The sequence below is a fragment of the Hydractinia symbiolongicarpus genome, chromosome 1, assembly GCF_029227915.1.
Source record: "Hydractinia symbiolongicarpus strain clone_291-10 chromosome 1, HSymV2.1, whole genome shotgun sequence".
NCBI classification, from domain to species: Eukaryota; Metazoa; Cnidaria; class Hydrozoa; order Anthoathecata; family Hydractiniidae; genus Hydractinia; species Hydractinia symbiolongicarpus.
The window spans coordinates 25,010,587-25,154,765 of record NC_079875.1 but is presented as its reverse complement, the minus strand read 5'-3'; the positions used below and the strand labels follow the sequence as shown (position 1 = coordinate 25,154,765).

At 33.9% G+C, this 144,179-nt stretch overlaps 14 protein-coding genes across 18 annotated transcripts; 12 read left to right on the top strand and 2 right to left on the bottom strand.

Annotated features, from left to right (window-relative positions):
* The first annotated feature begins 232 nt into the window (after positions 1-232).
* Positions 233-1,348, top strand: LOC130637355 (uncharacterized). Its single transcript, XM_057446926.1, has 3 exons — positions 233-595; positions 763-881; positions 978-1,348. The coding sequence occupies exons 2-3, from the start codon at positions 840-842 to the stop codon at positions 1,236-1,238; spliced, it is 303 nt and encodes a 100-aa protein (XP_057302909.1). The 5' UTR covers positions 233-595; positions 763-839; the 3' UTR covers positions 1,239-1,348.
* Positions 1,349-50,134: 48,786 nt separating this feature from the next.
* On the top strand, positions 50,135-51,755 carry LOC130648194 (uncharacterized). Of its 2 annotated transcripts, none has more exons than XR_008982923.1 (2): positions 50,135-51,101; positions 51,308-51,755. XR_008982923.1 is itself a non-coding variant. In XM_057454236.1 (2 exons), exon 2 carries the CDS (start codon positions 50,497-50,499, stop codon positions 51,046-51,048), a length of 552 nt encoding a protein of 183 aa, XP_057310219.1. In that variant the 5' UTR covers positions 50,155-50,274; positions 50,352-50,496; the 3' UTR covers positions 51,049-51,270. The 2 variants fall into 2 exon arrangements, 1 of the variants encoding a protein (XP_057310219.1); XM_057454236.1 differs by lacking the exon at positions 51,308-51,755 and having other exon boundaries at positions 50,155-50,274; positions 50,352-51,270.
* Positions 51,235-52,008, top strand: LOC130617079 (uncharacterized). The gene has a single exon (XM_057436380.1). It carries the CDS (start codon positions 51,235-51,237, stop codon positions 52,006-52,008), a length of 774 nt encoding a protein of 257 aa, XP_057292363.1.
* A 70-nt stretch (positions 52,009-52,078) lies between these two features.
* LOC130616913 (uncharacterized) lies at positions 52,079-52,558 on the top strand. Its single transcript, XM_057436379.1, has one exon. It carries the CDS (start codon positions 52,079-52,081, stop codon positions 52,556-52,558), a length of 480 nt encoding a protein of 159 aa, XP_057292362.1.
* Positions 52,559-54,738: 2,180 nt separating this feature from the next.
* On the top strand, positions 54,739-57,344 carry LOC130616747 (uncharacterized). Its single transcript, XM_057436378.1, has 5 exons — positions 54,739-54,805; positions 54,883-54,935; positions 55,010-55,433; positions 55,468-55,632; positions 55,839-57,344. The coding sequence occupies exons 1-5, from the start codon at positions 54,739-54,741 to the stop codon at positions 56,537-56,539; spliced, it is 1,410 nt and encodes a 469-aa protein (XP_057292361.1). The 3' UTR covers positions 56,540-57,344.
* Positions 56,610-57,089, top strand: LOC130616581 (uncharacterized). Its single transcript, XM_057436377.1, has one exon. It carries the CDS (start codon positions 56,610-56,612, stop codon positions 57,087-57,089), a length of 480 nt encoding a protein of 159 aa, XP_057292360.1.
* A 7,360-nt stretch (positions 57,345-64,704) lies between the features above and the next one.
* Positions 64,705-65,430, bottom strand: LOC130616415 (receptor-interacting serine/threonine-protein kinase 1-like). The gene has a single exon (XM_057436375.1). It carries the CDS (start codon positions 65,428-65,430, stop codon positions 64,705-64,707), a length of 726 nt encoding a protein of 241 aa, XP_057292358.1.
* A 12,362-nt stretch (positions 65,431-77,792) lies between these two features.
* LOC130616249 (uncharacterized) lies at positions 77,793-80,422 on the top strand. Its single transcript, XM_057436374.1, has 2 exons — positions 77,793-79,986; positions 80,325-80,422. The coding sequence occupies exons 1-2, from the start codon at positions 77,793-77,795 to the stop codon at positions 80,420-80,422; spliced, it is 2,292 nt and encodes a 763-aa protein (XP_057292357.1).
* A 1,333-nt stretch (positions 80,423-81,755) lies between these two features.
* LOC130648184 (uncharacterized) lies at positions 81,756-84,437 on the top strand. The gene is made up of 4 exons (XM_057454225.1): positions 81,756-81,806; positions 82,091-82,165; positions 82,319-82,393; positions 82,499-84,437. The coding sequence occupies exons 1-4, from the start codon at positions 81,758-81,760 to the stop codon at positions 82,645-82,647; spliced, it is 348 nt and encodes a 115-aa protein (XP_057310208.1). The 5' UTR covers positions 81,756-81,757; the 3' UTR covers positions 82,648-84,437.
* Positions 84,438-91,574: 7,137 nt separating this feature from the next.
* On the top strand, positions 91,575-102,879 carry LOC130648159 (uncharacterized). Of its 4 annotated transcripts, none has more exons than XM_057454211.1 (6): positions 91,582-92,219; positions 94,495-94,553; positions 94,655-94,804; positions 94,985-95,168; positions 95,246-95,301; positions 98,820-99,091. In XM_057454211.1, exons 1-6 carry the CDS (start codon positions 92,141-92,143, stop codon positions 98,820-98,822), a joined length of 531 nt encoding a protein of 176 aa, XP_057310194.1. In that variant the 5' UTR covers positions 91,582-92,140; the 3' UTR covers positions 98,823-99,091. The 4 variants fall into 4 exon arrangements, 3 of the variants coding, with proteins under 3 accessions (XP_057310194.1, XP_057310188.1, XP_057310182.1); XM_057454205.1 differs by lacking the exon at positions 98,820-99,091 and adding an exon at positions 102,627-102,879 and having other exon boundaries at positions 91,583-92,219; XM_057454199.1 differs by lacking the exon at positions 98,820-99,091 and having other exon boundaries at positions 91,586-92,219; positions 95,246-95,572.
* Positions 102,880-114,218: 11,339 nt separating this feature from the next.
* Positions 114,219-115,109, top strand: LOC130616083 (uncharacterized). Its single transcript, XM_057436373.1, has one exon. The coding sequence runs from the start codon at positions 114,219-114,221 to the stop codon at positions 115,107-115,109; it is 891 nt and encodes a 296-aa protein (XP_057292356.1).
* A 26-nt stretch (positions 115,110-115,135) lies between these two features.
* LOC130648151 (uncharacterized) lies at positions 115,136-119,136 on the top strand. The gene is made up of 6 exons (XM_057454187.1): positions 115,136-115,413; positions 115,602-115,700; positions 116,779-116,987; positions 117,065-117,118; positions 117,201-117,317; positions 118,809-119,136. Exons 3-6 carry the CDS (start codon positions 116,882-116,884, stop codon positions 118,943-118,945), a joined length of 414 nt encoding a protein of 137 aa, XP_057310170.1. The 5' UTR covers positions 115,136-115,413; positions 115,602-115,700; positions 116,779-116,881; the 3' UTR covers positions 118,946-119,136.
* Positions 119,137-124,464: 5,328 nt separating this feature from the next.
* LOC130615916 (uncharacterized) lies at positions 124,465-125,391 on the top strand. The gene has a single exon (XM_057436372.1). It carries the CDS (start codon positions 124,465-124,467, stop codon positions 125,389-125,391), a length of 927 nt encoding a protein of 308 aa, XP_057292355.1.
* Positions 125,392-126,025: 634 nt separating this feature from the next.
* LOC130615750 (uncharacterized) lies at positions 126,026-127,872 on the bottom strand. The gene is made up of 3 exons (XM_057436371.1): positions 127,741-127,872; positions 127,281-127,671; positions 126,026-127,062 (listed from the first exon to the last, which is right to left on the bottom strand). Exons 1-3 carry the CDS (start codon positions 127,870-127,872, stop codon positions 126,419-126,421), a joined length of 1,167 nt encoding a protein of 388 aa, XP_057292354.1. The 3' UTR covers positions 126,026-126,418.
* Between the last annotated feature and the right edge of the window lie 16,307 nt (positions 127,873-144,179).

The following is a 144,179-nucleotide window of genomic DNA, read 5'->3' as shown; positions in this document are numbered from 1 at the left end:
CTACACTGTTTTAGTCTACTTAACAATCTCCAAGACAACTTTAATGAGAAAATAAATCAAATTGAGGGATGAGGTAGCTGTGTTGAAGCAACCAAAACTAAAACGCAAAATTACACTTCCTGTTAAGTTATCAGAAACATTTATTTCTTATTATGTTGATGTTCTCCATTATTTTTTTGTGAAATTGCAACTGGTAATTCTCGCAAAAATTTATTCTCCTAACGTAACCGCCATTGTATGTTATTCCATTTTTAGAAAACGATTTGTGACCTGTAACAGTCATTCCAAGAGGTGGGAGGCTGGAATTTTAGTCAACCGTAAGTCTGCCTGTTTGTTTTTGGATCCTTTCTTTTGTCATTACGAGGTAAGTAGCTAAAATTTTGAAGTTAATAGCAAATAAAAACCAGCTACTTCTGTTTGAAATTTCCATACATGTTAAACAATTTTTTGTTTGTTTAAATTTCAATAAAAAGAAGCTGTCAGAATAAAATTAAACCTTTTTAAATTTTAAGTCAAAGCCAACACTGAAGTGATAAGCAGCCTATTAGAAGGTCTGAAAGATAGCTCTGTGAATTTGATCGGCGAATTCGAAGTAGTAAGTTGATAAAAATTAATATTGAATCAAGTTTGATCTTAAACATTTAAAACTTTATATAAGCGTCATTTATTTAAAAACTGTCCCTGGTTTGTCATTATTCACTAAACATATATGCAATTTTTCAATTTGTTTTCTTTTAAATAACTTTATAAATCTTTGATTAGAAGCCATCAACAAACTCTTTGAAGGACAAAAGAGAAAATATGTCCTTGCACAATCATCTGATGTGAAACAAACGAGAATGGAAGAAAAAAAATTGAATAATCATCACAGCCAGACAAGAGTAAGTATCAAAGTTTTGTGTTAAAAATAGACTAAGGAAATAAAAGCATAATAAAATGGTCATTGATTTTGATGTTAATATCCTTTTATATTTTAGACATACAATGCGAGAGATAAAGTTTTAAAAGAAGATAATGACTTGGACGTTTGGAGCAAAATTAATGTGTGCGCAAAGTCTGATGAAGATGAAGACGAAGAAGGGAATAAGATATTTCGATCTCTCCCTTGGAGAACCGAGGAGGTTTCAGACTTAATAAGAAGATGTGACATGGCATTGGAAGTAATTAGAAAATATGGCGAACCATCCGAACGTGCACCAAATGTTCACTGTCTTGAATTTGTAAAACTAGAACTTTAATTGTAATGTTTTCTTTGCAAGGTTTGTATATATAAATATTTTATTGTTAAAAGAGAAAATTTAAAATATTTGTAATGTCCTTGTTAAAAACAGTTTGTGAATATATAACATTTCTTAACAAATTAATATATTAAACATTCAATTTATTTGTACATTTCTTGTTACACATTTCTTATTTTCTTAAAGTAGCAGAATTAGAAATTTAACTGCTAATCTGGTCGATATGCCAATACGTCATCAACGGCGCGCAATAGAATCAAAGTATCCATCATCAGTGTGATAATGTGACCTGCTGCGGTTTTCTCTCTTTGTTTTTCTTACCAGATAGAAAAGGTGTTTAACTAAATGTAGGTAGCTAGCTATTTAAGTATCATTAAGAATACAAGTTTCCCGAATTACATGTTTTCTAAAATTTTGGAATTTTTTGTGAGGATTTAGAAAATTACATTCATTTTCTTTAAAGAAGTTGAGAAAGAGCTTTGGCAAAGAAAATAAATTCGGGAAAGGTGTATTGAAAAACCAAATAATGGACATTTTGAGTTCGTTTTAGGATGTAAAACTTATCGATTTTATTGTCTTTTTTAGACGTCCTGTCGATATCGTTTGGTTTGTCCGATACTGCTGGACTTAAAATATGTTTTATATTGTGAGTCAGAATTGGGATTTTAGAGCGTCTTTGAAATGTAGGAATGATCTGTTTAAACTGCCACATGTTTTGTGTTTTAACATTTCGTGTACATATGTGTAAAATCTCACCTCAAGTCTGCAAAATGCACATCCATTTTCATAACAGAAGCTAATGCATTTTTATAATTCCAATGATGCTCATTTGTAATTTAGGAGCTGATCTTTCATATACTCGTTATGGTCATGTGCATGTAGGTTGTTACAGAAATATTTTTTATGTAGAAATTCTTTCTTTTTCTTTTTTTTGGTGCCATGACTCTTTTTTTCTCCATAACTAGCAATAAAGTTATGCTAAAACAATTAGCTCAACATGTGCTTCCAACACAATATATTTGCAACCATCCTAAGTATAATATAATACAATTACTCTGAGCTAGCTACCACGAACAATAAATTTTGAAAATGTCCACTTTTACTTTCCTCTGGTCTCTTGTTCGGCTCTGCTTAATACAATGAACATCAATCAGAAAGCAAGTACTTATAATAAGGAAAGTAGCGCTTAAATTTTCTGTATTAATTCCGTGTTTCTCTTCCGTATCACACCGTATTTGACTCTGGAATATGCACTCCGTATATTTGTGGCAAAGACAGACTTATACGGAGTTTAAATACGGAGATATTGTACACTCCGTATTTTAGGAGGAAAAAACGGGTATATACGAGGTTTTCGCAACATATACGGATGAAAACAAACATAAAACTTAGCCCGCGAACTGTGCGTACATTTCTGTTGGTCTGATTTATCTGACATTGGTAGTAAGAATAACTAAACAATAAAGAAATTGAAAATTGAATTTAACAATGCTTTTAACGTGTTATTTATATACATTACTTGCTGGTTGTATACAATATACTGTCCGTTAGTATTCTACAAATACATTAGTTAATGGTTATGGTTATATACAATATTTATACTAAAAAATAAAGCCATTCCTGTGTAAGAGAATAAAAAAATTAGTCAAGCGTAAAGGTGATAAAACGAAAAGCTACATTAATCCCCAAAAGTTTTGGCGGATAAAGTTTCGGCGAAAAAAATTAGGACAGATTTGCAAAATAAAAAAGAACTAAGCAGAAAAACAACAAAAATAAAATGGGAGCAAACAAACTAGTAAACAAACATTGATGATGTCTCACAATGAAACAAGATAGAGATCTATATAATAATACGCAAGTTCCGTATGTCTGTAACAGGCAATTCTGCTTTGATGTTACCGAAAAAAATCTTTGATGTTGCCGTAAAATATATGTCTTGTCATGAAAAGTTGCGAGTTTTGTGTGGTTTGTTAAATGAAGTTCTAGCACAAAGTAACGGAAATTGTGTTTGCAAAAAAGATGGCTGTTCTTTAAATATATGCTTTATACTTGTATTAACGCATAGTCTAAATATTGAGCGTGAAGCCAACGTTGTTCGATCCTTTTGGAAGTCCTTTTTAAATTGAGGTGGAGTAAAAAATTCCCAAGTTTTTAATTAAGTATCTTCAATGGAACTTCATTAAATCGAATGTATTTGCGTGCAAAATAGGTAAAAGGTTTATGTAATAAAATGAGCTTAAGGGACCAGAAAAATGGCTCGACAAAGCAAAAGTTTGAGATAACGGCTATTCGAGATTTCAAACGTCAACTGTGCCTTTAAGATTTTGTGCGAGTTAATTTGGCGTATCTTTTGTCCCGCGCATTTATTTTCTCTCACTGAGCCTTTCGACGAATTTAATTTTAGCGCGCGCGCCTTGCGGGTGATATAGAACAGAAATACCATATTGTATAGTGCTGTCAAATGCTTAACCAACCAGGCATACAATTTTGGGGCAGTTATGCATATAGTCCAAAATAATCCTGCTTTTCTTAAACATTTAATTTTCAGCTACTTGCGCTAATTCCGTCTTCCTGAATTTATTTACAACCATTTTGTTGATAAGTACTCGAGGATATGCTCGGAGGAGATAAAAAGTATTCAAAGTCGAACGGAGCTGTATTATTGTAAATTTAAAGTTGACTTCACAGGCTTTAAGCTTATGAAACGTCTAAGTAACAGATAAATTTTTAATTTTTTCCAATGTTGACTTTAATGGCAAAAATATGGTTGACTGTGATCAAAGAAATTTACGAAATAATGCAGCTGTTTGTCACAATCTGAACACACTAGTAAAACTCGTGAGTCTAACCTTTTTGTCACCAAGTGCACTCGCGAAAACTATACTCTACGTTTTTGTAACCTGACTGGTGACATATGACAGCAACATATTTCAATCACTGCATAATTGTACATCCGCTTGGCTTGAGTTTAGGGAAATCTATGATGCTTATTTTTACAAAATTTTTGCATAATTTTTGTGATCTGGCGTGAAAGCGGTTGATGTTAACATATGAAATAACACCTTTTAGCCAAATAAACATGTGAAGATGGTTTTTGGAGCTCGAGTAGCAGTTGTTCGACCTGTATGAAAGAGACCACAAACTCACTTTCAATATTTGCAAGGATATGTTTCCATTTATAATCATTGTTTCCAGACATATTTCCCTGGCAATTCGACAGATTTTTTACAAGGTGACCTGAATTATAGTGACGTTTGAACGCTGGAGAAATGCAGTACAGCATGGATTTGCACCAGGTTCTATGGCGCCAAATAGTAATTTCACCTAAAACTTTTCTTGAAAGACTTGTTTACATAAATATAAAAACCTTTCTTCGGAATTGCTTCTTTCATTAATTTTTTTCTTTTTGAGTTCTTCTAGCTTCCATGATTTTTCTGATTGTTGAAACAAAGTGCAAATTTTGTTGCTGATAGGTTAACATTCAGATTAAATAAAATTGTTGTTGGTAAGGATAATCATAGCGAAACTTCTTCCATAAATATATATAGGAGTAGCTGCGTGTAACGAAGATATAGGACCAAAAAAATTACCATTTAGCTATGAAAGTTGTCTGCAACTAACAATTCCGAACCAAGCAAAAATTCGCCTTTTTTTTAAATAATTTTTTTCCTAAAATAATTCGCAGTGCACTTGCAAATTTAAGGCCACATAACAAAATAGTACTATACCTTCGTTTCGGAACAGACGGATTGATGACGTCAGCACAATACCTTTAACCCCAATATCCCTCTAATCGTTTGTCAAAAGTGATCCTATACATTTTCTTAATCATTGCTTCACGCTCTATACAACAGAGACGATGCGGCTACAAGTACTTTGGCAGGTGTCGCTGTCGCCAGCAAAATTTTTAAAGCCTTGTATATCCTTGCCTGCGTTATCGTTTCAAGCTCTACATATTACAGGCAACGAATAAACAAATTTTGAAACATCTAAATATTATGCACAGATATTCAAACAATAACAAATGTATGACAATTATGTTCTTGTCGCCAGAAAACTACAGTACCGAATAAACGCCAAGTTTAGTTACGCTTAACTTACTTCTTTTGAAGTTCATATATTGAGTTTTTTCCGAACGTTTATGTGTATACTTTATTCGATTCTCTCGGGAAGATTATATTTTTGTAGGAAGTTTCATTAAAGAAAAAGATTTCAACATTTACGAAGAATGTCTGTGAAATGCAGTCCGCGCGTCTTGTTTTTGTTTCAAACACAAATTTTCTCCACATTAGACAGATTGATTTTCCGTTCATGGATGCTTTACCTTTTTAAGAGGTTTTGAGCTGAGAAGAAATTACTGTTTGCAAAATGTGTTGTTTCTTAAATAATTTTCTCCTGTGTAATATTGTGAAATTGTTAATCTGCAAACTTTTAATTTTCTATCATATTTAAATAAAAAATGGAATATCCGTGACAAGGTCCAATCAGAGTGTCAATTCGTGTATCTGAAAGTATAAAATGTTACGATTACCACTTTATAAGGATATTAAGAGTTATGGGTACATAGATATAGATTGCAGTCCAATCTGGAAATTCGTGCAAGTGTTACAGTACGACACAGTTGTTAAACTAATGTAAAGTAAAAATATGATCCATTTAATAACGTATTAAACAGCTACCAAATTCTGTTCAACAACGACTCTCTTAAGTAACTATCTCCTTGCGTACACCATATCTGTGATGACGATATTTGAATAGTACTTTGGTGTTAAATAAACAGTTCTTGGTTATTCTGATGACATATAAAACATTATACCGTTAACAAATGTAATTAACATCAGTAAGTAACAAAATGGTTTTACACAAGTTAAAAATACGTGTCTGCCTGGGACAAAAAGTGAATGTGTCGAAACGAACTTTTTGTATTATTTTAAAAGTGAAGGTATAATCTTAGGCTGTCTGTTTTTGTCTCGAGCCAAACTAATTATTTGTTAGATGAGAATACTTCATGCTGTTCTGCCATGCTCTTCAAACTTCTCTGCAAAATTAACGAGCTATTGCGTTCATTTTTTTCGACTGAAGTTAACACCTAACTTGTCCACGTGACACACAACTAGTAATTTATAACGTATTAGGAAATATATTTATAATATACAAGAGCAAAATGCATGAACTGGAGTAATCAATAATCGTGTGTATGTGTGTGTGTTTTGTAAAAGCAAACAACACTTGCACAGACTGCAATTCACAACCATTTTATGTATCAAACATAAAAAATAAAGTTATAAAATTTAGAAGAAAATTTTCTATTGTAATTAATGTTTAAAAATCAAACCACTGTAGAAATTGGATGTCCTTGATACACCTTACCTCTGTAATCGCACTACAAAGCTTTTCCCGGTTAACCGTCAAATATGGTTGCGAAAGGGGTCTTGAACCTAATCTATCGTTTCGCGTCAAAACTTATTCCGTCCTAACAGTGCCGTAACCGCCGGCGGCAGGAGGCACAGCCCCCCGATAATTTTCCTACTAAAAAAAAAGAGAGGAAAAAAGAAAGAAAGAAAGAAATCAAGAAAAAGTGAGAGATATATGGTGTTATTTCTCCAAAATTTAGATAACCTCAGTCATAAAAGGGAGATGTTATGCCTGCTACAAATGCTGATAGCGAACGATGTTTTTCGGCTTTCAAAATAAAATAATAATAAAACCACTAAAAGATGTGTGTAAAGATAATTCCCACGCCTCGAGAGCATGCGACCACATTGAACGACTCTGCAAGCAAAGGACAGAGGGCCAATAAAGGACAATAAATCTGTATTTGTACACTTCTCTCGACACAGTTGTAGGGCAATGATTAATTCCCAAAACTTGCGATCTACGACCTAGCTTTGGGTACAAGTCGGTGTACAACCTCGTGTAGCACCCACTGCTTTTCCGTCAAAGGTCTTCTCCCAACAATCTTTTAACACTTTCACATACCGGGTAATAAAAATTCACGCCTTGGTGCAGACTGTATACCTGACACGGAAAGAACTATTAACGCAATGAAGGATTATGACCTACGTACTATCGCTTTCTTACTGCACACACAACAATGACATTCACCTCCTCACACAGCAGGAATGCTTCAGCAAAACCTCACCGTTCACCCTACAAAGGTTTCACCCTATAAAGGTTTTACACCTACCCAGACCACCACTGTGTTAATATACAGCATTTATTTCAGTTTTCGAAATTAAGGAAGGTCTTTGAACTTTCCGTGAAAATTTTGCCAAAATTGCAAATTTTCAAGGCAATATATCTTCTAAACGACTCTAACGTTATCCCCACTTTTTACACAAGATTTTCACATATCATTGTGGTCTACAATTGTGGTGAGTATCGCAACATATAACCCAATATTTTGAAAGATATAGCCTCATAAAAAGCAGTTTTTTTGACAGTTTGACCAGTAAATGCAAACTCCTGCCGAAATTCTGGACTTTCACAAAAAAACGGTACCCCATTCCTAAAACGCGTTTGTGTATTGAATCAGCCCTACCAGACCTACATTTAAAATGTTTTAAAAAGAGTTATGTCTAATTCTAGGTAACACGTCGTGGGTTTATAAGAAAAATGGCTATCTTTAATTTTTGAAATGCAAGTTTTCTACATGTTGCATAAACTGTACATTTGGAAAATGTATTTATTACAGGTTTAGGTCTTTGTCTATTTAAAATTGTCCCGATCTTTCAAACATATCGACCCCAGGTGACTTTTACGATATTCTTTGTAGTCTTTAAATCGAAGTATGCAATCTAAAAGTAAAAGTAATGTAGGTAACATTAGACAATTTTTTTCTTTCATAAGACAATGTGTAAATACTTCATTTAATACTACACTCTTCCCTAAAATTTTTCAAATACCCATCAATTGCATTAACATTTTTTTCAAAGCTTTTATATAAATCATGAAGTAGCCACCTGTTCATGGCCTTTCTATTATTAAAATGTATGAGTGGTTTCGCATACTATACCTTTCCATACCACGTTTAGTCAAATATTTGCGAAAGCAGTTTATTGTAACCAATTGCATGCCTCAAAATTTTACAATTCAGTTCCAGTTCGTTTGATCTAAATACGGAAAAATGTGTTAAAACATTTCCAGAATTGTTAAAAACACATAAAAACTTAAAATTTTTACCTGCCATAAGCGATACCTCGAACTATCACATAAATAGCCACGCACAATTTGTTTTAACATGCCATTTTAAAAGCAGTTCGTAGTGTTGTGTATGACATGTTATCATATTTACCTGGGGAAAGTACCATTCTGATGGAAATATGGTTCTAAATATATCAGGATACTCCATTGCCAGTACTGCGGTGAGAACCATTTACCAACCATGATTATTCTTTTAGTGGCTATAGCACCTTAACTAAATGATAAATTAGTATAGTCAAAATTTTTCCACTTTCTGTCTCCAAAGTGAAACCTTAAGATTTCGCCAGCACCGAATGTTGGCTTCCTGCGGATGGCCAATTTTGATGCGATTAATAAAGTTTTGTGGTGTGTAACTTGAATTGCTACACAAAGCATTTTATGAAAAGTGAAAAATGTCTTACTTTTCGATGAAACAAATTTACAACATATTTGCATTTAAAATAGTTTACAATAAAAATAAGTACGAGAAGTTTGATTGATGATGACATTGTTTTTATTTTTTAACGGATATTTCGTCTTTAATTAATCGTTAATGTCGTTAATGTCTTGTAGTAATACAAGACATTAACGTAAATTCTTACAATCACGGCGGGTAAAAACGGTCCAAGAAATGCTTATCAAAAGCGTCCGCGTTTTTCGGCCCGTAGGTTTTTAAAAACGGTCGAGGACCGTAAGTATTATATCTTTGGTACATGGTACCATACTTTTATCTGGTATGTGTTTTAAACGTGTCTGATGGTTTTACGAGCGCTAGAATTTGAAAGTCGAATAAATTTTCTTTCGATCGAATATAAACATGCTTATGTTGAACATCGTGGAATGTCTTTTTAGCTGTCTTGAAATAGTGCCTCTTTCAATTTTACCCTTCCAGTAACAAACTTTGTTGGGTATAGAATAGTATTAAATGGTATTATTTTTCTATTTGAAGGCATTAAAACGCAAGTTGTAAGACGAATCTTCAATTCTGTTGTTTTACATTTTTTAATTTTGAAGTTTTTTTGGTAAATAAAAGCAACGGAAGTATGGGAAAATTGTAGTAAGCTACGTATGGCAGTCTCAGGAATTAAGAAATGGCGGCCATTTTTAAATTGTTTCTTTTTTATTATATTCTGTAAACTAAGGTGTGTTAATGGTCTATCTGGCTATGTCCTATGAGTATAAGTATATTTTAGGTCTCATATAGCCGACTTCTCAATTTTTCACAATATATACAAGAAACCCATCCATATAAAAAAAATTAAAACTTGTCTTTAAAGCTAGCTAGCTAGCTAAATATTTTGTGGATGTGTTGTCCCATTGTATAGCTATAGCTAGCTATGCTTTATTCTGACTAAATTTTCTCATGTATTAATTTTTTCGCAAGTTTTCATTCATCCACAAGTAACAAGGAAAAATTTAGGGTTTTTAGGCAAAATAGATGCGTTAAACCGTAGCTAGCTAGAGTTCTGTGTATAGATGAGCGAATGTTTACAAAGTTCTGTATATGTACGCGCATTCTTACAGGCAATAAAAGAAGGACCACATAAGAAAAACTATTTCCACTAATTTATATATTTAAGGAATAAACGATCTAAAAGGAGCTGGAATTGGAATACCGTTTTTTTTAATTAAGAAAAGAAAAATGTTTTTTCCCTATAAATAACGAACTTGTGTTTATATATATATACGTTTATTCTTATTTTTTTTAAAACATTCCAAGACATAAAAATTCATTTCTTTGTGTCATTCGCCAAAATAAATTCCGTTAAAATAAACATTTTTTTGTATTCGCCAAATTAAATCCTCGCCAAATTTTATAAAATTTATCATTCGCAAAATTAAATCCCCGCCAAGTATTCCATTTTGGTCATTCACCATTAAATACTCTCCAAAATTTATCCACTTAAGATAGTAAATAAAAATATCCTCTCTTTTTCATCTTCTTTTTCTAAAATGACAGATAATAACTTTTCTTTTCTATATATATATATAATATATATATTTATAATTACCTATGTTTTTAGATCATGTATAATGATGTCAGATTTAATTGATTCATATGCAGAGTTGGACGAAAAAAATATCCTCGTCATCAATTTAATAAAGTTTCACTTCGATACAATTTTAACATCTCTTAATCGAAAAATTCAAGCAAAACAAACTTTGTATAATCCCTTCAAAGTTGTCATTAATGAACGTGTCCATTCCGAAATATTTTTAGCTGTTTATAAAGCCATTCGCGACTTCCGCACAGCTTACGGTAGAGAATTGATTGTTAAGAAAGACAAAAGTGGTATCATTAAAGAAATTAGTATTATTTTTCACCATCTTGGGTCATTGAAATTCCATTTATCAAACTTGTCTAGCCTTGATATCAATAAAATATTCAAAAAGAAGTTTAAAAGCAATGCCGTCGGTGATATAATATGTGACGATGAAAAAAAATGTATTTTACATTACAAAGTGTCAACAAAGACATTAAATATAACTGCATCGTACAAAGTTGTCAATCAATATGGTATGGTATGTAGTTATTGACAGAATTGGATTTTTATCCTAGTTAAATGTTTTTATTTTGTTGTATTTCTATGCCATGCCTCCTAAAGGAAAGTCAAAGGCACAAAACATTAAGTTTTCCCAGTTAGGAAAATATACATCAAACAGAAAAAAAATCAACGATATGGATTTGAAAATTTCAAATCAGAGTAACCTAATTGAGGAAAAACAAAAACAATTAGCAGCATTGAGCAGTGAGATAACTTTGATTGAAAGGGATGTTGATAAGTTAAGAAATAGATTAGCTAGAAAAAGAAAACGTGTTAGACACCTAAACTATGAGTGTAGTAAGAATAGAGTGGACTCTGAAGTCAAATTTAGCATCAGCAAGGTAACAGCTGAGAGGCGTAGTAAATTCCCATCATCTAGTGATTTAAATAGATCAGCAAAAGATACACGTCGTCTGGAAACATTTGAAGCTTGTTCTGCCATTCACGGAGGGTCTAAGGAATCTGTTCAGCCGGTTATGTTTGGTATGATTGACACATTGTGTTCGAAAATCCCCTCAAAAATGTTTGCAAAAAGTTTATTGAATGCTAAATCATCTGTAGTAAAACAGATAAAGGAAACTACCATCAAAATAGCAAATGAAGAATTTTACAATTCAGAAGATAATAAACTACGTTCTCTCAATGTTTTTTACAGCCACAATGTCATGGGGAAAGCTAAATACATGGCAATTAGAAAGGCAAATAGAATTTCCCAGAATAAACAGAATTCAGTGGTTAATTATATTCAGTATCCTCATTTAGCAACCATTATCAATAACATTGATATAGGAACACTACATGACATACATCCAACTCTAACCTTTGGAGATGAAACAAAATCAGTTACAGGAAATTATAGATCGTGTGATGAATTTTTGTTACGATTGGCAAAATTCTATTTAAAAGTGAATCGTCAACGGAGTGACAAACTAAAAACATTCAATATGCTTGAAAAAAAAGATTTTGAATCTTTTCTGTTTGTATTTGCTCTTGGTGGGGATGGAGCTCCTATTTGTGGTATGTCATTTTTAGTCTCTTTTCTTAATGTTGGTAATCGGATATGCAGCAGCTCCGAAAACTTTTTAATTTTTGGTGGTGATACTGAGGAAAATTCTACTGTTGTACGCAATTATGTTCTCAAGTTGTTGTCGGACGTGAAGTTTTTGGAAAGTCAGGTTTTCACTGTTTATGTTGATGAAGTTGCCTACAAAGTTGAATTTTTATTGGGTGAATTACCTAACGATATGAAGATGTTGGCTTTTTTGGCTGGGGAACTAACAAATTCAGCCTACTACTTTTCAACGTTCGGAAATGTAAATAAAGATAATTCAGCCAAATTTGAATATACATACGGAACCAAGCAAAGTGACAAATGGATGCCCTTCAACTATCACAAACGCATAAGTGATGCCAAAAAGGTTGAAGGTAAAAAAAAAGAAATCGAAGTTAAATGCAAAGGAAATAGTGCAACGAAACGTAGTAACTTGACATCTTATATATCTAAAGTTTTGAAAGGTAGACAAGAAGAAGTCCCCTTGGTTGGCCATTATATTGATAAAGCAAAAGGCGAACCTCTTCATCTGAAGAACAATGTCGTCAAAGAGCACTTCATGAAGTTATTCAATCTATGTTTGGCAACTGCTCCATTGAATTCCTACAAAGCATTTAAAGATATACCTTCCTCACATGCTTTAATTAAATTTGTTAATTTTATACGTTCAGCAATGGGATGTAATTTTTTGTCGAAAAAAATTATCCGGTGGTTTAATGAAAGCAGTTCTAAGAATGAAAGTAGTTTCACTTTTCGTTTTCGTGGAAAGGAGAGTAAAGCCTTTCTTTGTCATTTCCCAGAATTAAATTTACTTATTTTAAATGAATTGAAGAGTGAACAAATGAAAATAAGGCTGCATCAAATCCATTTTCAGTTCATATGTTTGCGAAAAATTATTTCACTATCAGTACGTGTAGAGAATTTCAATTTGGAACTTTTAAAAGATTTAAAGAAGCAATGTAAACTACTTTTCAAGTCAAGCTGTTGGTATGATGTAAGCGTCTCACCCAGTTTATGGACTTTATGTAACTGCATACCTTTCCATGCTGAAAGTACTTTGCTGTGCTACGGTTTCGGAATTGGATGTAATAGTATGGAAGGGCGGGAGCAAAAGCACCAGATGATTGTAAAGTATTCTAACAATACCACTTTCCAATGTCGCTGGCCAAGAATTTTCCGTCACGAGTACATACAATTGTTGCATCTGAGAGAAAACGGTTACGATAAGTTGCACTATGTTTCAAGAGGATCTGATTACATACCAGAGAGAGATATGTGTTGTGAACATTGCTTGCTGCTTGTTAGAAATAACTTGAAATGCCAACTATGTGAGAGTGCTTTCATGAAAAAGGTTTTTTCTGATTTAGAAATTTAGACACCGTTTTTTGTTTAAAAGTTCAGTATGTTGATAGTTCGTGTTAGATGTATATTTTCCTTATTTCCTTATTCTGCTATATACTTTTTGTTTGCATAACATTTGCAATGTATATTTGTGAATCAGTGAGATAGTGTCTTTCGCAAGAGTATGAATATTAATTTTCCCAATTAGAAAGCTCAAAGAAATCAATTTTTTAATATAAATGTGTGTGAATTAATGTTTTGTCAAAACATTTGGTACATAAATGTTTACGACGTAATCATATAGAAAGTATGGTGACTATTACAGCATAAAATTTATAATATTTACATCAAAGAATATGTATTTTATACAAATATATTTTATTTTTATGAGCATGGCAATGCCAAATTTTCTCTTGCAAAAGAAAACAAATTCTAGATCATCATCATTTTTTTCTGTGAATAGATGTTATAAAACACTAGCTATATGATAGTTTATATTTTATTAAAAAAAGTTTTCATAGTTCATATGTTTTATTTAAACAGAGTTGTTGTGTTATTATTTGCTTCATATTGAGATACAATGTGTCACAAAAGTAGTTTTTGTTGTTTGACTGTCCTGTGTGTTCTGGCAGCTAGCTAGCTGTGCTGCCTCCATCCCATCTTCTTTTTATTTTTTATTATATGCAATAATGAGTAACGGTAGCTACGAAAGCCATAAAATAACAATAATTTATCCATTTTTTACTCGTTATATACCAAATCAAAACTTTAAACACTTGCAGCAACCTTTCAGTGTGTTTAGCCAGGTAGCCATTTTTATTTTTCTACAAATCTCTCCATCGCGCTGCTGTTGTACCTGCTATTGTGAAAACCTAGGTTGCAATTGAAGGAGTGTCGAATTGCGGCGCAAACTCCATGTAACAATCCTTGACAAAATAGCCAGGCCGTTTGAAAAATACGAGTTAAGCATTTTCACACGGGAAATAGCCCGCCGTGAATTATCAAGTTTTTTTAAATATAGTTTTCAACCACTACATAATACACAGAGGACGTATGGCAGAATATGTTAGTCAAAAAAGATACGAGATGGCGTAGCGTACGGACGTGCTAAATGGGTTTGGCATTTTTGTTTTGATTTTGCTGAGTTTATGTATCTTCAAAAGATGCGTTATCACCACAGATGGAATTAGTTCAAAATTAATCGAAGCCGATCTTGGAAAGATAAGTGAGATCTATTTTAATTCCGTATTTTGGAATATTTATGTCAACAAAAATAAAATAAACTTTCAACGACCAACAAGAAAGAGTATTAACTGTAAACTGGCTTGTATGAACCAGCTGGGGTAATACAAAACCGCTCGGAATTACATTTTCCTCCCACATGACCCTGAAAGTACAGGTTTAAAGCAACAGCGAAGGTATTTTAAAGAGAGGGAAAAGACAAAACAAAACAAAAGAAAACTAGCAACGGGAATAAAAGAAAACATATGATGTAGTGCTGTTGAGCGTTTTTGGATCAACTTTACTTATTGCCTTATCATTGCAGAGGTACCAAGAGTTTGTGGTCCGATCTTTGATATGGGCTCAATAGTGGCCTGCATTCAATGTTCCAGAGTGACGTATCACAGCTACCAAAGCATACCTTTGGATAAAAATGTAATTAAAAAAATAAACAATGATTCTATAAAACATTCTCCCATATTTTCGACGTCTATACCTCTTCTTTTTTATTTAATAGCTCCTTAGTGTTATCTTTTATTTATTCTTTTTTATCTTTTAAAGCACACGTAATTTCAAATAATATAAATGATTATGCTTAAATTTTATAATTCAAATAATTTTGGTACAACAATTGAAATCACATAATTTATTTGTTTCGGAGAATTTTCTCAGGAAAATCAGGCGAATCCGGATTGGAGCAGCAGCAGAGAGGAAGTTATAAAAACTTAATCCAATGCAAAGTGCTCACTATGGTCACTAAAGAGAACAGTTTAATTCAACCATTTGGTGTAATGTTTAAATCGAATCATAAAAGTTATAATAGCGTTGGGACAATTTCTATTAAACCGTATAACAGACATAAATAAATTTACAACGATAAATTATAACAGGTAGAAATAAGTAAAAATGGACTTGGGTTAATTGGATTACATCATAGACGTGAAAAAGATAAAAGTAGTAACTAAGTCCAAGGTTTTAAAAGAATTACTTCTTTCTTATCTCATATTTTGTTAGGAGTATTTGAAATTATCTGCATCTACATTGCGGGAAGTATTATTATATTCGTTTTTCTATAAGGTGAAAATTATTTTAAAAAATGGTTTTCGTCTTTTTAACTGACTTTCAATTTCAATTTACCTCAAGGTCAAGGGGATGAAAAATTTAATTCATGCTGGCGGAAACCTTCGCAAAAAAAAATATTTTGGAGAAGCAAATCCGTCACTGCTTTGGTCATTTGGCCTTGAAATACGGGAAGGATAAAAAGAGATAGTTGGAATGTGGTATTTATACCCTCTCTTTTCCTTTTAACGTATGGAAGAATAATCTCTTTGATAATTTTGATGTGTTGCTGAAATGTTTGAGGTGCACTCAGCATTGATTTTGCCATCAAATGTTACAATAAAAATTTCTGTTATGGATCGTTTGTCCGAACTTATAGCGATTGTTACAGATTTTCCTCCCTTCATGGATAAAGTGTGATGAGAGACAGGGGACATATTTAAGTGGTGTTTGATCTAAGTTCATGACGAGGGATATCGGAATGTTGTGTTTTTCAATGTGGGCAACAATGCCATGTAAGTTAATCAATTATTATTATTATTATTATTATTCATCTTTATACAGGTTTATCTACGTCAGTATAATATATACAAGATATATGTAAATGTTACTGTTATCAATGAGAGACCTGTGTAAAACAAAAATAACAAAATATAAAATTTTCGAAGTAAGATTTAAACGGAGAGAAATAAAAATTCGCGGATATTGAAAAATTTAAGAGAATAAACATTGAGAACCATATATGAGAAAATTAAAAATATTGTGAAAGACTTTGTGCGAAAAATTTTCAGGTATATCAAGAAACACGATGTAAGAAACGACGGATGACGTCATCACACAATCCATACATTTGGCGGTGAGAGGACGTGGAAATTGTATTGTTTGTGTCGATGGCGTCAACCGTTCCCTCCCACATCGTGGATGAACCAGAAAAGTTTAAAAATCATAATTGTTTATTAGTTTTTTAAATAAATTAAAATTAGTTTCTTTCCTAATACTAACAGGTAGGGAGTTAAAAATAACTGCTCCCTGATAATATGATAATTTCCTCCCAGCTTCAGATTTAATTGATGGGAGCCGAAGTGAACAGTTCTTTCCTCGAGTGTTTATCGAGTGGTTGATCATAACATATTTCCCATCAGTTTCGAAATGGAACAATTTGAAGACGTCAATAACAATTTTTCTTTTCAGTCGAATTGTGAAAGTTGGCCATTTTTTACGATTTTTGACAATGAATTTTGCTTTCAGAAATAACGATTCGAATTTCAATCGCCATGTATCGCTCATGCCACCATAAACAGGGTAGCAGTAGAAAATTAGAGGTTGAATCATTGACGTGCATATCTTCTCAGCAACAATTGGTGAAATGTTATGTCTTACTTTCTTGAGCATTTTGAGCCTTGAACTAACTCGGCTGTACATTCGTTGAAGGTGAGAGCTCAAGTTTAGATGGCTATCCATGATTACACCAAGATATTCGTAGAACGCAGGCTGGTGGATTTCATTGTTATTGATTGTTATATTGATCTGGGTGTTACGTGATCGAGAAGTAAATGTTACAAATTCTGTTTTTCCTTTTTTTGGGTTTAGGATAAGACAGTTATCTTGCATCCATGTGAACACTTTTTCAGCATCTGAGTTTATACATTTTTCGATCTCAGTTAGCGATTTGTGTGAAAAATAAATCACTGTGTTATCAGCATACATTAATACGTTGCAGTAATTTAGCTGGATCGGAAGGTCGTTTATAAGAAGGACAAATAGCAGAGGTCCCAATATCGAACCTTGGGGTACACCATGGGTAACAAACTCCTTCTCAGAAAGTACTCCATCAACGTTAACGATTTGGCTTCGGTGAAACAAGTAGCTAGATATCCAATCAACCTCTTTACCAAGTATGCCATAGTAAGGAAGTTTGTAAAGTAAACAACTGTGGTTAACAGTGTCAAATGCTTTTCTCAGGTCCATAAACAGGGCACCTGTTACTTTGCCTTTGTCCATGTTTTCGCGGATGTTATTTGTAAGTTTGGTAACTGCATCACTAGTCGATCGTTTTCGGCGGAAGCCATATTGGTGTTTGCTCAGGAAGAAGTTTTCTTCCAGGTAGTCAGCTAGTTGGTTATAAACGACTCTTTCGATGGTCTTCGACAGGATGTTGAGCACAGAGATCGGACGGTAATTATCAATATTACTGCGATCTCCATTTTTAAACACAGGGTTAATTTTTGCAGTTTTCTCTGATGTTGGAAAGGTGCCAGATAACAAGTTTGCATTTATTAAGAACGTAAGTGGTGCTGCAATTACGGGAGCAATATCCTTTACAATTCTTGCAGGTGATGTGTCCGGACCTGCCGCTTTCGATGCATATGTCGATTCTAAGATTTTTAATGTTTCTCGGACTGTTAATTCTTTAAACTTAAATGTTGCATTAGTTCGGTTTATATCCTTCAGGGGGTCCCGATGGTCAAACATTTTCCATGTGTAATTAATGATTTTACAGTTCATTAATTTGGATCCGACTTTCGTAAAAAACGAACAAAATGCATTTGATATACATTTGGGATTCGATACATTTTCCCCATTGATTTTGAAAAATTTACTTGGAGGACATGTACCCTTAGTAGGATAGCAGTTTTTGAGTAAATACCAACTAGGCATTTTACTGTAGTAAGATTTTCCTAATATCCTAAAAACCTTTATACAAAATATCTACAATAAAATAATTAATTGAATTAATTAAAATGTTCTACACAAGGGAATACAAGTAAAAATCATGGACAAGCGAAACAAAAGAAAGAAAATGTGCAAAATCACCATGTGTAAAAATAAATGTTTAACGAAGTTCACTTTTACGCGATCCAACGGATCTTTGTGTAGCAATTTCCTGTTGACTATTTTATGCATGCCATATACATTTCGCCCCTTTCTTTCTTCGACAGGTATGGCTATCTTTATGATCTTGTGGCGAAATTGCCTATTTTTCCACCACACTTGTTGTATTCGTATCGAATGACGTCGTCAGGTAGGGAGAATGGTTTTTGTGGGCATCGTTGATTGATTGCAGATGGTGGATTTGCGGCAAAAGGATTATTAAAAAAAGTTGGGTATTGAGGCGGAAACATCTGATAAGGGAAGGCATTGTTGAACTGTAAAGAATATGTGGGAGCGTTGTTGTTAAATTTTGCTGGAAGCTGTGTAGGGATGTCGAGTTGTGTAGTAGTGTCGAGTGGAGAGGAACATGTAAAAAATTCGAGTTGTTTGGGTAATTCTTTTTGGGGTTGCGTAGAACTTTGTATGTCAAAGTGAGTACTAGTGTCGTCGTAGCCATAATGCAAGTCCACAGGATTTTCAGGAATTTATTTAGGTGAAGGTAGCTCGGGAGACGGTTGTTCTTCTTCTTCTTAACCTGGTGATGGTGGTGGCTGAAGTAATGTTTGTTCCGGCAGTTTTGTCGAAGGTGGCTGTTGTTGTTGCGGCTGTGATGATTGTGTTGATAGGGGTTGTGTTTGAGATGGCTCTTAGTGATGTGATGGTTGTGTTTGAAATGGCTCTTCGTGGTGTGGTAGTTGTGGTTGTTGTGCAGTCTTTTTTGTTGGTGTTAATGTTGAGCAAGGCGAAATTGCGGAGTCGATTCCCTGTGATGTTGCTAACTCAATATTTTGTGGTTGTCTGCTTAAAGCTATTGCGAGGTCCCTCTTTATGTGGCTCAGAGATAAAACAAACTCCTATAACAAAAGAAACATCTATAGAAAATTTTTATAAGGTGACGTTGTTTTGAGAATACAATAGCATTTATGGATTATAATATACTGGACAAGATAATCGAGACAAATTCGATAATTACCTGAAGAATCTTTTTGATGTCTTTCTGCTCAATCATGACAATCTTCACAGCTTCCCGTGTTTGTTTGCATGTAGTGCATGTTTTGTCTTTCAGTATTTCTTCTCGCGCATTTTCTATATCATCTTGCCCATTTCCAACATCTATTAGCTTTGCCTGAATTTGTAGAAAGAATTTATAATCAATTAATATCTAGCATCAAATTTCTCGGCCTCGTTTTCGATCTCTCTTCTGACTTTGTAGAAAATACAAACAAAAATACTTACAGCTTCCTTTTGAACTGACAATTTCGTGGGCTTTTTAGTTTTCGTTACTTCTACGGTGTCCTTCTCTTTGGTATCTTTAGAATTGTTTACTGCGCCATTTAAAACTGTAACTTTTTCCTTCTTTTTGTTTTCTATCTTTGTCGTTTCTCTTGTCTTTTGTTTTTTATTTTGATTATTTTTGTTTTTTCATTGTTACATTTGTCAAGTTCTTCATTGTCAAGTTCTTCATCTGTTTCAACATCAAAGAGTCTAGGATTTTCAGATTGAAATATTTTATCTTTTTCAGTTAAAACAGCTTTGGAGTCTAGAAACAAAATATAAGTACAGTTGAAATCAAAATTACAAAATACATTGCATTGTGATAAAAAAAACTTACCATTTAAAGAGATCAACAATGTTTGGTAGATAGCATTGGTTCGTTTTATAGCATCGTATATCTTTACATCCACCCGGATATTACCTCCACCTTCAACGTATTCCAACAAAATATTTTGCTGCACAATTTTTTCCTTTCGTATGATGGCAGTTGTTTTATCACTTTCAAAATATACAAGTGCAAAGTTTGAAACGTGAACCTTTTTTTGACTATTTTTTACTAAATCTGCAGTAGAAGTCTTTGATGAGATTCGTTTGTTTTTTTCTAAACGATTTAGTTGTAGAAAAGAGTTCTGTCAGTACTGTCATTTCGGCTTTTTGTGGAATTCGATGCTTTTTGTGGAATTCGATGGGGACACCTAAGTACAGGTTTTGAATCGCCTACAGACAGCCCAATTGTAAAGTTAGCATTCGAAGGAGCTAAACGGCTACTTTCAAAAAATAGTACAAATCGTAAAGAACCATTTACTGCGGAAATGATTAAGACATTGATGGCTAAGTATGAAAAGTCTGAAAATTTCATGAATTCATAATTTTATGTATTTTTGGCTTCGCGGGCTTCTTTCGTATAAGTAAACTCTTGAACATTAGACTGAAACACTTAAAATTAGAAAAGGATACTGCCCAAATTTTCATTGAAAAGTCAAAAACAGATCAGTGGAGAGATGGCAACACTGTCTATGTTGAAAAAACTGACAGCACTGCTTGTCCATTATATTGGCTATACAAGTACTTAAAAGTGTCAAAAATTTCAGATCTTTTTTGATCTGCAGGTTAGCAAAGACCAAACATGGTCATAACGCTACAGAGAATAAAGCAATTTCATACAGTGCTGCTCGAAAAGATTTCGTCTAACACCTAAGCGAATCATTTCATCATTGTGGCCAATATGTATTCTCTTTAAGATCAGGGGGAGCTTTCGCAGCTGCTAACAATGGAGTTACCGAGCGATTGATAGCGAAGCACGGTCGCTGGTCCCCTAGCAGCACTGTCAAAGACAGATACATAAAAGAAACGTTTGGACATTTCTCTGAATTTAGGTATATAGCAGCCTACAGACTTGAGCTCTTTTACCCCTCAGTGTATTGTATATGTGCTTTGCCAAGCCAACGAGGCGAGAATACGTGTATTGTATATGTGCTTTGCCAAGCCAACGAGGCAAGAATACGTGTATTGTATATGTGCTTTGCCAAGCCAATGAGGCGAGAGTGTATTGTATATGTGCTTTGCCAAGCCAACTAGGCGATTATATATATTTAAATTAATACATTATTTTCAAACTACTAAAACCTTGATACCATTTTTACTAAAAATTTGATATCTTTTTTGTATACCCCCATCACATGAGAATGTGAAAAAACTAATAAACGTCAATATATCACCCTTGAGAGAATACGAAGGAACAAATGTAATTTCGGAGATTGATAACCCAAAGGAAGTAAAAAATGAAACGCGTAGGGGAGTCAAATCGTTTAAGAGTGATAACCTAATGAGTGTCAATATGACACCTTTAAGAGGGTCAATAAAAAAAAGAAACGCTTAAGGGAGTCATTTTTTTGTTGCTTCCGTGAGAACCAGAAGGGAGTCATTTCTGAAATTGATAACTAAAAGGGAGTCAAAAATAAACGCGTAAGGGAGTCAAAATGACGCCTTCTGGGAGTCGCCACAAGCACTCTTAAATGACTCCCGTAAGTTTCTCAAAATGACTCCTTTTAACCCGTCAGTGTATAGTACACACACATGACCGAATTGACTCGAAGCTTGTCAAAACCGTAGTTTTTTCTTTTAAGGTAAATATTTTTTAAAAAATAAAAGTAAAGGCATAATCAGCTTGCTGAAAGAACTGACATTGGTTGATTTAGAATTACTAAACACAACCATTTTTTCACATTTAGTGTAAACTTTGTGCGTTGATTTCGATTTTATACTCTTTTTCAGCTATTTTTTTTTCTTTTTGACATTTTGGATTATCTTATTGTTGTAAAAGGCATATACAATATGCATATAAAATAATAGAAATTTGCAAATTTATGTTCTACTACTCAATTTTCACATTTTGTATGAACTTCTTTGGGACAGGATGGTATGAAATAGACCAAAATACCTTATCTTAGTTGTTTTTAATGTACAGCTATCGCTTGTGAAACATTATGGTAACTGATTTTTGTTGTTTTAGATGTTATAACTGAAACTTTTTTTTTGACATTTCATGTTAATTTTATGGGGAAGGAGAAGAATTAGATTTTACATCTTGCAAGCTGTGTTTTCCTATATTTTGTATAAATTCTTACCAGGGAAGACTGTGTGCAACATACCGAAATTACCAATCCTTATTGATTTAAATTTGATGCGTTCCAAATCGACTTTTTTTTAAATTGTGTGTAAGACTTCATCGATATAACTGATATTTGTGGCAAACTGTTTTTCTTTGGCATTTTGGATTAAAATATGGTTTTAGAGGGCATATGCAGTAGATATATGTACCGAAATAATTAAATTTTGCAAAATTTGATTTTGTCATTACCTCTCATTTTTTACATTTTCGGTATGCAATAGACCAAAATAAGGTAATTTATAGTATTATTTAGAATTTGTATTTATCAACTTTTGAAACAGAATATTATGCAAGATTTGAAATTAATTTTGGGTTTACAAACCTTTTTGTTTTTAATTTTGCCTAATGTTTGGTGAAAAAGGACCATATGCAGTATATCGAAAAAACGTTTCGTTGGATTATAATTTATCCTTGCAATCCATTCTTTCTACATCTCAGATAAAAATTTCTCTGATTTTAACTTAGCGCACAACGTAACAGGGACATATCTGGATGTACGGGAGGATCGGATTCGTGCATTGGAGACACGTGTTGAGGTTTTGTATTTGGTATTTTTATAAACATGTTTTATAAACAACTAGTCTAGAAAAAGTTATCCTTGACGTTATTATATATTTCTGTCAGATGATGTTATGAAAGCGAGAAATAAAACTCACATTTGAAAATTTATGCCGCCCAAACGTTGTATTAAGTGACTCGCCATCATCAATATGGTACAGGTTGATAAGTTAGAGGGAAATTAAAATCAAAACCAATTGTTAGGTATATGAAAAGTGTGGAATAGGCATTGAAAACAGTGAATTCGAAATTTAAAGGACCAAAGATCAACATACTAGATGTCACTGAGGAAAGTTTGTTTACCATCAATGATCGATACGTTATCGACGTTATTGATGAAGCTGGGTGCTTGTTTGTATAGTTTCAGCACCCATTTGACTGTAAGTAGATTTGCTTTTACTTATTCTCAATGAATAAAAGCAAATATGCTCCATTGTATTCCTGAGTATGGGAAGTTTTACGACAACCCGACCACAGAAAATTACCTTGATGGACTGTGCCTACAATTTGCTTCTTGCTCGCTAAAGGATCTTCCAGTAACTGATAGTTTATTGGAATTGTGCATCGCTAATACAGCACCTGCGGTCCACAATTTTTGTAAAATCATTAAGATTTCTTGTTAACCGACTCATACGTTGTGGTATAGGCCTCGATTATTTCTCTCTTTTTACAAATTTGTTTTTTAGTCAATACTGTGTAATGTAAATTAAATTTTCTGTTTCGATATAACTGCGATTATAAGCATCAATATTATTTTCGCCAGTCCTGGAATTTGCCTGTAAAATCCTGGATTCGCCACTGCACTTTTCATTTTTTTTCTTTTGCACAATCTTTCATCCGTGCCCTGACTTTACCAGTTCTGTTCTTTGTGATCTTTCCAACGCCAAATATGCGCGTACAGAAATCATTAACACTTTCTTGACAATAATTGAAGGATTAAAAAATATATTTATAGGAAATCTTTAATAATTTTAATAATCGTTCCTTTACCTAAATATATTTATAATCTTATATTTTTTATAAGTTTTACTTTTTCTTAATTTATTTCCCCAAATAATAATTAATAAAAATATGTACCTTTAATTTAAAAATAATGCACAAAATCGGCCGCTTTATTTCTCGATGAATACAGCCACAGATAGTAATGTTGAGATAATGTTAAAACCATTCATATGTCAATGGCGCAACAGACTTGGCTTTGGCTGTTTGTAAAGCTTCCTTCTTTGGGAATAGCCATTAACAAAAAGTACAATATTAAATATGCGTTGTCTCTATTAAACAACAAATCCGAAGTGAACAAACCGAAAAGGCTGAATCAGAAAAGCGAAAGGAAGTAATTCGAGTACAGAAGAACGAACAAGACGAGAAAGAATTTGACACAGGCATTTAGTGGCCCTTCAACTGAAGGTCGCTACATACGTGCATTTTATTTGAAAGGTCGTAAAAACATGTGGAGCGGTGAATAAGATCGAATTGTCATGTTTAAAGTAGACCTTACGCTTGCCAACTTTATCTACGTGACTTATGGTCGCAAAGTAGGCACTTCAAGTGACGTGACAATTCCTGTTCATCGAAAATTAGGTAATATCATGGAGAAGCAGATATGCTGTTGTGGCCCTGAAGAAAAGGGAACAAAACCGATATTGTTAGGTAAAACAAATTTAGTGAGTTGGTCCACCTTTCAAATGCATCTTTAATTATCTGTTTACCACTGATTTTGTGTGCTCTAGAAGTTTTTAAATGCAGCAGTTTTGTGTTTATAAAAACTTCCTCCTAAGATATATTTTTAGTAAAAGCCAATTTGTCATTTTAGATCTCTTGCTTTGCTTTAGGACGTATATTACTTTAGCTAAACATATCGACTAATTTACAGGAAGAAAGTTTTGCGGGGAGAAAGATCCTCGAAGAAAAAATACGCGAGGTTTTAGGGATTTACTTTCGCGAATGAGTGTAATTTACTTATTTCGCGTGAAATAATCTTAATAATCGGGTTCAACTTGAAAGTGAATTTAGGGTCGGATAATTTTTTCGGTTTTTGTGCAAGTTTTCTCACTAAATATTTTGAAATTTTGACAATTAAAAGTGAGATTTCTTTCTCATTAGAAAATTATTTAAAAACATCAAATTCCGATGATATTGATTTAGACTTTAGACAAATTTGCATTGGGTAAACTTTCGCGAATCCGCATGGCGGTCTTTTTCACGGGTTGACTTTCACAAAAATAGCCAGAAATGTGAAAATGCGAAAATTTAGTAATAGAAGCGGAAAACTGATAGGAGTTTTTCCAGAGAACGCTAGCTAGCTAGCTACTCAAACACAGAAAAAATAATTTTAACACTACAGATTCACTGTTGTTATCGTTATTATAAACATAACAAAATGTAAACTTACTTAAATCAATGTTTACAAATGTTATGTTTGAAATACATTCGTTTCTTAAATTCGATAACTCTGCATTGTTATCACGCACGGGACGTTTGCACTGTTTTTCTGACCAAGATAAAAAGGCGACATTGATCTGACAGGTTTCGCGGAATTTTTCTTTTAACTTTACACAAATAAAAATCTGGAAAATATGTATATGAAGGACCTCGTGACATCATTAAAAATTCTTTCAATCAATTTATTTAACAATTAGTAAAAGTACGTAATCCTATGCGTTATTCTGATTAACGCTTCAACTTGAACACTGAACACAATGGAGGGGAGCGTCACAAAAATTGTTACTTTTTGTCACCCTAATTAAGTGGATTTTTCCACGGGCTATATTTTTGTTTATAATTTGTGTAAACGTCTGTGCAAGAGGACGGTATGAAATAGACTGATTTCAGTTAAATTATAATTTATGTGTTGCAAATTGTGGGATTTAAACTTGTGATGAGCATTTGTTAGGGAAGGCAAGTCATTTTTGAAGACGTAATAATAAGTTTCATATTCATGTATTTATTTGCACCACTCACTTATCATCGACAAAAATAGTTGCGTTTCTTCCACACATAACAGACCGCCAAACAGTTTGACACAATTGTGTTATGACAACGTTAAAGTATATTGCCAAAAATATCATGTGCATTTTACTGCCTGAACTAAAAACATCAAATGAAACATAAACGTGAAATCTCTTTCATATTAGCCGTATTTTGTCTGTCTCTGCGCGGATCCCCCGCTGAATTAGAAAATGATGCTACGGAAACACGAATATCAAATGCGATATATTTTTATCCACTTTGTTTCAACGGGTAAATTTAAAGGACGGGCGAACCCGTGGATTTTTCCACGGGCTAACAACTAGTCTGTATTATAATACCCGTATACGTCCGTCCGTCCGTCCGTCCGTCCGTCCGTCCGTCCGTCCGTCTGACCGTCCGTCCGTCACGCAAAAATGGTAGCTTAGCTGCGCAGGTAGCGAGACGCACGCAATGCGGTATAAAAAGGACGGGCGAACCCATGGATTTTTCCACGGGCTAACGACTAGTATCAATAACATTAACGAAACGGGAAACATTTTTTTTAACCGAAATAGTATCGGGAGAAAGGACGACTAAACGGTACACAGTGTACTGAGAAACAACTATAACCGATACGTAGTGCGTCATCGTTTGGTTTTTTGTAAACTATTTTTTTCTCACTTTCTAAATTGCATGTTTGTGAATTGCAGTCTGCGCGTCATGTTCGTTGCACTTTTCACCGCGAAAAGACACACAAACTAACTTATCAGCCATAACATGTGTTAATAACGCTAAGACTACATTAGTTGTAAAATTTTTAAACCCTTATATTTCTTTAACCGCTCATCAAAAGCATATGATCATATACATTTTTTCTCGTCAGCATTCAAGTTCTACACATTACAGGCAAAGAATAAGCTAACTTTCGCATTTTTTTTTATCTGAACTGCTGACGTCAGCTAAACATCCAAAACAACCTATATTTCCATTGCCTTTATATTTAAGTGGATTTCCCCATGGGCCTTATCGACTAGTTTATTTATATTTTACCAATCACAGTGCGTATGATAAAATTCATTACAGCATCAGGGAAAAGTATCAGGTGACTTTTTATGGTATTTCTTTCATAATTTTTGTGTCCACCTGTTGTTTACTAATAGTGAAAATCGACAAGCAGAAAGAAAAGAGCAACATGCGTAATCAATTTTGTAAAATTTGAAATACACGCCAACACAGAAATTTCTCCTCAACTTTCTGCTGAACTTCTTTTTTTGCTCTTTTTTTTTAATTACTTGAGATGATATCCTACTATCTTGTATATATCATTCTGATATAATTGGTCTGATCAATGAGATAAAAATAGATTAGGAAAAGATACAAAACAAAGTTAAAAGATCTCCACAAATAACATTAGATAGCATCCAGCAGAAAGTACTATTAGCTTGATATTTATTAATAGAAAGATGTGTTAGCAGGTCAAATGATCACACAAAGTAAACGTTGTTATCTTGTGTCACATATTGCGATTCATTTTAGCACACTCACTGTGATTATGGAGATTAAAATTAAAAGTTAAAAATAGGAAGGAAAAGGAAAAGTTCCTTGCAAGCTGTTAGCGAAGTACGCACAGTGGTAAATGTTTTGGGGGCCCAGCTTATCAATCTATTTAACAAAAAACAAGATCCAAGACAATTTTTTTGTCAATTACTTGGACAAGAAAGCAAGCTGGCAACCTCAAAGCACTACATGTCTTCGCTAATTTCATTCATGGAATTTGCTGTCAGTGAGGGTTTGGAGTTGCCTGAACTTGGTGTGGATGATTTTATAACCGCGAAATTATGCTCACATAAATGGCGTAAAACCTATAACAAAGTCATCGATGGGCAACGTTGGGACACAGAAGCTCAAATGCAGCTTTTAGTCAGTCCAAAGCAATGGGCAACATTTGAAAGCAGCAAACTGGCTAGAAATGCGCTAAAACCTTTAGGGACATCATTAGAAAGCGAAGTTTTCACCCTGTTGGAATACACCAACGTTTGTGATTACTTGATGACTGTTATCGCTTTGCAAAATGCACACAGAGCTGGTGTAGCATCCAATTAAACTTTGCAGGGTTTGGAAACCGCAAGTTACATGACAGCGATCAAAATATAGTTATACCGTTTATTAAAATTACGGTTGACTTCGCGATTTCTCCTATAGCTTTCTAGGTTGTGGCACCGTTTAGAATGGCTTTAGCCTACCAATATTTGTTGCTGTTATAGGAAACAGTTTTTACTGGCGGACCTGGCAATTTATACAGTTCTCCATATGCCCTGCAACATGAATAACTGAAATACATCAGAAGGAGTCTTTAAATCTTCTAAAAATGAATTATGAACATAAGATATTTACCAGAACTATTTAGAACCAGACTAGACTTGCCTTCGCATGATTCATTTTCAGCGTTACTGGACCCTAAAGTGTGTTTCAGTCTATGTTAGGATAACTATTATTGCCAGGATTGACACCTTTTCGACTAATGCAATTGTTTGTATATGCTGTAAGGTTAAAACTGAATTAGTAATAATGGTAATAATAAATCTCCCTGTACTTTTCACCCACACCTTGTTTGTTTGGAAGAACACAGATCTTAAGTCAACCAGACTGATGATGGAAACAGCATTTAGCATTTCTATTCTCTTAGACCGCATTCAATTATACCAGTTTATTATTCGTTTTTTCCCTTAACAACAAGGCCGTAAATGCTCACCTGCTGTTCTTGCCGCAAGTCTTTTTACTTTTAACATACGTCAAACTATTACGAAGTCAACAGTCCCATGTTTCATTTGTGTTAATCAAACCAAGTTAACAATATAGACAAAAAACACATGGTTATGACCTTTTTGCGACATAACAACTCACAACTTATCTTCCCTGAAAGATACAAAATTTATAGTGCAATTCTGCAGCCTAAATCACTCTCACAGGTGCTAATTTGTGGTTTTAGTATTGCAGAGTACTTTGATCTTCCATAATTAATATCCATGGATCTCCAAAATATAGGGAGATTAGTTATAAAGTTATATAGTTATAAATAAAAAGTAACGTCAACAGAAAATTTTGAGTACCGTCACTAAACCTAGACTTTTTTCCGTTGGAAACTCCTACCGACATGAATTTTCGCATGATAGTTGTTGAGTGATATGCACACATCAAATTTCAAGTTAATTTATCAAAAAATAAGGCAGCAAAACACATTTCTAGAAATTCACGATGTCGCGTTTCGTTTCTCCAACGAACTCCTTTCCAAGGTTGCGTTTAGTTGCACAAACCCCACTTGACTGTCATATTCAAAACATAACTCAAAATTAAAGGCAAGAGGGATTTTAGTGGATAGTATATTTCTATGCTATTGGGGTGTCTCAACACGACTAATTTTTTTAAAACTAATTTGGGCCTTATATAGGCCCAATTTTCGATATAGGGGGGATTTGTTACATTGACAACTTTAAACGGATATTGCGATAATTTGAAAGGGATTTTTGGAAAACCATTATTGGGAATGTAGAAAGCACAAAACAAATTTTTAAAAAAATTAATTAAACTTGCGATTTACTTTACCTATAATAGTAAACATTTCTGGTAGGTTTAATTATTTTACAGTTTTAATTAATCTAAACAAAATTAATAACAGCAAAACATAAAAATAAAATGTCAAAAATGAACATATATGCGCTCCTTAACCAACTTTATAATGCCTCATTGAAAATAAATAGTTTCCAGTATTCTAAACTTATTGATAGCCAAGAAAGAATGGACCTATTATTTTGTAATGATTTGCAACTGCTTTATTTGGTTTTTTAGCAAAATAAAAAAAGAAAAACACCATTGATAAATAACTTGGTAAGTGTATTATCATTGTTATTATTCGTCGTATTCATGAATAAACAATTTATCACAATAATTTCACATTTTTAGTCGCACTTTATGCTGAATTTATTACTCACAGAATTGCGCATGCCGGATCAATAAGATAAAGGTCTTTTTGGTCGTTGGATACTGTGTTCCAAATACTGCGTCGTGTTATTCGGAGAGAGAAGTTTTCCGGTAGTAGAGGTTCCAGTGGTCTAAGTAAAAATTACCCGTATTTTGTGTGAAAAGAGTTGGAGACATTTTGGTTATACATATACAAATATATCAGAATAGATAAGTTGGAAAAACTACGAATTTTCCGTAGTCAGAATACTGACCGAGCTTTTTGATTCGTTAATACTATTGTTCCTTGCTCACTTGGTCACTATCGGGATATCCTTTGTTTTGAGCGCAAATAGCCTCACTCACTTAAACAAATATAATTGATTCCTAAATTAATTATTTTTATTCTTCAACAGAAAAATATTTTAGCACATTGTTTCAGCATAATGTTTATAATTTTGATTCTCAATGCCTCTCAAAAATTTGTGACATTAAAAGTTGCTAACGATCGCTAAAAATTTATAAACTGTTTTATAAACTGATTCAACGAGTGAATGTTACCATAGCCCCGGGTTAACCCAAGCCATGTGAGGGAAATTGGGGAGATGGCCAACTGTTGTGGGCCGTTGGATGTTGCCGGGAGTTGTAGACCCTAATTAGGTTTGTGTAGCTCAAAATGAGCATTAAATACTCTAGGACTCTCCATCCAAGCCATGGACCCTCCTGGAAATAATAGACAGGGTATATCGATATTATATATGAGTCGTAGAGGAAAGAGTTCTCTTGCCTTGCCAGCACTTACCGTGCCTTTGCCTACCCATGCCTTCTCTGGTGCTGCCTACTATGGCCTTTCCTGCGCCTCCCATGCTTTGCTGTTTGTCTGCTTTTGCCGTGCCCTTTGGTTGTTGTGTTTAATAATAATCTTACCCTTCCAATGTCTTCCCTGGTGCCTGCCTTCTATGCCCTTGCCTTCCATGCCTTGCCTACCCCTGCCATTCTGATTCCTCTTCCTGTGCCATGCTTAAACCTCTGCCTAGGCAACCTCTCCGTAGCCCATTCTATATTGATTTCTCCAGATTATTCTTCTCCTCAAAAAGGCTTATTGCTGACCACCACGTCTAACCCATGCTAGCATGGAAAACGGACGTAAGCCGAGAATCATGAATGATGATGACTGCTTAAGCCTGCATTTCAAGTTCCTGATAATGCAGCTGTCAGCGAAGATAATCTTGATCATAAAGATGCTCTTGACTCTGACACTGATTTTGACGATCTCTTAAGTAAAACCGATGAAGAAGTTGTTTTAAACAACAGTGATTCTGAAAACTCTGAGGATGTTGCCAACCTTGTTCTCGACAATCCTTGGGGACGAGGTGGCTCAGTTACTCAGTAGATGGTATATATTTCATTAAAAAATCAATAGAAAAGAGAGGAGAAAATTTTGAACATTGCAGCAAGGCACAATGAAATATTCAACCTGTTAAGGTTAAATCATAGAGGTTTTGTTTTTCCAAAGTTACTGCCAAAAAGACAGTTAAACTTCCTTTTCGCAGAATATACTACTTTAATTCATCCCACGATACAGAGCGATCCAGAATTTACTGTCTAATTAAAGTTTGTTTTCATGCTATTCTTCCAATATGTAGCGCAAACATCAACGTAGTTTAGTAAACTAAAGTCATCATTTTCACATTTTGTAAAAAAGCATACATCATTTATTTAATGTCTAACGAAACCCTCATAATTCGCCATTTTTAGGGTCGACAAATAACTGCTATCGTTATACTTGCACGTATTAAAATACTGCTTCGCAATTTTCAAACTTAACAAAAAACGAAAAATGTTTTAGCTACCTCCTAAATAAAAAATATTATTTCTACCAGAGAAAAGGAAAGAAAAATAAGAAATAAAATAATAGTTAATTGCGTAAATATTACAGTTCAATGCAGAAAATACGACATTCTATTAAATATATTTTAGCGTTTTCTGCAAAGATTTTATCAAACTACATTGGTGACAAACTTTTATTATGATGCAGTTATAACGCAAAACTAACTGTGTTTTGCTAAGAGTTTGTTGTTCGTGCATTGCCGTAAAAGGCAACTGAACTATGCTGTGGAAAAACAAATACTTTTTTCCGTTGTTATATCTTCGGCTATTTTTACATGTCTGATCGCACAAGGCCTAGGGTGGTTTGAGGAAGGCTTTTTTTTGGACTCTTTCCAGGAGAAACTGAGCTGGTTCTTCTTTTTTTATTTAACTTGTTTTGTGTGTCTAATAAATTGGTTTTTGAATTACTTATTAATGTTGTTGTTGTTGTTTTTACTACCTTTTCCAATTATTGTTATAAAAATCCGTGGCGATTTTGCTCTGTTGTGAAACCTTTAGAGGGTTGCAACTTCTACCTATTCCTTAACCAGCTGTCATTAGATAAGTATCGTTACTGCAGCAGCTTCTTCATTTTCCTCTTTTCCGATTTACATAGCCTGTACTATTTTCACGTGACTTAAAAGCTTTACGCCTGCTTTAAGCTCATCGTTGTCTTCGCTATACTTTCCAAAGGCTTCATTTAAAGCCTGAAAGTTGTGCCCACTGTACATGTCCAGGGACTTTTGGTATCTTTCTGAGAATGAAAATTACAAAGTGCACGCACAATGATAAACTCGACCAGTTAAGTTATAAAATTTAAATTCTAGAGGTTTTGCTCCTCTAAAGAATATTGCTCATATAAAGGAACACAATTCTTCCCTTTTCAAGGAGATAATTGGCACGAAAATTGAACAAACAAACAGACAGAGAGAGTAGGACAGGACTTCTGTAAAGGGTACAAGGGTTTCGACTCATATGCCTGAACCAAGGTACCCAAAATGTCTAGCTGAGTCACCTCAAAAGAGGTCTACGAACAGTCTTCAGCAGGAATTAGACATTTCTTTCATCCACAACTTTTTATCTGTCCTACTCTGTACAATCTTGTGTGATTGGGGTAAGAAGTGGAGTTGTCACTCTCCAAAGATAAGACCAGTGCAGTCAAACCAACTTGCTCATATATTTTTTTTGGTTCTTTCCTTTTTGACTGGGTTAATAAGTGGAGTTGTCACTCTCCAAAGGTAGGACCTGATACAGTCAAACCCCTTGCTGGCATGGAAGTTTTTCAAGAACTTTATGTTGCAATTTATGTGACCCTTTTCAATTTATGTGACCCTAGATATGACAGTAAATTTAAATAAAATTGTCAATAATGAAACTGCCACCAAAGCACACTCTTTTTTTAATGAAATTTCTACCTTTGAGTTCATTGTATCTGTTGTTGTGACCAGAAATGTTTTGGCACTAACACATCGTGTTACAACTTTGCTTCAAGATAGAAGTATTGATATTACAGATAATGTTCAATACATTACTAATTTGAAAAATACAACTATGAGTTGCAGGAGCAAAGTAGATTTTTTTCACAACACATGGTACAAGGAGGCATTAGATGTTGTGGAAAGTGTAGGAGTTGAGGAGAAAATAAAACGGGTTATCAGAAGGCAAACATTAAGGGACAACCAACCTGCTATCTGTCAGGATTATTATAAAAAAGCCTTAACCATACCAATCTTGGACCATTTAAACAGTGAACTTAATTCGAGGTTTAATTTGAAAACTTTGTAGTGTATAATGGATTGTGCATTGTAGCAGCCAAAGTAGTTTCAATGGTTTACTCAAATAAAGATTGGAAGAGCAAATTTAAAAGGTTTGTAGATTTTTACTGTGGGAAAAGTTTGCTTTGGATTATCAGGGTACAAGACCTGAAACCATTGCTCAAACTTTAAAGTCAATAAACCTTAATGTAAATTCATCAAGAATTATTCCAAAGGTAGATGATGTACTTAATATTCTTGCCCGAGCTCCTAGAAGATTACAGTTAATTTAAATTCACTTAAAACTTAATACATATTTGAACAATTTACTTTATCCTTACTTACCCATACTTACCTTTACTTACTCATCTTTTGCTAAGTCTTACTTTTAAGTTAGTAATTATACACTTAACATCTTAGGTTCACCCTAAAAGTTTCTCAACTTTGAATTTTCTGAAGTCCTATCTCCTATTTTATAACATACATTTATTAAAATGCTTCGAGCACTACCCCTGATTTCTATGTTAATGCTGCTTTTTAGCAAGAGTCCTTTCAGTTTATAAAATTACTTTTTGAGCCTTGTTTTTTATATTCCATATCCTTTGTTTTTTTATATATTTTACTGAAATAGTTCTTGCACATTCATTTTTTAAATTTGTTTTTATATAATTCTTTGTTATCATGGCAACCCGGTATACTGATGTTTAGATCTCAAATTTGAGAGATTCATTCATTATTCCATTGGCCGGTTTTGACAATTTGCTCAATTTGACCCATTTCATGTTAGATTCAATTTGTCCATGGTTTTCTACATTACGTGATGTGCAAGAAAGAAGAAAGAAGATTTTGTTGTTTTTTCTTTCAATTTATTCTTATGAAATAGGTGTCTGGTAATTATACATTAAAAAAATGATAATTGGGGCATTTGCAACAAAAAATTTTTGGCTTCACGAAAAATTTTGACTAAGGATTTTTTAAACCTGTATCCGCCCCTGATTTTATTTTTAAATTCTAAAAATATTACCATTAAATCAGGAATACTGTTTGGTTGATAATTGCTGAGTACAGTTAAATAATTGACAGTCACGCTGCCATCATTGCTCTTTTGAAAATTAGCAAATTATCTTCCAAATAATCATAAGCTTTTTTGTAATTTTTTCCTAAGTAGTATTTCGTTATTTCACATTGATTCCTCTGCTACTATAAATTTGATCAATCCAATAGATCACAACAAGATCAAAAACAACGAGTGGACTAAAATGGAAATTTGCCAAATTTTAGCAAAATAATAATTAATAAATAATTATTATTTTGTATTTATTTATAATGCCATCCAATCTATGAACGCAATGTGCTATTGATTTAGCTTTTGTTTAAGTTCTGTTACGTTCTTGAGTAATTACCTTTGTTCTTAGGAGACGTAGCTATGGCAACGGCACAATCAGATGAATCAACACTTTCATATTTAATTTCAAAGAATGGAGATCAACTTAAACTGGTCACTCTTATCAACGAATGTTCCGACCAATTGCGCTCAATGCTGCATGGACGTGGAAACATGTTAACACATAATGTGCTGTTGTATCAACAACTGTTGCCATTTAAAAAAACACTTGAAATATCTAACAATTTACATTTTTTGTGTTTTCATGAATTTGTTATTGTTTGTGTTCTTTACATCACGCTCTCCAATACCTAACATGACTTTTTAATTGGTTATTGCTGGGGTATGCTGTTGTTCACTTTGTATGCAAAAAAGTATAAATATTGATGACTACAATTCTATTTGCATTGCCCATTTAGCCGTCATCAGTCACACTGCTTCATATTTTAAATCGGCAAGTATTTTCATACAAATTACACTTTAACTCTTATAATTGTTTACATAAAGGATTATTTTTATCTTTTCCTTAATTTAGAAATGGCTAACAAAAAAAGTTCAAAAACAGTCATGAATTTCCTATGGCTCAACCGTCCTGAGTTAGCAGAAACTCTTGAAACAAACTCGCCTCTGGTTGGAGATAAGTTGAAAAACATTGTTAAAGGAGGTATATCGCAAGTGAAGGAATCCATGCTGCCGAGGAGAACCCGTCGAAGTTGAAATTAAGAAAACTTCAACTTGCAGCAAACTCTTATATTTATTTACCTAAAAGGATTATTTTTATCTTTCCATTCTCATTATGTTTTCCTCAATTTAGAAATGGCTAACAAAAAAATTTTAAAAACAGCTGTGAACTTCCTATGGCTCAACTGTCCTAAATTAGCAAAAACTCGCCGTTGCTTGGAGATAAGAAGTTGAACAACATTGTTAAAGGGCGTATATGGCAAGTGAAGGAATCCTTGCAGCGGTTTAATAGAAAATCAGACAAGGAGAAGCCGTCAAAGTCGAAATTAAAAAAAACTTTCACTCACAGTAACAGGCGTTGCGCTGCCCGAAAAGGAAGAAGCGGTGAGTAATTTTAAACATTATATTAATAACTAATATAATAATCTGTTATAATTCTGCTTTTATGTTTAGATATTGGATAAGTACTTAGATCTCGCGTTGAAACTGGTGCAGAGCTGTACTCCACGGCACTTCACCTAAAATGCGACCAAAATTCGTCCACACGAACTTACCCTTTGTTGCAGAGCAAGGTGGAGCGGGGAAAGAACGTTGGAAAACTTTCAAAGACAAACCCATATAAAATTAATATGATGTGTGCATTGACAAATCCCCAAGCACGCCTGCTTCATCTTACTCTGCTACAAAGAGGTATTTAATGGCTATGCTTGCTGACGTGGACGAGGAGGACAGCGTTGCATCAGTTGAACAGCCAAAGACAGAGTCGAAGAAGAAGAGAAAAAAACCGACAAGAAGTAATCCGATTGGCAACATGTATTAATTACATTGACGGAACAATCATGCACATACACACAGCATATATTAATGCATACATTTGAATGTAACAAATTTGACAATCGTAATATAGAATTCTACACACTTCTTCAAACAAAGTTATGATAGAAAAAGATGCATATTCTGTAGCGAGTTCCAGTCGAGTCTATCTCGCCACATCAGATGTGACCAAAAACAAGAAAGATGAAAAAAGGCATTTTAAGGGCAAATTTCGATATTATTAAATACTACCTGGGTAAACCCGGCATCAAGCCACAAGTCAAAATGTGAGCCGGCGATAAGCGCTCTGTGGAGCGCTTAATAACAGCCGTAAACTGCTCCACACAATGTGGAGTGCTTTAGAACAGGTATACAGTATGTTATAAATCAAGTAAAGCGCATACACCATTATAGTGTTGCGACTGTAACATATTTTTCAAGAAATAACTATCCTGCAACAATAGCCGAATAAAAATAGAGTTTACACACCGTTGTCACCCGGTCATGGCAAAAACATTTGGTCAATATTATTTTATTTTGCGGAATAAGTTTTTCTGAAAGTTAAAAATTTAATCGTGGCAATGGGCTGACCGCTTAGTACAGTTAGTTAAACAATGTTGCACAGGTGTGTAGGGATAATACCCTTTTGAAAAAACTTTCTTGGAGTTTCTGTTAAAATAAAAACACAACAAACAGTCTATTATTAACACAGGGCTGAACAGTCGGTCAAGGTAAACCGTGGTGCACATTCTTACAGGCGAATACACTTTTTTCAAAAAAAAATATAACAGATTCAGTGTAAAATGAAACACAGAAAACAGTCTGTTGGGGGAAATACACGAAGTTTGATTATTGAACATATAATATTGAACATCGTTGAGTAATTTAACTTTCTTCAAACTTCTTTAACAGACGTGAATTATTTTAATTTTGATAAAATATACTTTATATTTTTAATATTTACTTAGTAAATTTACCCTTCTCTCTCACATTTGTTTGGATATAGTCTGCTTGGGTATGTTTATACTATTCTGTCTATTATATAAATATTTTTCTTTTGAATAGTTTTCTACTTTTTAGCATATCTATAGTAATTTTAGAGCATATTTTATATATAATTTATTTTTTTAAATCATTACTTTTATATTTTAAACAGGACACATATTTATAGCAGTTCTTTAAAACTTAAATGTACATATCCTCTATAAATATTCAGATAAATAATAAAAAAATACAAGTTGGAACGTTGTCATGCGATCACACAAAAGGGCAACCAATATTGGTTATGGTAAGAATGGATGTTAGGTGACACAATTTCATGGTGTTTTTATTGTCCTAATTGAAATGGGGAAGGTTACAAATTTCCGCTTGACTAAAGGAGCCTCATTCGCAATCATTTTCTACTTATTTGAAAATATAGCAGTGCAAACTGACTCAGTTAAACCCATTTTTATAGATAATTGTTGTCATTCGTGGAACAAGCTTCAAGAAATTTTTCCCACGTGTAGTGTGAAACTAGACTGACTTCATTCAATTTAGCAACTTAAGACTCTCTCCCAAAAACATCAATTTTTCCATGTGTGTAGGCTTGATTTTTTGACAGAAAAATGATTTGGCAACAAGTAGAATAAAATGTACAGCAAGCATTGAACAAACAGTCTTGATTGTTTCGTAAGGAAATAGGAAAACATATATTACAATGGCTGGAATATTTTTTAAACAAATTTTCAAAAGGGAAGTGAAAACTTTTAAACCGAATAGCAGTCAGCAGAGCCGTGGGAACGGGAAAGAGATCTTTCTTTTTTTATGTTAAGCTAAGGAAACTAACCAGCTCCCTTTGGAGGAATATGTTTAAAACATGCGAAATCATGTGTTAGAAAGAATTGGTGCCATCATCACCGATTCTTTTAACTTCTGGGACAAGCACACAAATGTCGAACTGCGGGATTGTTGCTATTACTGCTATTACTAAGTTTAGAGAAGCGATAGATGGGGTTTGGCTTGACAGGGAATGATTGGATGAAATTGATCATCCAATTGAAAAGGCCCTGATCAAGTCGTTTAAAATAACGTATCAAAGTGGAAAGGGAAGTGTTAGGCTGGTGCCGGTTTTAATTCCTCAAGACTGCGTGTCAGCCTTACAAATCTTAGCCGATCCAGAGAAAGAAAAGTTTTGAGTGCAGCTTTTAAAAATCCTTTTCTGTTTCCCAGTACCCAAAACTCGACAAATCATGCATCTGGGTGGCATCGACACACAATATTTGCGACAAACTGAATATCAACTCAGCAACTACATTAACCGCCACAAAAAATCGCCATCGTTTTAGCACGCTTTTCGCATCCTTGAACTTTTGGGGCAAGATGGGTCACTATAGAAATTCAGGAACAAAGGAGAAAATATCAAGTTTTTAAACTTACATGTCTGACAAAAGTAAAATTTAGTACCACTACTTAGTAGCAACAAGTTAGCAGGTTAAATGAAAATAAAGTACTAAAATATAGCTATAAAAATCCTAACCGTGTATAAAATAATTAAAATAAAAAACAAACAAATAAAATTAGTCACAGAAGTCACAAATAGGTTTATCTGAAGAACAATATAGTTCATGAAGCCATGCTGAACACTTTATACACTGTATCCAGTTTTCTCCTGGCAATGACTCGTGCCACCAATCACTTCGAACTAAACATTCGCAATCTTCTGCAACTGGTGGTGTCATTTTTGTTTTAGTCGTTGTTTTCTTTCATAATGTTTCTTTTTTCGCCTTTCGTTGTTTCTTCGACTTTGATGGTTTCTTTGTATCATTTTCAGATTTCTCCAAAGATAACTTGTATGGTGATCCTGCATTGTTATCATGCATGGCACGTTTGCGCATTGGAAGGGTTGCTGTATGAAATAGACTAAATAGCTAATTTGGTATGATCGTATGATGCATTAGAAACTGTATGTTGTGGAAAATTTGCAATAACCTTTTTTGTGTGGCTTAATGATTTTTTCTAATGTCTGGTATACCATTTTCCCTGGTGTACTTCTGGCATGGCAAAGCAAGTACATAGTTTTAGCAGATTTAGATTTTTACATAACCGTTGTTAGCCACCTTCAATTTTGTTACACCTTTTGCATTTCTATTTGTTGTTGGACCTGCTTATATTTTTAAGCGTTCTGTTTTTAGCGGGTATAAATATAACGCAGATTGTGAGCAACCTCAATCCCAGGGCTTTTTTTCTCCTTTTTTTATTACTGCACATGCTTATTTTTTGGACGTTTTGCTTCAGCGGCTTTAAACATAGAGTAAATTGCAAATTGTGACTTTTAAAAATTCAAATTCCTATGTTCTATGTTTTTATTTGGAACCTCTCAAAAGGACTCGATGAGAGATTCAGTGGATTCTTCCATGGGGATTCGGCTAGTTTTTAATAATAGACAACTACTCATTATGTTTAAGTTATGCATTTACTTCGGAAGAAGAACCAGAAACACCAGAAAAAAGAACTTTATCAAGTAAATCAAAATCGTCTGCTGGTAAGGAATTCAGTTATTCATTTTTAAAAACATGATTGTATATATTTTTTCTTGACCATCAACTAAGTCACATTTTGTGTCTATCATGATAGCGTTGTATATGTATATATGCTAAGTCATTTTCGTTATGTTGGTAGAACCACAAACATTTTCCATGCCCGTCAGCATAACTTCTTTAGTGAAATGTGAAAAACTTTCGTCATTACACCAATTAAAACCATGCTTTTTTTCCTAATTTTTATAATTAACATCGTTCCTAGGAATTATTTCAATATAAGATTAGAGCTTTTAAACCAATCGTCATCAAGTCTTGTCGAAGTCATTCTCTCAAAACTAGTCACGACTAGTGTTCTCGTCTGTGGTCTTGTGGCATTTTAAGAAATCGTTTAAAAAGTGTCTATTGCCAGAAGCTTTGAATCTACAAAGTAAACATACAAGTTGTTAGGCAGCTATTCGATTTATTGTATTGCTATCAATTGTCTTGTTACTTGTGGGTAACCCCAAGACAACACAAGAACTTTGAGTTTGAAACAGGCCTTTTAGATTTGTTGAAAGTGAAACTATAAACAGTTTCATGCTCACACTTGCTAGCACAGCAATAGAAAGCTCAAAATTAATGGGATTAACAGTAAACAGATGTACCTGAAAACGTTATCATTATAAAGTTAAGGCTACGATTTTGTTCTGCCAAACTGCTTTCTTCTGCAATCCCAGGCGACACAGAGAATAAACGTTTTCCAATCATGTTTCTTCTTAGCAACATTGCTCAACTTCATTCGGGATCATATATACAAGCCTTCCATTTACTTGCTGTAAGTCAATACAAAGCTTCCTTAGCCTTTAGACATGTTGAATCCTACCCTATCACACCAACTGGCTACCGGGAGGCAATAACAATAGGTAGAGTAAATTAATTTCAATCTTTCTTTACCGTAAATTTCGACGACTTCGGCGGGATTCTTCTTGACGTCACATATTCTTTGTTCTACAAGAGTCCAAAAGTCCACACTTCGGCGCGATTCTTCTTGGCGTCAAAATTATTTGTTTGTTTAAGAGGGTCAAAAGTCCACACTTCGGCTGCCGCCGAAGTCGACTATTTTACGGCAGAAAACAAGGAATCACTCAACAATCGGCAAAAAGTAGTTGAACTACCGTGAAACCAGAGAGTTAAGCCTCGTGAAACACTCCTGAGTAGTTTAGATAAATTTTAACTCGACTCCTGGGCGCAAGGAACCTTATTAAACGCCATTAATAAAATTATGCGTTGCTTTCAACCGATTACTAGTTTAGATCCATATGATCATCTCATTGGCAATTTCTACTTAGGCGATCCTACCTCACTTCAAGTTGGATATTTTAATTTTTTTTTGTTATATGTGTCCAGTCTTTAGGATCAATTTTATAAACATTTCACATAGCTGTATTTTGAATACTCAAAATTGTTCGATCAGGCTATATCTTTTGTGCAATTGCTGCTCCTCCAGTTTCTTTTGCTTCCTCCGCTTCTCTTCCTCCCTCTGCAAGCTCATTGCCTGCTATCCCCAAGCGAGTTTTGGAAAAAATTAAGACAGGTGCAACTATTCAAGACCAAGTGTCCAGACGCACTAGCAGAACCCTCTCCACTACCTCAATCAGTGTTGAAAGTCTTGAAGACGAACTGAGGTGTTACTTTACTGCTGCTCTTGCTCCAAACACTAGACGAACTTATTTATCTGGCCACCGTAGTTATGTTCGTTTCTGCAAAAGCCTGCATATCGCACCATATCCTGCAGTTGAACGCACCTTGCAACTCTATGTTACCTTCCTAGCTCGCCACGTTACATATAACACTATTAAAGTGTATTTATCCGCAATTCAATACCAAAGTGTAGTCCTTGGCTTCTCCACACAAATTTATACAGTGCGTCGCCTCTAATATGTCGTGCGTGGTATTCGCAGATCACACCCAAATCAACGTTTAAGACGTCTACCAATCACCCCCGTTCATTTGCGGGATATGCTGCGATTTGTTGGCCAATCAGAGTTAAAGCCTATAGATAAACTAATGTGGCGTGCCCTCATCCTACTACCTAGGTTAAACTATACTAAAGAAAGATGGCGGACGTCTTTCCGCTAACGGAAAACAGTTAATCACGAAACCAAGAGTTACATTCTTAAATTATTTGTACGTCTATAAACGTTGAATCACATATGAACTTTGCGAATTGATAACACATTGGGACAAGTTATGGCTGCAACAAATACGCCGTTAGTGATGAACACAGACGCCACCGGGAACGATGCACAAATGAACAATCTGACGATAACTATGAGAAATTCATGTATACGATGCAAAAGAACTTTCAAGACGAGCAAAGGACTCTTGGTTCATTTGAAAGCTTGCAAAAGAAAAGAGGTATCATTAGTAGACAACTCACCGACGCAAACACCGAAGGAAGAAACTTTATTTAAATTCAAGTGGAATGAGGTAGAAGGCGAAAAAGTTAGCAAAGATCTCGACATGATTTATAATGAGATTGTGTTTTGGAAAAAGAATTTGTTTATACTACCATCAGGTAACGCTGGAAAGTCTTATATTAGGGAACTCACTCGTCTAGTTAATGCTTGGAACAATAGTTCACCTCTTCGCAGTATTGCAATGAAAGCGATCCATGTTATGCCAGCCTTGCTACTACAGAAACCAAGTAAAAAATCAAAAGCGAAAGACCATCAACTAGCTCTCGAAAAGCGATTGAAAATGTGGCACGAAGGAAACTTCTTGGAACTTTATACAGAATGTTTAACTATACAAAGCCGTATGACGAACGCATATGCAAAGAGAGATATATCGGCGATATCTAAAAAGTTTAAACTATTCATGCAGAAAGGAGACGTCAACTCAGCAATGCGATTATTATCTAATAGTATGCAGAATGGAATTCTTCCGTTAAATGACGAGACCTTGATGCTGTTAGAACAGAAGCACCCGAATGCACAAGAGGTATGTGGGGATGATGAAATCTTAGTCAATTTTCCGTTACAGAGAATACACCCCATTGCCTATGACGTCATTGACGAAGACCTTGTATTGGATGTTGCTGCTCACACGAAAGGAGGATCTGGACCATCGGGTCTAGACGGCGATGGATGGAGGAGAATATTATGCTCTTCTTCGTTTGGTACTACGAACTCAGATTTGCGGAAGGCTATTGTTGATATGATAAAGAAATTGTGCACGGAGAAGATAACTGATTCAGATGGTGGTGGTTATTGTTTGGAAGCTTTTGTGGCATGCCGTATGATCCCTTTGAATAAGAATCCTGGTTTGAGGCCCATTGGGGTAGGAGAGGTTTTGAGACGAATTGCTGGGAAGGTAGTTATGCGTGTAGCTAAAAAGGACATCATGGAATCAACTGGGTCTTTACAAGTCTGTGCTGGACAGGACGCGGGTGCAGAGGCGGCAATTCATGCTATGCATGATATTTACGAGAATGAAGAAACAGAAGCGGTGCTACTGATCGATGCTGAGAATGCATTTAATTCTATCAATCGGAAGGCGATGCTACATAATATTGCAGTCCTTTGTCCTCTTATTTCTACTTTCATGGAAAATTGTTACAATGTTCCGGCACGTTTGTTTGTTATTGGGGGTAAAGAACTGTCATCAAAGGAAGGGACTACTCAAGGTGATCCGACCTCTATGGCGGCATACGCAATTGGAGTTTCGCCTCTTCTTAGAATTCTTCTTGATTTTATGAACACTAGTGGTAACAATACGGCAAAACATGTTGCATTTGCGGATGATTTCACTGTAGCTGGTAAATTGTCAGAGATAAAGAGCTATTGGGAAAAATTGACTTCGATTGGGCCGAAATTTGGTTACTTTCCGAAGGCTGACAAGTCTTATTTGATTGTCAAAGCAAGATATATAGAAAGCGCAAACGAAATTTTTAAAGAGATGCATGTGAAAATAACGTCATCGGGTCAAAGACACCTTGGAGCTGTCATTGGAGATATCAATTACAAAAACCAATATGTGAATAGTAAAATTCAAGATCTTTCGAATCAACTCCAGCTACTTTCACAGATTGCTGTTATGGAACCACAGTCTGCATTTACTGCCTTCAACGCTGGTTTCAAATCGAAATTTACGTATTTGATGAGAACTATACCAAATATTTCGAAAAATTTACAACCAATCGAAGATATCATACGTAACGAATTTCTTCCAGCAATTACCGGAGGACATTGCTGCTCAAACGCTGAAAGGGATCTCCTATCCTTACCGATTCGTCTGGGTGGCTTGGGAATCACTAATTTCGGGAATGAAAGCGACTTTGAGTATGACAACTCTCGTTCCATCACTGCTTCACTTTCCAAAGCCATTTACGAGCAAGTGGACAAATCTATCTGCGAGATTGAAAAACGTCATTTGAAGAATCAAATCAAGGACTCTCGCAACAAACGTCATGAGGACAGATTAACAGATGTTAAAAAAAACTTAGACGAAAAACAATTACGATTAAACGACATATGCAGTGAGAAAGGTTGCTCCAACTGGTTGACAGTATTGCCATATGCTGAACACGGATTTGATCTCAACAAGCAGCAGTTTTGGGATGGAATAAAGCTCCGTTATAACTGGCCTGTTGAAGGATTACCGACGCATTGTGTTTGTGGGTCGACATTTGACATTCAACATTGTTTGAGTTGTAAGAAAGGTGGGTTTGTCACGCTTCGACACAACAACATACGTGACATAACGGCATCCATGTTAGGTGAGGTTTGTAAGGATGTGGCAATTGAGCCTTCGCTAATTGGGTTGACTGGCGAAACTTTTGATTTAGAATCTGTGAAAAAGGGGGATGATGTAAGAACGGATGTACGTGCTCGGGGATTTTGGACGAAGGGTCAACAAGCATTTTTCGACGTAAGGGTTTTTGATCCCAACGCTTCGAGACACCTTCAGCATACTCTCCAACAATGCTATACAAAGAATGAGGCGGAGAAGAAAAGGCAATACAACACTCGCATCAACAAAGTTGATAACGGGACATTCACGCCACTGGTATTTTCTCTTTACGGAGGAATGTGAAGAGAGTGTGCGACTTTTTACAAGCGTCTCTCAGAAATGATCGCCGAAAAACGTAAAATAAATATTTCTGTTGCATCATCTTGGGTCAGAACTAAGATTTGTTTTGCTTTAATTCATGCTTGTTTGCTTTGTTTGAGAGGTTCGAGAGAGATTTATAAAAGAATCGAAATGGGGGATGATATTGTTTTGAGTGAGTTGTCAAGTTGTATCAAGTAGTTCGGTTGTACCAAGTTAATGAACTGTTAAATCTATATCTAATTTATTGTGTTTATTATGTTTGTTAAACGCTTTTGTATTGAAGTAACAATTTTTAGATTGTATTTATTTATTTAAAAAAATAAATTAATTTACCCTCATCCTACTTGCGTTCTTCGGTCTTCTTCGCGTTTCTGAATATGTGTCACCAGCAGTTAAAACATTTGATGCCTCTGTAAATCTCATGGCCACAGATATTATTATTGACTCGGACTCTAACATAGCAACTGTTAATAATAAAGTGTTCCAAAACTGATCCATTTCGAATGGGTTTCAAAATTCGCTTGGCTCGTATTGGCGGTGAGCTCTGTCCAGTAGCTGCTTTAGAAAATTACCTTCTCCTTCGCGATACAACGCCAGGTCCATTGTTTGTTATACATTGTGGCGACTTTGTTACCAGAAAATATGTATTCCTTCCTAAAAATTAGTTTACCACTTCACGTTGATCTTAATACACATAGTTTTCGCATTGGAGGTGCTTCTGCAGCAGCGTCATGTGGCATTCCGGACTCAGCTATTAAAATCATTGGGAGATGGTCTAGTGACTGCTATAGACGATATATCCACCTATCTGATAGGGCTATGATAGAATGTTCCTCTCGGATTGCAGGACTCAACGGCATCACGAAAATTTGGGACATTACGTCCACATATTGAATATATAATATTGTTTAACAGTCTTATCCACACATCTATATGTTTGCTAACTATAGCCCTCCTAACACTTCTCAGAGTTCTATTGTCGATTATTTAAAACTTCGCCACCCACTGTTATCAGCTTCTGCCACTAAGAATTGATAGTGCTATTACTGCTATAACTCTAAATTAAAGTACAATCCTTATTCATTGATTTTGTATTATTGACAGCAATTGTACTTATTATTTGTCAATTTAAAGTTGTGTATTATCAGATTTTGAAGGTTAGCTAATAACATGATGGATCGAAAAATTGTCTCCTTTAAAAAATCTAGTTTGGGGTAAATTGGGGATGTTGGGCTTCCTTCGTCAGCCAAATGGGATGAAGATGCGTTTGTTTCCCTAACAAATGAGGTGCGTTTCCACGAGATACGCCATAGCAGGTAGTAGGCAATTTCCAAGCGAGTTGCTGAGGTGTAGCCGATTTCCAAGTGAGTCTCGGAGATGTAGGCAATTTCCAAGGGAGTTGCTGAGGTGTAGGCGATTTCCAAGTGAGTCGCGGAGAGGTAGGCAATTTCCAAGCGAGTTGCTGAGGTGTAGGCGTTTTCCAAGTGAGTCGCGCAGAGGTAGGCAATTTCCAAGCGAGTTGCTGAAGTGTAGGCGTTTTCCAAGTGAGTCGCGCAGAGGTAGGCAATTTCTAAGCGAGTTGCTGAGGTGTAGGCGATTTCCAAGTGAGTTGCTCAGATGTAGGCAATTTTCAAGCGAGTTGCTGAGGCGTAGGCGATTTCCAAGTGAGTCGCTCAGATATAGGCAATTTCCAAGCGAGTTGCTGAGTTAGCGTTTCCACGAGATACGCAGACGTTTCCACGAGATATGTCTTACTAAGGGTAAGGATGGAAACACACGCATCTGGTTTGGCCCCCCCTGATACCAAACCTGAAACCCCTCCCCCCATTTCCCCAAACTCAAGTGTAGTTATGACATGAAACAAGAGAAATATACTTCTAACATTATCTGTCATTGTTGTTGTTTGTTTTCGTGTTGTTGCTTCAGAACCATAGCAATTAAAAACTTTTTTAAAAATATGATACAAATTTTTTTTATTATAAGAAGAAAATGATACGAACTTTAAACAAAGTAAATTGTTTGGGACGGCAATTTCATCGCTTGTGTGATTTTTATTTAGTTCAAATGTTAATTTGTTTTTATTTGCTGCAAGCGATGTAAAGGTTGATGCAATCATTTTATTTTCAAGTGATCTTAATGGCTATCGCTCAAAAGCTCCCTTACAAAGTTAAATTCACTCAACTTTCAAGGAAGCTTTTTTCTATTGCCGGATCCAAATATATCTGAATCAGCACGTGTCTACGTTTAAATATAAATACCCTAGATAATAAGTCCAAATAAAATGACCGAATTTCGTATAAGGAAACGAACTTTATAATAGTTAAAAAAATTTAAATATAAAGACTTTAGAAAATAGTCCAATTATAATAAACGAGCAACTTTTGATACCAACTTCTTTGAAACGATACGAGCTATATATATACGAATATACGAATTTCATTGAAATAATACGAACTTTATAATTCTGATAATACGAAAAAGTTGTATCAAAAATAAAATGACAGAAAGAATTAACCGATACAAAGATTCAGTGCATTTGACTTAAATTTAAATTTAAATTGATTGGCAACGTTTAAAATTGGCAGACAACATATTTAATTAATCCTTAAATTTTCTGATTGACTGGTAATAATTTTTATTAACGGTTAATTTGTCTTTGATATTTATGAAATATCTGTAACGACCGACAATTAAAATTATTAACCATCAACTAACTTTTTTACCGGTCAATCTTTTAAACTGACTGTCAATTGAATTTGTTATCAGTTAACAAGAAAAGTTAACAGGCAACAAAAAACATTGACCGTTAATAAAATTGATTAAAGGTTAACGTGAAAACGTTGACGGTGGCGCTATTTAATAAAAGTGGGTTTAGTAGTGTAAATGGTCGGATAGACGTGGAGTTTATTATTAAACACATGAATCAGTATAAAAAATAACATATATGGACAAATATGCTGGCTTCCACCAGGACAGCGTGTGGCTTAGGTAATCAACCAGCAGATTACACACAAAATAACAACAAATCTATTATTCTATGGTCAAGAGAAGCAAAAGCATTGGCAAGTTAACTTTGAAAGAGATCATCAAAATTGATCCAACACGAGGTGAATAAATAAGATGAGAAAGTTGAATTAAATTGAAATGAAAAACTTCAAGCTAGGATAAAACGTAAAAAGTGAAGGATGATAGATGACATGACGTTCGATTATTGTAACGTTCTTTTATAGGAGATTTAATTTAAAGGTTGTAGGACTTGGAGACGGTTTCGGTGCATAATTATATTGCGTTTTTTTACAGGTGATTGGAGGATTGTCGAAAACTACAGAGCTATGTCAACTGCACAGCAAATCGCCGCAGTCAACAAATTTAACAAATTGGTTATGAGTGATGAAACTTTCTTGGGTTATGCAACTCATGTATTTCCATCTTTAAAGCAATTCATGAGATTGCACTGGCATATCTGAGTAATAAACTAACATTGATTAAAAGCAACCAATGTCACAACAGGATCATCCACAAATATGTTAGTTTTCATCGAAGTGGTGCAGTGGTTTTAATAGAATAATAGAAATAATAGAATATTTATATACCCAAAAAAACATTTTATAACTTTCTTACATGAATTTCAACAGTTTTTAAAATTCCAAAAAATTTACCCCGTCCGAAAAAAGCAATACCCCGAGCAAAGTAAAAAATTTTTTTTTCATCAGATGCAATAATAAAAGTTAGGAATAGTCACAAAATTTTAGCACTTAATCACATGTGTATCTAAAGTTATGCCTAGTCAAAAAGGCTCTGTTTATAAAAAGTCCAGGGACTTACTTCCTTTTTTGACTAGCAGAGTCTTGTTAATTGAGGTAAAAGGTAGGTTATATGAGGCCTGTGTAAGAAGTGTTATGTTGTACGGTAGTAAGACATGGGCAGTGAAGCAGTAAGATCTTGACCGTTTAGAAAGAAATGATATGAGAATGGTTAGGTGGATGTGTAAAGCCAGTGTGAGAGACACAAAGAGTTCAGATGAGCTAAGTATCTGTAGAATGTTATCAAGATAAGAAGATTGAATTGGCTGGGGCATTTGGAAAGAATGGAGGAGATATAGTTCGTGGGGCAAAGCCCAGAGGCAGACCAAGAAAGACTTGGCAGGAGGTTATAAGGTCAGACTTGATACAGAGGAATTTGAGTTTAGATCTAACACAGTCTAGATCAAATTGGAAGAGGGTCATTAATATACCCCGTCCAACCCATGCTAACATGGAAAACGGACGTTAAGCCGTGGATTCTTTTTGACTAACATTAAAGTAACCTTTGAATACAACAGAAAACATTAAACAAAACAATGATAAAAACAGTTACAGTTTAGAGACAATAAAAACAAGCGATTCAGTGCATAAAATAAATAAAACTTATTGAAGTGAATCTCTTTTAACGGATAAACTTTAAAGGAATTCATTACGAAAACAAAACAAAAACTATTTACATAAAAAGGCACTAAGAAGAAGCTTTCCGTAAGCATAAGTACCTCTTGATGGTGTACTTTTGTGGTCTAAGATCCAATGCCTAGTGAAAGGGGATAACGAAGAATCACAGGTAGATAGACGAGTTAGTAATAACAAAATTGATATACGAAGGGTACGGTCAGGGATTATTGGCGCACTTTAATTCTATCAATGACAGTTAACTTTAAGATGTATTCCAACATCAGCTGCAATGTGTTAGCACTTCGCCGTAATATTGAAAAGAAATAACAAGCGCTACAGACAAAATACTGGCTGGTTGCAATTTGGCTTACAACTTGCAAAATGCAATTTCTAATAATCAGACATTGGCGCAATACTTTAGCAAACGTTTTGCTACACGATTATGTCTATTGTCAACAATTTTACGAAGCTAACAAAAGCGCCAGCAGTATAGCCTAGTTAACTAAGCTTTCTTCTTCGATTTACGGTGGCCCACAAGTGTAACGGCAAAACAAGAAAGCTCACGGCAAAATAGAAAACCTCACGGCAAAACAAGAAAGCTCTTATGACAAAATAAAAAACCCCGCGGCGCAAACGAATAAAGCTTAGGCTCGAAAGCTCAGGGTCATGGCAAAATAATAATCGAGACAAATAAGGAAGGCAAAAGAAAACAACTTCTTCAGGTCCAGCCAGGTGCCAGCAGACGACAAGCATGTTTTGCTGCAAATGTGGTATACTGGCAGCAGAAAATGCAAAGTTTTGCCATATTTGTGGATTAGGTTAGTATCAACAACCAGGAAATTTTAACATTTATAGCACTGGTAGCTTTTTTAACAGAAAGGCTTTTCATGTTTAGATTTTAGACGGTCGAGAAACAGTGCAGGTGGGGACGAAGAAATGCATTGTTTTGTACAGCCTTCAGCAATTGGAGAAGTCGATAAAGGTTTTATACAACCTACAGTGAAATCTTTCGAAAAATTTAGGCAAGAAAAGGGGCGCCAATGGAAGGACAGAGTAAAGGGGAAAAAAGAAAGGAAAAGCATGTAAAAGAAGAGGATGTTACTATTTGTATTGGCTTGATGGAATGGCGGGAAAGCGAGTGTAAACTTAAAATCAAACGTGGAAAGAGAATTTCGTGCAAAGTTTCAAACATGGATACGAGAATGGGTGTGTTGATAAAGGCAGAAAATAAGTGGCGACAATATCATCCTGATTTTTATGATACAGAAGAGGAGTATTGTTTACTTTATGAGAGTGGGGAGAAAGTTACAACGATTCCTGGTTGTGAGGAGGATTTTATTTTACACAGATATCGAGAAGAAGTGGGAAAAGATTACAAAAGAATTGTTTTATACCTTTGCAAAGAAAATGACTTCATGATTACCAAGAAGTTGGACCAGTATGCAAGTAGTGATAGTGATGAGCCACCATGTAAATTAAGCCAGCATTATGACCCATTTATTGGAGGAGATCAAAGTCAAAGACAAGACGGAATATTCCCATGTGTCAAATTTTCAAAGTTCATCTGTCATATCAGTATCACCAGCAAGTAATAGCGCACTACTCCCAGAAAATATGACATACATTTCACCAGAATTGTTATCAGGTATACGATGTTAATTCTTTCCATATTCCAAGGCAACCATGTTTTTTTAAGATTAAAAGCTTAAAGCTACATTGCAATGTCTATATATAATTTTTCTGCAGCCTGTTATTGCATTATAAAAACTAGGTTTAATATGCAGTACACTGCACTTTTCCTGTTATGTTCTATAATTGTGTTTTATCTTGACATAATTGATTTGTTTTTAGATAATGTTCCATCCACAAGCAGAGACAATAATTCTTACAAGACTTTCTTATCCTTGTTTGATGATGAAGAAGAAGATGAATGTGAGAATGGAGCGATGCACCAAGCAATCGTTAATAGTTTAAAAGACTGTTTACCAGAGGAAAGTGCTTCAGTGATATTATCAAAATATATTTCAGATAATTTTAATGAAAAAAATGAACATCCTGTAACTGTGACTGTAAATCGTCAATCTGTTTACAAGTCGACCCTGCGTGCTATACAACGGGATACTTTCTCTTTTGTTAAGCCTATGGACATACATTTTTCAGGAGAACTTGGAGTACATGAGGGAGGACCTCGAAGGGAATTTTTACGTCTTTTGATGACAGAAATAGCTCAGAGTCAATTATTTATGAGAGACTGGTTTGCACATGATATTACATGTTTTCAGAATAAGCGATATGAATTAGCTGGAAAACTGACTGCATGGAACATTTTACAGGGCGGTCCTGGTCTAAATATATTATCTGTTGATTTATATTACCTAATGGCAGGACGTACATACGACAAGTGCAATATCATACAACTCATTGAGCCGACCACACAGCACATACTTATGAGTTTATACACTTGCGACTCTGAGCAACAGTTTTGTAGTTTCAAAGAACAATGCAGTGATCATATAATCCAATCTTGGATATCCTGCAATTTACATGGCTAAATTTAAAGATAAGGACTATATCCTTGAATGTTTGTTAAGACAGATGTTTATATATCATGTTCATGCAGAAATGGAACAATTTTTCTTTGGAATGAATTTTGTTGGTGGTCTTGGAGATTTAACAAAAGGGAATTCTAATGTTTTTAAAGATGTACTTGGTATCAAAGTGTCTCCTCTAACTTTAACAGAATTTACATCTTTGTACAAAATTGAATTTTCAGAGGAAGGATCTAAGAAAAGAATGCAAGAAAACAACACAATTTATTATTTTGAAATATATTTACAGGACTTGTTCGAAGGTAAAATAAATGATTTGATATTTGAGAACCTCCTAGCATTTATTACAGGAGCTGACAAAGTCCCACCTCTTGGATTCCCAAAACCAATCACATTAAATTTTTATGATTTTACAGATAATGTAAAACGATTACCATTTTCCTCTACATGTTCATTAACAATGAGTTTGCCCAGAGCTTGTAAAGATGACTCAGAGTTTGCAGAACTGCTTTCAAGATCAATGTTCCACCAGGACAGCGTGTGGCTTAGGTAATCAACCAGCAGATTACACACAAAATAACAACAAATCTATTATTCTATGGTCAAGAGAAGCAAAAGCATTGGCAAGTTAACTTTGAAAGAGATCATCAAAATTGATCCAACACGAGGTGAATAAATAAGATGAGAAAGTTGAATTAAATTGAAATGAAAAACTTCAAGCTAGGATAAAACGTAAAAAGTGAAGGATGATAGATGACATGACGTTCGATTATTGTAACGTTCTTTTATAGGAGATTTAATTTAAAGGTTGTAGGACTTGGAGACGGTTTCGGTGCATAATTATATTGCGTTTTTTTACAGGTGATTGGAGGATTGTCGAAAACTACAGAGCTATGTCAACTGCACAGCAAATCGCCGCAGTCAACAAATTTAACAAATTGGTTATGAGTGATGAAACTTTCTTGGGTTATGCAACTCATGTATTTCCATCTTTAAAGCAATTCATGAGATTGCACTGGCATATCTGAGTAATAAACTAACATTGATTAAAAGCAACCAATGTCACAACAGGATCATCCACAAATATGTTAGTTTTCATCGAAGTGGTGCAGTGGTTTTAATAGAATAATAGAAATAATAGAATATTTATATACCCAAAAAAACATTTTATAACTTTCTTACATGAATTTCAACAGTTTTTAAAATTCCAAAAAATTTACCCCGTCCGAAAAAAGCAATACCCCGAGCAAAGTAAAAAATTTTTTTTTCATCAGATGCAATAATAAAAGTTAGGAATAGTCACAAAATTTTAGCACTTAATCACATGTGTATCTAAAGTTATGCCTAGTCAAAAAGGCTCTGTTTATAAAAAGTCCAGGGACTTACTTCCTTTTTTGACTAGCAGAGTCTTGTTAATTGAGGTAAAAGGTAGGTTATATGAGGCCTGTGTAAGAAGTGTTATGTTGTACGGTAGTAAGACATGGGCAGTGAAGCAGTAAGATCTTGACCGTTTAGAAAGAAATGATATGAGAATGGTTAGGTGGATGTGTAAAGCCAGTGTGAGAGACACAAAGAGTTCAGATGAGCTAAGTATCTGTAGAATGTTATCAAGATAAGAAGATTGAATTGGCTGGGGCATTTGGAAAGAATGGAGGAGATATAGTTCGTGGGGCAAAGCCCAGAGGCAGACCAAGAAAGACTTGGCAGGAGGTTATAAGGTCAGACTTGATACAGAGGAATTTGAGTTTAGATCTAACACAGTCTAGATCAAATTGGAAGAGGGTCATTAATATACCCCGTCCAACCCATGCTAACATGGAAAACGGACGTTAAGCCGTGGATTCTTTTTGACTAACATTAAAGTAACCTTTGAATACAACAGAAAACATTAAACAAAACAATGATAAAAACAGTTACAGTTTAGAGACAATAAAAACAAGCGATTCAGTGCATAAAATAAATAAAACTTATTGAAGTGAATCTCTTTTAACGGATAAACTTTAAAGGAATTCATTACGAAAACAAAACAAAAACTATTTACATAAAAAGGCACTAAGAAGAAGCTTTCCGTAAGCATAAGTACCTCTTGATGGTGTACTTTTGTGGTCTAAGATCCAATGCCTAGTGAAAGGGGATAACGAAGAATCACAGGTAGATAGACGAGTTAGTAATAACAAAATTGATATACGAAGGGTACGGTCAGGGATTATTGGCGCACTTTAATTCTATCAATGACAGTTAACTTTAAGATGTATTCCAACATCAGCTGCAATGTGTTAGCACTTCGCCGTAATATTGAAAAGAAATAACAAGCGCTACAGACAAAATACTGGCTGGTTGCAATTTGGCTTACAACTTGCAAAATGCAATTTCTAATAATCAGACATTGGCGCAATACTTTAGCAAACGTTTTGCTACACGATTATGTCTATTGTCAACAATTTTACGAAGCTAACAAAAGCGCCAGCAGTATAGCCTAGTTAACTAAGCTTTCTTCTTCGATTTACGGTGGCCCACAAGTGTAACGGCAAAACAAGAAAGCTCACGGCAAAATAGAAAACCTCACGGCAAAACAAGAAAGCTCTTATGACAAAATAAAAAACCCCGCGGCGCAAACGAATAAAGCTTAGGCTCGAAAGCTCGGGGTCATGGCAAAATAATAATCGAGACAAATAAGGAAGGCAAAAGAAAACAACTTCTTCAGGTCCAGCCAGGTGCCAGCAGACGACAAGCATGTTTTGCTGCAAATGTGGTATACTGGCAGCAGAAAATGCAAAGTTTTGCCATATTTGTGGATTAGGTTAGTATCAACAACCAGGAAATTTTAACATTTATAGCACTGGTAGCTTTTTTAACAGAAAGGCTTTTCATGTTTAGATTTTAGACGGTCGAGAAACAGTGCAGGTGGGGACGAAGAAATGCATTGTTTTGTACAGCCTTCAGCAATTGGAGAAGTCGATAAAGGTTTTATACAACCTACAGTGAAATCTTTCGAAAAATTTAGGCAAGAAAAGGGGCGCCAATGGAAGGACAGAGTAAAGGGGAAAAAAGAAAGGAAAAGCATGTAAAAGAAGAGGATGTTACTATTTGTATTGGCTTGATGGAATGGCGGGAAAGCGAGTGTAAACTTAAAATCAAACGTGGAAAGAGAATTTCGTGCAAAGTTTCAAACATGGATACGAGAATGGGTGTGTTGATAAAGGCAGAAAATAAGTGGCGACAATATCATCCTGATTTTTATGATACAGAAGAGGAGTATTGTTTACTTTATGAGAGTGGGGAGAAAGTTACAACGATTCCTGGTTGTGAGGAGGATTTTATTTTACACAGATATCGAGAAGAAGTGGGAAAAGATTACAAAAGAATTGTTTTATACCTTTGCAAAGAAAATGACTTCATGATTACCAAGAAGTTGGACCAGTATGCAAGTAGTGATAGTGATGAGCCACCATGTAAATTAAGCCAGCATTATGACCCATTTATTGGAGGAGATCAAAGTCAAAGACAAGACGGAATATTCCCATGTGTCAAATTTTCAAAGTTCATCTGTCATATCAGTATCACCAGCAAGTAATAGCGCACTACTCCCAGAAAATATGACATACATTTCACCAGAATTGTTATCAGGTATACGATGTTAATTCTTTCCATATTCCAAGGCAACCATGTTTTTTTAAGATTAAAAGCTTAAAGCTACATTGCAATGTCTATATATAATTTTTCTGCAGCCTGTTATTGCATTATAAAAACTAGGTTTAATATGCAGTACACTGCACTTTTCCTGTTATGTTCTATAATTGTGTTTTATCTTGACATAATTGATTTGTTTTTAGATAATGTTCCATCCACAAGCAGAGACAATAATTCTTACAAGACTTTCTTATCCTTGTTTGATGATGAAGAAGAAGATGAATGTGAGAATGGAGCGATGCACCAAGCAATCGTTAATAGTTTAAAAGACTGTTTACCAGAGGAAAGTGCTTCAGTGATATTATCAAAATATATTTCAGATAATTTTAATGAAAAAAATGAACATCCTGTAACTGTGACTGTAAATCGTCAATCTGTTTACAAGTCGACCCTGCGTGCTATACAACGGGATACTTTCTCTTTTGTTAAGCCTATGGACATACATTTTTCAGGAGAACTTGGAGTACATGAGGGAGGACCTCGAAGGGAATTTTTACGTCTTTTGATGACAGAAATAGCTCAGAGTCAATTATTTATGAGAGACTGGTTTGCACATGATATTACATGTTTTCAGAATAAGCGATATGAATTAGCTGGAAAACTGACTGCATGGAACATTTTACAGGGCGGTCCTGGTCTAAATATATTATCTGTTGATTTATATTACCTAATGGCAGGACGTACATACGACAAGTGCAATATCATACAACTCATTGAGCCGACCACACAGCACATACTTATGAGTTTATACACTTGCGACTCTGAGCAACAGTTTTGTAGTTTCAAAGAACAATGCAGTGATCATATAATCCAATCTTGGATATCCTGCAATTTACATGGCTAAATTTAAAGATAAGGACTATATCCTTGAATGTTTGTTAAGACAGATGTTTATATATCATGTTCATGCAGAAATGGAACAATTTTTCTTTGGAATGAATTTTGTTGGTGGTCTTGGAGATTTAACAAAAGGGAATTCTAATGTTTTTAAAGATGTACTTGGTATCAAAGTGTCTCCTCTAACTTTAACAGAATTTACATCTTTGTACAAAATTGAATTTTCAGAGGAAGGATCTAAGAAAAGAATGCAAGAAAACAACACAATTTATTATTTTGAAATATATTTACAGGACTTGTTCGAAGGTAAAATAAATGATTTGATATTTGAGAACCTCCTAGCATTTATTACAGGAGCTGACAAAGTCCCACCTCTTGGATTCCCAAAACCAATCACATTAAATTTTTATGATTTTACAGATAATGTAAAACGATTACCATTTTCCTCTACATGTTCATTAACAATGAGTTTGCCCAGAGCTTGTAAAGATGACTCAGAGTTTGCAGAACTGCTTTCAAGATCAATGTTAGATAGCGTTGGTTTTGGAAAGTGTTAAGACTATATATTGCGTATCTTCATCTTTTGTTATTGTTGGTAATTTTTGTTTTATACCAAGTTTCATAGAATCAACAGAGCAGAAAAAAGGGTTTTATTGTAATTTACCTGCTACATATTAAGGTTTTGTTTTGTTTGGAAAAAACTGAGATTTGTTATTACTTGCAGAGTTACGTTTTTTACACGTATACGTTTTTATATTTACATTGTTTTTTCTGTATAATATTTTTGTTGTATATAAACTTTGAACATCTTACGAGTTCTCTTTATTAGGAACCATGCACTGCAACAACTATTAATCGGTTATATAAAACTAGGGCTTCATGATAATTTTCAGGGTCTGATATCTGCAGTATTCTTTGAGCGTATTTAAAATATACTTGATAATCTGTTTCTTTCTTGATTATTGAAATGTATTGTGTCATCCTGTGTAACTCTTGGCGTGGTACTAACAATTTTAGATTTTCCTCTCCTTTGCTACGAGATGGCAAAAAGTACAAAATATTTGGACGGCCTGAAACAGTATCAAAGCGAGATTTTCGTATTCTGTGAGTGTTCCATTGTTTTTTAACAACATCCAAATCCTTTTGAATTACCCCTGAAAAACAATACCACAAACATTCCATATTAAGATCACTTGTCATGTCAATTGTTCCATCTGTTTCAAGTTGGCGAAAAAAATTTCGCCACCAAGCACCACTTGTTTTGACGTAAAATGACCACCAGCTCTCGATTCTTTGATTTCTTGGTGAAGGCACGTAGCTATGTGCATCTACGTCTTCCCAAAAATAAGCGTGTAAAGCAGCAGTTAAACTGTTTTCAGTTCCCAAATCGGTTACAAGCTTCACAGGGCATCCACCACAATTCTTCACATAATCTAAAAACAAGTTTGCTACGGTACGGGGACAGTTATTCGAGTGCACAACTTTAAGCCACAGGACCTTTCTGCTATAACCATCTATAGCTCCATGTATTGGAAAACCGAAGGGTTTAAGCTTATCATGGCCATCTACATGCCACGCATAGTCTGGCCCAGGATTACTGTAAGTTCGTCTTTTGAGACGATGTTTTCGTCTTAATGCTGACCCTTCAGGATCGACTTCTTTTAGTAAATTTTGCACCAAACACCTAGGTACGTGTATTGCCTTCAGACGAAGTGAATGCCACACGGCTCGATATCCATTTGATGATTGAGGCCCGTAATATCAGCCCGGATTTGATTACGCGCCCTTTGTAAAAGCTCATCAGGTAGATCTCCGCCTGATCGTCTGTGTAAACCATACATTTTAAGTCGACGTAAGAGCGTGCTGCGACTGATTTTGTAATCGTGGTAATCTTTTAAGAAATGTAAAATTTCATCGTACTCATAACCATGTTCAAAGTAGTAACTTATCCAGCTTTGTTCATCAAATTCGGCCATTTGAGGATAGTATAGCTAAGAAATTAAATTACAGATGATTTAATACTATTTTCATGATATTGGAATTTTAGATACCTGATCACTACAACTGTCTTGACCAATACACCTATATACGACAAGTAAAATGGTATTATTTTGCGGACTTTTTTGTTTTGCCGTGAGCTTTTTTATTTTGCCGTGAGCTTTCTTCTTTTGCCGTGAGCTTTCTTCTTTTGCCGTGAGCTTTCTTGCGTTGCTGTGAGCTTTTTTATTTTGCCGTGAGCTTTCTTGTTTTGCCGTGACACTTGTGGGCCACCGTATCGATTTGATAAAATAAGTTTCTCTCAAACAAAAGCTTAGACGCAAACGAACGACTCAGCGAAAACCCTGAGTTTAAATTGAACAATGTGACTAATCGTTTCGGAGGCTATTTTATTTTATCTGTGAGTTGTTTATCAAGCTTGGTCAAATCTGACTCTGGTAAAAATTTTGTAGAATACTAATGTTTGTTAGGGTGAGTGAAACTGTTGCAGGGCGCATAGAGCAAAAGGTTTCAGTGTTCATATGAAAATGGCTAACTTGCACCGTTCCATCACAAACATCTCCCTATATGCTGACTCCTCTCCTTGCCCTCTGTCCATTAACAGCCTCACTTCTATTTTAATGTGCGCAAAGATTAGTGTTCACCTACCTTTTCGAGACTCCAAGGATCCAATTCTGTCAACACTCAATCCATCCCTAAAGGCAGTTTCTTGGAAGGTGAGCGATGCAGTTGACATAGCTGAGGGTGAATTAAAGTAGAGCGTGGACGAACCGGTTGGACAAACATAAATCCTTGACTGTTAAAGATGAGTTCTATGATGTTCCCTTCCCTGATTGCATCTCAGAAAAACTTTCCAAGCTGCTCGTCAACTTGGTGACATGTGCATGAAAGCTTCTTTCTGTATTTGGGTCGCTAGAAATACAAAGGTATGGAATTAACAGAGCCACATCCCTATTTCAACCAGCTATTCCATACCCACTCCTCTAATGCCAAAGGCCAAACAACTAACAGTCACCCAGCCCAATACACATGTTAGGGCAGGCTCAGACCCATCTACCCACAGCAAAGTAATTCACGCAGGATTAATAAGAAAGGGAAACACCTGTTACGCCAATTCCATCCTGCAAGCATTAACTGCAATCCCATCATTTTGGTTACATTGTGCTTCGGAATCTTCTCTTGTTTCTCCTCTACTGAAGTCTGTTATGCTGAGTATGTCCATGCTGTCCCAGTGTTCCACAGCTGTTGACCCTTCTGCCTTCTTAAGAGCCTTGCAGTGTAAGATGTCCAGCATTAGGAAGACCCCATTCAACATTAATACCCAGCAGGACGTGCCACAAATACTTCTTCATGTCTTGGGTGAATTAACAGGCCCTTTGGTTATCGCAAATAATATCACCAACATTATAACCACTACGACGTCATGAAATGCATGCTTCTTATCAACTAGAATGACAGGTGGCTTTGCCCACAGTGCTCTTTTTATCAAGACAGTACAAGCAAACCGGTTTTCACCCAGTGTGGAGACATTCTAATTATCCAACTGAAGAGGTTTACGTTTCTTGATGGAAGAACCCTAAAAAATAACAAATCTGTTACCTGCCTTGCTTCAAATGACGACATTTTTAGATTTCGCTCTCAGCCAACGGATGACATATCATTTAACAACAAATATTCGTTAGCTGCCACTATTAAACATTCGGGCACCCTAGGAGCAGATCACTATTGGGCATTCATTAAAGATCGCAGCTGTGGCTCATGGTTAAGATGTGACGATAAAGCGGTTGTTAGAGTTGCACCATCCGATTTAAATAACTCTTCTGTGTATGTGTTGTTTTTTGCGAAAATGTAAAAATTTGTTTGATTAACATTCACATAAAAGGGGGAGGGTTATCTTTCCCTAGCGGTTTCTGTCACAAGCAGTCTACCGTGAACCTAGAGTTTGCTCACTCTAAATATGGGTCGAAACCTATACCTGTCCTTGGTTAAAGTTCTATTCATCTTTTCAAATGTGTTGTGTCCTTTTTATTCTTTTTATAGAAAGGGAGAATTGTGCTTTTAGAGGCATTTTCTCTAGAGGAGTACAACCTCTAGCTTATTTCCAAAGACCTAACAGGTTGAGTTCATCATTGCGGTGACTTGCCACCTCTTTGTATATTATTTTCTCTCTGATAAGAAGCATAGCAAGGGGGTTCGACTATGTCTTGTCTTTGGGTGTGACAACCCCACTTTTTACCCCAGTCCAGTAGGGAGGCCAAGTTTGCTCACTTGGTCTACAGGGTTAACGATACTGCTGTACCCATAGTTATTCTTGTAAGAAGCTCTGCAAGGGGGTGTGAAATTTTTCTTTCATGTATTCGTGGTTTTACGCCCACGCATATCACCCCAGTAACTTCAGGCTGGTCCCAAGCATTGCCCTCTTTTTATAGTTTTTATTTATTTGTATATAAAAATATATGTACTCATGGATGTGCACTTTCGGGGACTATATATCTTTGTGCACTTACGGGGACATATTTTAGAAACCACTTTCCTCGTTATTGGAACAGCAAATTTAAGTCGGAGTAGCACCACAGGTTTGGAATAGCGTACCACAACCTTGCAAATGAATAAACTGAGAATATTATTTTTTTAATTTTTTTTTGTCCCCGGAATGTCTTTCAAGCACTATATGCGTATATACGAGACATTGCAGTTATGCAGTTTATGGGGACAAATTTTATATATAAATTTTTAATAATATAACTTTATGTTTGATGCAATGCAGAGAGTCATAGCATCTGGAAGGCATCAGGGACAGAATGAATATGAGAAATTGTTGATTTTTTTGGATTAGGAAACCAGTTATCACAAAATTAAAAGCAAAAAGATTATTGGAAGATGTAATGTAGATCACAAGTGAGAATAAAAATAAATAACATCATGCGCTGTTTTACTTATTCTTCCTTCACATTCTCAAACAATTTTTGTTTCGGCTCATGTGCACTAAAAACAACATTATTTCGCTCCGATAACCTAAGTTTTTTGCAGTGTGGACATGCGCAAGACAGTGAAAATGAATAAAATTCGCGTAAACAGCAAATAATGATGTTGCTATTTGTTCACTGTACTCGTTTATATAATTTGCTAGAAACGTTTGGATGAAATACTGTCTACTATGCGTTAACACCACCATCCACAATACATCTATTTCTTGGTAACGAGGTTTTTTCGCGCTTTAAAGTAAATCGTAGTATTGAAATAAAATGATATAAACGTAAACGACCGCATTCGTAGTCTTTTCACTTGATCATGATTCAAACCTCCATATTCCTATTTAATCACCTATTGTTTTCGAAACAATAAATTTTTCATTTATTAATTGCCTCTCTGGAGATAGCTTATGAAATAATAACTATTGATAAATTATACTTTTGACTTGTATTATAAATACTTTGTCGTCTAGTTATTCGCCACAACACAGAACTTCTTCAGAAGTAATTCTCTGATGACAGTCAGTTTCTACATTCTTCTTTTTTTGCTAAGAGTACAATGAGATAATTGAGCAAATAATGATTAAACTCACCCATCGAAAACACCGGAATGCGGAAAGTACTAGTTCTTCAGAAATATGTAAAATGTACAAAACACAATTAAAAACATACAAAACCCTTACTAGCTATATACATACAAGTGTAGCAATAAGTCTAAGCATAATAAAAATCTATACGTAATATAAAGGTACTATAAATATATACAGCCTCTATAATGGTGCTTATGACTATGAGCTAAAAACGTCCTCGTTAGGCATAAATGAACTAAGAGCAAGAATCTGTGTCACTGCAGGAAAAATCATATCTGAATGCGACTAGTAAAGTGAAAAACACATGTAGAAGGGAGGGAGGCGGTGCTGAAAAGGCTGAAGAACTGAAAAGGAAGATGCTATGCACATGGCTCTTTTATACCACCTTGCAATGCATCATGGAATGCCAAGGGGGGGTGTCCCTGAGCACATGGTGAAGTGAGACAACTTCAATGTGGGTCTGAAGGTGTATCACTGGGGGAATTTAAACCCTTATAAACACAAGTATTTATAAGAACAGAAAACAATTATTAGTTAACGGTACAGTTTGAAATAACTCAACACGTTCAAAGTATGGTAATAAATGCATGGTTCATACATTTGCAGAGGTAGGTGAAGAAGTCTTTAACAGTGACAACGAAAAAAACTCTTGATCAAGCCGTGTCGCCAGCACCTAGTATAAAATTAAAAATATACTTAAAGCGTTTTTTTAAATACGCAAATTTTTAAAGGAGATTAAAATATAATAAAATAAAACCTTGCTAACATCCGGAATAATGAATGACTAAACAGGTTCCTCTATACTATCATTCATGATATCCTTAAATTTTAGATAATCAAGATTTAATTACACATGACAAATTGATTACACTTTATTTGGAAATACTGATGTAGGTTCCTATGGTTACTAAAATTTAAAATAGCGTTAAGTGAAAAACAATAGTATAAACATAGCATAGGGACATATGCGAAATATTTACAAGTTACCGCAAATTAAATAGCAAGGCTGGCCAGTTTACTAACAGCCTTTTTTTCATCCACGCACAGAAACTTAAATTTCTTTATGACTATTAAGGTTGTAAGACACAAATAAATGCCTGCTTTTTTATATAAATTCAAATGGGAGTAAATTTAAAACACCTACCGCCATAAGTTCAGATAAATCTTTATCGGCAACTTCAAGAGAAGTCTTCACAGGCAAAACCTAAGATAAACAGGCGATTAATTAATGACATGGCTAGCTTGTACTTCTAACGTGCCAGATGCCAATAATTTTATTTTTACAGTTACGCACAACATTTTGAAACATACTTTTGTTATGGCAATTTTGTCATTTTTAGCAGCAACAACAAAATCAATTTCTGTTTTCTCTACCAGACCTACATAAAGTTTAAGAACTAAGAATAGGCTATGATTTAGATGAGATCACTTAACTACTTAAAGTGTTTAAAATAATACCATACCTGTCATTTCCAACAATAACTGTTGGACTAAAATATCAAAATAGACCTTTTATCAGCATATTAAATTTGTAAAGATTGAGTTTTGGTTATTGACAAGGTCAAGGCGGCAATTACTCTTGTTTTGTGCTCATCCATACACAATATTTACATACAAGATTAATGCTACTGGAATTTAGTTTTAAACTCAGGAATTATTCAAAGGACGTACGAAAACATTATAAATCCACGAAAAAAGGAAACTTCAAAAAAATAAGTTATAATTTACTAATAAACAAACCAACTTGAAGGCCCACAAAAAGCGCATACGTTTAATTTGTTGATCTTTGAAACAAAACGAAACAAAACATGTTTTTTTAGAAAGAATTTTGTTGCGCTACTACGGCACCATTTTCGCCATACTTGTTTTGTGTTTGACATGTGTTTCGCATGCGTTTGCATAAATTAAAGTTGATTTAGCTTATTGTGTCAGTTTTTTTTAATGAAATGGGACCCTAAACCGACTATGTTTTCGATTTTCTAATAAGATATGTTCATTTCTAACGATTTTTGAGGACGTATGTTAGTTGGAAATATACTTTCCCCTTTGATTTTTTTCTCTGTCCACATTTCTTTTCTTGGCAAAGGGCTCTAGAATAATAAGAAAAACATAACAATCTATAATTAATGAAATATGAGGTTTAATGTTCACTTGCAACAACAGTGTTTGTTGTAATATAGAAAATCTTCTTGAATCCTGAAAAAGCTTTGGTTTGTACTAAACAAAAGTATCAAAACTAGCCTTCCTTGTACACACATGCCTGGATTTTTTCAACAACCATAACCAAAACAGATGGATGAACCAGTTTTGTGTATGACCATCACAATATGTGTTAGGTCATGCTATTTGTTACCAGTAAAGAAGATTTGGGGATTTCGTTATACAATCATCATTCAAGATTTAAATTAATTATTTTTTCAGAGTTTTGCTGTGGATAAAGTTTTGAAAGAACAAAGAACTTGTTTTATTGTTGTTGTGTTTAAGAAGAGAAAAACGGAATGCATTTTGTGGAATGAATTCAGAGAAAACTAATTTTGTGAAGGCTTCTGTAAAATCGTGATTTAAATTTAGGGACAATTTTACAGCTTACATTAAAACTTCTTCAATAAAGGTTAATATAAAAAGCATATGCCTACTTGGTATAAAGCATCCAGGCTACAACATTTTTCTTCTTCATCAGTATTTTTAACTGTTGCAGGACTTTTTCTGTTAAGCATGTCCATTATCTGAAAAGGAAAATTGACAAAATGGATGAGATCTTGTTCTTCTAAAGTTTGACATATAGGTAAAAAGATGGGTATATATATATATGCAAACAAATTAAAACTTGCCTGCTCCAGTGTAGGTCTTGTTGATGAATCACAAGTCCAACTTTTCTTTATTATAGGTGCTATGAATTCATAGTCCTCTTTTGAATATATTGTCTGTAGATGATCTACTAAAGGTCTTTGATTGTTCTTTAGTGCTTCAAAAAGCAATAAATCATTAACAACCGGCAAAACATTAGCCCATGGTGATGCTTGGTCAGACAAAATTTCAAAAATTGTAATGGACCATGAGCATACATCTGTTTGGTATGATGGTTTCATCACTAACCCAGTGCATAGTTCAGGGGCAGTGTAAGCTAGTGTCATCCCAACACATTGTTTCTTTGTTGTTGTAAATGTTGCTGTGATAGTATTCTTTATGTCAGGCATGTCATCAAAATCTGCTACTTTCACTTGGAAATTATTTACTGAACCAAAAAGTAACAAATTCGAAGGTTTAAAATCTTTGTGGATAATTTCAAGATCATGCAAGTATCTTAAACCGGCTGTAGCTTTTTTAATGACATTCATCCTTTCATTAAAAATAAAATGATCATTCTCATTGAGAATTGACATCATCTGTCCAACATTGTGCACTATCTCATCACCAATCAACAACCGACAGTATTAAAAAATGAATGCAGATAGGTTACAACAAAATCCCTGAAAAGAAACCACATTTGTATGGCTTAACTTTCTCAACTTGTCTGCCACCTTATAAAGCTTCTTTTTTGCTTGCTTCTGTTTCAGAACTTTCACAGCAATCAATTGACTGTCCTTTTTGTGACGATATATAATTGCTGATGCACCTTCACTGATCTTGTCAGAAAACGTTAATGGCAAGTTTGTTTTATAAGGTGTAAGGATCTCTTGAATTGCATCACACTTCTTTGGATTGAATGAAATTGTAGCTTCATTATACTTCTGAAATATACAAATATTTTTAATGTCAAGACAATTAATTTCCCACAAAATACCTATTCTTTTTTTATGAAACAACAAGTGAAAACACACATTTTAGATATTAATATTATATTATTATCATAACTAATATTTAGCCCATGGAAAAACCCACTATATAGATACCGAAATAGTGAGCGAAATTAACCATAAAATTCATTGTTCTTTTCGTCAAAACGTTTTTCTTGTTAATCCCATTCAAGCGGGAATAAATAAAACCAATATGTTTTTAATATAACAGTAGACAATAGACACGTGCTTAAGGAAATAATAAAAATTAATTACCGTGACTTTTTTAAAACAAAAATTAGATTCTTTGTTTTTATTTAATTGCACCAACTCCTAAAAAGAATGATAACATTTAGCCAGAAAAAAGTAAGCTGTTATACAAAGCAATTATCTAAATGACATACTTCTTCATGCCAAGGTAAATTATTTTCTCCATAAAAGTATAAAATTTCTTCCCCACGCTTAATATTTCTCTGGGCAAACAAGCACAGATGTGGGTGATTATGGTAAGCAATCACTTTCTTCATTACAGAATTGGTGAAATATTTAGAATCATTAACCAACCGACCAAAACTTCCATCATCCATGGTAGCATCAAGCCTAAATATAATTAATATAATTTATAAAACTAAAGCTGTATAAAGTCAATCCTCCAAATTAAAGTTCAGTATGAAGCAGGCATAATATAAATATATATTGTATAATGTTTTACCACATATGTTTATTATTATGCTTAAATTCATAAATATAAGAGCCAAATCTATTTTGATCATATTTGGTCTTGAGAGCGAGTTTTTCCTGTTTATCAACAATCAGCTTTCCTTTGTATTCCAAAATAAAATCTCCTTTAGAAATATCGCTTTCTGCGAAGACTCCCCATCCTAAATATAAATAAGTAAACAGTAAACAGTGAATAACGTTTTTTTTACACTTATAAATCCATCCTGTAATTGGTTTTCAATTCTTCATAAAGATATATATTTTCCAGAGATACATGCTAACCCCAACTATGCAGCACAGAAATTGAATAATTAATTTTAGTGAATAAATGAATTATTAAAAAGTAAAAATGTTTGATAAAGTGCTATGTATCAAATGAGATTCTTCTTCTATTTTAATGCTTTTCTATGTTTTAGGGGGGGGACATTTGTCTGAAGATAACACACACACACACACACACACCAATTAGATACGGGACTGCCAAACTTAAAATTGAAGACAAGGTCAACGTCATCTCGGTGCAGTCATTGGTAGTCAGTCTTACAAGATTGAATATGTTAATAGCAAAGTTGCAAGTTTAGTTGAACAGCTAAAACTTCTATCAAAGATTGCTGAACTAGAACCTCAATCATCTTATTGTGCGTTTGTAACCGGTTTTAAAGCTAAATTGGCATTTCTTCTCCGGACCGTTCCTGACATAAAAAAATTACTTCAACCGATAGAGACAGTCGTCAGAAACGAATTCATACCTGCGATAACTGGTGGTCATCTATGCTCCGAAAACGAAAGGCTTTTACTATCACTTCCCACACGACTTGGAGGATTGAATCTCACTATTTTTCCTGACGACGCACAAGTACAATTTAATAATTCGAGAATGATCACAAAATGTCTTGTCGACTCTATCAAAAAGCAAGACATAGACGGTATCTACGATGTTGGAAAAACAAAAACAGCTAAAGCACAAGTTAGAACTTTAAAATTGGATATCCAGAAAGAGAATCTGGCCCTATGCAGAAATAACATGACGGTGAAGCAAGTTAAGGTAAACGACATCAACCAACAAAAAGGAGTCCCCAATTGGCTCAATGTATTGCCAATAACTGAGCAAGGTTTTTATCTCAACAAGCAAGAGTTTTGGGATGCTATGCGTCTACGCTACAATTGGAGCATTCCCAACTTACCCAGCAGTTGCGTTTGTGGAGCTCGATTTGACGTTGAACACAGCATGAAGTGTAAGATGGGTGGCTTTGTTACGAGACGTCACAACGACATTCGTGACCTCACATCAAAGTTACTCAAAGATGTTTGTCATGACGTACAGTTAGAACCGAATTTGCTACCGCTGACTGGAGAACGTTTCGATTTAAAGAGTGTAAAAACCGGTGATGATTGTAGACCGGACATTCGTGCTCGTGATTTTTGGATAAACGGCCAACAGGCATTTTTTGACGTAAAGGTTTTTGACCCCACTGCCTCGAGGTACAACAACCAAACTTTACAGCAATCTTTCATTTCAAACGAGAACGAGAAGAAAAGAAATTACAATCGTAGAATTTTGAATGTTGATAATGGCAGTTTCACGCCGCTTATATTCTCAATTCACGGAAGCATGGGTCGCGAATGCATCACTTTTTACAGTCGGCTTTCGGAAATGATAGAGGATAAGAAGAACATACCCATTTCAACTGCAGTCACACATATACGCACAAAACTTTGTTTTGCTCTGTTGAGATCTGGTTTAATATGTTTAAGAGGTTCGAGAAGTTTATATAAAAAGTTCGATGTAGGAGATGATATTGTGGTTGATCATGAAATTTCAAAGTTGAACTGTTAAATCGTTAGCTAGGAATATGTTGTGTTATGTAGTAAATTAGTCCCTTGTAATCATATAATGTTCTAGTTATTGTTGTAAAAAGCAAAATAGATTGAATTAAAAAGAATAAATTGAAGACAAGTTTGCCAATCAATCATCTACACAAATATTTAATATAATGACTATCAAACCATGTTATATATATATCATCTATAAAATTACCTTTGGTTTTATTAATAAACTTCATATGAAGGATTGGAATTGCTTCTAATAAACAACAACGCTTTTGCTCTTGATGATAGCCCCTACATATAAATAAAAGGTATCATTAAATCTTTGAATAAATAGAAATAGATTTGAACAAAAGTATATCGACATTTTTTCATAAAAGTTTACACAATTTCAAGAAATTTACAAAAAGAAACATCATTATGTTATTTCCAGTTCACATTAAATCTACGTAAAAAAGGTCTCTAAGATTAGTTTAACCCAAAATTTGACAGGGCAAATAGCTGCTCTTACGGCCAAAAATCCATGTCTAAAAATATCTAAGATTCAAGTCCAATTCAACCCAAATAAGCACAATAAATTTAGAGGTAAATCTACTACCCAGGATTGCGTACTGTGGAACCTTGGTTAACAAACCTTGACAGGGCAAATAGTTGCTCTTACGGCCAAAAATCCATGTCTAAAAATATCAAGATTCAAGTCCAATAATAGCCCTAAAATATGATGCTGACCCAGAAACAAAAGTAAAAACATCTCAACAAAAGCTGCAAAACTCTCAAATGAACTCTCAAAAGTTTTTTTGGCGATTTTTGTAGGCTTTGCTACTGAAAATCGCGTATTGTTTACATTAAAATATAGAGAACATATAAACCTAAAAATAATTACATTTACAAACATGCACGCACATCTCCACAGACAATAAAAGAAGGACCACATAAACAAAATTGACTATTTCTTTTAATTTATAGATTTAAGAAATAAACAATCTGAAAGGAGATTGAATTGTTTTTTTTTTTAACTATCATTTTCTATTTTGGAAAGAATGGAGGAGGATAACTGGGTAAGAAAGTGTAGAGACTTGATAGTTCCTGGGGCAAAGCCCAGAGGCAGACCGAGAAAGACTTGGCAGGAGGTTATAAGGACAGACTTGATACAGAGGAAGTTGAGTTTAAATCTAACACAGTCTAGATCAGATTGGAAGAGTGTCATTAATATACCCCGTCCAACCCATGCTAGCATGGAAAACGGACATTAAGCCGAGAATGATGATGATGATGATGATTTCTTTTTTTATGCATGATAAATAGCCATATTGGCGCATAAACACACCTGTGCTTATCAAGACCAGCCAATAGTTGTTTATCATAGTGGTTAACAAGTTTTGAAGGTACACGGAACACAAAGCCGTACATGGGCAAACCCACACTATATGTCATGATGTGTATATTTTACATGGCTAGCCTCACAAATATCGAGGGATATACCCTGTCTATTATTTCCAGAAGGGGCCATGGCTACGAGGGTGTCGATAAGCCGCATACGCCGTAAAAAGTGCGGGCGTTTTCGGGCGAGTTCTGCGTTTTAAAAAAAATTCAGGTATTTGCCCGAAAAAACCCGCATAGTCCCGAACAATGCCCGAACAAAAAAAAGATTCACCATAAATGACTCTCGAAAAATTATTTAAAAAAGTATAAAAATTAAAACGAACTAACTATGTGGTAGCGAAGTTCTTAAAAGAACTGTTTTTATGGTTTTTGATAAGATTTACTTGATAAATAACTTATATATAAACTTTATTACCTTCTTTCTCTTCAAGCGCGTTCTTTCAACTGTCGTCCGCCATGTTTATGTTACAAGGTGTTGCATTTCGGGAATGTTCCAGGTGAGTTCGGGCGTGTTCGGGAAAGTGCGGGCGGTTTCGGCGGACAAACCTCAATTTAATTCGAAAAGTCGCCCGAACTCGCCCTTATATATGCGGGAGTTTGCGGCTTATCGGCACCCTCTTCTCGCCTGTATATATGCAGGCGTTTGCGACTTATTGGCACCCTCTTCCATGGCTTAGATGGAGAGTCCTAGAGTATTTAATGCTCATCTTCCCAATTTCTCTCACATAGCTTGGGTTAACCCTGGGCTATGGTAACATTCAAGCCCATGTTGAATCGCTGTAAAGAGGAATCGAACCCCGGTCTCCTGCACAGAGTACGAGAGAGCTATAACCACTAATTTAGCTCTACGGCTACAGCACGCTCTGCAAACTCATCTATAGCTAGCTAGCTAAATGAACTTTTAAAATTGATGTTCGCAACCTTTTCACTTATTTGACAAGAAGGTAATTCAAGTTGTGCCGCATTCCAGCCTTTAAACTTTTATATTCTATCATTGTTACGATATAAATGGCATTGCACAGATCTTCAAAATTGTCCCTAACAAACGAACTAATGTCAGAAAAACCTGCCATAGTCTTGAGCGTTTCATACAAACTTCCTAGTTGGCGCATATCTGCTCAAAACTCTTTAGAATAGAAGCACAACGAGTTGTGCCTAAAAAGGAGTCCAGATGATACTTATTACTTTTTCTCTTCGAATCTGTTAAAAAGACCTGAGTCTTGGAATACGCCTGAGTTTAAGATCATTTGACACTCGGTTACCTGATTTATGCCCATAACACATGTGGAAAGCTACAGCCAGGGTCACAAGTCCTGGCGCGCAGATAGTTGTTTGCTTCTTAAACACATTCTCTAAAGAATAATTTTAAATTTATCCGTTTAAGGATATTCACGTTATGATAAGTTTTATTTATCTCATTTGTACCTATTCAATTCATTTTGAATTGCTTTAATATTTATTGTTTAGTGTTGTGTTCTGTCGCTGTTGTATTTTTCTGCCTTTTACGGTCAATGTTTTTAGGAAATCCTTGCAAAAAGGGGGATTTTGCTTTTTTGAAAAATCTCTAGAGGGTTGCAACCTCTAACTATAGTAGAACCAGCTGTCATTAGACAAGAAATATCATTACAGCTAGCTGTTTTGTCACCTCATCATCATTGTCTTTTTATGACGCTGCAATTTTGCAAACATTTTGCCACAGCGTTGTTTAGGATTTCATAAAGAGCATACTTTCAAAAATCTTGCGAATCTCTCTTGACTAAAGAAACAATATATGCTGGAATATTTGGAACGTGAATGCTAAAGAGATGATGTAAACACACAGTTCCACCGCCAAGCAAAGTGTTAAAATCCCGTTGGTTTACCATAAGATAAAATGTAAAGTAGCTGTCAAAAAAGGCATGTTAAAAAATAGTGGCATGTTAGCGGTAGCAAAGAGGTACTTTATTAAAAAAACCATATTTAAGTGAGTAACCTTGATTAAAAATCCTTTATTTAACGTCATCTATGCATAAATCGAAAAGATATAATACTTGGGATGTTTTCAGTTCGGTAAGTTTCCGTATCTTAGTTTTAAAACTGTAGTCTATGTTACGTACTGACTTGTACCAGGTTTTCGTTCAGTGATTTGACTCGTGTTTGCAAAAATTTCCCTCAGTTTGTTTCCATTTTTAGATTTGCTCAGAAAGCCATGGTTTTTTAAAATACTTTAAACAACAGTAAAATTTAAAATCATTCCTTCGTCTTAGCTAAAAAGATTCACCCAAAACCCAGATAAAATACCAAAAAACACAAATAATATAGTGTAAAAAATGACATATTCTGCAATTGTCAAAAAGATATTTCTACTAAAAAAATAGATACTTGACATAATTCATTTCTAATTGTTGACAAAAGGTCTGCATTCCAATCCAAATCGCCAATGGCGTTAGACACTTGTCTGGTTACAGCATGACTTTAGTGTCATCGTCAGTTTTGCAAATATTCTCCTCTTCATCTATTTCCGATTCTTCAATTTCACATAAAGATTTCGGATCGAGAAAATGTCCAAACGCCAAAAGTAATGTTACAATCGTTTATATCCTACCCAATCCAGCAGGATTAGAAACCTACACAAAGATTGTCGCTTTATAATCCGGGTCTTTTTCTCCTTCTTGTGCAGAATTAAGTTCACCGATATATTCTCCTATGGATTCATCCTTCTTAATTAGTCTAGTTACAAAGACTCCAAAACCTACAGAAAAGCAAAGACGAAGTAAATTAGGTAAGTTTCCTAAAATATTTTCTTCATCAGTTTAATTAACTTAATTACTTTAAACGAGGCTCTGCGCAAAATAATGGTAATAAAAAATATTACCTACACGTCATCAATTTTGTGCTTTTCGATATGATATGGGTTTGTGCGAGAACGTATATGGTGTTTGGCAACATCACACAGAGTATCTGGCTCTCTTTTTTTTGCCCTTCTCCGAACAGTCTAAAATTATGTGCAACCACAAAGAATATTAACGAGGATCGGATAAGTATTTAGCAGACGGCAAGTAAATTGTCTTAAATCATACTTTAATAGTATATGCTGACAAATTATTACTTTAATGTATGGATGTGAAGATGAATATCTTTGACCACTGAAATATGAGTTTAAGAATAATTGTGACAAGGCACTTGAAGGTCTTTCTGAAATTTGGTAAAATTAGAATGGAAATGTTATTTTTAACAATCTGCCTAAGAAACTACTTCGGTCATAAAATCTATGCACAATGTAGCAAATCTACTTAATTTTTATTTCGAAATTATGTCTCTTTTGCAAAACATGTACCGTGTTTCAAGTACGATGAAATTTTTTTTGATTAAAAAGAATGTGATTTAAATTTCATTACTTACCACAACAGAATCTTCAACCTTACTTTGAAACACTTCTAGAGCTTGTGTTGCATTTGGTTTATCTGAATTGTGAGACCAGCAATTTGAAAGTAAGCAATTAATTTGATTTGCTTCTTTACCATATAGCTCCTTTAAGTTATTAAGGTTAGGTGTTTGCCCCGGTCCCATGGTGAGTTTAACTTACTTTTACAACTTCGAACAATGTTATGCCTAGGGCGTAAATATAAGAATTTGTTGATGCCTCATTACCGCCTTTGATTAGCTCTGGTGAAATATATGCCAATGTTGTGCCTGAAACAGAGATTACACAAAAGTTAATATTAAAATTTCAAAATATTTTAATACCTTTATTTTACTTTACGCACCAAGTAATGGGTTTTTCGTTAAAGTAGTAAGTATCGTATCCTTGAAAACGGCAACTTCACTAAAATCGTGTTTGTCTTTAATGAGGCATTAGCTGCTTTTAAAATTGCTTTTTTTTGAGAGCATCTGTTGGAACATTTTTACAGCAGCAGTCTTTTCTCGCAATGTGTGTTTAAACACTACTGCCGACGACCCTTTTCCAATTATGCCACCAGAAGTGTTCAGTGGTGTGTCAAAAACCTGTTTTATTTGCTCTGTACATGAAAGGTCATGTTTTTTTAAAACTAAATCCGGCCATAATTATACGCAACCATATCTAAAAAAAATAATTCACTATTAGTTAGAACTTACTCATCTTGAGTGGTAACACTTTTGTCTTGCTCCATCCAACATTGAAAGCTTCTCGCGGACAACGAACGCAATCGGTCTTTACGTTTGTGGGGTTACGAAGTTTTGGTCTCAGTAAATCAAGACAAAATCACAGTCTAATATTAGCACCTCTGAGCAAGTAAGTCCATTTCTTCAACTGTCCTTGACATCGACTGTACAATCTTTAATAGATAACGTTTTGGAGAGCGAAGAATTGTCAGTTGTCAACTCGTACTTCTGTCACTACTGCAATATTTACCAAACTGCAACAGTTAAAGAAGAGGTCGCAGAGTTCAGTTCAATTTTGGTTCTGCAATTAAAATGCTTTGCCTATAACAAAGGTCTTGTGTCTAAGGTTAGTTCTCCTGTCACATCTTACCCGAGCACCGTTTCTATACCTATCACCATAGACAGTGAAGTCTCTTGTCGCAAGCACTACAACTTAAGGGTTGTAATTAACCACTCAGGAAATTTGAACAATGGCCATTATACACTGTTGCTTATAACCAAATGCATGATAAGTGGTTTTATTGCAACGACAGAGCAGTGGTCTCTTGCAAACAAGGCTTGCTAAAGGGTGTACAACCTTACATCCTTTTCCTTGAAAAGCTTAGGTAAATTGCAATCAACACCAAACTTCCGGTTTATGTCAGCAAGGGGGTTTGACTATTCTACTCGACTTATTACCCTAGTCAAAAACCAAAAAAAATAAACAAACAAAGCACAGTCTTATATTTGGAGAGTGACGACTCCACTTCTTACCCCAGTCACACAAGATTGTCCAGAGTAGGACAGATGAAAAGGTATGGATGAAAGAAATGTCTAGTTCCTGCTGAAGACTGTTTGCAGACCTCTTTTGTGGTGACTCAACTAGACATTTGGGTACCTTGGTACCCTTTACAGAAGTCCTTTCCTACTCTCTCTGTCTGTTTGTTTGTTCAGTTTTTGTGCCAATCATCTCCTTGGAAAAAGGAAGAATTGTGTTCTTTTATATGAGCATATTCTTTTGAGGAAACAAAACCTCTAGAATTTAAGTGTGAAGACTTAACTGGTCGAGTTTATCATTGTGCGCGCCCTTTGTAATTTTCATTCTTCTCATAAGTAATTCGGCAAAACTCTTACCAGTTGTAGTGTAAGGAGTTATTCGGTATGTTAACAAAAAATCGATTCAGTTTCACGTTAAGGAGACTTTAGCACGTGAGACTTAAAGTTTTAAATAGCTTGTTCTTCCAATCCATTTGTTGCGGGATGATATGATGCTGACAAAATCTGTCTGGTTCCATTCATTCGATGAAATTCTTGAATTCTTTACTAATAAATGCCGGACGGACCCTTATCTGAAAGACAAATTTCCGGTAATCCATGGCTAGGAAACACGGAAGAAAGTTTACCATTTTAAATATTTTGAATTGCGCCTAACAATGATGTCGATGTTAGTTTTCTGGATTTGCAATAAATTTTTTACACTGAATCTTCAGCCACAATTTACTTGCAAAATATTAGCAGGTTACCTGCAGGTAGTACGAAAGGTTTGCCCAATTAACACAAAAATGTTCAATAAATCAAACTCTACAGTTGAGAACCCCTTCTGTTTGAAAGGATTAAGTTGATTTAACTATTACTTTTATTCACATGATCAGGACTTTGTCTTAAAATTTTGTAACATTATTGACAAGGTCCCTATATTTCGGCTCTCAAGGTTGAAACGAAAGACATCAGCTGGCTTTCCGTTACTACTATCTAAAAAAAGCCTTTAGTTCTTTATTGCTAGTTCTATAGCCTTATACATTACATAACTTTATAGTGGTGGTCCTACGCCATTCTCGCTACTCCCTTTCTTCTTCAGAAATGATTTTCTCGTCATTTTCCACATCTCCAGCTTCTTCCTCCTCATCTAAACTGTCGTCTTTAATAGCTTTTCGACTATTTTAACAGGTTGATGGTCGTAACAAGCAATTGCAATGACTTTCTCATCACTTGATTTATCTTCTAAATCTTGTGGTTCGGCGGTGGTTTGTTGTTTTGGTTGCATAGTTGTTTTCATCGGCGTTGGACAAAAGTCGTTGCATTTCTTTAACAGTTTACAGTGCAGTCTTTTTACTTTTGGTCCATCTCGAATAGTGAATACCGACACATTAGCATCGATATTTTTTAGTTGTGGAGCTTCTTGCTGCCTGATTGTGCAGGTTACGTAGAAGAACTTAACACCACTATTTATGTTGTGAACTCAACCTTTTTGTCATATATTTACTGATGTATTTGTTATTTCTGACGATTTTATCATTTGCAAGTTCAAAAGCTTGATTCATCAATTGCTTTCATTACTCAACAATCTTGTTTCCTATGTTACAAAGGAATCTGCACTTCTGCTCACATTCTTGGTGCTTGTAAAACTGCTTTTTCCCAGGGAAGATATACCTTCAGACACCATTCTGTACTTACCCACTTAGTAGAAACTTTGAAAAAGTTGATCTTTAAACTTCCTTCTGAACCTTCTAAAAAATGCCACAAAATAACCTTTGAATATGCGTCCACAATTACTAGGAGCATCTTTCCCATGAAAGGTCGCTCTCCCACAAATGGATCAGCGCACGGTTTGTCTAAAACAAAATGTTTTGCAATGGTATTTTAAGAATAATTACACTTTCAAAATTCCATTCATGAATATTTTGTTCCGTTTAGAAAATGGAAAATTTAACTAACAGTCTGGAATAATAAAATAGCTATAGATATACCAACATTATATGACATGCTCATGAAGACATTCTTGATATCCATCTTGACATTTTGGGGATCTGTATCGTAAAACCCATCTTGGCTTCTCATGTTTGTAAAAAGATTGTCTCTAGCACATTCTACGGCTTTTTTACCACCATGACCATCAAAGACTTCTAAAAAAGTGGTTCTTTTGGCTTTTTTTTGCAATTATAACTGAAGTCTTGTCTTCTATGTATCTCCGCATATCTTGATTTATTTCTCACCTTGCTCTTTACCGATAAAATGCATGACTTTCATGCTCAATTATGGGTCCACCTCATCTCAGTAAGGGTGTCATCTCTTAGACATTCTCATCCTTGACTGATGACTCTATTCTTTAAATCTGCGAAAGACGTTGTTCGTCAAGTCTCTTTGCTTACTGTATTAAAATTTTTACACCTATTGATTATGCGAGCAATCAAACCCACCCGCAAACAAATTAAATAAGGATTTTTGATGATCCATATAGTTTAAGACAAAAATTCAGGAATTGATGCTCTGAAGATGCAGTTTACTTCTATATTAAGAATATTTTTAAAATATTAACTCATTTTTCAGTATACAAGCAGTATTTATGAAGATTAGTATTGATGAGGGGTCACGACAAGATTTCTCACTAGCAGTATTTATGAAGATTAGTATTGATGAGGAGTCACGACAAGATTTCTCACTAAAAAGAACAAGTGCAATAATTTATGTACTAATATAAGATGAATAACCATATGTATGCATCTAATTTATAAAATCCTGTTTTATTGTTTTGAACCTACATGCTTTTTGTTTAACGTGTGAACCACGATATTGATAAACGACCTTATTTTTGCTTCATAGCTTTTCTCCAAATTTAGTCTGTAGCCACATTTTATGCATCTAATTTATAAAATCCTGTTTTATTCTGAATTGTAAAAATTGTAAAAAAAGGTGATTGAATTAGCTAGCTACATATCGAGTAATGATTTGTGCCTTATAAGAACATGTGTATACATAGTTATTGTAATTACATAATATGCTGAAGTTTCCGGCTATAATTCTCTATTATATAGTCTATTATACTCATTTTTTGGAGATGTAACAGATACATCTTTTTTATTTTAGGACAACTTAATCTTGTGTGTACGTAAGTAATGGCTGGTAGCAATGGGTTTAGAGTAGTTTTAAACTCATTAGGCAGATTTGTTTTGCAGCGGCCTGCTAATAATACCAACCATTCTAATAATAATATAGATAGTAATAATGCACCAAATAATATAGCAGAAGAGTTTGAAAATGATCCACTAGGTAATGTTAGTTCTTCCTCCAGAATATCCACCTTACCGCATGTTGAAGTGAGAAGTCGACGTTCCACCAATACTTCTCGCATGTTAGCACACAGGGCATTTGAAACTCCTGCTGAAGCGGAAGTTAGAAGGAGGCGCAATGCACAGCAGGTAGCTGCTGCGAGGAGAGTAGAGCAAGTAGGAGTACGAGAAGAGAGACTTGCACGTAATGCTGAAAACATGAGGCATGTCAGAGAAAACGCACGTAGAGTTTTTCATAATATTGCAAGGGATTTTGGTGTTGTTTCTCAAACTTCTGTACACACACTTGGTCCTATGTCTGACACATGTCCATATTGTTCCAGTAAAAAATTTCAAAATGAAGGAAATTTTAAATGTTGTCAATCCGGTAAAGTAGCCCTTCCTGAATTAAATGAATACCCTGAAGAGCTGACTCACTTGCTTACGGGAAGGGAGCAATTATGTAAAAATTTTCAAACAAATATACGAAAATATAATTCATCTTTTGCTTTTGCCTCTCTAGGAGCAAATATAAGACCTCCACAAGGACATGGGCCCCCTTGCTTTAGGATAAGTGGACAGCTTTTTCATCGGTCTGGCTGTTTGCATCCTCCTGAAAATGTTACACCCTCCTTCAACCAGTTGTATATAATAGATTCAACAGAAGCACTTAACATTCGTTTGAATAATCCAGCAAATGCCGAGTGTTTAGAAGAGGTAATGCACATGCTTCATACTGTAATGGAAAGAGAATCTCCTTTCAGTGCAGCGTTCAAAAATATGTTTGCAGTTGAAATGGAGGAAAATCAACGAGCAGTGCGTGAAAATCGCCCAGCTTCTCAGGTAACGATGCGAATGCTCGCTGGTGGAGATAGGAGGCGATATAACACTCCAACTCAAGATGAAGTAGCTGTGGTATTTGTTGGCGAAGATGGTGCACCACCGACCACACGAGATATTGTAATATATCCAAAGGATCGACCATTAACTAATCTCTCTACGATGTCGGCAAATGTTGACCCAATGATGTATCCCGTTTTTTTTCCAAGGGGAGATCCAGGATGGTATAATAACATTCTCCACGTTGAAGAACACCGCACAGCAAGACGTCAAACAGTAACAATGTTACAGTTCTATGTGTATCGACTTGCAGTAAGGAATAGCTTCAGTTCTATTCATTACGGCAAAAAATTATTGCAGCAGTACATTGTTGATGCATATACTAAGGTTGAAGGTCAACGTTTAGATTTTATACGCAGAAATCAAGCGCAACTAAGAGCTGAGTCTTACCAGGGCTTGGTAGATCATTTGAGTATCAGAGCTGACGAAAGACAGCTCAATCCAGAACGTATTATAATTCTTCCATCTTCATTTCAAGGTAGCCCAAGAGCAATGCGTCAAAATTACATGGACGCAATGGCCATTGTTGCAAAATATGGAAAGCCTGATTTATTCTTAACTTTCACATGTAATCCAAATTGGCCAGAGGTTAAAGACAATCTCTTTCCCGGTCAAAGTCCATGCGATCGGCCAGACCTTATAGCAAGGGTCTTTAATTTAAAATTGAGAGAACTTCTTGCAGATATACACACGCGAGGAGTACTAGGTAAAACCATAGCTTATGTTCATGTAATAGAATTTCAAAAAAGGGGACTTCCACATGTCCATATGCTTATACATTTGACTCACGAAGACAAGCTCCGCCATGCTGATGATATTGATACCATAATATCAGCGGAAATTCCTCTTGAAATAGATGATCCGCAATTATATAAAACAATAAAAAGTTGCATGATTCATGGTCCATGCGGACATTTAAATCCTGTTTCTGTTTGCATGGTAGATGGGAAATGCTCCAAAGAATTCCCTAAAGATTTCTCAAATTCCACAGTTTCAAATCGTAATGGTTATCCAAAATATAGGCGTCGTGATAATGGAAGGACTATTACTATCAGAAATTCAGATATTGATAACAGATGGATTGTTCCTTATAACCCTTATTTGTCAAAAAAATACAATGCTCATATAAATATTGAGGCCTGTATGACGGTTAAAGCTGTAAAATATCTTTATAAGTATATATATAAAGGTTTTTTTTTAAATTTTATTTTATTGTAGGAGTTGTTTTGTTATATCAAAATGAAACAAAAAATACAAAAAAAACAAATTTTCAAAAAAGTTGTTAACAAGCTTTAAGTTCTTTAAAAGCATTCTTTTTAGGACAGTCAATTGTTAAAAATTACATTATTTGAATTTTTACATTATTAATTCACAAACATTTAATTGCACAATTTTTTTCTAAAATTGAATTTGTTAATAATAATCTTTTTTGAGTTCTCGCTTTCTTTTTTCTGATTAAAGTATGATGTTAATTCACAGTAACCAGGTGGGATGAGATGATTCCTGCGCAAGATGATATGATTCTTGCAAGAAGAATGCTATGGATTAACATTTACTTTAAAATTGCACACAGGTGAAATTTGAAAAGCACTTTTATTACATACAGGATTTCAGTGCAATCCACTGATAAAAAAAACGTCAATAAATAAATGATTTAACTCAAATTTAAAGTCTTTCACTTTAATATTTTGTTTTGCATTGCTTTTCAATGTTCACCAACTGTTGTCAAGCGCTTGTACTGTAATATGCAAACAGTTTATTTCATATGTTATATCCAATGACCTCTCCTCTATATATATAAATATCGTATATGTCAGCGCAAGAATAGGTTTATAGTTCTTAATCAAAACACCATATAAAAGAATTGGAAATTGGAAAGCATGTGTAAATAACTGTCTAGGCAAGTGCAATGTGAAGAACTTGATAGCTTTAATGTGTGTGCAAGCCTAAAAAGGGTAGAATCATAAAGACTTAGCTTTATGTCTTTTTAGGTGAAGTGCAAAGACCTATGGCTTACCTTCCCGTGGTGCACTTCGTTAAGTGGATTTACCATATTCGTAGCAGTTCTTTTGGAAATAATATTGGAGTTATTGTTCGCTCATTTGACATCTATAAATTTTTAGTTCATAGAATTTTTTTCGGACTTAGAATTCAGTTTTTAATCAGTTTTATATATATAGTTCATGATTACAAATAGACTGCATTGTTATGGTCTAATTTTTTTTTATTTTGACTTCTAATATATATTTTGGCAAAACATCATCGCTTAGAGCTAAGTAATATTACTGAAGAAATGTTGCAAATTTGACTCTTATTGTATTACAACTTGGATTTTCATTGTTCGTACTTTTAGTAATGTGTATATAAGAACAAGGCTAAATTGCAAAAATAAAAGATTTACAACAGTATTTAAACCCTTTAATTCGTTAAATTTAACACTTTACAGACCCTTATAAAAGCCAAAATGTTCTTCTTATCGAATTAATTACGTCGATTTATTTGATTAAAATAAAAGTTAGAGACAATTGTTTTACGTTTTTGCAAATTTGTACGGAACCAAAAGTAACTTCAATCTATAAATGAACAAAATTGTTTTAAATGAAATGTTTTTACCCAAAAAATTGCTACGAATAAGGAACTTTCCATGAACTGAAAGCCAAGGCCTTTTTAAATTGCAAAAATGATAGCTTTGTAGATCTAACCATTATTATAAACGGTAATAAAAAATTAAAATTTTAGTAGAAGTGAACCTGCGCATTATCTTTAAAAGTGCTGCAAAAATTATGGATCCAGTGGATTAAACCCACGACCTTTAAAAAAAGTTTTTTTTATTCTACTTTCAAAGTGTGTTATAATACTTTATAAAGTTAAACAAATGACGCACATTTGTTTTAGGTAATACATATATTAAAATGGGTGAAATAGAGCTAGATTTTGAGATGGATGATTTGGAAAACAATAGTAAGTATCCCACGATTGTTTGTATAATTATCTTGAGTATAATAATCCATGTAATTTTATGTAAGCAGAACAACAACTGACAAAGTTTGCTTGAAAAAAAAGCTATAGCTTTTCGATTCAAAGTATTATTATTAGAAAATTTGCAAAAATTTACACTGGAAACAAACTTTGTTAATTCTTCTTTAATGCACATGTCAATAATTAATAATTCACAATTTATTTTTCCTCAAAATTCTATTTATCTAAAAGGACACAGCCAAGAATAAATGACTTTTTTTGCTTAGTTATGGAAGAAGACGAAACGATAATAAAATTAAAAAAAGAATTATGGAACATGCAAGAATGTCGTCGAAAGGAAAGTAAGTTTTTTATTATACTGAGGTGCAATCTCAAGGAAATACTTTAACGATTATTTTCGTTTAATTAAACTTTATTTGTCTAAGAAGAACACATCTAAATTTAACTACCAATAGAATGAAAAATAAATTACTTTTATATTATTTTCAAATTAGGTATTGAACAAGAAAAGTCCTTGGTGACGTTGAAAAAAGAGATTGACTTACTGAAAGAGGGGCGTGACAAGGAAAGTAAGTTGCTCATATATACTGTGTAAACTCAGTGAAGGGAATATCGATTAAAAACCTTTTTTTTTATATTGACTTTAATAAAGTTTTACCAATAAATCTCCTTAGTTGCAGATCATGCCGACGCTTTGCGTCAAATGAAAAAAGAAATGCGAAGTTTAAAAGAAGAGAAAAGAAGGGAACGTAAGTGTCATTATACGTTTCTATTAGATAAAATGAAAACACATGACTATAAACTCATGTGTGTACATCATTGATCATTTTTATTACCTAAGAATGACCTAAAATTTCAGTGTTTTAATGACAACATCGTAGACTGTTGCGAAATCTTTTAACGTCATCATTCAAACTTTCTTAAAAACGTTCTATCAACAAGCATAAATTTCATGGTGAAAAAGGACAACTTAAATCAGCACATTTCATGACTTTACAGTGCAGATATTATATTATGTCGAGCAATTTAATTTTTAATTTTAATTACTTTCACAACTTACCTAAAGAGATCAATCATAATTACAAATTTCAATTGTTACTTAAATAGTAAGTAGTAAGTAACATAAAATTGAGGACACCGTTAGCACTTGCACGTAAAATCTTTGATTATTAGAAGTTTAATTTTTTTCAGAAAAGGAAAAAGAGAACGACGAGCTTCGTGCTCGCTACAAAGAATATAGGGATGAGAACCCTGGTCCAAAATCTGAAAGATCGTTTCAGTTTTGGAAACATAATGGGTATAAAGACAGTGAAAAATTCAAAAGGAGCTGGAAGAAACAACTAAATAAAAAAACTACCACCAGCATTACAACTAATGATAAACAAACACAGTTCCCCGAAACACAAGAGCGAAGTCGACCCTGCACTGTTGTGTCTAATTGCCATGACGGAACTATCACTTTTCATTTTGGAAAATGAATCTTTTGTCATGGTGATGAGATCGACAGTGCTTTATAATTAAACATGTTTTCAAACAAAAATAAAATTCTGCGGAGTAAAAACAATTCTGAACAGACTTCGTTTTTGTGTTTCCTAACAAATCCATTTGAATTTACACAAGTCGTATTAATTTATAGATAGATAACATGGATGCATTCAAAAAACAGTTTGTTCAAACATTTTAAGGCAAATACAAATTAGTTGACGGATTAGTACATAGTAATGACTATTTGAGCGTTTTTGAATGCCCCCTATTGTGTCACGTTGACACTACAAAGTAGCTGTTGAGAAGTTTTCATAACATATTATTTACGGAACAATTCTCTTAATTGAAGTTTCTGTTGCGATTCCAGATGGCTTATATTAAATTACCCATTTTCAACTTCATTTCATTCTTATTTTATTGTCACATTCTTTTACTCACTAAGTGATAAAACCTTATTAGTATGTAATGGTTTATTACATTCCACCGTTTACATTATTGTGTTCGAATCTTTCAGATAACTCCTATTTCTTATCGTTAATAAAAGTGCGAGGATAAGTTAAAGAGTTTATGTTGTACAATAAATTAAACAGGTAGTTTAATATAGCACACCAGATTTATTTGTCTTTCTTTCTGACTACACCTTCGAAAACACAATTGTCCATTACAGTAGGTGATTATTTCCTTTTCCACACTTCTCCATACCACTGTTTTCTTATGTTGTCTAACACATGCTCTTCTTTCTTTTTTAGGTGAAGCGCAAAGTCCCATGGCTTGCCTTCCCGTGGCGCGCTTTGTTAAGTAGATTATCTCTTGTTTAAGGGATAATCCACGAACTAAAAGTCAGGGCAATAAAAACATTCCAAAATTCGTTTTTACCTTATGCATCGCGGATTACGGACATTCAATCAACTTACACATACCAAATGTAAGATTTTTTTTATTACGTATATTGTTTTAGCTGTTTTTCGTCAATAATAGAATTAATTGTCAGTGTAATTCATAACAGACTTTCTTGACGTGGTATTATGTATATTTGTTAGTCGTTGAAATGGTTCTAATCAACAATATTTTCCATTGTTCCTTTGATTAAAGTGGATTTCTCCACGTTCTCCATGTTCTATGTTTTTATTTGGCACCCATCATATGGACTCGATGAGAGATTCAGTGGATTCTTCCACGGGACTTCGGCTAGTATAAGATGAATAACCATATGAATTGCACAATTACTCGTCGCTGATTCTTGCGATGGAGCCGAGAGCAAAAAAGATAGAAAGTGTAAATTAAAAACCAAGTTTGCAGCTAAATTTTAAGTGGATTATTATTAATTCATAATTAGAAAATTCAAAACATTTCAAGCTCTAAAGCGAAATTCCCCTTCAGACAGTAGCTTCCCATCAAGGTCAGAATAGAAGAAACCAAGTAAAAGTTAGCAACGTGCTAGAATTATTGTCCTAGGACTCAATTAAATTTTCTGTTTTTTACTGATAACTCGCAAATTATAATGTAACTGCACTTATATTCATGTGATTACTACTACAAAAAATTTCTATGATCAACTCTGCATTCTTTTTTGACAATAGACTCTCTCATTTCAAGGGATAATTTTAACCTGTTAGATACAAAAAGAATTATTGTTCAGGAACTTTTCACTTCCCCCAGCATGATAAATGGCTAAACTCTTCATCAATTACACATTTTATTGGATATTCCTTGACTTCGTGATTATCAAGTTTTGAGGTGCCTGCAATAAGGTCATTTTCAATATCAAAATTGCTGCGTGATTTTTGTTTTCATATCATTGATCTAATACATGTTTATAGATACCATAGACTCTTGTAAGTAATACTTCGTAAAAGTTTTTTTGAAAAAAGTCTAATAGGGTGAATCTTCAGCCATAATTTACTTGCAAAATATTAGCAGGTTACCTGCAGGTAGTACAAAAGGTTTGCTCAATTAACAACAAAATGTTCAATAAATCAAACTCTACAGTTGAGAACCCCTTCTGTTTGAAAGGATTAAGTTGATTTAACTTTTACTTTTATTCACATCATCAGGACTTACAGATTTAACAGACATGAAAACCTTTGGTTTCATAGTAACTGCCACAGTTCAACAGACTCAACAACAACAACAACAATTTGGTAATATTTGATTTAATTCACAGATTTTGCGCCACAAGATGGATTGAGGACGAGGAAGTAGCAGCAAGAGCAATTGAATTGTGGGACAATGTTGTCAAAGTTATGTCTTATTGGGAGAGTCTTAGCAAAAGCAAACGGCCAAAGTGCAAATCCTATGATGTTCTACTTATGGTCGCAAAGTTTACCTTTTTCAAGAATGTTGCAACGACCCTGAATTGTTACCTGGTTGCTTTCCAATGGTTCCTTTCTTGAGTGATGTACTTGAGGGAATGACTAGAAAAATCATGAACCTTTTTTTTCGTAAGGAGGTTATGACTGAAGCGAATACTCCTCGTAAACTTATTAACATTGATGTTGAAGACTTCCAGAATCGATTGCCAGTAGACATGGTGAACACAGGCACAGCTGTAAAGGCTATCTTGCGGTCAAAAGACATAACAGATAAAGCAATACATCAGTTCCGAAAAGATTGTGTAGCTGATATTGAAGCTACAAGAGAGAAGTCCCTTGAAGTATCTTATCGTTCGATGCTCCTCCTCATTATCACCAGGCAATATGGTACATCATGTGTTGCCTTCTGTGGCAGATTCGGCAAAAGAAGAGCTTGAGAAATTCTTATCATCGCTCTACGCAATCAAGAGTGGATGAATTCCTAAGGCCGTCTTTCAAAGATCAAAAAGCGTTATAGGCCATCTGTAAAGTGATCTTTGATCTTTACATTATCACACAGCCAATCTGCTGTTGAACGGGGATTTAGTATCAATAAAGAAATGTTGATTAAGAATCTTCAAGAGAAATCTATTGTTAGCGAAAGAGTTGTATATGACCACCTACAATCATCCAATGTTGATATGCATGAGTATCAATTGAGTAATAAAAGTTGTAAAGCTGCCAGACAAAGATGCGGAACACATCTGGAAGACCAAAAAAGAAAAGAAATCAACAATGTTAAAAACCATAAGAAAAGATTAATCTCATCCATCAATGCACCGAACACGGATATTGAAAAACTCTGCTACAAAGCTGAGGAATCTGAGAACATGGACTTTTTAGTTAAAGCAAATGCTTTAAGAAGGAAGGTCACCGAAAAGAAAGCTAACATAGCCGAACTAGATAAAGCTGTGGAGAAGCTAACTAAGGATCTTCAAAAAGAAAAGTAACGTCAATGCTCACAGACTCTATATAGGATATTAGTTGATATTTGTTGTTTTTCTAGTCCAGGGTTCCCACAAGATTTAAATTCTCAAAATTGAGGAGATTTGAGTAGAATTGAGGGGAAATTTTCACTTTTTGAGGAGATTGAGGAATCAAAATTGAGGAGTTTTTCACAAATTTTCAGGAAATTTGAGGAGATTTTTTTAGATAAAGTTATGACTAACGTAAAAAAATCTATTGGGTAAAGTCTCTAATATAAATATAATTTCCAACATGGACGGGTACGAACAAAATAAAATGTCTTTTTTCATATCTAGATAAAATATAAAAATATAAAACATAAACGAAATTTAGAAACAGTGCATGATAAAACATGACTAAGTAAATAACTGAAGATAGTAATCTATACAAAAGATCCTTTTTAGAAATATTAGTATTTTTAAAACATAGGCATATGAGCATTATTTACATGTAAATAAATATGTAGATGGCGGAACTTTTTACCTGGACAAAAACAAAACAAAGGGATAAATACTAAAAATCCTAAATAACGTTTTCTTTCTCCTTCATTAGCTTTTGGAGAAGTTCTGAATACTCCATAATTTCCTTTTCCTTCTCGCTTACTGTTTTTCTCAGTGAGTTGGACTTTGTTATCAAAGTTTTCATTTCCAAGACAGCCGTTTTCTCCTCAGCATCTTTAGAGCATTTGTCGGCATCTTTTGATAACAAAACTACAGTTTTCTCAAGCATCTTTTTCTTGGATCGGATAACATCTATTTCTTCTTGGATTGATTTCCTTTTTGAAATTTTTGCTGATTCAGCTTTCTCTTTTCGTTGATTAACCAAATATTCATTGTATTTGCCTCTTGCAGCTCGTACACTCTTACGCAATTTTCCACATACTTCATATTCCTCAGAACTAAGATTGTTTGATGTAAAATGATCGTGAACTATTCGTTGCGAAATCAAGCTCACAGTGGAGAAGTTTTCGACAAGCAATGAGCTATTGATACTGAATCCTCTCTCGACCGCAGCCTGTCCATGAGACAATGTGAGGATCATTTTTAGCACTTCAGCTAACTTATCGATACATTTCGTGCCAACTATGTGCTTCCAATAGAATACATCGAGACGGTCATTTGCAGGGTCGAATTTGAGAAAATCTTCTGTATTTTCTCTTGCGATTTCTAATAACTTTGGAAATTGCTTCTTGGCTTCATCTGCAAATTTATCACTGATTTGTTGACACGAATAAAGATTTTCTAGAACATGGGCAAATCTTGCTTCACTGGATTCAGGAGATTCTATCAACAGTGCAGGAACAAAACATCTGACATTCCTGACAAATGAGATTTTAATTGGCGACTTTTCCACCAAATGGGAACACATTTTTGACAAAAATTTGGTAACATTTCGTTTGAAATTGAGGACTTGGTTAGCGGTGATAACTCCACTTTTCTGTAAGGCTGAGAGCTCCAACTTTATTCCAATACCTGGATCTACATCGACAGGAGGCTTGTGTACATTTGTGTCATCAAATTTGATCTTGGTAAGACGTAGACACGTATTGGCTTTGACCAGAACCTCTTTCAAAATGAAACAAGAGGCAAACGAACGAATAATTTCTTCCAAAGACTGAGTTAAAAATAGTACCATCGGGTTGTTTGTTTGGAATTTGACGAGGAAGCTGTTTAAGGTATCGGCAACTGATCCAAAGAATTTAAACTTGATTTTCAAAAGGGGATCTAATTTCGCTTCTTTCAGTCGAGGATAGCTTTTGTTTTCTGGAGACGGTTGTTGGGATTTTTTCAAGCCATTCCAATAATTTACAACAATGGCAACATCATCCCATATATCAATGGCTCTGTCGGAAACACGTTTGTTTTCAGCCCAGCGATGCGAGCAAAACTGCAATGGATACGTTCCCCTTGTCAACTTTTCGTAGTCACCTCTTCTGCCTGGTGCTTGATCAAAGATTTTGTACATTGCTCTCAGAATTTTATCAAGGGACCATCCACTTGCGATTGCACCGTGTTTAAACGAATTATGAACATTATGAAGCCCACATGTTCCAACATCTAATAACTCTTTCATGTTGTCATCCCTTCGTTGCTCCCGCACTATGTTCAAAAAGCGAAGATTCACATTTGGTCCATCGGAGGAAATCTATGAAAGTAGATATAATATAACCTTTACTTATTATACGATAATTGTATACCATTGCTTGGGAAAACCAGAAGGAATCTTACATGACATTTTCATTTGAGATTGCAAATGCAAAAAGAGGAAAGAAAGGTGCAAGACTCAAAATATATATACAACCTGTATCATTTTGTTTGCATCAAGATCTTTAGAACACGACGAAAACTTTTGCTGTATGTCGGCTGCAGTTGCCTTTGTCAGGAATTCTGAATTGTAATATCTTGTTTTGACTGTATTTGATGTATTGTCCCAAAATCGAATGTGCATATCCATTTGTCCTTTATGCACTGATTTGTTATGACTTTCATCAAAGCAACGAACATGGTAAGTTGATTCTTTTATAGACTCTTCGAGTAATGAACGAAAGTATGGTGCTAAGCCAAAATTTATGATATAAGAGCACTTAGTGCTTCCACATGTAAATAATTCAGCAATCTTGCTTCCTTTGAACATCCTAGCGAAGAGCTTGTTTTTATTTTGGCATGAATTTAGAGAGTAGTTCGAGACGACAACATCAAGTGTCCAAAGGATTTCTGCATCCGTCACATCTTCTGAGATGAAATAGCTAGTTGGATTTTTGATTGTAGTCTCACAAGCTTTGGTTTCAGTCTTCTTCTTACTTTTGTCTCCATCGTCACTCTGTAAACTTCTAGCTAAAGGCACCAATGTTCTTTGCTTAGTACTAGGTATTCTTGACTTATGTTTTTCTCCTGAGGCATGCGAAGAAATGGAGCTCTTGCCAAGACTTGCTATGGAAAATGACTTCATACATAACTTGCAATATGCTTGCGTTTCATCTTTGCTGTCTTTCTGTAACCAGACTTTATATTCTTCATCTTCAAGCCAATTATCTTGAAATTTACTTTTATATTTAACTTTTTTTTTACTAGCCATCTAAAGATACAAAGAAATGGATTTACTAGCGAGGTTAAGTACCTGAAGGTAAACCGAGGACAACTAACAGGCCTCTACAGCTTTAACATTACAGTCATAATGTGTATTCTTACCGGCTAGTCCAGGTAGTAAAGGTACACACGGAATGCTTCTTTGTTTTCGCACTAAAACTTTCACAATTTATTTTGTTAGAAGAAAGATACTAGTATATACTTATTTGCAGGTCAAACGTACTTTACACGGACTAGCCTGTAGAATTATGGCTGTAAAGACTGTTTGTCATCACTGATTTATCTCTGGATTCTCAATGACAATATCCTAAAAACCTAAACTGACTTTAAGACCTTTATTTAAAATTTTAATTCAGTAAAAACATATAAAAACAAGAAAAACCGGTACAAAATTTCATCTAATTATCAGAACTGCAATCATTCTATCTTCTAAAAAACAGCCTTTAATTTGCTGTCCATAGAACAAGTTTCACGAAACAAATGTATGAGAAAAATAAATATACAATTAATATTGGCGATATAAAATTCTGCTACATGAGATTCTTGACATAATTCAAAAAAAAATTTTATCAACTAAAATAAATCCATTTGAGGAGATTTGAGGGGAAAATTGGACAAATTGAAGAAAAATAAGGAGATTTAAGGATATTTGAGGAGCAAAACCAAAATTGAGGAGATTTGAGGATATTTGAGGAGGCGTGGGAACCCTGTAGTCTATTTTTTTCTAAAGTTCTGATTTTATATGAATATTCTGTATGCATATATATGTTCTTTAAATTTTGACACGATTTTGTTGTTTTTCATCATGTAGAAAAAAGTCATGGAAAAGTCATGGAATTTCTTTTACCAAATTCTGTGGCCACCCTGCATGCCACTTAACCGTTTCGTTCGCCCCTGCTTCAAGATGGTAGACAATTTTGCCGGAAAATTACGTAATTGTCACGTGACTTTTTCGCCCCGAGAATGGGAAAACCAGATTGCAATGTCATCCGCAAATTGTGTCTGGATCACTTGGCTTGTTGGGATAGTGAGGTGATTAACAAATAATCTATATAAGATAGGGCCCAAACGGCTTCCTTGGGGAACTCCAAAGTTGGGATGGAATGCCATTCCTTCTACCCCAACAACTACTATCCTGATTCCTCTATTTGTTAGGAAACTTTTTATCCAAAACAGAGTTTTTTTTGTTGATATTCATTTTTTGAAGGTTCCAGATGAGTCCGCTATGCCACACTCTGTCAAAGGCTTTCTCTACATCCAAAAAGATGTCCGTGGTGGTTCTGTTTCTATTAAAACTTTCTGTTACAAATTGACTAAGTCTGAATATCTGATAATGTCATTTATCATGTTTACTATTTCCTTGCGGGAAATGTTTTCTTCCCTGTTTGGGTAGTCAGGAGGGTCAGCTTTATCGTTCTTCAGCTCATCTTCGATAACTTTTTTTACGTCCGCTCTGTACGTTGGTAAATCGAGCTTCTCGTTGCAGAGGGTGTCTCTTAGAAGAGAAGTAAAGATCTTACATTTTTCGTCGTTTGTTTTTAAACGTTTAAAGGACTTTTTGTCTGCAAAAGGGTTTATTGAGCAGCATAGTTTTTTTTCCAATTTTTACTTTTGCTATGCTGTTTTTTATTTCCTTTTGCAGACGGTTTAAGACTTATTAGTACTGCTGGCGCTTTTATTAGCTTCGTAATTTGTTGACAATGGACATAATCGTGTAGCAAAACGTTTGCTAAAGTATTGCGCAAATGTCTGATTATTCCAAATTGTATTTTGCAAATTGTAAGCAAAATTGCAACCAGCCAGTATTTTGTTTGTAGCCCTTGTTATTTCTTTTCGATATATTACGGCACAGTGCTAACACATTGCAGCTGATGCTGGAATACGTCTTAAAATTAACTGTCATTGATAGAATTAAGGAACGCCAATAATCACTCACCGTATTAGGACTACCCTTTGTATATTTTGTTATTACTAACTCGTCTGTCTACCTGTGGTTCTTCGTTACCCCCTTTCACTAGGCATTGGATCTTAGACCACAAAAGTACACCAACAAAAGGTACTTATGCTTACGGAAAGCTTCTTCTTTGTGCCTTTTTATATAAATAGTTTTTGCTTTTTCTTATCTACGAATGAATTCCTTATTCTTTAGAGAAGCAAAACCTCTAGAATTTAAATTTTAAGACTTAACTGGTCGAGTTTATCATTGTGCGTGCACTTTGTAATTTTCATTCTTCACTTTAACAAGTTATAGGAATAACCTTATTCAGCTGGCAAAGCCTTACTTAATCCTCAGCAGATGCACCCGAAAAAATATAATGATAATGATTAAACCTAGTTTTCCGTAAGTACAATGATAATCATTAAAGTTAAGTCGCGAAGTACACTAAACGTTCTGTCGTTCTGCGAAGTACACAAGGTAATATAGAAAATGTTAGAAACCATGGCGAATATCAGCAAACAGGACGACTTTTGTGAAGAAAACCATGCGAAAATGGATGAAAACGATGGTAAAGTACTTCAAATTTATTTTTAACTCAAACTAATATCTTTGAGCGGGATGTAAAAAGTGCCAGGGGCATTTTGATTGTTTTAAAGAAGCTGTTTGATAAAAATATGACCTGCTTTAGCGGTAGAACCAGCCTTACTAGCTAGAGGAACATTATTAGATTAAATAGGTAGCCAGCTAGCTAGCTACATAGATGGATAGTTGGATATATTCAATTATCTTTAGTCAGCTAGCTAGGTAGGTAGCTAGCTATACAGTCCCATTTTCTTCCTTGTTATTATCTCACCACAACCACAGAAACATCATCTCCTCCAAACTCCGTCTTACCTAGGTATCAGCCAGTTATAGGGAGTGTCCATGGCCTTGATGTGCTGATTTTGCATGGCTAGCCTGACAAATTTTGAGGGATATATATACCTCTATATCAAAAGCGGCTATGACTTAAAAAGGGATCCCAAAGTATTTAATTCTCTTTTTGAGGTAAACAGACCCAATTAGGGTCCATGTTCTACCACGCAACTCCCTGCAATATCCAACAGCCCAAAAAGTGTGCCATCTCCCTAATTTACCTCACATGGCTCTGGTTAACCCAGGGCTATGGTAGCTAACATTTACTCACCCATATTGAATTAAGGCGGATCTGGAGGAGACTTACATTCATGGTCAAAATAACCTGGTTTGGAAAGGGGAAAAAGACTATATAATATATATATTTCTCGTATTTAATATTTTTTGTTTTATTTTTCCTATCTCCCAACCAAAATGGACTGACCGGCTCAATCCCTATTACAGTCCGAGAGAACCAATAGCTAACCTGGAAGACAATTTACTATATAAATAGCTCTGTTTATATACTATTTAATTGGCTGTATATATTTCATAGGACTTAGATGTGAAGAACATTAGATATTGGGGAAAATTTAATTGACAAAGATCTTTGTTGTATAATTAGCCGTATGAACAGTTAATTATACTATACATATCATATTCTCATCCTGTGAAGTCTAACTGTCTTGGTTCAGGTTAATTATTTGTTCTCCTTGACTAAGTTAAAGGAATATTCTGAATTGTGTAAGCACTTTTTGTAAAAGAATTTTCTGATATTTTTTGTATATTCACAGACAATCTGTAAGTGACTCACCTAATTAAAAGAAGTTAATATTATTGGTGCATAATAATATAAATTATTACTGAAACTGGCTTACTCAACCTGTAGGTTTACTACTCCTAAATCGTTTGTGTTTACTTCTACCGTATTTAAATTTAGGGTGTTGTAACTGTCTAATTGCATTGCTGATACCCAGGTTGATCAACAGATCAAGATTTATCCAAACATGGCTGGGAGAACCTTCAAGGGGAGGATAATTCTTTATAATATATAATAATATATACAGTCTTGTTTAGTAGGTAGCGAATATGTAGTGTTAAGCTGACCTCTCACTAAAACTTAGTGCAAATAAAAGACCTTTAAAAGTTATGTAGGATTCTTTTTATTTTTATTTTACACATATTTTTTTTTCTTTTGAAAAATTGTCGTGAATACATGATATGTAAAAATGCTTAAAATGTCAATACTGAAGGGCTAAAAACATTTTTAGCCTTATATGACTTGTCAAAACTCATTCACATTAGCTTATTCAGAGCTATTTTATAAGTTATAAATAATAAGTGAAGTTTCAAAGTCAAAAAATTGCTGTTGCTTAGTTAAAGCAAGCAGAATTTAGAAACAAGTGTACAATTTAAACCAACTGAAACTATGTCTTGTCTTTTTAATAATAACCGAAACTAATAACCGAAATTAAATAGTTGGAATACTGGTACTAGACTATTGCAAAGGCAATGTTTATTTGAATCATGTAAAATAATTAGGATACCCTTTTGTGCACGAACTTATTGCATAAATATGATCTTTGATGTTTCAGACAAATGGAAATTGAAAAATAAACTATAAATCTATTTTTTATACAATTCTGTTTACATTTTCTTTCAATAAGTACAAAGTCAGTGATAAAGTTATACTTTTTTGAATAATAAAAGCCAAATTACCAATTGCTATATTTTTGTGTAGAATTGATTTTTCCTTTCCGTTTACATCAGTCATTAGTAAATAATATTACTTTATTTCTTCAGTTAGGGTATCTAAAACAAAACTTAATTAAAAAATAATTATTTGAGGAAAACATCTTGCTTTGACAAGCATAAATATAAAACCATAAAGTAATTTTTAGTTTTTCATTCATCTACTTTATCATCATCTATCATCTATTTTATTTTAGAAAACCAAGAACCACCAAAAAAATTAAAGAAAACTAATTTGAGTGATAATCGTTTAAAGGTATGTTTCGATTGCTACCAACAATGTTTTTTTTGCAATTTATACTTTATAGTTCTTCTTTTTGTTTAAATGTGTGGTGTCATATAACTTTTATTCTGTAGATATGTGTACATTGCGGGGAAAAAAGTGGCAACAGAAAAAGAGTTTGTCCTTGTGGAAATATATTTGATATACGCAAAAAGACGCTGCAGGAGCGCATCCCTTCAGGCCAAACAAGTCTTTCTGCACAGAGAGATATTGTTCATTCCAGAGTAAGTATATTAATTTTATTATGGTTATTAGTTGTTGTTTTTAAAAAAAGATTTGGCTTTAAATTCTTTGTTTATGTTAAGTATTGTTTAAGAACCGGTCTAACTTAATATGCTCTTTTAGCAGTTTGTCTTGTTCTGTAGTTAAAACAAGAATTTTGTATGCTGAGATAAATTTCTTAGATGATTGGCATGAAAGAAAAGCATGGCTGGAACAGCTTTGTAATTTATGCTAAAAAAGGGGAAAGAAATATGATGTTGGACACATTTTCAACACCTGGATTTTCGGCTGAATTTTTTGGAGAAAAAGGAAATCGCACTCAAGCAGGAGAAATGATTTTGTGTGTTGTGCGAGATGGGTTTGAAGGTAAACAGTTGTTCCACAATTCTATGTATAATGTTTGTACATGGCTCTGGATAAATTGTTTTAATATTTTATTCTAGGTTATTGTGAGGCTGTTAATAATCAGTCAGAGAATCAGCATTCAGCCATGAAAAAAGTTAGTATAATATTGTTCTGTAGTTTGAAAGCATTTATTTTTTCGTATAATATTCAATATGGCATATTTTTATAAGTTTGATACTCGTACAAAGAAGCTAAAAAGTAGGAACTTAAATCAGTAAAAGTCCCTTTTATATCACCGTTAAAAATAGACTAATTTAAAGACAGTAATGAACAACTTAAAGTTGTCCTGTATCTCTACAATAAATGTGTCTAGCGTATTGCATTGTTTTAATATATTATTTAATATATGTATATATATATATATATATATATATATATATATATATATATATATATATATATATATATATATATATATATATATATATATATATATATATATATATATATATCACTAGAATGACCTTAAGGTGACAATACGTGCGCAGAAAAAGCCCCCTTAGGCGACAGTTGTGTTAAGGTGACAATTTTCCGTCACCCTAACGTTTACATGCAATTTTCATAAATTTGCCAGGGGATACTTTTTTAGGGATTTTCACACTTTGTTCCCATTAGGCTGAACACTACCTGGTAGAGTTTTTGGGTGCCTGTGATAAAGGCCCTGCCAATTACAGGGTATTGAAAATCGAGGGTATATATCGTTAAATTTGTCGCCTGTCAAAAAAAGTTACTGAAGGGCGACATTGATTTTTAACCCCCTCGTGCTTGCTATCGCGGATGTATATTAAAGCATCTTCTTTGTTTTTTTACCACATCTTTCCCAGGCTTTACTATCCCAAGAGTACTTTAATTTTAGATGGAAGGCTAGGGAGAAAATAGCGAAAAAAAAAGATATACATCACCCTGGCTCTGTTTTTTCTCAATCGCGGGGCCATATTGAAATTTTGTTTTGTCGGCCGTGATACTCCTTCCAGTTGGCAGTTGGTTCATGTCTTTGAGTGTTACTTTTGTTTTTTTGGGAGCAGTACCTTCTAAATCTTGTTTTTGTGTCGTTTATGTCTTTCATTCATTAGTAGTAATATCTATTTCGTATTTAGTAGTGGTAATATTTATTTCACAGTTACAAGAACGTTTAGTTAGCTAGCTAGCTATAACTATACCTATAGCTAGGTTGAATTTGGATGCTGTAGCTAGCTGCTCCTAGCCTTGCCTGTTTAATATGCTAGCTAGCTGGCTGCTACTATTACTAAGCTAACAAACTAGGTACAGTAGTTATTTTTATTTTATGTGGTTAGTCTGGCTGATTTTGAGGGTGCAGCTTAGCTTCACTAACAATCATTTCTGTGATGGACCACAATGGTCATTCTAGTGTGTTTTAAAGTTTCCATACACTATGGAATGGTGGTCTTTTAGGCTCAACTTACAAACGGAGAAGTATTTACATAACTTCATAACATTTAAAAATCAATATTAATCACAATGATAATAATAATATGTTACGTTGGAAACGGTTTTAAAACAATTTAAACTGCAACAAACTTATAGGATGGTTTTGAACAATTGGGAAACAAAGTTAAAACAATTTTTATTCAAACAACGTGAAATGAAGTGAAATAACTTTGATATAAAAAAATTGTGTCAAATTTGTATAGCTAGAGATTGTTTCCAACAAAGATTCTTAAAATATATTTTTGTGAAACAACTTAAAACGAAAGGGAAATGACGTAACAGTTTCTGAAAAAAGTATTTTGAAACTATATTATTATACCCTTTTCTGTCTGTCCTGAAAAATGGTAACCGCAATTCGGCTATTCGGATCAGCTTTGTTGCCGTAGTGATGATTGACATTTGGCTTAATTGACGAATCGCATTTGTGCTACATCCGCCATTATTAAAATTTCGCTGGGTGAAAACAAACCTTCAAAATCGACTTAAAGGCGACATTTCAAATTTTAAGAAATACCAAAATGTGAATACAAAAACTGAATATTAAAAGAATTAAATTCTTTTAATATTCAGTTTTTGTATTCGTAATTTGAATTCAAGAAATACCAAAATGTGAATACAAAAACTGAATGTTAACAGAATTTAATACATATGGTTTCAAAATCTACTTAAAGGCGACATTTCAAATTTTAAGAAATACCAAAATGTGAATCCAAAAACTGAATATTAAAAGAATTTAATACATATATATTATGGTTTCAAAATCTACTTAAATCAACATTTCAAATATTAAGAAATTCGAAATTACGAATACAAAATCTGAATGTTAACAGAATTTAAAACATATACAAAATCTACTTAAAGGCAACATTTCAAATTTCATGAAATTGGAAATTACGAATACAAAAACTGAATATTAAAAGAATTTAATACATATATATTATGGTTTCAATATCTACCTAAAGGCGACATTTCAAATTTCAAGAAATACCAAAATGTGAATACAAAAACTGCATATTAACAAAATTTAGTACATATGGTTTCAAAATCTACTTAAAGGCAACATTTCAAATTTCAAGAAATTCCAAATTACGAATAAAAAAATTGCATATTAAAAGAATTTACTATATGCTTTCAAAATCTACTTAAAAGCAACATTTCAAATTACAAGAAATTCAAAATTACGAATACAAAAACTGAATGTTAACAGAATTTAATACATATATATTATGTTCCAAAGTCTACCTAAAGGCAACATTTCAAATTTCAAGAAATACCAAAATGTGAATACAAAAACTGAATATTAACAGAATGTAATACATATGGTTTCAAAATCTACTTAAAGGCAACATTTCAAATTTCAAGAAATTCCAAATTACGAATACAAAAATTGCATATTAACAGAATTTAATATATATGGTTTCAAAATCTACTTAAAGGTGACATTTCAAATTTTAAGAAATACCAAAATGTGAATACAAAAACTGAATATTAAAAGAGTTTAATACATATATATTATGGTTTCAAAATCTACTTAAATCAACATTTCAAATATCAAGAAATTTAAAATTACGAATATAAAAACTGAATGTTAACAGAATTTAAAACATATACAAAATCTACTTAAAAGCAACATTTCAAATTTCATGAAATTGGAAATTACGAATACAAAAACTGAATATTAAAAAAATTTAACACATATATATTATGGTTTCAATATCTACCTAAAGGCGACATTTTAAATTTCAAGAAATACCAAAATGTGAATACAAAAACTGCATATTAACAAAATTTAGTACATATGGTTTCAAAATCTACTTAAAGGCGACATTTCAAATTTCAAGAAATACCAAATTGTGAATACAAACACTGAATATTAAGAGAATTTAATATGCTTTCAAAATCTTCTTAAAGGCAACATTTCAAATTTCTAGAAATATGAAATTTTACAAAAACTGCATATTAACAGAATTTAATACATAAATGTCGCCTTTAAGTAGATTTTGAAACCATATGTACTAAATTTTGTTAATATGCAGTTTTTGTATTCACATTTTGGTATTTCTTGAAATTTGAAATGTCGCCTTTGTTGATGAAGTTTGAATTTGAGTAATTTTGTTTTCGGTTATTGTTGACAATCCGTCCATTTTGTTTGTATGTTTGTAGTGACCAGACAGCTTGGGCAGTTGCTGTCTGTTCTGTCATAAAGTATGGAACGACAAGAATGAGAATGTGCCCGTAAAACAGTGTGCGTTATTCGTATACAGCCAACTATGTTTATGCGTAATAAGTACTTGATCAATTAGGACGATGCAACACTAATATTGAAATGTCACCTTAGTTATGTTTTTATATTAAATTGTGTTATTATATTGTTATCAATTTCGTATTTGTTGAAATTTGTAATGTCGCCTTTAAGTACATTTTGAAAGCATGATATCAAATTCTGTTAATATTCAGTTTTTGCATTAAAAATTTCATATTTCTAGAAATTTGAAATGTTGCCTTTAAGAAGATTTTGAAAGCATATTAAATTCTCTTAATATTCAGTGTTTGTATTCACATTTTGGTATTTCTTGAAATTTGAAATGTCGCCTTTAGGTAGATATTGAAACCATAATATATATGTGTTAAATTTTTTTAATATTCAGTTTTTGTATTCGTAATTTCCAATTTCATGAAATTTGAAATGTTGCTTTTAAGTAGATTTTGTATATGTTTTAAATTCTGTTAACATTCAGTTTTTATATTCGTAATTTCAAATTTCTTGATATTTGAAATGTTGATTTAAGTAGATTTTGAAACCATAATATATATGTATTAAATTCTTTTAATATTCAGATTTTGTATTCACATTTTGGTATTTCTTAAAATTTGAAATGTCACCTTTAAGTAGATTTTGAAACCATATATATTAAATTCTGTTAATATGCAATTTTTGTATTCGTAATTTGGAATTTCTTGAAATTTGAAATGTTGCCTTTAAGTAGATTTTGAAACCATATGTATTACATTCTGTTAATATTCAGTTTTTGTATTCACATTTTGGTATTTCTTGAAATTTGAAATGTTGCCTTTAGGTAGACTTTGGAACATAATATATATGTATTAAATTCTGTTAACATTCAGTTTTTGTATTCGTAATTTTGAATTTCTTCTAATTTGAAATGTTGCTTTTAAGTAGATTTTGAAAGTATATAGTAAATTCTTTTAATATGCAATTTTTGTATTCGTAATTTGGAATTTCTTGAAATTTGAAATGTTGCCTTTAAGTAGATTTTGAAACCATATGTACTAAATTTTGTTAATATGCAGTTTTTGTATTCACATTTTGGTATTTCTTGAAATTTGAAATGTCGCCTTTAGGTAGATATTGAAACCATAATATATATGTATTAAATTCTTTTAATATTCAGTTTTTGTATTCGTAATTTCCAATTTCATGAAATTTGAAATGTTGCCTTTAAGTAGATTTTGTATATGTTTTAAATTCTGTTAACATTCAGTTTTTATATTCGTAATTTCAAATTTCTTGATATTTGAAATGTTGATTTAAGTAGATTTTGAAACCATAATATATATGTATTAAATTCTTTTAATATTCAGTTTTTGTATTCACATTTTGGTATTTCTTAAAATTTGAAATGTCGCCTTTAAGTCGATTTTGAAACCATATATATTAAATTCTGTTAATATGCAATTTTTGTATTCGTAATTTGGAATTTCTTGAAATTTGAAATGTTGCCTTTAAGTAGATTTTGAAACCATATGTATTACATTCTGTTAATATTCAGTTTTTGTATTCACATTTTGTTATTTCTTGAAATTTGAAATGTCGCCTTTAGGTAGACTTTGGAACATAATATATATGTATTAAATTCTGTTAACATTCAGTTTTTGTATTCGTAATTTCTAATTTCTTGTAATTTGAAATGTTGCTTTTAAGTAGATTTTGAAAGCATATAGTAAATTCTTTTAATATGCAATTTTTGTATTCGTAATTTGGAATTTCTTGAAATTTGAAATGTTGCCTTTAAGTAGATTTTGAAAGCATGTGTATTAAATTCTGTTAATATTCTGTTTTTGTATTCACAATTTGGTATTTCTTGAAATTTGAAATGTCGCCTTTAAGTAGATTTTGAAACCATATGTATTACATTCTGTTAATATTCAGTTTTTGTATTCACATTTTGGTATTTCTTGAAATTTGAAATGTCGCCTTTAGGTAGACTTTGGAACATAATATATATGTATTAAATTCTGTTAACATTCAGTTTTTGTATTCGTAATTTCGAATTTCTTGTGATTTGATATGTTGCTTTTAAGTAGATTTTGAAAGCATATAGTAAATTCTTTTAATATTCAGTTTTTGGATTCACATTTTGGTATTTCTTAAAATTTGAAATGTCGCCTTTAAGTAGATTTTGAAACCATATGTACTAAATTTTGTTAATATGCAGTTTTTGTATTCACATTTTGGTATTTCTTGAAATTTGAAATGTCGCCTTTAGGTAGATTTTGAAACCATAATATAATGTATTAAATTCTGTTAACATTCAGTTTTTGTATTCGTAATTTCGAATTTCTTAATATTTGAAATGTTGATTTAAGTAGATTTTGAAACCATAATATATATGTATTAAATTCTTTTAATATTCAGTTTTTGTATTCACATTTTGGTATTTCTTAAAATTTGAAATGTTGCTTTTAAGTAGATTTTGAAACCATATATATTATATTCTGTTAATATGCAATTTTTGTATTCGTAATCTGGAATTTCTTGAAATTTGAAATGTTGCCTTTAAGTAGATTTTGAAAGCATGTGTATTAAATTCTGTTAATATGCAGTTTTTGTATTCACATTTTGGTATCTCTTGAGATTTGAAATGTTGCCCTTAGGTAGATTTTGAAACCATAATATATATGTATTAAATTCTGTTAATATGCAGTTTTTGTATTCACATTTTGGTATCTCTTGAAATTTGAAATGTCGCCTTTAGGTAGATTTTGAAACCATAATATATATGTATTAAATTCTTTTAATATTCAGTTTTTGTATTCGTAATTTGAATTTCTTAAAATTTAAAATGTTAATTTAAGTACATTTTGAAACCATAATATATATGTTTTAAATTCTGTTAATATTCAGTTTTTGTATTCGTAATTTCGAATTTCTTAATATTTGAAATGTTGATTTAAGTAGATTTTGAAACCATAATATATATGTATTAAATTCTTTTAATATTCAGTTTTTGGATTCACATTTTGGTATTTCTTAAAATTTGAAATGTCGCCTTTAAGTAGATTTTGAAACCATATGTATTAAATTCTGTTAACATTCAGTTTTTGTATTCACATTTTGGTATTTCTTGAAATTTGAAATGTCGCCATTAAGTAGATTTGAAACCATAATATATATGCATTAAATTCTGTTAATATTCGGTTTTTATTCGCAAGCTCTTCTTTATTGAAATTTGAAATGCTGCCTTTAAGTAGATTTTAAAACCATAATATATATGTATTAAATTCTTTTAATATTCAGTGTTTGTATTCACAATTTGGTATTTCTTGAAATTTGAAATGTTGCCTTTAAGTAGATTTTGAAAGCATGTGTATTAAATTCTGTTAATATTCAGTTTTTGTATTCACATTTTGGTATTTCTTGAAATTTGAAATGTCGCCTTTAAGTAGATTTTGAAACCATAATATATATGTATTAAATTCTGTTAATATGCAATTTTTGTATTCAGATTTTGGTATTTCTTGAAATTTGAAATGTCGCCTTTAGGTAGATTTTGAAACCATAATATATATGCATTAAATTCTGTTAATATTCAGGTTTTGTATTCGCAAGTTCTTCTGTCTTGAAATTTGAAAGTAGATTTTGAAATCATAATTATATATGTATTAAATTCTGTTAATATGCAGTTTTTGTATTCACAATTTGGTATAATTTATTGTGCTTTATTATAGATTGTTAAAACAATACGGTCAATAAGGTCAGTAATGTTTATCGCGAGATTATCTTAGACGCTTCAGAATCTTTGTTGTCTTTTGTATGTCTTCATTTTTTTGCAGTTTATATTGGGTTATAACAAGCCAAATGACCGAAAATAAATTTCGTTATAGATATAGATAAATTAGTGTAAGCAAACGACAACATTTTATCGACATATTTTTCATTAATAAAGCTTTTCACAGAACTTGTACCATTTTTAATATTAAGTCATTCAGTGTATTCATTATTTATATATAATTCACCTTTTGGTTCAATCCTTTCTTTTTTTACAGTAGATATAGATAAGGAAAACTCGAGTTTTCCTTTTATTAATTCTGACCTATTTGTCAGAAAGTTTAATAACCTTTGTTACATATGTTTTAAAGACTTATTGAAATATGAAATAAATTTTATGTCCCAATTCTACTGAAAATTCCTTTTAATTCGCCGGTTTCGCCGAAAGTTTGTTTACCCATAGCCTCTTCAGTTTCTTTTGGTATTGCTATCGATGAGGATCCTGCCAAGGGAATGCTAGTGCATTTAAAGCTCCAAGCGACGAAAGTCATGCAACCACAGCAATCGCGCAAGGGCATCTGCCTAAGATATCAATTTCTAGTGCTGAACGCTTAGCAGATTCACACTTTATAGTCTGTGGCGTGGTTTGAACCCAAGCTTTATACTCCACAAAAAGTAAGTAAGTAACGGGAAGTTTTAACGTCCTTGGGGATTCCATCTTAACGGTTGGCTTCCCCCTCCGACTGCAACTGTGTTATATTAACGCCAGAGGTACGCATATCATTGCCTGCCACACAGGCCAGTTAGCGGTCAGTAGATGGCACCAAATTGGCTGACAAGTGCGCTGGAGTGGGGACTCGAATCTGAATCCTTATGATTACAAATCGAATGCGCTACCACTACACCATCTACACTATTTTAAGCAGCTGGTTATTTGTCATTGTCATCGTGTTGTCAGCCAATCCTACACGCTTATCTAAAATTGCATATCAAACTCACGCAAACGATCGAGAATAAACAGATAGATCTCATCCCTGAAGTGATAAGATCACTAACAACTGTTTCCATATTCATGAATTCGGAACTTTGTTGCTTTCGAGGAGAAAAGGTACATCACTAATCTTGATCCAAGGGTTGTGTTTCTCGTACACGGATTCATAGAATATCAAATAATGATTCTGGAATCGAAATTGGTACATCATAAGAGAATTTTCATTTAAGGTCTGGCTGCTCTTCCGCGCAAAATTGATATATAAACAGTGCCATTATATGCAGATATTTTTGAATGATTATAGTGTAGTATAAGTACATGTTTAATTTTATATCAAAACAGGGGAAAGGACGGTCCTGTGAGTCAAGTGTGTTATGTGCACTGTTTTGCGCGCCATTAAAAATCGCGGGGATTCCTGAAAACATGATTGGCCAAGGGCGACACTTCATTTGCATATTTCCCGCCTTGGCCGGGCCAGGCTGCAAAAAGTCCATGTGATAAAACAAAATGGACGCGATAAGAGCTCGGAGAAAAAAAAAATCAACCAGTGGTGAAGAGAATGATGAACTGAGAAAAGTGCTGGCCCATGATCCTAAGTATTTAGTTAAAGAGCTTATCAGTGAAGAAATAGGTAAAACAATAAGTCCTTACTGTTGTCAGCTTTTTTCATGTAATCTGACTGACCCTGCATTTGTTTATTTTTTTGCCTGGTGTAGACCTTTAGCTACTACGACCAAAAAATGCAGGGCCAGTCTTATCACGGATAAATCAGGCCAAGGACAGTACCAACAATATATATAAAAGCTGCTACATCTGCACATCTTGCTAGTTGTCATATTTGCCATTCTCAATAGTTCCCCAGTTTGCTGAAAGATCCTTAGAACTTGGAATGATGAATTTAAACGATATTTTCTGCTTTTCTCTCTATTTTGCTTTATTGTATCACAATGAATTTTGACGATATTTTCTGCTTTTCTCTATATTTTGCTCAAATTTTTGTTAAATTTTAATCGAAAGTATATATAGCTACCCATTTAGCTATTTATACTGGTCTGGAACCCTACTCCTGATGTCCATGCTCTATAAAGAGCTTCCCATGCTAAGGGTGTAAGACATTAGTTCAAGGGTTGCAGGTCTTGTTTTTATTTATTTTACCCAAGCGAGAAATTGTGAACAAAAACATGGTAGCTCCTAGTTGTTAGCGTAATGAAAAGTAATTGAAACAGCTAAAATTACAACATAGTACTTGATAGCTTTGAAACTTTGATATGTACTATATGGTAGATTTTAAGGTTAGAGTTACAAAAGCACCCTATAAAAGCACTCTGCATTTGTTTTTCATGACGCCGTAGCTTTATATAGTGGTTTTAACTCTTGTACTTTGTGCAGGAGACCAGGGTGCGATACTCCTTGTGGGAGATTTATCATGGTTGACTGAATGTTAATGTTACCAAAGCTCCAGGTTAACCCAAGCCATGCGAGGGGAATAGACCTATTTTAATATCGCCTTTTCATGATCAGTCGTGGTAGCAAAAAATCAAAACGTTGCATGAAAACGAGGTTACTTTAGATAAAGTTCAGGACGCTAAGTTGTTTACTAGCTGTTCTGACATTAGTATCAACAAATTTATCATTTTCAACTGCCATATTGAAAGAATCGTAGTGGATAAAAGTATATAGACTATTAACAGTGGTAGTGTGACAAAAACTGTAAATAATTATTGATATTAGTGTGTATTTATGGCAACTTTAATCCAAAAAGTTTGTATTCTATACTGTAAGGTCTAAAATGTTTACCTAGTTTACTGCAACTTCATGTAATTTTAATAATTATAATTTATATATATATATTATAATTAGCTATATATGTTATAATTATTTTCCTAAAAAAGTTAGCCAGCTTTTATCCTAGCCAGATATTATTATGTAGGATGTTATAGATGATAGATAGATGTGCATATTTTACATGGCTAGCCTCACAAATATCGAGGGATATACCCTGTCTATTATTTCCAGGAGGATCCATGGCTTAGATGCAGAGTCCTAGAGTATTTAATGCTCATTTTGAGCTACGCAGACCCAATTAGGGCCCGCGCTCTACTAGACAACGCCCGGCAACATCCAACGGCCCACACATGGCTTGGGTTAACCCAGGGCTATGGTAACATTCACTCGCCCATGTTGAATCGCCGTCAAGAGGAATTGAACCCTGGTCTCCTGCACAGAGTACGAGAGCTATCACCACAAATCTGCAGCGCCACAAAATGGCTATGTATACAGAGATGATGTTCTGCCCAGCTATATATCCTTTAATTATTGTCACACTCCCCTGCTAAAATGCTTTAATCTTTCCATTTAGTATACATTAATAAACATATTTTGGCTCAATCCAGTGTACTTATTGTTTATTGTTTCGGTTTGTCTGTTCATATTCATATTAGTATGTATTGTAAGTTCATCATTCCTTGAACATGTTCAAGAAATGATAAACCTACAACTGAACATGCTGCTGTTCTTATGAAAATGTTTTTGTCAAAGATTACACATTTCCATAAATAAAAATATTTAGTAGGTATATACAGTGTTCCTCTCTTCTTTAAGAAAATAGATTTAAGGTTAAATTGTTCTTATTCTCCTTGGAATTAACTTGACAGAGCAAGATCAACTATTTTGATAATGACAGTAAAAGGTTATAGGGTTATCTTTAACAAACAAAACCAGGCCATTTATTAGTTGTAAGGCCGTCTATATCTAAAACTTTCTTAACTTTCCTAGACTATCTGGTTAAGTTATTGTGGTAAATCGATCAAATATTAAACATATATCTAAGTGGGTACATTAAAACCACATGTAACTTGAAACAAATCGTGACCGGTTTATTCATCTACAATTCTCTTAGCTTCAAAAGGAGAAAAAAAAATGCCTATTGATTATTATTTTATTAAAATACATAGTATTCTTTTAAAAAATCTATTGCCTTTTTACAGTAGAATGCTTAAATTCAGAAACTCAAGAAGTATAATACACAAAGGTTTTTATGTTAGTTCTATCAGATTTGTCTACAACAAGCACCCTTATAAGAAATAATTTACATATTTTTATCTTTGCTTTTAGGTAAAAATTAAATTACAATAGCCATAATTATACCTTACGTGGAATAACGATACTACTTATTAACAGAAAAATTTGTTAATTTAAAAAACAATTTTCTGTAGCTGAAACTGTAACATTTATACAGGCAATATTTTTTTAAAAAATCAAGGCTCAAGGGTACTTATGAGTAAGGCATGCTTTTACCTTGGGTGATTGCATTGCTCTTATTACAATATGTTGAATATATTACATGAAGACCAGTATTCAGCCAAATACCACCAATCCAACATGCTTAGGATAGCCAAGTCATAATGTTATTTACAGATGTTTTAAGAAATAAAAGATATCCAATAACAAAGAATAAATTGTATATATATATATATGTCAACAACGTTGGTTAAAGCTCCAACTAGCTAGTAGTAGGCAATGCTAGTGCTAGTGTGTAATCATTCAACCTTTAATAAGCCCAATGGGTATAAAATAAATGCCATTTTCTATTGCTTTTACCAAAAGTTCATAATTTGCCTATTTAACAAGTTAAAGAAATAATAAAGTTGAACAAACTATATGTGCATCACTTCGCTGGAAAATTAAAATTGTCTCTAAACTAACCTAGTTTTCATGTTAGTATGTCTATTCCGGCTGTGTATTTTGCGGAATGGAAATGGATATTGAAATAGGTCTATTGGGGACATGGCACAATGTGTAGGCCGTTGGATGTTGCGGGGACTTGTCTGGTAGAGCGCAGACCCTGATTGGGTCTGTGTAGCCCAAAATGAGCATTCAATATTTGTGAGGCTAGCCATGTAAAATATGTGAATCTAGATCTAACACAGTCTAGATCCAGATTGGAAGAGGGTCATTAATATACCCCGTCCAACCCATGCTAGCATGGAAAACGGACGTTAAGCCGAGAATGATGATGATGATGATCTATCTCCACTTTGCATTTAGTAAAAAAGTTTTTTTTTTGTTTGTTTTTATAATAGCATCTACGATTTGGTACCTTACGCTACATTTTATCTATATAATAATACAGAGACTGTGTCTGTGTGTGTGTCCGTAACAGGCAAAGTGGATGTGTTCATTTTCCTTTGATGTTGTCGAAAAATGCATGTCTAATATGTTAAATTTTCTGACGTTACGGTGCGGCGTTAATAATACTACTTTAACGTCAATATCTTATATTAAATAAATGAAGCCATTACAGTGCACCTAAATCTTTGAGGCCAAAGCAAGGTGGTGACGTCAATGATTTTTCACCGTGTGGGTAACTAGGGACCACCTATGACAAATTTGGGTAATTTTTCGAAACCTGGCTCCCCAAATCCGTTTCAGAATAAACGGGTTGATGACGTCATCAAAAACCTTCAAATCCTAATATAAATGCTATGATTTTATAAAAAACGAAACGTGTGGTTTCAACTGCATAATGTCAACCGCAAAATCTGCCTACACTTGAAGTACAATAGTTTGAGAGAGCTGCATAAATATACCTCACTACCTTATATCTCAACATGAACAACAGTGTGAACAATATTTGAGTACTAAGCTATTACCTAAAATTTATGTGGCTAACACTAGAAATAGCACAATTCAATGTGTAATTTTTGAATGTATTTCTTACCAAAATAGATACATTCATTTTAATAATCAATTAAATAATAATAATAATCATCAATATAATCAATATATAATAATCAAAATATCAATCAATAATATATATTATAATATATCAATCAATATATAATAATCAATATAATAATAATCAATATAGTGCGTTTGATAACTAATTGATTATGTCTGGTTCCCTAGATAATAATATTGTAGGATGAATTATTCAGTTTTTTTTTTTTCTTTTAAAGTTAAAATTTTAAATAAAACTTTTTACTAACATGCATTCCACCACTTTGTTTAGGATATGGGGTTTTCACCACTAAAGAAATTTTTAAAGATACTCCAATAGGTAAATATTGTGGAGAACTACTCACAGCAAAAGAAGGGGAGGTACGAGAAGCAGATAATGAGAGTGGCAACTTTATGTTTTTTTTCACAAGTCATGGAAAAAAATATTGGTAAGAATATTTCTTTTTGTTCTCTGATCTACTCTACTATTGTTATTTACTTAAAATAAATGAAATTAAGATTTATTTTTATATTATGCATTTATCACAACCAAGAAATAATTTTATTTAGTATTGATGCATCAAGATCACAAGGCATTGCTAAATTTATCAATGACTCACCTTCAAGATATGCAAATGCTGTTATGAGGATTATCACATTTAACAATGAGCCTAATTTGATACTTTATTAAAAAAAATACATCACTAAAAATGAAGAAATCAGATATGACTACCAGGCACCATCGTTATGGTGGAGAAAAAATGTAAGTGTGACAATAATATACTTATACCTAATGAAACAGGAACGGAAAGTGTGTAACTGCAATTTTGTGTTTTAAAAGCAGTCTTAAAATCTCAGTGCAGGGAGTAACAATCCATTTCATAGACTGTCAGTGATTGTCAGTTTATGGATATAATCCATCAACTGACCATGTTGCTGGCACAGCCCTTTGAATTAAGGACGGCATTTAGCTTTTTTATGCGAAAGAAGGACTATCCCTATTTTCTGTATGCAATAAATCACACGCATCGCACAATAAATAATAGTTATAATATCCATGCGCGCACAAAAAGTTTGAAGTTTCGTGTTACTGTTTTTTCTTTGTAGAAACCATTCCTGATCTTTATTAAATCTTTCGAATGTATGTATACCATGAATCTATTTTTAGATTGAGAGTAGCAAAAGATAAAAATCGATTGCACAAAATTAGGCGAAATTTACACTTGATAGTTTCATATTATAAAGAATAAATGCGCATTTTAAAATAAGAATGATAAAAAAGTGAATGACATGTGAACTGGGCCGCAATATGTTTTTTTCTTCACAACAACTTTATGTTGAGTCGGATATTTTTGTTTACTCATTCAACACGACAGAAACATTGAGATGCCAAGTACAAAAAGTTTATAGCTGGGGTTTTCAAAACCTTGGTTATGAATGTAATGACGATGGAGAAGTAATTCTTATTTACTGTAAAACTTGCCAAAATTATCATTCATCAAAGTCTAATGGTGTTGCCTCTGCCTCTTTTATAAAGGCACAAGTAGATAAGTATGTTGTGGGTACGAGCCCAGCATTCGTAAAAATGTAAAGGGGTCAGTATACAAAGGTATATCTTAACATGTGGTTAACACAGATTATTTCAGAAAAATGAAGGTTTCACTTAAAAAGAATTATGGCAATTGTTTTCTTGATAATGGCAATTGTTTTCTTTCTTCATAAGCAATGACCATTGCTTATGAAAATGTAATTTTTGACTGCACATCCTCTCTAACGGTAGTTTGTTGTAATTTTAATCTTTTTTTTTTTTCTCTGATTTCAGAAATTATACCTAAAGCCGTTAAGCTTGACCTTATTGTATTCTCATGTAAGTATTATTCCACTTATTTTTAAGTTCTTAAACTATTTTAAATTGGAATTTTTAGTATCTTGCTAAATGTTTACATTCTAAATAGACCTATTTTCATATCCATTTTAGTTGGGAAAATATCCTATATTAGAAGATGCATATTGCAATGCATTGGATGAAACTGAAAGAATTGATGACAGTGGTTATATTATAAATGATAACAAGGTATGTCTTGTTTGTTGTCACTGTCAAAAATTGCAGAATGTCTCATGTTATTTATACACACTTGTGCATATACCAATATATCTTTGTATAACTACACATTTTTTTCACTTTGATACTAATTTAATTGAAAGACATAAAGATGTAAATTATAAACTTAGAAAACAAATTTATATTTATTTTGTATAAAATAGGTTTACAAAAGTTTTAATTGTGGAATAATTTATAGACTATGAAATGAATGAAGCTTTATTCTTCCAAGATATCTTGTTTAAAACCTTTTTATTCGCGTATACAAGGCACACTAACTGTTAATTAATTTCTTGTTGTAAAGAATGTGTAGAAACTTTGTATTGTGGGCATTCCGCCCCCCCCCCTCAATAACTTTTCATAAGGTTGTTCAAATTGAATCAAACTTGGCACACTTATAGTACGTCATAAAAGGAACAAAATGGCGGCAATCAATTTTTGCTTGCGTCAGCCCATTTTCTGTGACGTCATCAGAAGCTTGAAATTTGTTGAAAATGCCACTATCTGCTTAAAATTTAATTACGTTTGTTTTAGAGCGAATTTTTACATTCTGTTTGAAGTTTCTGAAAGATAAATAAAAGTTATTTAACACATCTTCCGGTTCTTACATGGATCGCATAAAAAATTGCCCGAAAACCCGGTAAAACCCAACAAAATCGGGAAATTGGATTAGTCACGTGTCCAAATTATGCAAAATGATTCTTCTTGATCAAACAAAATTGTGTTGCAAGTTTCAAGTTCAAAGGATAATCCTAACAGGAGTTATTATATTTTCCCCATTATAAGGATTTCATAGAGATTTTTAGAGGTAGTTTCGAGTAATGGCTAATATCAAAGCCTCTGACAGGTATGGGACCTAAAAATTTAGCATGCAGGTGTCTAATAGATAAATATTGACACTCAGTAAGTAACATAGCGATATAACAAAGCAATAAGGAGTTATTAAAACAAAACCATCAGGGGGGGGGCGGAATCCCCCCCCCCCCCCCACGGACCAAATAGGGTTAAACAAATTTCATAAAAATAATTTAGGTCCTTTAAATAGCACCAATCATCTTAATACTATATATTAACTGTGATAATCACATTTCATTCACAATATGAGGAATTTTTTTGTATCAGGACTCTAGCAATAGATCAATTAACTGTTCACATTTTAGGCTCGTACTTACTTTTTTTGAATGCAGGTATTAACTGAAGCCGATAGTGAGTGTGAAACCAGCAAGATTTGTGAAATAGGTGCAAACGAGGTACCGCATCATAAAATTGAGCCTGTCTTTACCAGCATTGTTTCATCAACATGTTTAAACAAGATACATGACAAAAAAGCGAAACCTGTGAAAGAGAGTGTTCAATGTCAAAATTCTGTTAATACATTGTTACTCAAGACAAAAATGTCTATGGAGAGTTGTAAAACAGCATTCCTTACTACAGATACTGGAGTTGTTCCTTCAATTGCTTCAAACATCATTTCACATAAAAATCATAAACCACATGGTAGTCTCCATTTGCCAACTACTGTAACAGCATTAATTGATACAACCACAGTTGGTTCCCCTGTATTACCTGAAGATGTGGCATCGAAGGTGGAGAAGAAACCTCCTGCTACTAATTTTGACATTTCTCCTCCAATAGCTGTAAACACAGTTGGTACAGGAGTATCCTCCACGAGCTGTAAAATAGTTGATTCCACTGTATTGAGCAAATATGTTGCATCAAATATAAAAGAGAATTGTGCTGTCCTTGCTACAGATGCCAGCATTGTCTGTTCAAGAGAATCAAACAATATGCAACAAGATAAACAATTACACAAATTCAGCTGTTCTTATTTAACAACTTCTACGGTGACATTAGTTGACACAAGAATTTCCACAGCTAGCTGTAAAATAGTTGATTCCATAGCATTGCCTAAAAAGGTGACCCAAAATATGGAAGAAAAACATCCCCTTCTTGCTACAGACACTGATATCGCTACTTCAGTAGCCTTAAACAAGGCATCACAAAAAAATTGTGAACCTGTGCTAGATAGTCTCAATTCTTCAACTACTGTAATGACATTAGTTGACATAAAAATGTCAACAGCTAACTGTAAAATGGTTGATTCCACTATATTGTCGGAATATGTGGCTTCACATATGGAAGAGAAACCTGCTCTACTTGTTACAGGTGTTGACAGTATTCCTTCAGTAGATTCGACCAGTATGCAACAAGAAAAACTTGAATGTGTGTCAGAAAGTCTACATTCACCAACTGGTGTAGCAGCAATGGTTTGTACGGAAATTCACGCAGCAAACTGTAGAACAGTTGCTTCCACTGTATTGCCAGCAACTTTGAAAATGACAGAATCTTCGCTGATTGCCATAGATGCCAATGCCATTCCTCCAGTAGATTCAATAAATATATCACAAGAGAAATATGAACCTGTGCTAAAAAGTGTTTATCAAGAAAATGCTATTAAAACCACATTAGTTGACACAAAAATGTTCAGTAACACAGTTGGTTCCACTGTTTTGTCTGATGATATGCCTTTAAGGTTGGAAAAGAAGCATGTTCTCATTGCTGCAGGTGCTAGCATTTGTCATTCAAAAGAACAAAATGAGGAAATGGAAATTCCTGTAGATTTTCAGGTTGCTTTGAGGGGGTCTTCACCATTTACCTCATCAGTGTTGTGTAAACTATCGGCCTCAACACCAAAAATGTCCACTGCTCCCACTAGATCTAGAATAATTCCTTTCGGTAAATCACAGCTAGACTTTACTGATGAACTTGATGATTCTTCTAGTAACTTATTTTCAGAAGATCAAATGGAAAAAATATGTGCAGATATAAAGCCATTTTCTGGTAAAATAAATGTACCTGACAGTGACAATGAAGAAAATAAAGACCAGCCATCACAAGATTTACCAAATGTGCATGATTTAAATACGTCTCTGCCTGGCGCAAGTTTGGTAACTCCAGTCAATGATTCAGGACTTGTTCTAGAGCAGTCGCTTGAAGTAGTTGATTCAGACAATGACACTGAAAGTATTGAAAGCACCGAAAATGTCCATTTCACAGATAAGCCATTGCACAAAAATAATGCTACAGCTAAGAAAAAGACTGGTTATCGAAAGCCTGTCAGACCTTGTTTATTCTGCAAGATACCACAAACAAGACTGAAACGTCACATCCTTACTAAACATAAATTTGAACCTCGGGTCATCCCATTGTTATCAGTAAATTCAAAGGAACAAGATATTAAAATTGAGGAGTTTAGAAAAGAGGCAATTAAAGATTACAATATTAGTCAAGTGGAAGCTGGCAAATCATGTTTCATGAGGGAAAGAAAGGCCCCTGTGGGAACAGATGACATACCGATTATGTGTTGTGCATGTAAGGGTTTTTTTGCAAGAAATTATAAGTCTAGGCACCAGCTGGAATGTCCATCAGCAGGAACTAATCTTACGGTTCCAATGGTTGCAATTTCCAAATGTGCGTCCCTTCAGGAATTACCTAGTGGTTTTGCAGATCTTCTAAATACGCTACTTTTAGACGATGTTGGCAATTATGTTAAAACAGATGAAATTATACTAATGTTTGGATCAAGACTTTTCTGCTCCATGTCAAGACAAAGTCACGGAAACTAAAAAGCTGGCAAGGTCGCGCATGAGACTAACCGCTCGACTTTATTTGTGTTTTCAAAAGGCTTATAACAAACAGTCTTCCGTTGAATTAACTGATCGACTTGGAAATGCAGCTGACATGTACAGAAGGGAAACAGTAATTATATTAGGTGAAGCAATTAACACCATAGTTGAGTCGTCTAGTGGAGATACTGAAAGAGTGTCGATATCTGGACAAAAAAGTGGGTTAAAAGTTAGCATTTTAAATCTGCTAAAATCAACATCGAAATTCCTCACTGGACATTTTTTAGTGCAAGGATCTGATGTTAGGGCACAGAGAGTTTCTGATTTCATGCAAGTTTTAAAACTATATGAAAATGATTTCTTTGGAGATGCTTACTACGATCTACAATACAGAAAGAATGTGACTCTCAGGAAGCCTGTTAATCTTCCCGAAGAGGATGATGTAAATATGTTAATGTCAGAATCTAAAAAGATAATGAGTTCAATCGATGTTTTTGACCATCCAGCTAATTTTTTTGTTGACATCAGATCAGCAACGGCTACAACTCTTATTATCTTCTGTGCACGCAGAGGTGGTGAACCTGTTAGATTGCAGCTATATCAATGGCAGGAAGCGTTGAGAGGAGACTGGGTAGATAAGGAAGATTTGCCTGAGGGATTTAATAAAGGTTCTATGCTAATCACTTACCAAACTGGCAAAGGAGCTAATCATTTGGTCCCGTTAATTTTTCCACCTGAGACAATAAATGCAATGAATTATTTAACCAACATGGAAGTAAGAAAAAATGCAGGTGTGCACGACAAAAACCCATACGTTTTTGCAAGCACACAGAGAAGCCAGAGTCATGCAAGTGGTTGGCATTGTATTGATTACATTTTAAAGAGGGTATCTCTAACAGGTGCAGTTAATGCGACGAAGAATAGACACCGAGTTGCTTCTATTCTGGCAAGACTGCAGTTACCAGAAGCTGAGAAGCAGTTGATTTATAAGCATTTTGGGCATTAACAACATATTAACGAGAACGTCTATCAAGCACCTGCTGGCTCCATGCAGCTTAAAACCACTGGTCATAGACTGCTCCAGATAAATTCATCAACATTTGACAAGGTTAACTCAATTCATGAGGACGTAAACTTCTCGAAGAATGAAGTTGAAGAGAAGGCTTCCTCGAAGACAACATTAGTAGAGGAGAGGAAAAAAAAGACACTGTCGGGGGCTGTAAACTCCTCAGAGATTGATGTTGAAGAGAAGACATCCTCAGAGGTGACATTAGTTGTGGAAAAGAAAAGGAAGAGTAAACCACTGCAAGGTAAACATTTACTTTAAGGCCAAAAAAATTATTTAGCAGATAAAATCTAATGCCCTTATTACTTTGTAAGGCTGACAAATGATCCGTAGTGATGTCTCTAAAAAGATTACCATATTTTAATGTTTTGTGTCAATAACCTACGTTAAAATTTATGTGCGTGTTTCATACCAAGTGTTTTAATGTTTCAGGTAATAAAGATGTTTTAAAAAGACAAAAATGTGTGGAACAAGCGCAGCCTAATATAAAGAAGTATCCAAAACGGAAGTTGTCTCAGAAAAACTGCAAAGGTATTCTACCCTCTGTGTATAAATAATATTTTCATAAAAGGCTGTTTAAAAATTCTATTGCTTTGGAGATTAGGGTTTCTTAAAATTGGCATGTAAATTATAGCCGACTTTTAAGTATATGGATGGATGTTCAGGCTACTTATTATTGCTAATTAATATAGAAGCCCATGGAAAAATCCACTTACCAAAAAAAAAAAAGAAACAAAGAACATCTGCCATTTAAAATTTGAATTTTGATGTCAGCAATGACACGCCGATGCAGAGAAACATTTTTTTTATAATGCTAGCTGTTACCTGTATCGTGTAAAGCTTGGAACACTGATAAAAATGGTAATAGAGAAAATATTTTAATGAATGGTTGAAAAAATGTAGTGATTTAAAGGGTTTTTGTTGACTCGTTAATCCATCTGTTCCAAAATGAGTAGGTTGACCAAGCTTTAGGAAATTGACCTTGTTTTAGCAGGGGATAATGTCAGTTTTTTCCACCTGTTTGCAAGTTATGTGGCTTTAAATTTAAAAGTGCAATGCAATGGCTTCACTAATCTTAGTATACTTTTATTTGGCGTCAATATTGTTATAATGTAAAAGTTTGGGAAATTACAGAACAATTTTATAGGTGATGTTTTATTGGCTTTGTTGGAAACTATAAAAAGTGAAATCCACTTTGCAAAAGTCACATACAGACACACTGAACTTTAATATTGTAATATAGACTATTCGATAAGGCCCAAGGAAAAATTCACTTCGGCAGAAAAAACAATGAAATAGATTAGTTATTTGAATTTTGATGACAGACACGAAAAACTGTCAGAAATTTATTTGGCGTTCCTTCTATTGTGTAGAGCTTAAAACAATTGTCAAAATATTGTATACTATTGTGTAATTTTAACGAATGCTTGGAGATATAAGAGTTTAAAAATATTGCTGACGTCAGCAGTCCCACTCATGCACAAAAATAATTTTTAGAAATATGTTCACCCTGTGTAAAGCCGTTCTGTCAGTGATGAAATTTTGTCAGTTACTTTTTGTATATCATTATTGCAGTTAAACAATAGTGCACACCGAAATATATTTTTAGATTCGAAAGATAGTCACGAAGAAAGCTCAAATGGTAAGTAATTTTGTGTGTTTTTAAATTTCGTAGGGAACATTCCTAGCAATTCCTATGGACCTTTAACGTTATGTACAGAGGTGGTATCAGGTTTTACCAATATTTTACATTATTAGATGAAAACTTGAGTGTTGATGATGATAGTGACTATGAAGTTTCATCGAAGGAAACACAAGGTAAGTTTTTATAAGCTCCCAAAATTAAGTGCTGGTTCGAAAAATTTTGATTCCAACATCAGAAACTAAATATTTAGGGTCAGATAGTGACAATGACTTTAAAAAAGTTTCTGGATGCAAAGAAATCGCTAGTAAGTTTTTCATTTTTTGTCTATTGAAAAAACATTTGTTTGCCTTGTTTTGTTCTTTTAAATTTAGTCACTTTTTTATTAGACCAAAATGGCAAAAGACTTAATTCTCAGCGAATGTATACATTGTGGTCAGAGGAAAGCAAAGATGCCTTTGATGTGGCATTTGCAGACCATCTGAAAAAGGAACGCGGATATCCCAGTTAGTATTCTTGTTAGTTGTATCACTGAAAAAGTTATTTATTCCTTATTCTTTTAAGGGTGTTATTCAGTTTAATATGAGTTTTTATCCTAGCTAATATTATTTATTTTTACGTTGGGGTTGTGAAGCTGAAAAGTAGCCAAATGCAGTTTGTCTACAACAATAATCTTAAGCAATAATTCTTATGCTAAATGCAGTTAGGTAGCTACGCCATTTATTGTTTTTCTGAAGACGTTTTCTGCGGAATAAAATTGTTGAGCCATTGTTTTAGCAGAACGGGATAACGACAGGCTGTTCCTTGTGTTTTTATTGAAATCGAAGTTGCAATAAATCTTTTTAAAAAAGGGTATTACACCTATACGCATGTTCAACACAGTTTAGCTCTACTAAGTGCTTAGCCCAGTGTTAAAACCAGACTGTTTCGTGTTTTTTCTTTAAACTGAACTTACTATAAAGTTGTTTTTTTCAAAAGGGTATTACGCACATATTAAGCACATCCATGTGTAAGGAAAAGTTAACCCCTTTCATAATTTTTTTCTTTATGTGAAGCGTTTATGATGCTATATGCTCTATAAAATCTTGTAAAATATTATTAAACAATAAACATAACCATAGCAACGTATGATATAAGTTTTTGAGTATTGACAGTTGATGTTTAAAATAGCTAAAAATTAGGTTAGCGGGATAGTAGCTGTTTCTCCGTGGCTAGCTTTCTAGTTAGTTTATTTTTTGGTATGATCACTGAACGTTAGTAAACTGCATATTGAGTTCTCTTAATTTAACAACAAACAATAGTAAAATAAAAATGAATGATTTTAAATTTTTTTCACACCGCCACCACTAATACTCTCTTAATAAGTGTTGATTTTGTTGAACTGCTAGTTAAAAACTAAAATTCAACGTTTCGTTTTCAAACTTCTAAACAACCAGCATTCCGAAATTTGTTCATAACTAATCTTGTTACACTGTTTTCAGCCTGCTTATAGCTATGAACTTGTGTGACTATATTAAAATTTTGAATATTTACTTGAATTTTATCATGTTAACGAAAGCACTGCCAATATCGCCGTTCATGCAACAAGCGCAACCTTGGTTAATATTTTTTAATTGATACTTTACCTAGGATTTTTCGTTCTGTATTGGATATTACACTACCTTCAGGTCTTCTGAGGTTACTGTAGATTTAAAGTTTAAACTTGCGAAACAGTGCTATAAAGATTTGTATTATAATTTCACGCACGAACTTTGAAAATCCTAATTAATTTCAAAAGTTTCTCAAGTAAATTTTAGAAAAAGTCAATATTTTGTTGCAATTCAAAATCGTTACATATGCATATATTCCAAATTGTTCAAGTGCGGTGGGATTGTAGTTTGAATAATCTCGTATATTAACTTTCTTTGCCTGCACGTTTTTGCTGCTTTAGTTGAAATGAGGAAATGCTGCCCCGACATTTTATCTCATTCTAGAATTTTATATTTGTATGTTTTTAGGCCGTGGAGAAATGGAAGAATTTGCCAAACAATTTGATTTCAACATTAAACAAGTTAGGACGAGAATTGTAAATCTTCGTAGATTGAGACTTCATCAACAGCAAGTGGCCAAAAACCATTTGGGAATTTGTGGCTAAAGTGGATGTTGCTAGAAAAGTGAAAACATCTTTTGGTCAATTTTGTTTTGTGGTCAACTGAATCACGAGAAACTTATTGTATTTATAAGTAATTATTTACATCGTTACATATTTTTGCAGGAACCCAGCCCCATGAGGTGAATAGTTTTCTCATAAAATTTGACCCCGCAATCTCCAAGATTCTTTCACAAAACCCCTTAAACTCGTGGCTGACCTGTGTTTAATATACGCATGAGCACAAATTCTTGTTTTTATGGGTCTCCTATTATTTTGTTGCGATATCTTAATGAACATAATGCTAATTTTCACGTCTAAGTGGAAGAAATCGTGTTAGGTTTGGCTGAGAAAATAACTACGCAAATGTTTACATAAACATTTTTTTGTTGCTTGTCTTTTAATTTTGTAGTCATAGTATGTGTAGGCTTTGTCGCATTTCTAAGTTACATTAAACGTTGTAATTAAATGTTACAATGAAATACACCTGTGCGCGCACAGACACTAACGCTGTATATCTTACCTAAAAGTTTAGACGAACAAACTGCACACTATCTTCACAGCTTGGACAAGCACGCCATCTTACAGCTTGGACAGAGAACAAAATTGCGATTCTGTACTTGCGGGGTAGAAATTTTAAATAGCGAACCTTGTTTCCTGGAAAATTGACCCACAGAACTTAACGTAAACTGTATTTGGACGTCGGTTAAGCAAACTTTACTCAACGCAGGCTAGATATTAAAATCTCAATAAGACCAAACCTCGTCAACCTCACTTTGAGACTCGTAGCTGCAGGTTTCAAAAAGTTAGGGATGCTACTGCTGGAATTTCAGTAGTTCAATGCTTCGAATTCTCGAGTAAGATTAGAACTATGGTAATTTTGTTGCCGCTTTTATCTCATCTCTTAATGAAATAAACTATATTCTCTAAATTGCTAAGACATTCTGAGAAAATGTGTCCGCTATCAGTAGTGTTGGCTATGTAAAGATTATTTGCCGTCATTAGCTCTTAAAAAAATTAGCTACGATGGCCCTGAAAGCTCGTTGGAAAATACAAAGAGAGAAGGAGACAACATTTGATGCGCGCGAGAAAAATAATGACTGCAAGTTCGAAATATCTTATGCGAGCACGTTCTGTTTATTTGTGTGTGGATAATTATATGCGATAAAAATGAAATGCAAGCAAGATTGATTTAATTTGCTTAGAATGCAGATTTTATTCCACAGACTTTCAAGAAACTTATTTTGGTTCTTCATTCCCGAGATGTCCTTTGTCGCCTGCTTTTCTGATGGTGTCAATAAATAAAGTGGTCGCTAGCTCCGTTGAACGCTTTCTCCTGTAACCGAACTGTTTATCTATAAGAAGGTTTTTTTCTTCCAGGTAGTTCATAAGTTGGTGTTGAACAGCCTTTTCTAGTATTTTAGAAACAACGGGGAGTATAGATATAGGTCTATAGTTATTTGCATCAGTAACGTTTCCACTTTTGTGTAGTGGAGTTATTTTCGCAGTTTTCCAATCTTTGGGTACAGTTGCAGTTTTAAGGGAAAGGTTGATGATGTGTGTTAAGGTTTTGCTATTTCCTCCCTACAATCCTTTAACATCCCATTCGGCAAATCATCTATGACGGTAGCTTTTTTACGTATCAGGTTTTTTAACTCTTTCTGTACGAATAAATTCGAAACATACCTAAAGGCAAAAACAGTTTTTGTTTTAATATTACTTGGACGCGGAACACTCAATACAAATTCTTTTAACAGAAAAGCGATTTTCTTTAGTCTGACTGCTACTGTGGCAAAAAACTTTCAAAAAGTGTTCGAGTATAAAAGTGATGGTAATCATTTCTCGATTTTCGTATTTGGTATGTACAAGTGTTTCTTAGCTGTTTGTAAGAATCCCAATCGGTGAACTTTTCGATTTCCGGAATTTACGCAGAAGTTGATCACGTACATTAATATTCTTCTTAATATTAGCTGACAACCAGGGGCATAGGGAACCCCTGATTCGCTTTGTTATAATGGGTGCATGTTTGTTGAATAACGTTGTCAAAATGGTTCTCAAATATTTCCAAGCGTTGTTTACATCTTTCGTTTGATACAAAGGTTCGAAATCGCATGACGAAAGATCTGTTCGTTCGTAAAATATGAGTTTGCGCAAGTTCTTTTTTAACAGAGTTGGGTGGACATGTACTTTATAGTTAAAGCTGATTAGCTAAAAATAAAAAGACAGCAAACCGACCTGGTTTTCCAAACCGTTTGGACAACTGTTTCCAACCAGTAATACGCATGTTCTGGTCATGATGGGACCTAGTGGTAGTATTCCATAAACACGGATATGATTCTATATCCGGGATAAAACTTTCAATATTATAATCCTCTTGAGGTCTTATTGCCGCAACATCAACAGTAGTTTCTTCGTTAGAATTGTTTGGTTGTTGCTGCAAAATTTTATGATAGAGCATATTTATTTCAAGTTCATTTTCGTCTGGAGAAACACATGTCTCTTCGTTGTCCGCCATTTTCAGATTTATTATTGCTTATGTTTTTGAAATTTTGCTGACGACTGGCAAATTACGAAATAGTTTAAAATACTCAAATATCATTGGCTATTTGTGTTAGAGAGAAAAACAACGTCGCCAAAAGTAGAATGAATTCAACTTTGACACTGAGCTCAAGAGCTGCTCTCGAGCACAAAAAATCTCTTAACAAGCAGTAATTTTTTCTAAGTGCGCATGCGCCAACAATAAGCTCGAGAGCTTTTGTGCTATAGCGGAAAATGCACTCAAATGGAAACGAGCCTTTAAGCTAAATTTTTGCGCACGAAGCTAATAGCCATCATCTCGCATAAGACATTTCGCACTCGCTCTTCATATTTTACAAAAGACTTTAGAGCCATCGTGGGTGGCCCTATTACTAGGTGTTCGCTATAGGCATAATTTACTGTATTTCGACGTCAAGTCAGCTTTTTGTATTTTTTGGAAGATGTCACAAAAACGTCTTTAGGGCGACATATATTGTCGCCATAAGCCCGATCCAGTGATACTATTTTCGTTAAGGCGACAAAAAAACGGTAAGGCGACCAAGAATTATATATCTTTTATAATTTTTAGCAGGTTTTTACGATGGCATGTTAATACCTGTACAAAAGAAGCATAGCAGCAGATCTTTGTCGTCAATGGATAATTTTTCCAAAAAAATAGTTATTTTTAGGTGTCACCCTAAGGTAATATTTTTGGGTATGTCGCCATAAGGTCAATCTAGGATTATATATATATATATATATATATATATATATATATATATATATATATATATATATATATATATATATATATATATATATATATATATATATATATATATATATATATATATATATATATATATATATATATATATATATATATATATATATATATATATATATATATATATATATATATATATATATATATATATATATATATATAATTTTTTAATCGCTATTGGATCTCTTTTTGTCTATAGACATTCCAAGTTCACCGTCAGTTGATATACAAGGTACGTAAAGATTTGTTATTATGATTTTAAAACATAGTTTTTCTTGTTTTTATTCTATGCAGTTCTTAAGTTGTCTGCACAGTAATAATCGGGATGTTTTTAATTATTTTTAGTTGATGCTGCAGAACTCATATGTCTGGAAAAAGCGGAGTTAGGTATATATATATATACCCTTTATTGTATAATTTAAATCAGGAATGTTTCATTAACTTGACCCTTTTTTCTCTTATTTCATTTTGTCTTTCTTTCCAGAAAAATCATCCAGCTCAAGTCAATCTTATAAAACGTTTTAAAGCACAGCCGCAGGTAAGGCACAAGATTAAAATGTTTACGTTTCATATATATTTAGTGTTATTTTCTTGTCATCTGCAACTTTGTGATGGTGTTTCTATCTCAGATACTACGGACGTTGGTGAAGAAAAAATGCACTTTGTTGTTGAAGCCAGCGCATGTTCAAACCCAGCTGCACTAGCTTTAAACGGTACCGTCTTTATACTATTTTGTTGCTCTATCAAAATTGAATGTTGAAAATGTTAGTTATGTTTTAACTGTCCCGTGTTTTTTTTTTTTTTTACTTTCATAACTCAAATCTTCATTTTTAGTTGCAGGAAAAGACCAGGTAATGTGTGGCAATACCATAGCTGTACACGCCGATGAAGATGAGCGCTTCTGGTTGTTAAAAGTATTGGCCATTGGAAGTCGAAAAATCGATGGGTTGTGGTTCAATAAAATGGAGGAAAGAAAATATACATCGGGACAAAGCTGCACAGTTGTGTGGAACAATATCATTCGCCCAAATGTCAAAATCACCAAAGTGTACACACTAAATCTAACAATGGTGGAAAATTACTATTTGCTATCACAAGAGACGGAGAACTTATTATTAGGCTTATTTATGCACGATTCTCTAAAAATGTAGTCTTTTTAATAATAATAAATCGAGCAGTGGTGGAATGTCAATGTTTCTTCTAGAAATAGTGGCATATACTCTGTCTTTTTCTAAAGTTATATTGTTACGGTAACACTTTTGTATAACGTATATACGTTTTATTTTTTTATATAAGTTGTGTCAGGTATTCTTGTACGTGTTTGTAGTTTAAACCCTGATGTATTTCCCTGATGTATGTCTTTAAGTAACTAAGGCGGACGTCGAATTTACACCATCAGAAGACCTGGCCAGTGCTCGACATGTAACTTGGACCTAACAATACCAGTGTTCATCTATTTGTTTAAAATTTGTTTCTGCTAAATTTAGTTCTTTAATTCTGCCTTATTGGCATGCGTGTAATCAATATATGAATGGATTATTGAACGGAAACTTGTTTGCAACCGAAAAATTTACTCGACGTGTAATGAAGAAGAAGAGATTTTATTAAAGTGATGTACATGTTTTTACAATATACGATAAAAGAATCATGAATCTGTGAAAATCAGTGTATTATTCCCTCTCGCTTTCCCCATCGTACATTGAACAATCAAATTGGTTTAGTTTCAGTTTGTTCGAGCGAACATGTTGTTGTAGTTTGCTCTGGTTATCTACGAATATAAGTGTTGATATTGGCAATTTGTGTTTCGTTCTTTTAAAAAACTAACTGAATAATGAGATCATCAGTTGATTTCTACCGTCATTGGAGTTTTTGGCCCCGTCCTAGCACGGACTAATCAATAACTTCTCGTGATAGTGGGCGGCCATACCTTGGTTTAGGTATTCTCATCAGTTAGTAAAAACAATTTTATTTTTTCAACTTACCGTTCTTATTGTCGTGCAACTGAAACAAATTCACAGGATCGTTTTGATTCATGATGCGTATGTATATCTTGCGTATGTCTTGCTACGACAGCTACTCAAGTGAAAGGAGGTCGATTATAAAGGCCGTTTTCCACTCGGCGGAAATTCCCGAGCGGGCAGGAAATTTCCGCCCGCGCGATTCTCAGTTTCAATTTCCATTGAGCGGGAAATTTTGAGCACGGCAATGAATATGAACAAATATGGCTGCTATAAACAAGCTTGTGTTGTTGCAAAAAAAAATCTTGATTTTGATCATTTTAAGAAGAAGATTTCGAGGAAGAATTGGAAAATACAAAAAAAGTATGTGGGTTAGGCAGCTATTCAAGGACCGTGCGAGAAGAGGAGAATTCAACATTTTGGTGAAGGATATGATGATGTTTGATCATTTTTACTTTTTTCAAACCTTCCGAATGCATCCCCATATTTTAGAAACTTTGATTTCTTGGGTTGGACCTTTCATTAAAAAATCGTCATTTAGAAGAGAAACAACCTCTCCAGCCGAGCGACTGTGTTTAACATTACGTTATTTAGCCACGGGAGATGCTCAAATTTCACTTGCCACTCGATTTCGGATAAGTCCAGCGACTGTTGGGAGAATTATCAGAGAAACCTGTCAGGTTTTATGGAATGTCTTGTCAGAAAAAGGTTATCTTGATGTTCCGAACTCAAAGGAAAAATGGTTAAAAATAGCTAATGATTTTAGAGATACGTGGAACTTTCCGAACTGCATTGGTGCAATTGATGGGAAACACGTCGTTATACAAGCTCCTCCGAGAAGCGGGTTCATGTTTTACAATTATAAAAAAACATATAGCATCGTGTTGCTCGCTGTGTGTAATGCGAACTATGAATTCACACTGGTTGATGTAGGAGAATATGGTAGACAGAGTGATAGCGGAGTTTACACTAGCAGCAACTTAGGACACGCAATTGATAATAATTTACTTAACATACCAACGCCAAGAGCGATACCAGGCTACCACTCTAATAAAATGTTCCCGTTCACCTTTGTTGCTGATGAAGCATTCGCACTGAAAACATTCATGATGCGACCATTCCCACACAGAAATGTCCTCGACTCATCAGAAACAATTTTCAACTATCGTTGTCACGTGCAAGGAGAGTGATAGAAAATTCATTCGGAATTTTAGCAAGTCGTTTTCGAATTTTTCGAAGACCGATAATTGCGAACGCTGACAACGTAAAGTTCATCACAAAAGCTGCAAATGCGCTTCACAATTTTCTCATGAAATCACAATCAGCTACTCATACGTATTGTCCACCTGAGCTAGTTGATCAGGAAACTATGAGATTTACAAGGCCTGGTCAGTGGCGATCAGACATAACTAATGGTGGGGCCCTGACACATTTAGTATCACAGGGGTCCCACAACTTCACCAGGGATGCAAAAACAGTGCGTGAAGATTTCAAAGTACACTTCAATTCAATTGATGGTGCTGTAGGTTGGCAAGAAGAAATGGTAAATAACACAACAAATCCTTTCGATGAAAAATATTGAACATGAATACAATATACAGCTATAGTAAATTAATATATACTGGTATATAATATATAACATTTGTGTGAGTTGCAAAATATGAAGAAAAAAAAATTCATTTAAAAGCTGTTTTTTTGCGTATGTCTGTGTGTGTATGGTCCTTGTACCTGAGTAGCCCAGTGCAAAAAGAGCGTTGTAATGTTCGATTTCAGATGGCGAACCGAATTTTGTTTTGAAAGTCCGTTGAATATACACTACCTACTTGAATTGAACCTATTGGTACTCAGGACTTTCAAAATTTCTTGACTACAAAGTCAAACTGACCTACTTTTCTGCAGGTCACGAAATATGGAAGATTGAGCTTGCTCAAAATCAAAAAAAGAAATTACACATTGGCACATACTCATTAATTTCCAGAAGTACAACTTCATAGTTGACCACCTTTATTCATATATACAACTAATCATGTTTTAGAACAGTCGCAGACAGCTTTTTATGTGCAAAGAATGCAAAGGGATAGTTCCCCTGAAGTTAAAACTAAGGTTTGTAAAAATTTGGGAGTGCCACAATTTCATGCATGGATTTTAAGTTACTTTTTTTTAAATTTAAACCGAAATGGTGGTACTTCCAAACATTGACTCATTTTAGTTCAAAATCTACATCTGTAGGTCTTCCCCAAACTCTATTTTGAAAAGAACCTCTTGAATTTTCAATCTTGCTTGCCTGTTTTTCACAGCTGGGAGACTTTTCAAAACAGGAATCAAACTCATGCAAAACAAATGATCAGCATCATTTTTTTCTTCTCTGACATTGGTTGGTGTTGGCTCGACAGGTTTACTGATGTTGCTGCACACAGCACTGACATCTTTCAAAGAATTGATCAACATCACATCGACATCTGAGGCCAATTTTTTCTTTCGTTTTGTTGCAGTGGATGTTGGCTTGTAATACGGTTCAGTTCGTGATGATGTTCTGGATGTTATCGAAGAAGTTTCATCATCATCCGATTCAATTGACCTTCTTTTCGACACCTCTGGACGAGTTAAAGAATCATCAATTGACTGTCTATTTGAATGCTGTGAGATTGGAAGTGACATCTCTGGGCTGGCTAAAGAATCATCCACATTACTATCACTTTCGTTTGATGACACTGCACTTCTGAGAAAACTAAGAGCCTCAAAATTTCTACATTTTGCGAGCTTTGATACAGCTGCACCGGATCTCGTTTGTTCTTCTCGTTTATGCATACAACGGCTATAACTGTCTCGAATAAGTTTCCACTTGTTCTTCAAAACATCAACTGAAGTGAAGTAAATAAAAATAGATATGCAACATTTGTTGTATATAAAGTAAATCACAAAAACAACTTTATTCATTCAAAAAAACACATATTATGTATACTGTATTCAAGATGGCCAGGGAAATATATGTATACAAACACACTAATTACTTGATGTATGAAAACAAACTGTCACAGTGAAGCCAGGTGGATAGAAAAGTTCAAAAGTATGGGATTACCTGTAAAAGCTCCATTTAACGATGCCGAAATTATCTCCCAGGCTTTTTTCTTTTTAATTTGGTCACGGTACACGTTCAGCTTTGTATTCCATAAACATGGATATTGCCGTACTAGTTCGATTAATACTTCAGGATCTACCACTGATGCTCTTACTCTTGTAGAAAGATTATTTGGTGCTACAGCAGTTTGTTGTTGAGATTGGTGTCGTTGTTGTTGCAGCAGAGTTTCACCATCGACAACATTTTGGGCCTCTCTGCGTAATTGCTCAACATATCTCAAGTTGCTTTCTATCAAGTGGTCGGTTTCGACGCTGTTGTAGAAGCTTTCTTCCTGAAAAGCTGCATTATTGTTGCCATCTTCTTGTTGTTCATCAAGTTGCTGTTGTTGTTGCTGAAGTTGTTGTTGCTGAAGTTGTTGTTGTTGTTGCTGCAGCAACCAAGTTTGTTGTAAGCTGCTAGCTGTAGCTGCTCTGGGAATAAAAGCATTCTCCTCTTCTCGTCTCAGTTGTTGACGATCTTGCTGTTGTTGTTGTTGCTGCTTCTGCTGTTCGTAGAAACGTGTCACAGCATTTGGTAGAGATCCAGACGCCATTTTGAAGTTTCTTCTCCTCAGAGGTGAATTCTGATTGGTTAAAAAACAAATGTCTCTTTTGGCGGGCGGAAAAAGTTCAACATTTTGAACTTTCATTTTCGCCTTCTCGTAGACAATTTTTTTCGCCGGAATTGATTTTTTTTCGGCACATTTGCTGCATTTAGGGACGACAATCTTGTCTCAGGTTCCATATAATTTAGTTGTAAAATTGATAAACGAGGCATTTCAAAGTGACGAGTGTCATATATTTGCGATTAGTCGTACTGATACAAGATAATTGTCATTTAGGGTCAACAACCTCGTCTCAGGTTCTATATATTTTAGCCTTAAAATTGATAAACAAGGCACTCAAAAGAGACAAATGTCTCATATATTTGCGATTCTTCGTGTTGATACAAGATAATTGTCATTTAGTGACGACATTCTTGTCTCAGATTCCATATAATTTAGTTGTGAAATTGATAAACGAGGCATTTCAAAGTGACGAGTGTCATATATTTGCGATTAGTCGTAATGATACAAGATAATTTTCATTTAGGGTCAACAACCTCGTCTCAGGTTCTATATATTTTAGCCTTAAAATTGATAAACAAGGCACTCAAAAGAGACAAATGTTTCATATATTTGCGATTTTTCATGTTGATACAAGAAAATTGTCATTTGGGTACGACAACCTTGTCTCAGATTCTATATATTTTAGTCGTAAAATTGATAAACGAGGCACTTCAAAGTGACGAGTGTTATGTATTTGCAATTTTTCGTATTGATACAAGATAATTGTACCTTTGGGACGACAAGCTCGTCTCAGTTTCTATATAATTTAGCCGTAAAATTGATAAACAAGGCATTTCAAAGTGACAAGTGTCATGAATTTGCGATTTTTCGTTTTGATACACGCTAATTGTCATTTAGGGTCGACAATTTTGTTAAAAGTTCTATATATTTTATCCTTAAAATTGAAAACAAGGCATTTCAAAGTGACGAGTGTCATATATTTGCGATTAGTCGTAATGATACAAGATAATTGTCATTTAGGGTCAACAACCTCGTCTCAGGTTTATATATTTTAGCCTTAAAATTGATAAACAAGGCACTCAAAAGAGACAAATGTCTCATATATTTGCGATTTTTCGTGTTGATACAAGATAATTGTCATTTAGGGACGACAATCTTGTCTCAGGTTCCATATATTTTAGTTGTAAAATTGATAAACGAGGCATTTCAAAGTGACGAGTGTCATGTATTTGCGATTTTTGGTGTTCGTACAAGATAATTGTCATTTAGGGTCGACAATCTCATATCAGGTTTTATATATTTTAGTCGCAAAATTAATAAACGAGGCATTTGAAAGAGACAAATGTCTCATATATTTGCGATTCTTCGTGTTGATACAAGATAATTGTCATTTAGGGTCGACAACCTCGTCTGAGGTTCTATATAATTTACTCGTAAAATTGATAAACGAGGCATTTCAAAGTGACATGTATTTGCGACTTTTCGTATTGATACAAGATAATTGTACTTTAGGGTCAACAACCTCGTCTCAGGTGCTATATATTTTAGCCTTAAAATTGAAAAACAAGGCATTTCAAAGTGACGAGTGTCATGTATTTGCGACTTTTCGTATTGATACAAGATAATTGTATTTAGGGTCAACAACCTCGTCTCAGGTGCCATATATTTTAGCCTTAAAATTGAAAAACAAGGCATTTCAAAGTGACGAGTGTCATGTATTTGCGAATTTTCGTATTGATACAAGATAATTGTATTTAGGGTCAACAACCTCGTCTCAGGTTCTACATATTTTAGTCGTAAAGTTGTTAAACGAGGCATTTAAAAGAGACAAATGTGTCATATATTTGCGATTCTTTGTGTTGATACAAGATAATTGTCATTTAGGGTCGACAACCTCGTCTCAGGTTCTATATATTTTAGTCGTAAAATTGCTAAACGAGACATTTAAAAGTGACATGTATTTGCGATTTTTCTTATTGATACAAGAAAATTGTCATTTGGGTACGACAACCTCGTCTCAGATTCTATATATTTTTGTCGCAAAATTGATAAACTAGGCATTTCAAAATGACGAGTGTCATGTATTAGCGACTTTTCGTATTGATACAAGATAATTGTCATTTAGGGTCAACAACCTCGTCTCAGGTTCTATATATTTTAGCCTTAAAATTGATAAACAAGGCACTCAAAAGAGACAAATGTCTCATGTATATGCGATTTTTCGTAGTGATACAAGATAATTATCATTTAGGGACGACAAGCTCGTTAAAGGTTCTATATATTTTAGTCTTAAAATTGATAAACGAGGCACTTCAAAGTGACGAGTGTCATGTATTTGCAATTTTTCGTATTGATACAAGATAATTGTACCTTTGGGACGACAAGCTCGTCCCAGGTTTAACATATTTTAGCCGTAAAATTGACAAACGAGGCATTTAAAAGTGACAAGTCTCATGTATTTGCGATTTTTCATGTTGATACAAGAAAATTGTCATTTGGGTACGACAACCTCGTCTCAGATTTTATATATTTTAGTCGTAAAATTGATAAACGAGGCACTTCAAAGTGACGAGTGTCATGTATTTGCAATTTTTTGTATTGATACAAGATAATTGTACCTTGGGGACGACAAGCTCGTCTCAGTTTCTATATAATTTAGCCGTAAAATTGATAAACAAGGCATTTCAAAGTGATGAGTGTTATATATTTGCGATTTTTCGTACTGATACAGGATAATTGTCACTTAGGGTCGACAACCTCGTCTCAGGTTCTACATATTTTAGCAGTATAATTGACAAACGAGGCATTTAAAAGTGACAAGTCTCATGTATTTGCGATTTTTCATGTTGATACAAGAAAATTGTCATTTGGGTACGACAACCTTGTCTCAGATTCTATATATTTTAGTCGTAAAATTGATAAACGAGGCACTTCAAAGTGACGAGTGTTATGTATTTGCAATTTTTCGTATTGATACAAGATAATTGTACCTTTGGGACGACAAGCTCGTCTCAGTTTCTATATAATTTAGCCGTAAAATTGATAAACAAGGCATTTCAAAGTGACAAGTGTCATGAATTTGCGATTTTTCGTTTTGATACACGCTAATTGTCATTTAGGGTCGACAATTTTGTTAAAAGTTCTATATATTTTATCCTTAAAATTGAAAACAAGGCATTTCAAAGTGACGAGTGTCATATATTTGCGATTAGTCGTAATGATACAAGATAATTGTCATTTAGGGTCAACAACCTCGTCTCAGGTTTATATATTTTAGCCTTAAAATTGATAAACAAGGCACTCAAAAGAGACAAATGTCTCATATATTTGCGATTTTTCGTGTTGATACAAGATAATTGTCATTTAGGGACGACAATCTTGTCTCAGGTTCCATATATTTTAGTTGTAAAATTGATAAACGAGGCATTTCAAAGTGACGAGTGTCATGTATTTGCGATTTTTGGTGTTCGTACAAGATAATTGTCATTTAGGGTCGACAATCTCATATCAGGTTTTATATATTTTAGTCGCAAAATTAATAAACGAGGCATTTGAAAGAGACAAATGTCTCATATATTTGCGATTCTTCGTGTTGATACAAGATAATTGTCATTTAGGGTCGACAACCTCGTCTGAGGTTCTATATAATTTACTCGTAAAATTGATAAACGAGGCATTTCAAAGTGACATGTATTTGCGACTTTTCGTATTGATACAAGATAATTGTACTTTAGGGTCAACAACCTCGTCTCAGGTGCTATATATTTTAGCCTTAAAATTGAAAAACAAGGCATTTCAAAGTGACGAGTGTCATGTATTTGCGACTTTTCGTATTGATACAAGATAATTGTATTTAGGGTCAACAACCTCGTCTCAGGTGCCATATATTTTAGCCTTAAAATTGAAAAACAAGGCATTTCAAAGTGACGAGTGTCATGTATTTGCGAATTTTCGTATTGATACAAGATAATTGTATTTAGGGTCAACAACCTCGTCTCAGGTTCTACATATTTTAGTCGTAAAGTTGTTAAACGAGGCATTTAAAAGAGACAAATGTGTCATATATTTGCGATTCTTTGTGTTGATACAAGATAATTGTCATTTAGGGTCGACAACCTCGTCTCAGGTTCTATATATTTTAGTCGTAAAATTGCTAAACGAGACATTTAAAAGTGACATGTATTTGCGATTTTTCTTATTGATACAAGAAAATTGTCATTTGGGTACGACAACCTCGTCTCAGATTCTATATATTTTTGTCGCAAAATTGATAAACAAGGCACTCAAAAGAGACAAATGTCTCATGTATATGCGATTTTTCGTAGTGATACAAGATAATTATCATTTAGGGACGACAAGCTCGTTAAAGGTTCTATATATTTTAGTCTTAAAATTGATAAACGAGGCACTTCAAAGTGACGAGTGTCATGTATTTGCAATTTTTCGTATTGATACAAGATAATTGTACCTTTGGGACGACAAGCTCGTCCCAGGTTCTACATATTTTAGCCGTAAAATTGACAAACGAGGCATTTAAAAGTGACAAGTCTCATGTATTTGCGATTTTTCATGTTGATACAAGAAAATTGTCATTTGGGTACGACAACCTCGTCTCAGATTTTATATATTTTAGTCGTAAAATTGATAAACGAGGCACTTCAAAGTGACGAGTGTCATGTATTTGCAATTTTTTGTATTGATACAAGATAATTGTACCTTGGGGACGACAAGCTCGTCTCAGTTTCTATATAATTTAGCCGTAAAGTTGATAAACAAGGCATTTCAAAGTGATGAGTGTTATATATTTGCGATTTTTCGTACTGATACAGGATAATTGTCACTTAGGGTCGATAACCTCGTCTCAGGTTCTACATATTTTAGCAGTATAATTGACAAACGAGGCATTTAAAAGTGACAAGTCTCATGTATTTGCGATTTTTCATGTTGATACAAGAAAATTGTCATTTGGGTACGACAACCTTGTCTCAGATTCTATATATTTTAGTCGTAAAATTGATAAACGAGGCACTTCAAAGTGACGAGTGTTATGTATTTGCAATTTTTCGTATTGATACAAGATAATTGTACTTTTGGGACGACAAGCTCGTCTCAGTTTCTATATAATTTAGCCGTAAAATTGATAAACAAGGCATTTCAAAGTGACAATTGTCATGAATTTGCGATTTTTCGTTTTGATACACGCTAATTGTCATTTAGGGTCGACAATTTTGTTAAAAGTTCTATATATTTTATCCTTAAAATTGAAAACAAGGCATTTCAAAGTGACGAGTGTCATGTATTTGCGACTTTTCGTATTGATACAAGATAATTGTATTTAGGGTCAACAACCTCGTCTCAGGTTCCATATATTTTTGCCTTAAAATTGATAAACAAGGCATTTAAAAGAGACAAATGTCTCATATATTTGCGATTCTTTGTGTTGATACAAGATAATTGTCATTTAGGGTCGACAACCTCGTCTCAGGTTCTATATATTTTAGTCGTAAAATTGCTAAACGAGGCATTTAAAAATGACATGTATTTGCGATTTTTCGTATTGATACAAGAAAATTGTCATTTGGGTACGACAACCTCGTCTCAGATTCTATATCTTTTAGTCGTAAAATTGATAAACGAGGCATTTAAAAGTGACAAGTGTCATGTATTTGCGATTTTTCGTTTTGATGAAAGCTAATTGTACCTTAGTGACGACAACCTCGTCTCAGGTTGTATATATTATAGCCGTAAAATTGATAAACGAGGCATTTCAAAGAGACGTGTGTCTCAGATATTTGCGATATTTTTTATTGATATAGGATAATTGTACTTTAGGGTCAACAACCTCGTTTCAAGTTTTTATATTTTAGCCGTAAACTTAATATACGAAGCATTTAAAAGAGACGAGTGTCTCATATATTTGCGATTTTTCGTACTGATACAGGATAATTGTACTTTAGGGACGACAACCTCCTCTCAGGTTCTACCTATTTTAGCCGTAAAATTGATAAACGAGGCATTTAAAAGTGACAAGTGTCATGTATTTGCGATTTTTCATGTTGATACAAGAAAATTGTCATTTGGGTACGACAACCTCGTATCAGATTCTACATATTTTAGTCGTAAAATTGATAAACGAGGCATTTCACAGTGACGAGTGTCAGGTATTTGCAATTTTTCGTATTGATACAAGATAATTGTACCTTAGGGACGACAAGCTCCTCTCAGTTTCTATATATTTTAGCCGTAAAATTGATAAACAAGGCATTTCAAAGTGATGAGTGTTATATATTTGCGATTTTTCGTATTGATACAGGCTAATTGTCACTTAAGGCGACAACCTCGTCTCAGGTTCTACATATTTCAGCCGTAAAATTGATAAACGAGGCATTTAAAAGTGACAAGTCTCATGTATTTGCGATTTTTCATGTTGATACAAGAAAATTGTCATTTGGGTACGACAATCTCGTCTCAGGTTCAATATATTTTAGTTGTAAAATTGATAAACGACGCATTTCAAAGTGACGAGTGTCATGTATTTGCGATTTTTGGTGTTCGTACAAGATAATTGTCATTTAGGGTCGACAACCTCATCTCAGGTTCTATATATTTTAGTCGTAAAATTATTAAACGAGGCGCGTGACACATTTTATAAACCATATTTAACTTTGTCAGTGTCCACGGCTCTATATGGATTACATCCTTTGTGCGTATTTTTGAAGAAGAAAACCATGAAGCCGGTCACCATTATTTGCGCCGTTGAGGTACACAAAGCATACATTGTAGTGCAGAATCCGAAAAGAAACTTTGTTGCCGACTTACTGCAGAACGTCGGAAACGGAGCTTCTAACTAACTACAAAATGTCCATTGTGCAGCGGTTGTTTCTTATCAGGATGTTCGCACTCATCCACCAGTATTTTGACGAATTTGGTGAAATAGGACGATTTATAAAGTTTGGGAAATATTATAATTGATAAATATATTTCATTTTAATATTTAAAAATAGAGGACATTATTATATTAAACGTTGGCCATTATAGCATTCATGAACTGAAATCATCTTCGTTATCGTCATGTTTGTGGTATACCCAACTGCATTTCACAAACAACAATATGTAAATGGATGCATTGCATCATTTTAGAACGGCGTAAAGCGACTACTCAATTTCACTATATATTTTCCCCAACCTGCTACCTTAAATTTACTGCTTAATGTCCGGCAATTCAAGTCAGTCGGCTAACAGTGTTAGTTTGTTTTGGACAAGATGTTTTGTCTTTTAACACACATGTTTTCATTGTCTTTCCTTGGTCACGTGGTCACGAAAAAAGTTAGCTAAAGGTTGATACTATGATAAGTAGTTTAAAACGGTTATATGTGGCGATGTTAATAAAATTACGTGATGACGCAAATCAATAAAATCATTCGGATTTCATTTATTTGTAGTTATTAAAAATCAAATCAAAACATGAGCACCTCTTCTTCTTATTACTAGGGGCGAAATCTATGAGAGCAGAAGCATACCTGTCATTGTGATATTGGCTGGCAGAGCTAAAAAAAAAAAAAAGAATTAACATTGGATACATAGAAACGCTACAGTTTGTACTCCAATATTTGACGGCGATGCATTTTTTAGTTAAAATATTACAGTTCTAAACAAAACGGTGGTAACGGATACTGACCTGTTTTGATGTTGCACTGTAAAATACAAAGCCCGAGGTCAAAAGTACATACCGAGGAAAACAATATGTTGGATACATCTTGGAGGAAAGAATACACTTATTTCTTCCGAAAATACGTAAACTGGTAATAAGCACGGGATCGGCAACTGGTCAGTTTTAGGTTGGATAATAAGCTGAGTATCAGATAATGCTTAATATATGATCTGTCAATTAACCTAACCCTGCTTTAAAAGTTCACATGTAAGCTTGTTTTTTCTTTATACTTCACCTCCACTGATGCACACACATCACACATACTTCAAAATAGCTTTGAACAATTCAGTATTTTAAGTTTGTTCCATATACCTGAAACCAGGTTGTCGGCCCTAAATGACAATTATCTTGTATAAATTTGAAAAATCGCAAATATATTATTGTTATTGATAGCCTCTTCAGTTCCCATTGGTACTGCTATCAACGAGGGTCCTGCGAAGGGGGTCCTAGCGCATTTAAAGCTCCCATTTGAGCTACGAAAGTCGTGGAAGCACAGCAATCGCTCAACTAGACAACCGCCTAAGATATCAATCCTATTCTCATGCTGAGCGCTAAGCAGAAAGGATAGATTCACACTTTTATAGTCTCTGGCATGACTCGGCCGGGGTTTGAACCCAAGACCTCCCGCACCGAAAGCGAACGCTCTACCACAAGGCTATCAGTCGGTATTACACTCGTCTCTTTTAAATGCCTTGTTTATCAATTTTACGACTAAAATATATAAAACCTTTACCGAGGTTGTCGTCCCTAATTGACATTTATCTTATATCAACACAAAAAATCGCAGATATATAACACTCGTCTCTTTTAAATGCCTGGTTTATCAATTTTGGGGCTAAAATATATAGAACCTGAAACGAGGTTGCCGACCCTAAATGACAATCATCTTGTATAAATACGAAAAATCGCAAATATATTACACTCATCTCTTTTAAATGCCCCGTTTATCAATTTTACCACCAAAATATATAGAACCTGAAACGAGGTTGCCGTCCCTAAATGACAATCATCTTGTATAAATACGAAAAATCGCAAATATACTACACTCGTCTCTTTTAATTGCCTCGTTTATCAATTTTACGACAAAAATGGATAGAACCCGAGACGAGGCTGTCGACCCTAAATGACAATTATCTTGTATGAATACGAAAAGTCGCAAATATATTACACTCGTCTCTTTTAAATGCCCCGTTTATCAATTTTACGACTAAAATATATAGAACCTGAAACCAGGTTGTCGTCCCTAAATGACAGTTATTTTGTATCAATACGAAAAATCTCAAGTACATAACACTCGTCTGTTTTAAATGCCTGGTGTATCAATTTCACGGCCGAAATATATACAACCTGAGACGAGATTGTTGACCATAAATGACAATTATCTTGTATCAATACGAAAAATCGCAAAAACATGACACTCGTCTCTTTTAAATCCCTCGTTTATCAATTCCACGGCCAAGATATAAGAACCTAACACGCAGTTGTAGACCCTAAATTACAATTATCCTGCACTAATACAAAAAATCGCAAATATATGAGACACTCGTTTCTTTCAAATCCCTCGTTCGTCAATTTTACAGGGAAAATATAAGAACCTGAAACGAGGTTGTTGACCCTAAAATACAATCATCCTGTATCAATACGAAAAATCGCAAATACATGACACTCGTCACTATGAAATGCCTCGTTTATCAATTCTACGGCCGAAAAATATACAACTTGAGACGAGATTGTTGACCCTAAATTACAATTATCATGCACTAATACAAAAAATCGCAAATATATGAGACACTCGTTTCTTTCAAATCCCTCGTTCGTCAATTTTACAGGGAAAATATAAGAACCTGAAACGAGGTTGTTGACCCTAAAATACAATCATCCTGTATCAATACGAAAAATCGCAAATACATGACACTCGTCACTATGAAATGCCTCGTTTATCAATTCTACGGCCGAAAAATATACAACTTGAGACGAGATTGTTGACCCTAAATTACAATTATCCAGTATTAATACAAAAAAACGCAAATATGTGAGACATTCATCGCTTTTAAATGCCTTGTTTATCAATTTTACAGGATAAGAACCTGAAACGAGGTTGTCGTCCCTAAAGTACAATTATCCTGTATCAGTACGGAAAATCGCAAATATACAAGTCACTCTTCTCTTTTAAATGCTCCCATCTATTTTACGGCTAATTATGTAGAACCTGAAACGAGGTTGTTAACCCTAACTGACAATTATCCTGTATCAATAAGAAAAATCGCAAATACATGACACTCGTCGCTTTTAAATGCCTCGTTTATCAATTTCACGGCTAAAATATATAGTGCCTGAGACAAGCTTGTCGTCCCTAAATGACAATTATGTTGTATCAATAAAAAAAAGTCGCAAATATATGAGACACTTGTCAATTTTTAATGCCTCGTTCATCAATTTTACGGCTAAAATATATAGAGCCTGAGACGAGGTTGTTGACCTTAAATGACAATTATCTTGTATCAATAAAAAAAATCGCAAATATATGAGACCCTCGTCAATTTCTAATGCCTCGTTCATCAATTTTACGGCTAAAATATATAGAGCCTGAGACGAGGTTGTTGACCTTAAATGACAATTGTCTTGTATCAAGACGAAAAATCGCAAATACATGACACTCGTCTCTTTTTAATGCCTCGTTTATCAATTTCACGGCTAAAATATATAGAGCCTGAGACAAGGTTGTCGTCCCTAAATGACAATTATCTTGTATCAATACGAAAAATCGCAAATATATGAGACACTCGTCAATTTTAAATGCCTCGTTCATCAATTTTACGGCTATAATATATAGAGCCTGAGACGAGGTTGTTGACTCTAAAGTACAATTATCTCTATAATAATACGCTAAGTGTGTCCGTCTGTCTGTGACAGGCAAAGTTGATATCGTCATTTTCCTTTGATGTTGCCGAAAAAAATCTTTGATGTTGCCGAAAAAAATATTTCTTCTTTGTCGTGAAAAGCCGCGAGTTTTGTGTGGTTTGTTAAATGAAGTTCTAGCACAAAGTAACGGAAATTGTGTTTGCAAAAAAGATGGCTGTCCTTTTTAAGCATTTGTCTTCCCTTGCCTTCAAAACAAATCTTTACAAAAGCATTTAAAAAGGAGCATGGTATATAAATGAAGTATAGAAAGGTTTCTGTAAGGTTTGTTTATGTTTTTTGAAGTTTTGATGATATTATTGATGCGAGACATGTTTGTTAGCTAGCATCAACCACACCAACAACAACTAGCTAGGTAGCTAGGAATTTATAAATATGTAGCCATGTTCTTTATACCTAGCTAAGTCTCCAGTTTATATTTAAGTGACCAGCTATTAGCTGCCTTATGTTAGCTTCAGTTTTATGTTGCTTTTTACATGTAAGCTAATCTTAGTGGTCTTTGCTAAGAATGTGACTGTAACTTATTTTAATTGACATTTTAAGCTTAAATTAACAAGCCACAACAACTTTTAAAAACGTATTACATAATATTTAAGGAGAGTTTAAAGACTGTTTTTAAGCAAATAATGCATTTTTCACAATTTGTGTATGCAATTAATGTATTTTTCACATTTTGTGTAACTAAACTTATATACATCAGTTACATGCAATATGACGAAACGATTTTTATTAAACATGTAGAAATTCTGGTACCTTAAGTGTAGTGATTTTTGTTGTTCTAGATGTTCTGACTAAAATGTTTTTGTTTATGGCATTTTGTCTCAATTAAGAAAAGTTTCAACTTTTTTGAGGGAGTACAACACCGAAAAACTTGTGTTTTTTTTTATATTTTGTATAATTTCTTACCGGGCAGGACTCTGTACAACATACTGAAATGACTGATCCCTCTCTATTTATAAATTTGATGCGTTCCAAATCACAGTTTTTTGAAATTTTGGGTAATATTTAATGAGTACAAGATGCAAATACTGATTTTTGTTGAATCAGAAGTATTTCCTACAACCATTCTTTTTTTACACTTTTGTGGAGAAAAAGTGTATGCAATATCATCAGAATAACTGATTTTGTTGCAAATTGTTTTCTTTTTCACATTTTGGATTGAAATATTGTTATAAAGGGCATATATCAATAGACATATATATACCAAAATAATTAAATTCTGCAAACTTTGATTTTGTCGTTCACCTCTCATCTTTTATATTTTGATTAAACTTTTGAGGAAAACCATAGGAATTATTTAGAATTTGTATTTTGTGTTGCAAATTTAGTGCAAAAATTTAACTGTTGTGAGGGAGGACCATATGCAATTATATATACTAAAAATAATAATTTGATATTCTACAAGTTGTATTTTTGTATGCACTTAAATGACTGCTTTTTCTGAGTTGAATTTGATGGGTTTCATATCAATTTTATGGAAGATTTTATGGCTGAAGACAATATAGAACATGCCAATTGAACTGATTTTTGTTCATATTTTGATTTGCTCCTCATAAACCTTTGTGTTCTACATTTATTGTAAACGTTTGTGAGGAAGGACCATATATATATACAATGTTTTCAAAATATTGAAATTTACTCCTTGCTCATTGCTTTTTCGACATTTCAGGTTAAAATGTTTGGTAAAGTCAGTACGGATCATTAGACAAAAAATTGTTTTGTTAACTGGTTAATTTTTACATTTTGTGCATATTTTTGCGGGAGAAGATGGTATGCAACCGAATAAATGATTTTTCAAAGTTTAACTTTTTGTTTTTAGGTGTTTTGTGTTTGTTTAAGTTTGGCTTTTTGATATTGTTCAGGTTGTATTGTTGTATAAGCATTTAGGGAAAAGACAATGTTTAAAATGCGTAAAGAACTTATTTCATAAATCTGTGCTTACTGTTGCAAGCCTTTCTTTTTAACACTTCAGATTAAAATATTGAAGGTTATCAACATAATCACATAATAAGATGTATACATATTTGAGATATGTGTTATTTCTGACATTATTATTATTGTTGTCGTAACTGTCTGGGTTGTGACTGTCAATGTTGTAACTTTCTACTAACTAGATTTTACACTTTGCACGCCGTTGTTTTTCATATTTTGTCTGAAGTTTTGTTGGGAGGATTTTATGCGATTTGACATTTGATATTTTGTGTTAGATTTTAAGAACTTTGTTGTTAAATTATGACTTATATACTTTTTTTTTATGCATTCTCAGATTATTTTTTTTAGTTAAAGGCATATTCAATATACTGAAATATTTGCTGATGTCATCAAAATTCAAATGACAGAACTTTTCAATTGTTTTTCTGCCTAAGTGGATTTTTCCACGGGCCTAATCGACTAGTCTTGTATCAATACTAAAATCGCAAGTATATGACACTCGTCTGTTTCAAATGCCTGTTTTATCAATTTCACGGGTAAAATATATAGAACCTGAGACGAGGTTGTTGACCTTAAATGACAATTGTCTTGAATCAATACAAAAAATTACAAAAAGTTTCGTGCTTATTTTAAACTGTTTGTACATTTAGAAAATGATGGAAGGCGGCACAAGCCTCTTAGACAGTGTTTTGTAGCAGGCTGTTCATCCAGCGACATGGTTAGTTTCGTTTAAGGAAATTGCCCAACATCGCCTAAGCACTTAGAAATCAAATTATTAGAGTCATTAGGAAATACAAATTGAAAATTTTGAGGCAAAAGTTGAAAAGATTTTATCAGATGCTAAAAGAGATTTAACGAAAAATCCTAATGTTATATACGACGTTATGGTTCATCATGCCATTTCTTTGGTAATGTTGGCGAATGCTCAGTTGGAAATCTTTTATTCAATGGCATACGTGTACTTGAAAAACTGAGTCTAGAAGCAATGAATTTTCACAATTTTGTTTATCAACGTTGCGAACATAATGTAACGCGAATTGATATGAAGATACATCTATGAAAGTGTGAATCTATCCTTTCTGCTTAGCGCTCAGCATGAGAACAGGATTGATATCTTAGGTAGTTGCCTAGTTGAGCGATTGCTGTGTTTGCACGAATTTCGTAGCTCAAACGAGAGCTTTACCGATAGTGCAAAATGAAAGGTAAGGACTGCACTCGAAGCTGTAATAAAAAAACAAACGAATTAATACTCCCAAAGTAATAACAAAAAATTTAAAATGGAAAAGGTACAAACATATATTTTTAAAACAATATATAATTACTATTTGGAGACTTTTTAATATTCTACTGACATTTTTGTTTTATTGCGGAGCAAAACGAAGTGAAGAAACGGAGCGTAATGAAGTCCATTTTTTCATTAATTAGTCAAATACGAGACGGTGGAAGGTCATAGGATTTCCATACTATATATCAAAACTTTCAATTTTCGACACATTTGTCAACCTTTTTGACTGGGTTGCCCAGTAATTCATCTGGGTATTTTTCCGTAAAAATCTGATTCAGCGAGATAACACGGCGATGGAATGCATTTGTTTTTTTAAATATGCCCGAATGGGAAATTTTAGTTTAGTTCAAGTCAGCCTACAATTTTAGCCACGTGAATCATGGATTACTTTTTCTAATATCACGTGACCTTTTCTCGGACACATGGCGCCTCAAACAAGGGTCTTTGATCGGAAGGTCATTTTCAAGAAACAAAGAAGGGGTATGTTTAGCTAATTAGTATAGCCTTATATTGTTTCTGCTTCGTGTAACAACTTCTGATAAAGCAAAAAATTAGGAACATGTTAACATTATTCTCAGCCTGAATTTCCTGACACATTGTAGGAGAAAATTAACGCGAATCTAGAATTACCACGACAGTTATTTTCGGACAGTTTTACCAAATGTTGACACTACGCTTCTAACTATCTGTTACAACAAGATGACTCCAACATTATCTAATTCTTTAATCCTGAAAATACTTATTATAACCGTCGTTTTTATTTTTTTTTATTTCTCTATTGTTGGAAACAGTATACATATTGCTTTTAGCCAAAGATTTCAGCCTGATATTCTTTTTTCTTAAACAGGGAATAAAAACATTTTGTTTAAATCCGGTGCAGCAGAATATCCTAACTCCATGTGAAAGATCAGGGTCAAAATAAACTAGAGAACAATAACTCCCGTAGAGTAGAAAAAATTTTTCAAAGAGAAGTTCAAAGGCAAAGGGGAGTTAAAATAAACTGGTTACCCGGGCCATTACCGCCCCATCACGATGATGCACCCGAGCAATCAAACGATGAACAAAAACTGCCCCTGTTGCACGATGACGAAAAGCCTGCCAAACAGATGGAATCAGTTACCTGATGAAATCATAAAGATGATCCTTGTACAAGCTTCCACAAAATCCCTTACATCGTTCAATCATGTTTCTTTGACATGCCATTGTTTCAAAAAATCCTTGTAAGAAGGAAAGATCAAGTGCTACCAATATTACATTTGTTATTTAATGACAAAGAACGGAATGAATTAAAGAGATATAATGGAAAAGTCAAAATAAGCACCAGAAAGTTTACAAAATTATTTGGAGCGCATTTTGAGGTATTAAAGAAAATTGAATACATGGTGAACAGTCAGAAATGGAAGTCATCTTGGCTTTTACTAGAGCCGAAATGTAATTCTATGTTTCAGGTTTGGAAGACCTACTGGAAAAATATAACTAGCCCTATCCTAATCAAAGATAATCAACCAATTGTGTCGTCAGATATTAAAGAGGAGAGCCAAGAAAGATTTGGATCAAAAATGATCAATTTTTTCTCAAAATTAAAGATAGAGCAATCCTTAATTTGAAAAGTGCTTGTTTGAATGACCGTATCATGGATACCGCGCATAAATTGATATGCAAAACACTTGGCGAAGAAAAAAATACACACTAAACAACTTTTTCATAAAAGGCATCACAAATTACCAAGAGATTTTTTTTTCATTTTGATCTTAGTCTTATTCTAAAAAACCTTTGTTACGTTTTCTACCATTTCTATTAATATTTGACGTTTTTTAGGATTTATAAATAAAAGACACCTTATCTGTACCTTGTCTTTATTCTTTCTTATTTTTATTAATTTGTAACTTTGCTAGGATTTCGAGAAAAAAAATCTTATCTACTGTATTTCATATTTTGTCACTTCCCGCCGATTAACTTTGAAAACTGTTAAATTCTACTAGATCTTTCAATTCTCTAAAACCTCTATTTTTATTTTCAGTCCAAAGCACAAATTTACGTCAAAAAATGCAAAAAACGTTTGCTCAAAAATTTTTTAGTTAAGGTAAAAAATTCGGGGAAAGATCTTGGTCCAGTTGAAAAAGTCGGGGAAAACTTTAATCATCTAAATTTAGTAACTGAACCAACTTTCTACTGTTTTATCCCCAAAAAAATATAAGGGAATCAAAATAAACTGGGGGAGTTATTATTTCCTAGGAGATGTTGTTGATTCTAGGGGGTAACAATTCACTAGTTTATTATGACTGGGGAGTTATTATTAACTAGTTTATCTCAACTTGGGGGGGGGCAATATAAACTAGTTTATTATGACTGGGAAATCATTATTTAGGGGAGTTAAAAATTCCGGTGACCTCGGATACTTTCTCACAAACACTGCTGTAACCGAACAAATAAAAGAATAAAATA

Coding starts and splice junctions, on each gene's coding strand:
- LOC130637355 (XM_057446926.1), top strand. CDS start 840: ATGGAAGAAAAAAAATTGAATAATCATCACAGCCAGACAAGA. Junction 882..977: donor ATCATCACAGCCAGACAAGA/GTAAGTATCAAA, acceptor TTTATATTTTAG/ACATACAATGCGAGAGATAA.
- LOC130648194 (XM_057454236.1), top strand. CDS start 50,497: ATGGAAGGACAGAGTAAAGGGGAAAAAAGAAAGGAAAAGCATGTAAAA.
- LOC130617079 (XM_057436380.1), top strand. CDS start 51,235: ATGCAGTACACTGCACTTTTCCTGTTATGTTCTATAATTGTGTTTTAT.
- LOC130616913 (XM_057436379.1), top strand. CDS start 52,079: ATGGAACAATTTTTCTTTGGAATGAATTTTGTTGGTGGTCTTGGAGAT.
- LOC130616747 (XM_057436378.1), top strand. CDS start 54,739: ATGTTTTGCTGCAAATGTGGTATACTGGCAGCAGAAAATGCAAAGTTT. Junction 54,806..54,882: donor TTGCCATATTTGTGGATTAG/GTTAGTATCAAC, acceptor TTTCATGTTTAG/ATTTTAGACGGTCGAGAAAC. Junction 55,633..55,838: donor TTCACCAGAATTGTTATCAG/GTATACGATGTT, acceptor ATTTGTTTTTAG/ATAATGTTCCATCCACAAGC.
- LOC130616581 (XM_057436377.1), top strand. CDS start 56,610: ATGGAACAATTTTTCTTTGGAATGAATTTTGTTGGTGGTCTTGGAGAT.
- LOC130616415 (XM_057436375.1), bottom strand. CDS start 65,430: ATGAATGTCATTAAAAAAGCTACAGCCGGTTTAAGATACTTGCATGAT.
- LOC130616249 (XM_057436374.1), top strand. CDS start 77,793: ATGGCTGGTAGCAATGGGTTTAGAGTAGTTTTAAACTCATTAGGCAGA. Junction 79,987..80,324: donor TCATATAAATATTGAGGCCT/GTATGACGGTTA, acceptor GTTAATTCACAG/TAACCAGGTGGGATGAGATG.
- LOC130648184 (XM_057454225.1), top strand. CDS start 81,758: ATGGGTGAAATAGAGCTAGATTTTGAGATGGATGATTTGGAAAACAAT. Junction 81,807..82,090: donor GGATGATTTGGAAAACAATA/GTAAGTATCCCA, acceptor TTTTTTGCTTAG/TTATGGAAGAAGACGAAACG. Junction 82,166..82,318: donor AGAATGTCGTCGAAAGGAAA/GTAAGTTTTTTA, acceptor TTTTCAAATTAG/GTATTGAACAAGAAAAGTCC.
- LOC130648159 (XM_057454199.1), top strand. CDS start 92,141: ATGTTAGAAACCATGGCGAATATCAGCAAACAGGACGACTTTTGTGAA. Junction 92,220..94,494: donor GAAAATGGATGAAAACGATG/GTAAAGTACTTC, acceptor ATTTTATTTTAG/AAAACCAAGAACCACCAAAA. Junction 94,554..94,654: donor TGAGTGATAATCGTTTAAAG/GTATGTTTCGAT, acceptor TTTATTCTGTAG/ATATGTGTACATTGCGGGGA.
- LOC130616083 (XM_057436373.1), top strand. CDS start 114,219: ATGTACAGAAGGGAAACAGTAATTATATTAGGTGAAGCAATTAACACC.
- LOC130648151 (XM_057454187.1), top strand. CDS start 116,882: ATGTACAGAGGTGGTATCAGGTTTTACCAATATTTTACATTATTAGAT. Junction 116,988..117,064: donor TTCATCGAAGGAAACACAAG/GTAAGTTTTTAT, acceptor CTAAATATTTAG/GGTCAGATAGTGACAATGAC. Junction 117,318..118,808: donor AAAGGAACGCGGATATCCCA/GTTAGTATTCTT, acceptor GTATGTTTTTAG/GCCGTGGAGAAATGGAAGAA.
- LOC130615916 (XM_057436372.1), top strand. CDS start 124,465: ATGGCTGCTATAAACAAGCTTGTGTTGTTGCAAAAAAAAATCTTGATT.
- LOC130615750 (XM_057436371.1), bottom strand. CDS start 127,872: ATGGCGTCTGGATCTCTACCAAATGCTGTGACACGTTTCTACGAACAG. Junction 127,672..127,740: donor TTATTCCCAGAGCAGCTACA/GCTAGCAGCTTA, acceptor CAACAACTTCAG/CAACAACAACAGCAACTTGA. Junction 127,063..127,280: donor GTTAAATGGAGCTTTTACAG/GTAATCCCATAC, acceptor ACTTCACTTCAG/TTGATGTTTTGAAGAACAAG.